Below are 142,328 nucleotides of genomic sequence, written 5' to 3'. Positions count from 1 at the left end.
CCAGAACACTATTGCTCTTTTCTCTGTGACTCTGTTGAGAGAGTATTTGTGTCTCTTTATATATTTGGGTGTGTTTGTATAAACCTGAACTGTTTTAAGAAAGAGTAGAAGAAATGTTGTATGTATAACAGGTACTTACTCTGTAAATGAAACCCCTTCTTTGATTTTACTCTTTCTCATCAGTCAAGAGAGGGCAATGTTTTAATGTACACAGAGAAATCTTATCATGCATAGAATATATCTCATTTAACAACTTCCAAAGACATGTTTTGTTCTTGTAGAAAATTAGTATTTTCATTTTGTTGCACATGACTATCAGAAATTATGATGTTCACTGAGTACTGTTTTTTGAAATATATGTGTTTTTTTCCCCACACAGCCTGTATTTCAGTGAAAAATTCAAGATGCCACAGCACAAGACAGATATCACTTCTGCAGCTGATGTCAGATCTTAGAGGTAACTGAAACAAATTCATTTAAGCTGCATTGTAACTCGCCTGTCTTTCCAAAGGAGCAAAGTGTACTGTAAGTCAGGTTTTGTTGCTTCCATCTCTCTTGATAATGATTCTAATTAGTGTTGTGATAATTAGATACAGATGGTTTGCAGGTGGGGAATGCCAGGCTTCATTTTTTCTAAATTGCTCAATGTGTCACCTGTTTCACAAAATAAAGAAGCCATCGGGCCCTGAACAAAAAGCCTGTTGATACAACTGAGACACTGCACATTATTTCATTGCATTTAGAATAAAGTACAAATTCCACTGTGGTTTTTGATAGTGATAGCTACTTTACAGAGCAACTTGTCTAATAGTGGACATTCAGAATTGTGTGAAAACATCATCTTGAGGAGAAATGTTGTTCTAGACCAGTTGTGTTTATGCAATCTTCCTCTAACTGTGCCAATTCTCTTCTGCCCCTCAGTCCTGGGGAAAAGCTTTCCTCCTGCTCATTCTCATCTTCTACAAGCTGGTAAATCACTTGGTCCAAAATACATGGATTACATAAAAATCATCTTCAGCATGGTTTCCCATAGAAAGTGGTGCATTCCATGTATCTTTTAGATACTTAAATCAGTGACTTTATTTTACTAATTGGGATATTTTGTGTAATTGTGGTGACAGAAATTCAATGAAGAGATTTAGAGATTTACACTGTCCCTGAAGGCAGGGGGAGTAAAAAGACAAATCTGTTGTATCTAAGTCCTTAATTCATTTCCTGAGACAAAACAATTTCCATTTCAGTTGTGTTTTGTGCAAAGAAAATGTGTTTAGATATGTTGCTTATCAGATGTGAATTTATAAACAAGGCAAAGTGTGAGAAAGGTCTGCTATCCTGGAAATGGCTACATTTCTGATACTCTTGCTTGGAAGGATTTCAGTGATCTAGAAAATTTAAACCCAACCCTTGTGTGCATCCAAGCTTCTATACAGGATACTTCTCAGATAGACCAGAATGAGGTTTCTTCCTGTAATAAGGCATTAGAAAAGTTAATTTCATTTTCTAAAAACTAACCTGATTAAGCTTTTCAATATTGATGTCTCTAGTTTGCTTTATAATTTTTTTTTTTTGTATCCAAAATCGGCGCAGCCTGGAAGGGCACACTGCAGAGTTCATTGGTGGAAGGGCTAATGATTCAACACAGCCTTAAAACTTCAGGGGTTGCTTTGTTCCTTGCTCGTGTGTGCTGGCAGGATCCAGCTCCTTGGCAGTGAAACAACTCCATGGTACCAGCAAAGAACACTTTAAAATGAGAAAAAAAAATATCTTTAAATGACTGCTAAATACCTACGACATGTTAAGTGCTTGCACTATCCTATAAAGACAGACATAGAATATTGAAGATCTGTCTCCTTGCTTTTGCCCTTAGGAACTGAGTTATCTACAAGCATCCTTACCAGTACCTAAATGCTAAAAATGCAGCTCAAGAATGAATTTCAATACATCTACTGCATATCTACATCTATATTAGCACTCCATGATTTGTTGATGCTTACAGATGAGCACTTGCTAAACAGTTTGCAGTTATAACTGGGTTATGGCCAATCTTAGGGTTGAGTAATATTAATGTCTGCTAAGCTGTTTGTATTTTCATATTCTAGCTGAAATATCAAAACTGTGCAAATGCTACTGCTCCTTTTCTTGTTCCTTAAATGCCATTTGTTACTCTCTTTTCTTAAATATACAAGCATGTTCAGAAGGGAATTTGGGATAAGTTTGTCTGAACTGCAACTGTCTTGATTGTGATACCTTGGACTTTTTATATTACAAAGCCCTTTTTCCTTGTTTGTGATTTCATATGGGAGATAATTCTGCCTTGATTACCCACTTGAAATGGCTAAATATTCTTGTGGATGAGGTAATCAGATCCAAGGAAAGTCTTGCCCCAAGATAGTATTTCTGCCACAAGGCAATATTTTGACAGGTGGACTTCTCATTAGATATTCATGTCACATCCACCAGCACTGTCACCTTTGGATGGAGAGTGAAATTCAGCTCTGGGTGCACATAATTACCTTCTCACCAGGCAGAACTGCGAGATCAAAGATCAGAAGTCAAAAGTTGTCAGATACTTTTCCTTCTGTATTAGTCCCTCTCTCCTCTTGGCTGTAGCAATTACCAAGAAATTATGCAAATTCAGTTGCATTTATATGACTTTAGATAAATCAAATATTTTTTAAAATGTCAGTTTAGATAATGCCATGTATTATAACACCTTAAATAACAGGGACTAGTGGTAGCATTAGGAAACCTTTATTTTGTTCCTTGCTTTACCAAGAACTTTGCTTTACTTGTATGAGACTTCTCCTTTTGTTCATCGCTGTCCCAGTATAGATTTCTCCTGCCTGGACTCTCCTGTCTGCCATGGAGACATTTCTGTGGCCACCACATGACGTGGCTCTGCCCAGGCTTGTGGCTGCATGGCTTGTCCATCTGTCTGGCCCACTGGAATTTGCAGCTGGAAACTCACTGTGAGCTATTTGAATATTTATTCAAGTTCTTGATAGATTTTGCAGCTTGCACTGAGCTGACTGATCCTGTAGCTAGTTTGTGACTGGTGTTTAAGCAACCCTGTTTAAAGCTAACTGCACAATTTCATTTAACAAGGCTCTCAACTTAGCAATGGGTGAAGTTCAGACCTTGCTTATTGTTGTGTACTTAATAAATAGGAGTGATATCCCAGGCTGAGGTGGATTGAAAATTTGGGCTTCTATTACAGATTCAGTAGTCCCTCTTGCAGAATAAATGTCAAGTCATAATGTGGATTTTGCTGCAACTGCTGTGAAACCAAAGCTTCTTCAGTCCTTGGTAGAGACAAGACTAATATAAGCTCTTATTTGGGGGGTTGTTTGCTATTTGAAATACAAATATTGTTTGGTCTTCTATGCATTTTATGAATAGGGTTTTATGAAGGTTTGGATTTTTTAAAACTATATTTATATTGTCACCAATACTTTTCCATTTGCTCTCCTTTACTATACTGAGAATATCTTATTCCTCTGTCATAGATGTTTTTCAAGGTTAAAAAAGTTCAAAGAAACTGTCTTTAAAGCATTCTCCATTATGTTGCAATGTGGTCCAGGAAGACACCATTATCCTTGGAAAATGTAGAAGCTTAAAAATAAGCATTGATTTGGCAGCAGTTATAACCTAATTTATTTTATCATGTACTAAATTTCATTGTGCAGCTGGCTGATCAGCTGTGGCCTGATGATGCCTGAGAGGCACAGTGCTGTGTGATGGACCATATTTCCATCTTTTCCTTGACTCTCTTCATTCTCTTTTAGAATCCTCTTTTTGCTCCTGAGGGACAGAGAAATGGCTATTCCTTTGTTTCGGAATGAATGTGCCTCTCCTTGGACTCCCACACGAGAACCAGACATTAGAGGATCTAACACAGGGACGTCAAGAAACCTGTAAACCTCCTAATTAGACATGTCTTAAGTGTGAAACAATCAGAGCTGGGGCTCTGCCCACCTCCCGGGAGCAGCAGATAGAGAAGCTGCTGTTTCACCACTTCATTATCACCCAGTGCACTGAATAGGAGAACTCTGATGTCACCCAGTTGCTATAGCAACACCATCCTTGCTTATCTCTGTTTCTCTGGCAACAATCCCTTACTTTCTGCTATATTCACACTCTCTTTGTTACTATAAAATTCCTTCATCGTGGTTTGTACATTCACTCACATCAGGTCATTCCTTAGATTCAGACTGTCTCTTCCTTATACAAAGGGTTACTGGACTTTTATCATTTCACATTAATTTTGGTAGGTTTTGAAACTGGAAAAGAAAACCGAGCCATTTAAGAGACTATAGAGAGGCATCATAAATTAGAATTCATTTTATAGTCTGTAGGATTCATTTAAGGCTGTAGGGTCTGTGTTTCATTTGGGAATTACCCTGGTTTGAAGCTAGAGACCTGGGAATCTTTGGGAGAGTTTAGTGTCTGTGTTCCAGTTGACTGTTCTCCCTCAGAAGTGGATAAAATGTATAGTCTGATATCACAAGGTGCTTGAGGAAACCAGCCAGAATTGATACTTATGGGCTGGGATCCTGTGAAGAATTCCAGTGTGTGTAGAATCAATCACAAGATAAGAATCTTTATACAGAAGTTTAGATTTGTAACATATTTTAAGATAGAAGGGACCTCCAGAGTTCCCCATCTATTCTAACTGTTAGTTCAAAGCAGACCCAATCAGATCAGGCTACTCAGAAAAAAACTTCAGTTCAGTTTTGAACACTTTCAAGAGAGGATGTTTCATAACCTCTCTGTGTGACTGATCAATATTTGACCACTCTAATTAAAAAAAAATGGAAAAAATGAATTTTCGCTGTTCCAACTTGTGTCTGTTGCTTTGCACCTCCTGTTCTCTTGTTGGTTGTGCACTGCCAGAAAGAGTTCATCTCTGTTATCTCTGCATCCTCCTACCAGGTCACTGTGTCCCTGACCATCACTATGGCCCTCCACTGAACTCACCCCAGTGGAACTTGGAATCAGAAGGTGGCAAAACTGGGATCACTTTACTCATTTCTCTCGCTTTCTCTATTTTCTTTTTAGTTACAGTGGAGGATCTTGTTCAATCAATTAGGGGAATGAGACGGGGGAAAGAAAGAGGGGGAAAAAATTAATTAATCCCAACCTAGAATTTTCAGAACAAGTTAAACATTTTCCTTTCTATGGCTAATCGGTTGATAACAGTGTTTCATAACTGAGTATTAATATTAATGAGGAACAATTGACAATTAACTGATTTGGTAGCTGAAGAGGAGGTGAAGAATCTTTCCATTGTTGGTAGCATTTACTTTGGTCACCCCTTCCCAAAGATCCATTTGAACAGAGTTAGAGAAAAAATACCCATGCTAACATTTCTGTGAGTCTTTCATGAAAGTCTTCCTGTTCATTTCAGTGAAAATTTAGCAGGCAGAACTCTACAAGTAGAATTGCAATCTGCATCATGTTGTGTTTCTGCAGAGACAGACATGTTTATGTTCTTGTAATACATGGCAATATTAATCATCGGAGAAGTAAAAGGACTATTCCTAAAGTTCTTATTCTCAGCTTTTACATTAGCTCTTTTCAGATTTATGGATACTGCATATTTATGTGTTGTGTCAGCACTGGAGCAGTTTATCATTTAACACTTATCTCACTGAATAGTAATTTACTTTCTCCATATTAGATAATTTTTGAAACCCTTGTATATAATAAAATGCATTCACTATAAATTTATAAAGAAAAACTTGAATGAGCTTCAAAATCGATTCCTCCATTTTAGGCAGAGTAACTACTTTGTCATTTCTATTATTATTGGTTTGGGATGTTTTGGTATTCTGTCACTGTCTGCAATCACTGTGGCCTCACAGTGATGTAAAGGGGATACAGAATCATAGAATCACTGAGGTTGGAACAGACCTTTAAGACTGAGTCCAGCTGTTAATCCAGCACTGCCAAGCCCACCATTAAACTGCCCTGGGCAGTTCCAGTGCTTGACAACCCTTTCAGTGAAGAAATTTTTTCTAATATCCAAACCTAAACCACCCCTGGAACAACCTGAGGCCATTTCCTCTTGTCCTGTTGCTTGTTACCTTGGAGCAGAGCCCAATCCCCACCAGGCTACAACCTCTTTTCAGGTAGTTGTGGAGGGAGAGAGAAGGTTCCCACTGAGCCTCCTTTTCTCCAGGCTGAGTCCCTGCAGCTCCCTCAACAGCTCCTCATCAAACCTGTGCTCCAGACCCTTCCCCAGCTTTCTTTGCCCTTCTCTGGACCTGCTCCAGCCCCTCAATGTTTTTCTTGTCCTGAGGGGCCCAAAACTGAACCCGGTGTAGCCTCATCAGTGCCCAGCTCAGGGGAAGAGTCACTGCCCTGGTCCTGCTGCCACACTATTGCTGAGACAAGAATCAATGAAATGGTTTCATTCCTTTAAATAAATAGATGTTTGCTATAAGGAGATTTCTAAGTGAATTGTACCAGGGAATTTGACTACACTAGAACTCCTCTTTAAATTTAAATGGCTAAGTAGCAGTTAAGGTTCCCTATAAATACAGGTACAAACAGAATCTTTACATGATATTGCTGACACTCTTTGTCTATCGAGTCATAATGACCATTTGAGGTCATTTGGCTACTAATGAGAGAGATTAATATCCTCTTTCTTTTAAATTCCTTTTCATGTCACATGAAGATGAAATGGACTGTATTTTTCCAACTTTTGTTATGGAGTTAGAGATTTCCAAGAAACTAGTTAAGTGCGGGCTGGATATTTCTTGCTGATTAACTTACTTGTTGTTTTATTGCTTTAGATATTCCTGTGTTTGCTGCCCGTAATCCAAACACAAACTCACAGAGTGTCAGTTTATGCGGTGCTTTATTCAGGGCCCGGGGTTCCTGTGGACTCCTGTCCCAAGACAGGTACCCAAAGACCCACATTTTGAACGCATCTTTTATACTATTTTCCAAGCAAGGTTACATGATTGGTTTTACATTTCACAGGAGACATAGTAGTTAAACATAAACTTACATATCACTTTGATTATATTCAAGTATTAATCCGTTTACCTAACTGTAAACATCGTATAATTAAATCCCACCACCAGATTACATCCTATCTCTAGTTGCAAATTTTTCCTGTCTCGGTTCTACTTGACTTATTGTTTCTTTTAGGTCAGCACAGCCTTAATGTCTAAGCAGTCCTAACTTAGCTCTGACATGCCCTGACTTGTTTCTGGCAGGGGTCTTTTCAGGCCTATGCTCCACACTGCAACATGTTCATGCCTCTTTTACTGGTTTATCATCACTGATCCCAGATAAAACGTTAAGGATACGTTTGTATATCCAAGTGCAAGAGTTATTTTGTGTAATATTTCAATGACTGCTCTGGAGCTTGTTTCAAGGCAACTTGTTGTTTGTACTTACTAAAAGTTGTTCTTTTCAGGAAAGGCACTTAGCGCTGCACCAAAGGACTGTGAGTGAGAGAACATTAGAGCTGTCATCCTAGTGTTTTCCTCCATCCCTTTTCCCCGGGATCTTCCCCACCCACCCACAGCCACAGGATTTAACAGAGGAGGCAGGATGGCTGCAGCATGTCAAGTTGAGTATTCAAAGTTGAGTTTGTGCCAAAGAAAACAAGCTGCCATCTATGTGATGAGGAGCCTGGAGAGGAACAGGGAAGGTATTGCCTAGTCTGAAACATTAACTGAAGAGTGATTTGAAATTTTTTTAAAAAATTAAATAAATAAGATTAGGCCAGGGAGAATGAACGGAGAATGATCTCTGGCATCCAGAGTCTGTCTTTTTGAAAATAATTACAAAAAAGAAATAAATCTGACTCTTGCTTATTGCATTTTATGACCCTTGTGTGTTAGTCATTGTTCTTGAGATGGGAAAGGAAATAATAGTTGAGAATCAAGCAGAATTTATAGTTCTAAATAGCAGTCTTGACAGTTTCTCAATAAAAAGTAATTCAACAAATTGCCAACACTTTTCTTGGTCCGAGTACATAATGCAACAGATAAGTGACATCAGGCTCAGCAGGCAAGTAATCAGCATCCAACACATAATGATCTTTGTAATTTGGAATATTTCTGCTCTGTCACATTGGCAATTGGTAGTTAACCCGTGTCAGTTTGGTTCCTTGCCCTGCAGCAAGACTTTGGAATGTAAAGACCATCTTACAGGAAAAATAAATGAACCAATCACCACTCTACCACCTCCATTCTTGCCACATGTGATTAAAAGAAGTACTTGAGAATTTAAAATACAACTTAAAACTTGTGTCTGTATTTTATGTTTCAATGAGTTATATTTGTTATCAGAAACTTCTGAAGTATTTATTCAGTCTGTGAATTTTCTGGTTTGCTGCTCTGACCAGTCAAAAACCAGTACATTCTGGTTACTTGAACTTCCTCAGTAGTTTTTTCCCACTCCTTTTCTCATATGTGATAAAAGATTTTCCAGCAATTTAGCTCCATCTTAGCAAGATTTTACTTCGTGGTATGTTTCAGGTTGGTTTTTTTTGAAAGTCAATTAATATGACAGTATGATCTTTTCATGCTGGGGGAGCATGGAGCAGAGACTGTGAAATCAGGACTGAATATGCTGTAGATTGGTAGTTTTATTAATCATAACAACAGAAATCATATTATTTCAGTTAGTACTGTTGGGGTTGAATTTCTGTAGCTATAAGTAAATAATAAAGTGTTACTTAATTATTGCAGTTACGCTGCTTTAAATTTCCCAGCTTATCAGGGCACCAAACACAGGTGTTAAGGACATGTCTAGATCTGTAATACTAAAGCAAATGTATCATCCTATCTGTGTATCTTAAGTTCTTTTGTTCTCCAGTGTTCCTGCTGTGTTTTGCACAGCATCTGAGCATATCTCCATTCACCCTCTTTCTCTGTCTATATTCAAATATTATCACTTGAAATTGTAGTTGCTCTTTATGTAGAAAACCTTAGGTGAACAATTTGAACACTCCTTCTACTCCAGCTGTTTGCTTTTAAGTCACTCAAGTAGTTTTCACAGACTTGCTTTATAGCCCGTGCAGAAGATGGAGAGGATCTGAATGGTGATTGAGAACTTCCTGTCTTGATGATCCTCTGTTTCCACCAACGCTGCAGGAGATTGGCTTGCCAAATGAAGTGCCTAAACAGTATCAGGGGAGTATTTTCCCCTTTTACTGCATATGGGGCTTGAAAGCATCTTAAAACCTCACTTTGGCTGCACAGATGGTCTCAGAGCTGCATATCAGCTCCCTCTGGTGAAAGGAAAGAGAGGTGTGAAATACGATGGCTGGCTGAGGATGCAGCTGGTGGTGAATGATTTATAGGACTCTCTTATTTTTCCTGACATAAGTACGACTGCTTTTCTGAATGCATATTCAGGTTGTCTGCACTAGACTGTGTTCCTCAAAGCTGAGGAGCTGCATTCCTCAATTTCTTACTCACGTCTTGCATGTGTTTTTCAAGCTGTTGGCTTGATACGGTGGAATTTTTAGTTACTTTTTGTATAAAAACACCCAAATGACAATGTCTGAAAATGCTGTAGTAAGTTATTAAGGTGGCACTTCATAGCTATTGTATATTTTAGATCACATCATGCTGTTCATGTTACTTTGGCCTGTAGCTAAAAAAGCAAGATGACAGTGTCACTGCTGACAGAAAATGTGTTGTGCAATGTCACTTTTATTTTGCAACATGAGAAGTCAAGACAATTAAGTTCTGTCAACTCCTTTATAGAGTTTGTGCATCTGCATTTTTAAAATGCTTGGGTGAAAGTGGGTATAGAAAGCATTTTTTAATATGCTTCCATCCAGTAAAAGAGAACATTTAAAAAGAAGAAACATAAAAAGTTACCTTTGGTAAATTGCTAGAGACAACTGGATGGATCAAAGGAGTAAGATTTGCTGGTGAAAATATGCCTTTATTAAGATAGTATGAACAGCTAGAATTTGATCTCTTTAGAGGAGGGAAGAAAGGAAGGACAGGATGTAGGAAATCCTATTGCTGATTCAGCACATGGCACGCAGATGTGACAAATTCTCTGTGAATTTTCCATTTCTAGGTCAGACTGAATCACTTGGCTGGGTTTGGTTTGCACATCTTGTTGGTGACCTGCTGCTTCCATTTAGCACGCACTCTAGAATGCACTTTAAAAAATATAGCAGTTTTCCATCTGCTGTTCTCACAACAGACTTTACAGCCCTGTCATCTACTTGCATCTTCAAGAGAAAAGCAGTCGCCTGCAGTCTTTTCTACTTGTCTGCGCTGTCAGAAGTATCTGCTTGGGTTTCTTCTTCTGTCCCATAAGACATGGGCAACACAGGCATTCTGAAACCATCTCCCCTTTTGTAGCTACTGTGATTTTTGAGGCCTGTTCACTGATCAGGGAAATACGATGTTTTTATTACCAAACAGATCTAACAGTAATTCCTATTGTGGAAAATCCATCACATGCCTAAATATAGAATGCTTTTCTGAGGAAACAGGTGACCACAGCTTGTCAGTATGCAAAGGACATGAATGTCTTAGCATGCTAATTTTAGCATCTTCTTCTCCTTTGTCACTATTCATGTAACACTGATCACAACATCCATTTTATATTATTCCAATATTTTTATCAGTTTCTACACAATCTTCAAATTATGTTGATTTATAAAACATTAATCATATATTCTTTGTAACACTGCAAATGTTAAACTGATCCAATTTCAACTTCTTTGCTGGGCTCTTCACTTTTCTGAAGAATTATAATAGCCTACTTGTTTAGAAAATAAATTTTTATTTTAAGCAGCTTCACAAACTTGGTAGCAATCTCTCGTGGTTCACTGTAATGGCAGCCATATGGAACTATAATTCCAAAGTCCCACAGATCTAATTTAGTTTTATGCTATGTTGGATTACATGTCAAAATTATCTTCATGCCATCTGTAAGAGTTCTTCCATTCTGAATTGTTTCATTGTACTTTTACCGTAGTGCTTGTTATCTGGAGATTCGTTCTTCACATCAGTTACTGACGTTTGAGTTCTTAAAGGACCAAACAGCTTAATTTTAAACATATTGTGTCTTGTAGGTCAGGCTCTAGGAATTTCCTGAGAAAATCAAAGTGACTGTAAAGATGAGTGATCTTTCATGTAAGTGAAAAACAAGGGTTTATTTGATTTAGCTTCATCACTTGAGAGTGCTGTTTTGCTTTGCTTGTACTTGTAGCACACCAAGATCTCTTCCCTTTCAAGTGTAATTGCTTGCCCTTTCCCACAGAAAATGTCTCCTGAGGATACTTACACATACTGACATGATGGACTTGTTGAAAGGGAAAAAAATGTGAGGAGAAAGAGGAAAAACAGTGAATAGTTGTTAAAGGAAACAAAAAATTATCTGCCTTAAATGTTATTTTTGGGTACCAAAAGAGCAAGCTTTTCAAAGCCAAAGAGGTGGCAGTTTTGGCTCTCACAGCCCGCGGTTTTGCCTTATTTTCACAGTCTTTTTGTCTTTTACACAAATGCCCTCAGTCCCCCACTGAACTGAGTCACTGACTTGGCAACCTCTCCCCGTTCCTGCGAGCAAACTTGTTATCCTGATCAGGGGCTGGGTGTGAGTTTTCAGACTGAGTCTTCCCTGTAGAACTGCTGCAGGCTGTGCAATCATTTTGGAACACTTAGGAAAGGGAAAGTGGGAAAACAAAAAAAAAATCTCAAGTGGCTGTCTAGCAGATGGTTTCATTCTTTGTTCATGGTCAAGCTTTTTTTTCCTTCAAATCATTGTCTTGTGTTTTCTTTCCACATCACCATCCTCTCATCAGAGTTCCACTGAAAAAAAATTAAGCACATCAGCATACTAAGTAAGCAGTAAATTGCAGCATTAACATGGCAATTGGAGACCTTGCTGGTCCTTTAGCTTATGGTACAGCCTTTTATGTTGGTTTTTTTCCCCCTTCTTATATCTTTTTTTTCCATGTGGACTATTAAGCAAATTCATAAAGGGGCTACATTTTGCTATGTGTGTTTACTGCATTTGATACTGTGGGTCTCACGTCAATCACTGTTCTTAGATGCAGTTACAACACGAAAAATAAAATCTAAAATTTGGCCTGCATGGTATTTGCTGTGGTTTGTTTTGTTCTGGTTGGTTTTTTTTTTGTTAGTTTTTGTTGTTGTTTTGTTTTTAAGGAAGAAGTCAATAGCAAAGGTCGAAGATAAGCGAAAAGATTCACAATAAATAGTATTTTGTAAGTTGGGACTGTGAACATTTTACCTCTCTGGGGTGTCTGGTTTGGTAAGATTTTAACAGTTCTCACTTTGCCAACAGATCTCCATACATGGTTTGTCCATCAGGCCTCGATTGTGCTGTTGATACCATCACTTCCAGTGGTAATGGTTTGGGGGGTTGTTTCTCTGCAGGATTTTTGCTCCTGGGCCAGCTTTAATTTAAAGGCACTATTTTAAGTTGTAGCTGTAAGACAAATAGCAACTTGTGGTTCTGGATGGTTTGTTTTTCTATTGCAGCAGATATGAAGCGTTGGCTGCTGTAGGAATTCAGTCAGGATCTCTTGCTGTCTGACTTCCACCTCACACTACCTTCAGAAAAGTGAATTTGTACATGTGGATGCAATGTTATTATCTGACAATGATAATAAACAGTTTTAATTATTTGTAAATCAAGGAAGCAAAATAGTCCCTGACTGCCACAAGGAGAGCTGCTTGTCTACTGCCACAATTACATAAGGCTGCAGATACACTTTGTACCCAGTAAAACTGGCTGCGTTGAAAAATTGACTCATGCAGGCACCTCAGCCCCTGTGGTGGCCTTTATTGATATATGCTAATTCCAGGATCAATAACCTCTGGCTTGGGTTCTTCCTGAACTGAAACTTTGTTCTAGAAGTGGTTGAGGGATATCTTGCCATTAAAATTTAGGCCTAAGCAACTGTTTATACCACTTACACAAGTTGCTTTTCTGGGTGGTGTTACATAAGAAAAGTGAAGTGATTCAGCTTAAGATGCAGTCTGGGGGAGTTTTCTTCACCCCACCATCCTGGAGTCTGATATCAGCTGTACCTTTAGCACAGTTTTTGTGAAACCTTTCATTTTGCAGTGTTTTGAAGAGGTCAGAATAAAAAGAGAGACTATGAGAAGGTAGGACAGACATAAGGTCATTTACCGAAATCATAGAATTTTTAAAATTTGGTTTTACATATATAAGAACATCTTGTAATACTTCAATCAGAGGCACAAACACTAAACTTTCTCCGCTTAATCCTGTCTTTGTTTTGCTAAAAGTGAGAAACCAAACTTTACATGGCCAGTTGCTTTCTGAAGCGAATGCATCTGATGAAGTGGGTATGGTCACTGGTTTTGTCTGTTGGGTTGACAAAATAGGAGATCCGGCTGCACAAAAGAAATGTCAGAATATATGGGATGTTTCAAACACTTTGGATTCTGAGGATGGATCCAGCTTTATTAGACTGATAAGATTTGAAGAGTGGTACTAAAATCACTAGACTGTCATTTGATGGTTGCATTTGGCTGCAATTACGTTGACGCGCTCTTGCCGTGACTTATGCTGATCGCCATCATCATCATGTGCTTCTCAGTATCTATTTGCTGTTATTTCACATTTTATTAGATACTGAACTTAGAACAATCCGTAGGACTATCCTTTCTGTTGTGTCAGCTACAGTTATAATGATGTTTCATCTGCAATTGCTGGCTTTGAGCACCATTTCCAAATAATAGTATTTTTTAAGAACAAACTTGGTCTTAAAATCAACACTTTGTGTTTGAAATACCAGCTTAAAGATGCTTTACAAATGCTTACTGCATGCAGCCTTGAATTTACAGATAGAACATGTATAAATTTTTGCCTTGCTGAAATATCTGATGTCCTTTATTTTGACAACCTGTTCATGGGCTACTCTCTTGTTAGCTACAAAGGGGATAAAATGTTTCTCCTTCTACCCAACAGGAGTTTTATATTTTAGTGAGAGAAGATTAATATTTAATCTGATCCTTTGCTCAATGGTTTACTGTATCACCCAGTACTACTTTCCCCACATGAATGTGAAGTTATATTCCAGCAACTCAGTAGGGATTTCTTGAGGAATTGTGACCTTCATGTGTCCATAGAACCAAAGGGGATGTGTTTGAGTGAGCAGAGAGAACTAACAGATGTCATTGCAAGGCTGTTCTCTGATGGGTTTGCCAAGATGTGAATATTGGGGAAAGTTGGAGGTTGGGGAGGTGGGATACACTTTGCCCAGAAAGGTTGTGGAATCTCCCTCTTGGGAATCTTTCTGACCTGTTTACACACAGATCTAAGCAACCCAGTCAGAGTTCAATGCTTCTCCTTCTTCCTTTCCAAGAAGCATGTCGGATTTAGATCCCATGCCAAGGTCCCCTCTGACCTGAAAGATTCTAAGAAAACAGATTTGTACTGATTTGGAATGTCTAGGGGAAGATGTTGGATTTTTTTTTCCTTACTCCTGAGGTAACTGTGTTTTATTTTGTAAATTCTCTCTATCCATAGTGAAAAAAATGAAGCAAAACATCATTTAGGCAAAAGAAGATCTTGTTCCTGTCTCAGATTTCTGTGATTTATAAAAGCCATGTGTATACAGGGATATCTAAATGCAGATTAGGTACAAAACAAGCTTTGAGAGAACAAGAAAAGAGAATGAATACATAAATGTGGATTTGATAAATTACTCTCCTTTTTTCACTTAACGAGACAGATAATTCACCAGCAATATTTTGTTAAAAGAATTATGAGGGCTGCAGTCTTGATGGTTTTAATGTTACACCATGTATTTGCTGACCTTCAGAGCAAAAAACTAAAGATATTTTGAGTTGCAGAAACAAGACCCAAGCTAGGGATATATCAGGTTCTTACCATATGTGTGTAAAGAGTGGAACAAATGCATTTACTCTTCGGTTCTTGCTGACTGATAATCAATACAAATTTGCCCAATGCTATGTATGAACTATCAAGATTTCAGCCATAAATTCTTAGAAGATGGGAAGAAGTCTTGGGCGTTATGAAGGAGTAAAGAGAATCTGTGTTTCAGGGAGTGTGAATTGCCTTCTGCTTATTTTAAGAAGCTTGTTAATGTTTCTCTTTCACTGGCCTTAAATCAGAGAACTGTTTCCAAGATCTCCAAACTATTGATTAAAAATGCCTTCCCTTGACGTGCCCGCGTTGCCCTGGGGCTAAAGGCATTACTGATTCATAGCTGTCATCACCACTCCTCTTCCCTGCTGTGATACAGACACATCCCATGGCTGTGTTATAATGTGGGACCCCTGGGGTTCCCTGCATTTCTGCATTTCATAAGGCTCCCTTCCATTTGTGTCTGTATTTTCTTTGCTCTAAAATCTATATTCGCAGCATCTCGAAATCTCTTTTTGCTTCTTTTTAAAGGATTATTATCAGTTTTGCTGTCTAAAGTCTTACCTGAAGCTGTACTTTTATACCTGTTTACTAAGCTCTTGTAATAGTTCCTCTCTGAACATTCACCCCTGATTATTTTTCCCCTCTGAAGGAACACTTTATGCTCACTGCAGAACCAAGGAACTAACCCATACATTGATCAGTTTAAAAAACAAATGCCTGAGGCAGTGCTAGAAGTATTTCATGATGTTGAAAGCCAGCTGCACAAAGGAGTTCAATACAGTTTACTGTGTAATATTTCTGCACCCTGGCATAGTGCAACAAGATATTATTGGTTGCCCTGCATCTTACATAATATACTTAATATACATATAATTAAATATGTAATATTCCATTATATGTGTGTATTTTCATGTTCTGTTTAGAGATAAGATTGTCCCAATGAATATGAAACAAACAAAAAAAAGCATTCAGATAGGTGATGCAGCAAAAAAAAGGAAGTACCTTTTTTTTTTTTTTACAGGTTTGTTAGTGTGTTTCTAGGTAACAAAATGGGTTTTGATGTTTTTAGAACAGTAGAAATTGAGGACCAGTATTCCTATCATGTGATAAACAGAAAGTGTCTAACATATAGAAGAGATACAGGTGTAATTAGATGTGATCCTAATTCAAGATTTTCCCAACACTTACCTTAATTACCTTAGAAACTAACAAAAAACCCCAAAAAAACCAAACAAACAAACAAACAAATCCTGTATACTGCTCCAGAGAGAGGTTCCTATGATGTTTTAGGCAGTGATTCTGCTCATGGTTTGGAAGAGAAGACTTGAAACCCTGGAAAGCATACTGTGTGATTTATTACATCATCATTATTATTATATATTATTATTTCTAGCTCAGTCTCTCCAGTGATGGTGGAGGTGGTTAGTGCATGTGATATCCTGATTTCATCCAGAGAATGTTGATAACACATAAATAGTCAGACCAGCTTGAGCGTCCTTGCAAACCAATTTACCAGATTTTACAGGCTCCGTGTCTGAGGCCAGGGCCTTCTGTTTGTGTATTTCCCCAGCAGGTGGATTGTGCATCTCCCCAAACAATCCTGTTCAGGACAATGTTGGTGGATCTGTCAGAAGTCTGTCAGGGTTATATTAAAAGTCCAGAGGAAGAAGCTGAGGTACTTCAGGTGAACCCACTGATGTCAGCAAAGCATTTGTGTGTCTTCTGTTACTGTGTATGAGAAACCTTTAGGGTGCAAGGACCCTTCAGATACACGGATTTGTTACCTTATGGTGTCAGTTCTGTACAATACAACATCATAATGAAAGCAAGGAAGAATGTTGTGAAAAACAGGCAGAAAAATACCATACATGACGTTACAGGTTTGATGCAAAACACTTCCACACTTAAATGTTTGCCAGGTTACTCGGCTACTGTTTTGTAGGTCTGTGTGGGTATTGTTTCCCCAGGGATTTGTTGAGCATTTGAAGTAACTCAGCACAGATCTTGGCACTGCTGGGGTTCATTTAAGTTATTGCCATCTCAGGTAGGATGTTTCTGCTGGTCAAAACCAAGCATGTATTGGGTGACTGACTTCATGAAAACTCCTAAAACTCTCTGAGTGTCACATCTCCCGAATTTCAGCAAAGGCTTCAATGCAAGAAACAAAAGGGGTTAGGCTGCCATTTGCCTACAGCATGAAAATCCCCTCCTGACAAACCCTTGTGCTTAGTTATATAAAAACATTGTTCCTGCTGCGTCTTTTTATGCCAAATGTTCCCTGTGGTTGGGCACACAGGCTCTATCTCCCCACAACTGCATCAGAGCAAATGAGCTATGACACCGCTTGCCTATTTTTAAATAAGTTCAATGTTGTCCATCTAATGAAATGCTAAAGCATACTCTGCCTGTGGGAAATGCAAGCTTTGCATGGAAGAATAGTTAGGGAGAAGCTCTGTGTGCGCTTTATGTTCAAAAAAACAAACTAAAACCCCAAACCCACCAAGCAGGAGTTTTGGATGTTGCAATAAGCACCCGCTATTCGAGTTAAGTAAATCCCGAGTTGCTAATTTTTAATTAGAATAGATGGAATTGATAATCTTGAATAATTATGTATTAACTGTGAAAAAAGTTTTAACCACATTCTGTAATTGTAAGCACGGCAGTTCTTGTTCTGCAAGGCAGTCGTGGGGGTGTGTGGCTGTTCTGTGGATGGTGGATTAATGACTCTATGCAGATTGGAAAATCATCACTGTTTAATGTTAAGTCACATGGCCCTGATATTTTTGCCTTCTATACTAAAGTTTGGAGTGTGGCTGCTTGAGGTGATCTTCTTATTCCTTTGCAGGTTTGGCAACTGCTTATTCTGTTTTTACTTTTTTTTCATCAATCTCTTAATTTTATTTGAAAGGCTGTGATTATCTGTCATAGAGTATGAGCTCATTTCTCTCACTGACTACAGAACTACACTGATGAAAGAACTACATTTTGGCCGTAAGTGATGCTGCTGACTGATGTGCTTGGGGTCAGTTTGTAACAGCATCATAGAGAGGGCTTTCAGGGCAATTCACAGGAGGTGATGCAATCATCATAGTTGTGTGCCAGTTATATTTGTGCTAGTTATACACCTTGTTTTAGGGTACTGTCTCAATTGTTGGTCATTAATCTCTGTAGAGAAAAAAGACGTCAAACTGATGCAGGGTCAGCCACTGTTGTTATATTTTTTGTTAGAAAAAAGCAGTAAACAAACAAAGTTTAGTTAAAAAAATATTTTGATCTAACAGGTGTGCTTTTTAGAGCTTCATGGATAGAAATCAAAAGAGCAGTAACATTTATAAATATTTAACCTTAATAAACTTTTTTAAAAATGTGTATAAGTTGAAGTATGTACAAAATAAATGAGATGACTGCAGTCTCCCAAAAAGTCAGGTCTGACCTAGGAACACAAAGTGTTTCTCCCATGTACCTACTGTGAAAAAAAAATTTGTAGAATAGCAGTTTTCCAGAATTACAAAGAAGGAGGAATGAGTGACATGGGAAAGCAAATGTAGAAAACCCAGTGTTTTTGGGGGCTAGCATAAGGGAAATCATTTCATGACAAGTAATTACTATTAGGAGATTAAGAAATCCAATATTAAGCCCCAATGAGTGACCAGCATTAGAGTTTTGGGATAAATTGTTTAAAGTATCCCTGCCTCTGGCAGGCAGGGTGGAACTAGATGATCTTTAAGGTCCCTTCCAAGCCAAACCATTCTATGGTAATTATCTCAAATAATCTGGCTATGAGTGGGTTGAAGTTGAATGGAGACAAGAAGGGGCTGCATGCCAGAGACTGTGTCCTAAAATTTGGTCATGGCAAGAATGTGACAAACAGAGAGGAACAATGCCTTAGAACGATTAAGCAGCCTGCTCTCATTGATCATTTGATGACTTGAGAAAATTTTCCAGACAGCTTCAGATGTCTGCATTCATATTGTTATATTGAGAGTAATTAAAGCTGTGGTGTGACAGCTATACAATCTGAGATGGGAAGTCTGTTATATCTTCTGCTTATAACAGCTGATATATAAAATGGCTACACTTGTTTTCCTGTCTGCCTCCCTTGTATTCATTATTTAGGCAGCTGTATGAAGTAGTTCATGGGAAGTCTTTGGCCTGTGAAAATTAGACATGCATTTTTAAAAGCAGACACTTGATTTGCAGTGGCTCCTCTACATAAACCCACTGCTCTGTTAGTGGTGCTACAGCTACACAGAAAGCTTCACTGACAAAGCTTTGTGCAATCGGGTGTGAAGCACATGCCAGGATGAACAGCTACAGTGCAACAGGTCAGGCCTGAGATGATGATTGCACTTCTCATCTCATTAGCACCTTTAATCCAAGAGGCACAGAGCATTTTAAACTTAAATTAATTTTTGTCGTGGCTATGTGAGCTGCTGTGAGCTTGGTACTGTTTCTGCATTTGGTAGGGAAGAAACCAAAGGAGAAAAAGGTTAACAAAGTAACCCAGCAAACTGCTGACCAAGGCAGAAACAAGTCTTTTCACTCCTCCTGCTCTTTAAGAACTAGCCCAGGGGCTTCCAGCATGTATTTGGAGGCCACAGAAGAACTGATGTTCGTGCTCTGTTTGAAAATAGACTGAGACAAAACATTCCTCTTTATTTCACTTGTTAGGATCCAAATTTCCTGTCAGAAAATATTTAGGGGTCGGTAGACTGGGAGGCATTGAATAACAGTGAACTAAGCTATCTCCAAAGATGTTCTGGCTAAGCAAGTCGGGGTGAAAGAGGGTCGAGATTTCTAAAGACAAAGGGTGAAACTCACAGGAGAAGCAGGGGATGAGGCACAGAACAAATCTGAGAGGGTGTGCGAATACAGAGAACAGAGGAGCACTCACTAGAAGAGATGTTTTCTCTAGTAAAAGGTATGAATTTATAACTAGAACACCCGAGGACACTCTAATCCCCAACTATAGTCTTTATTTATTAACATCTGGAAGTGCTTTTCTCTTGAGTCCTCCCTGCCAAAACTTCCATCATCATTAATTCTTGGATTTGGAAAAATCAGACTTTACAAAATCAAGAAGTAAATAAAGAAAATAATTAAATTGAGGGGAAATTGCTGGTTTGGGAAGCTAAGATACATGCTTTTGTTTTTTCTCCTAAAAGATTTTCCTTGGTTGTAGGAAGGAGAGGGAAGCAAGTACAGACCCTTTTGTTGCTTTGTTTGCTCTAAGACCTAATTGCAAGTGTTCTCTGAGTGCTTTGAGATGAAAACGTGACATTTGAATGGATCAACTACATTGGTAAAAGGACAATGGACAGTTTGGGGTGTCTACACAGAATATCAATAGGCTTTTCTGTTAAATTTAAATAAAATAAATAAATAAGGGAATTACTGACCTGCTAATTGGTTTTGAAATTTACCTATCTGAAGGTGAAAATGCGGCTCTATTACTGGCAAAGTGAAAAAGCACAGAATAGGAAAGTAGCTCTTTTCCCTTCTGTGAACAGCTGCTCTACTCCTCTGTAATCAAAAGCTAACACCAGCTTGAGTTTTTTTCCTAGCTGTGGGGTATTCTTAATGGATTTTTTCATGATAAATTGTAGATGTGATTTCTTGTGCCAGAATAAAGGATGTGCATTCCTGGTTAGTTAGTCTGTTAGCCTATGTTTCTCCTCCTCTTGCTCTTTCAAGGGATACAGAATAAAAACCTATTTTTTCAGTCCCATGATAATGAATCAAACATGTCCTGTTCCAGCCTAAAGCAAACTGCTAAGACATAACTGTGTGTGGGAGGGAGTTGCTAATTGAAAGAGCAAACACTTTGTAGGTAACCTTTTTTTGAACTGAAATCTTATCTCATTTAGTTTGCTTCTGCAAAAGCTGCTTTCCCATGAAGACAATCACTAAAACATAGAACATTCAATATTAACAGAGTGCCTGTTATTAAGACTCTGGGGGAATTCTGTTCTGGGCCAGACTAGAGTGAAGGCTAGACTGTGGTGACCAGCCTGTTCTAGTTTAACTGCAGCCCTAACCATGATGAATTACGTCAAACTAAGGGGGGAGTGTGGCATTTGAAGGCAGGTGCTGGTTGCTCTGTCTGACCTATCCAGATGCAAACTGGAACTGGGCAGCTCCTCTTAATGCTGCTCCTGAGTTTTACTGTAAGGCTTGCTGAGCTGGGGCTTTGGATTTGGCTAAACTGGAAACACCATTTCTAGTGGGAGCAGCACCTGGGTGAAAGTGCTGCATTCTGTTCTCTGACTCTGATCTGCTCACTGCACTGTAGGCTTGAGTATCCCCAGGGTGGGTTCTGGTTCTCACCTAATTAATTTACTTCTGAATTTGTGAACAATCCCCAGTTTTGTTCTCAGCATGTGCATATTGGACTTACTGACAGTCGGCTGAGTTTTGATCCTCTCCTACTCACGTGCTTTGCATCTGAAATTTCAGAGTTCACTATTACAAAGGCAATACATGCTTTTAACTGCCATATAAAATTTTCTTGTTTGCTCTCCATTTTATTCTGATTCATGTGTGATTGACTGGACTTTCATGGAGCTCTTGTTGTCTGAGCATGAACAGAAGCACATGCATTGGGTGGAGGTTTTTTTGTTTGTTTATTGTTGGGGTTGTTTTTTAATTGTAATATCTTCTTTGCATTTAAAATTAAAGTGACTGGAAAACCAGCAGAATACTGTCCTGTAATTTCAGAGGCTCATTTAAATAGATGTAATTTGTGTTGGTCCTTAAAATAGCACAACCCATTCTGAAAAAGCTCATCCCCAAAATTTATCTGCAATCTAAATTGAGGGAAATTATGTACTCTCTAAGGTAAAATTGAATGCAGTAGATGTTCCATACATTTCTATTGTTGGTTACACTGAAAATATTGCTGGTGGCTGATAAAACATTTCCTAGTTTTTAATTTTTTTTTCTTTTGAAATGCACAGTTTTCTCTCAGACTAATATGCTTTAATGCAAAGGAATTAATGTCCATGCAGAGCTTTTATTTGACCTTGACTACTCTAATGGGAGAGTCTCTTTTGAGACTTCAGCATTTTGTGTGTTCATCTGTTACTCAGCAGCACTGTCCAGCTTGAGAACAGCTGCAAAAGGACTTCTCTAGGTAGTAGGATTTGCTTAGGTATTGAAATTTCACTTAGTGTCTTATTGGCTCACTTATCTTTCTTAGCATCTTATTTATCTTGTTCTCTTACTTAGCATCTCTGCTATCACACAGAATGTTTCAATATTTCAAGTATTATGCTAGAAAAAATGTTAGATGTGTCCTGCCATGTCATATTAAATCAAACATTCTTGTTTGGTTTACTTAATCATAGAATGTATCATAGGAAGGGACCTTTGAAGATCATCTGGTTCCAGTCCTCCTGCTGTGGGCAAGGACATGTTCAGTCCAATCATGAAGGAGAGAAAAACATCAAAGCTCCTAATAAAATATTGTTAAGGATATATAAAACTGAAATAAATATAAATGTGAAACAGTGCTTATTGCATGAGCTTCTGGATTGGCAATTTTTTCCTGATGCATCCTCCTCCTTCACTTCCGTGAAGGCAAAGGGTGGAGCTTTTAAGGTGAGGAATCCCAAGAGACAATAAAGACCTTAAAGAGAAATGTTTCATTCACAAAATTCTGGTTTGAAATGTGCCTATTAGTCAAACTCAGACTTTTACAGTAAAACCTTCCTCTTCAAAAGATACATGAATATACTTTGAGCTTTCAGAAATTTAAGTTGTTAAGGCATAAGAGGGATTAAATTATCCTGAACTTACATTGTTTAGAATGTAGAAAATGTTCTCCTTTCTATTGTAAAAGCATCATGTGGATTTTTTTTTAATTTTTTTATTTTGCCTACCTATATTAATAGACATGCCTAACAATTTTTATTTATCTGCTACAAGAAATGTGTGTATTATGTGTTCAGGCCAAAATATAATTTTTATTGTGGTTGGTAGCAGTGCTAACACACTGGACTGCCACACAGCAGGTGTGGATATTGTGAGAGGGGGTAGATAAACTGAAACAAGGTGAAGGAAATAAAAGTACTAAACACGAAGAATGGGCAGAGAGTAAAGAGAATAACAGTAGGTGCTTAAAAACACCAGGAGATGCAAAGAAGGGAAAGAAAAATAAAAAATAAAGAGCAGAAGAGGCAAAAATACAAGCAATGAAACAAATTTTGAGCTCAAGTCTTTTAACCATTGAGTTGATGTCTGATGTCAAAACATTTTGATATAAGAACAAGAAAACTTATGCAATTCCTTTGCTGCTGTTAAATGCTGTAGGAAAATGAACTCTGCATTGGTGGTCCTGAATTTTAGCTCACTCTTGTATTTTAAAGCAGAACGTTATTTCTGGAAGTATCATGTGTTTTCCAATTCTGACCATGCCATCTTCATGCCTACAGGAACTCAGAAAGGTCAGTTTTGCATGACTGGAAGCTGGGAGTAGTTGTTTTCATTGATCCAATCAGTAAAGCTTGTGTTGAGTATTTCCCAGAAGAGTTCGCATCTGACTGGTGGCTGTTCAGTGTAAATTATGGGATGTTGCCCTTGCTTATTAAGATCTAGATGGTGAGCTGCAGTCCTCAGCATACACAATATACTGTTGAGTGTGCAATTCAATTGCCACTCGGTCTCCAGCAGGAGAGGCAGTTTTGAAATATAAGAGTTTGGCTTAATCCTAAAGAAGTTAACCTCTTTATCAATGACTTCTTAATAATTCTATCTAGTGAAAAATGGAAGAATCCAGATCACAAACAGATACCTCACTTGTTAACACTCTCATCTATTGCTATTCAGCTACTTTGAGAAGTTTTCTGAAAATTACCTTTTTCTTTCTTTTTGCTTTGAAAGGGCTTTGGTGCTTAATTTTAGCTTTTTATAATTCATGTTAAGCTTTTCAGAAATATGACTGAACATAATATTTTGAATCCACCTACTGTTCCTATTATCTCCAGTATTTCTTAAAAGGTATTTTTTAAAAAGGATCTGTTTCCTAGAACTGCATTTTAAATCAAGTTATGGGTGCCTCCCTGTCAACTTCTCATTTATGCTGGCTTTGCAGTGGGTATGCAGAAGTAATTGTTATTGGTTTCACTGCTTTCATGCCTGTCCTTTTCAAGAACACAGATAAAAACTCTTTTTGGACCTGTGACTCTCACTGTGGGATCGTGTTTCATGATTGTGATTCATTCTTTCCCTTCTTTTTCTTCACGAGGGAAATACATCTTATTTTCAGGGTACATCTGTCATTCTGTTTGAACACAGAACTGAAGAAATAGTTATCTATCAGGTACTGTGGTGAAATACAAACATGCAGATGTAGCAAAATTTTTCTGCAGATGAACACAAAATCCACCCAGGCATTTCTTTTGCAAACACACTTGGATTCAGTTTTGTCCTTTCCAGCTTTCAGATTCACACAAGAAGTAGTGTTGTCCCACCTTACCCTCCTTAAATGTATTCAAAAGTGAGGACTAACGGGAAAGAGCTATATTTTAAATTGTATTGATGCCTAAAATCCTTTCTCCAGCAAACTGCTGTTCTTGTTCTTTATCTGACCAGCTCTTTGCATTTTTTAAATTGTCCAGCCTCTTTCTATGACTTGAGTGGCTTGTGCAGGTTTTCGAGCACAGACCATTTGCTTTCCTGTGCCTGTGTTTTTGTGTTGCTGCATAGGGGCTGTGGTGCTGGGACCAGCTACCTTGCTGGAGGACAAGGCAGGGATAGAGTAGGAGGATGAATTTTCTGGCACAGGAACCAGCACATAAGTACAGTCTACTCCAGGCTCTCTATTTTTAGAGCCCCAGAAGGCCCCTAATGATATTACAATATATCTAAACACAAAGGTCTCAGTCACAGCTTTTGTCTTTCACTCTTTAGAATGCTTGTGGACGCTTGCAAAGCCTGAAATAGTGGTGTTGGTGTGGGGTTTTTAATTTGGTCTATCCTATGTGATGACTCTGGATGAGAAAGGGCACTGGCCAGGGACAGAGTGATTGGTGTTCCCTGGTCAGGAGCTCTGGGGTTCTACCAATTGTTCAAGATGGTGCTTCAGTGATATAAAATGAAATATATGTTTTTAATTATTATTTCTCTTGGTTGCTTCTACTTGCTTGCATCTAACTTTTAATGGCTTTATGGGAATTATGTGCACACATTTCAAGGGAAAATCTGGACCTGCTATGTTTTTTCTCATTTCTCCAATGTATTTCAGGAACATTGGCAATGAGTGGCTCTGTTGTGGGAATATGCTTGTATTTATACCTGTTGGGTTTGTGTTCCCAAAAGACCAAAGAAAGCTGTTCAAGCAGTGTATGTAAATGACATCCTGATGTAAATTAAGACCAAAAATATTTATAATGTATTCTTGGAGACTATTTCTGCCAGATAGTTGCTTTTATGAGTCTAAATCAGGACCTGCATTTAAGAAAGAGCTAAGCCACTTTTTTCTGTTCTACAAATTCTGGATTGTGTTACTACATAACATTCCAGTTCCTGAAGGATGCAGATTTTGAGTGGTGGATAGTGATTTCAGTTGGCCATTGCAGGTATGAGAAATTTCTATAGCTGCAGGTTAGTCCAGCTGCACTGGTAGAGAGGTCAGTAGTTGTACTGTTGTACTGAGTGTGAATCTCCTTGTGCTGGGCTGGGACAGTCAGCATAAACAATCCTGGGAAAACATGCTTTATTCCTTTATTGTGATGCTTTGCCTGCTGTGATTTCAAGTCCAGCAGGAAACACATAAGATACATGCTCAGTGAAGTGTTTTGAATATTTTCTCAGTGATACTATATTTTTAAACCATTGAAACCAAGTAGAAATACAAATATTCAGACATGTATTTATCTTGGAGCATGCTTCTGCCTGATACTTTGGATATATCACATAGCATGTTCATGGATAGGCTGCCCAGGGAAGTGGTTGAATCACCACTCCTGGAAATGTCCAAAAGGTCTGTGGATGTGGCACTTGGGAATACGGTTCAGTGGTGAACATGGTGGTGCTGGATTAACAGTTGGACTCGATGATCTTGGAGGTCTTTTCCAACCTTAACGATTCTGTGATTCTATGTTTCCTCTTTACCTGTTTCGGAAGGACATAGAAAGGATTGAGATGTCTCATTGCTTTGTGATGGCTGATGTGGAAATGAAGCAGTGTGCAGTTTGAGTTACCACAAACCAGACTCTGCTGTCCATCCTGCCCCTGAGCAGAGCTTCACCTTCCAAACATTCACATACACAGACTTCTAATGCAGCACGGCCTGGCACACACACAGGTTCAGGGACAAATTGTAAAGCTCAAGACCCAGCTTGCCTATTCCTAATATTAAAGCAGCTGTTTTTTAAATGGAATTCTCCAATAGTATTTTAATGTGATGTTTTCAACATTATGTAGAATTTTAAAAAGGGACTGCTTAATTATCTCCAGTAGTGTAATGAGTTATTTGTTAGGTAAATGATTTTTCTTTGGTTCTATCTGACTGGTGAGGGAAGTCTGTGGGGATTTGAATTTTCTATGTGCAATTAAGAGAAGTACCCAAGCAATTCTGTTGGCAACAGTGATGTGGGACACGTCAGTTAAAACCAATCTCGGGCTGTTACTTGTTGGATCTTTCCAACAGGGAATGGGAGATAGGTGAGACAGCTCCTTTAAATTGCTTGCCTTTTTACATTTTCAAAAGGATGCTCTTACTGCTGCCTCCAGCTACTCAGCTTCCTGAGATGTGCACGGACTTTCTGGAGGTCAAAACAGTTTAAAAGCAAGAAATCATTTTAACAAGAAGCTCTGAGTTCACAATTTAACTTGTATTAAAAACAGCTTTCTGGAGTACAGAAGAATTGGCTCTTCCTGTCTGAAATGAACAGCACTGGGACTGATGGAACATTTTGAGATATCCCATTGCAGCATCATTTCATTTGGAATACTCTGTGTCTCACTGACATGGCAGTGATCATAACAAATTCATCTTGGAATCACCTGCAGGGCACAGAGATTCTCACATGCACACCCCCCTCAGCTCCCCACCCCAAACACAGGTAATATTTGCAGAGGTATTGCTGCTGAAGCAAAGCTCAACTGCTGACAATCTGTGGATTATCTATGGATAATAAACAGGAGATCATGTTCTGTTTGTGAGCTTGTCTTCTCTGCAAGAAAGAAGTGTAAAACACTTTTCTTCCTCTTTACCTGACCTTTTCTTTTGCCAGTGGAGCACAAGAAAACTACCCTTTTTTTGTTTCATGGACTGTAACAGTCACAGTGTGATTGAAGGACTAATACTATGTTTAATGGGTATAAAATGAATGCCTAATGCTCTGAAAGATTCCTTGTTCTTATAATCTGCACAATTTTGACTGACCAAAAGAGCGGAGAGTAAAAAAAAAAAACCTGAAATTGTAGGATTTGTGTGTCTTAGATCTACAAATATTAATTTTTTAGATTATTATTTAGGAAGGCTTATATTAATTTGCAAGATTTAATTTCATAGCCTGAGCAACCTAGATTTGGATAAAATTACTTCCCTCATGTCTATGAGTGGTGTTATTGTTTAAAAAAAAAATGTTCTCCTGTGTCTCTGCTGCCTGCTCTCTGCCATGCCTATTTTTTGTGTGTGTGCTCATCATAGACTTGAAGGCAAATGTTGGAAAATGTGAGTAGGTGAGGTGAAAATCTTGAGTTACAAGTTGTCATCACCAGTTGCAGATCACTTCCAGTGACATTTCTAGGCTTTTTTATTCATTAATGAGCCTTTGAAGAGCCTGCAATTAGAATCAGATCATTGTTGCTTCATTTTATTCATCAGGTTCTTGCACTCAAAAGCAACAAACAATACAAAAATCTTTAAATTGAAGTCAGAACTTATTTTAAAAAAACAAACCTCATAAACCTCGGGCAATAGTACGTGGTTACTGGGAAATAGAGACCCTTTGGATTGTGGACACTGGTGAAGTCAGTAAAATGGATGAGGTCAGTCATGACAAAAGCTCTGGTTTGCAGCAATGTGATTTTTATTATTTTACACAGAGGATCCTGCAAGCAGCAAATGGTCCCCTCAGAGGTTCAGAGTAAAGTGAACTTCCTCAAATGAACTTGCTGCACATAAGAGAGGCACAGGGGCTTGAGGAAAGAGTATAAGAGAGATGTAAGGAGGCCATTCTCCTGGAGTTCTGGTGCATTTAAAGCAAACAAACAACCCAAAGCCCCAAAGAGGTGAGGGGGTTGAATCTCAGACCCCACAGGGTTCTGTGTTTCAGTGAAGCAGGAGAAGAATCTCAGACCCCACAGGGTTCTGTGAAGCAGGAGAAGAACGAGGCTTTTCCCCATTAGAGCTTTGACATGCTCCTTTATTTCATTGCCATGTTCTCAAGCATGTTTAATGCTCATGGATATGAGATCAGAACAGACCCCTCTGAGGAGTCCTTTGCAGGGTGGGATGTAGAGGTTAGGAAAGGAAGCGCTAAAAGGAATCCCAAACAGCTCTTTCCTGTTTTCTCTCTGCCACTTCAACATAATGAACAGGGATAAATAAAGCAATAAAGCTGTCTGCATCCACAGCTGTATGGTTCCTACTCCCATAGCTCAGCAACATCAATCAAAAGTGAATTAGAGAGACATGTTATGTTTCTGTTGTATATCAGAGAGCTGTTCAGGCATTACCAAACGTTAATTCATTTTAGCAGCTTGAAATGAGGCAAAAGTCTGGCAACAGTGTATCTGAAAACTCTTTGCTGTGTCCTGGATTTGTGTCCTGTGTCATCCCCTCATTTCTTTGAAGCAGCAAGGACAATGCTGAATGTGATTTCCATGAAAAATGAATTATACTGTGTCCTCATTTAATACTCCTTCTGTTACTGCTATTTCTACTTACTCCTGATGCTTGGCTGATTGCAATATGACATTTCTTCCCCTGAGCCCAAAATACAGGTTTTCACTGGTGACATGCACAAAGTCTTCTGGAGCCAATAGACCATGTTACAGTAATAGATTCAGTGGTGGTGGAGAAGGTTACTGTGTTTCCAACTCTGTTATCACAGTGTGGTTATATCTAGGTAATAAGCAAAAAAAATCTGGATTCTGGTGAGGCAGTGGAAAACCACTGAGATAACACATATAAAAGAGAGTTTGGTTGCTAATCTGTAAGGTGATTTTTGACCAGTTACTTCACCTATGTGCTTTATTTCATCTTATCCTCTTTAGTGCCATTATATCAGCTCTGAGAATGTTGACCAGGCAAATTTTTTTGCTTAAAGACAAATAAAACTGCTAGTTCCCTTAAAATGTGTGAATTCAACACAGAGGTTTTCAGCATAGTTTTACATGCTGCAATGTAAGAAAGCAAGAAAGTGTTACAGCACAGTCAGGTTTCCTGTCACCATTCTCAGCATCTCGTGGAAGACCTGTCACAGCCCAGACTGACAGAAACCAGCGGAAAAGATCTCTGTGCTAAACCTGGGGTAAGGTTTTAAGCTAAGTTTTACAAAGCAAAAAGCTGCGTAGATGGTGAATGGTGCAACTGCACATTCACGGTATGAAACGGTCACCGAGTTTTCTTTATCAGGGTTTTTCTGCACGTTGTGTTTCCTCTAACGAGAGCAGCACCCAGTGGCTGAACAACAACCAGTGCTGCAAAGGGAGCAGGGGCCGGGTGTCTGGAGAGCAGGAGAGAGAGGCTTTCTGATCAGGCATGGCATAATTCCACAGCAATGACTGTACAATTGCTCTGACTCACTTTAATGCTACAGTAATTTACATAATATTTTCTGCTGAAATACCTTAAATGGTTTTGATTGCAAACACCAAAATAAGTCTCATAGAATCTTCAGCTCGAAATTTCAAAACAAGTGGGAAAAAACCCAATGCAGCTGGTAAGCACTTTGAAGCCAGTGATATTAAAAAAAAAAAACCAACAGACAAACAAAAAAAGTTGCAGGTTCTCAACATGGTTTAGGATTTAAAATTATCTTATGTTAAAAAAAAGTTTGAAAAGTGATGTTTCAATCTTAAATATTACTCATACAGCAGCCATGTTTACAGTTTGGAACCAGACTTCAAACCTGGAATAATTTCCTTCTCTCATCCCGTTACAGTGACATTATAAGCCAAGTCTGTTTGTCCAGATGTTATGCTTGCTTGCATTAAAGAGAAACATTTTTTAAGCTGTTGCACATAATTTCTGCAACGAGATTCAGTCACTATGGATCTCCCACAAACTTGGGATGAATGAAGGTGGTTAAACTGAGGGAAGAGATAGAAAATGCCATTCATATCCTGTTCCTTTATTTGTTTCTTTTATCTGATATGATGGAGTTTCTATCTGCTTGAGGTTGTAAAGAGTCCTGCAGATTTTAGTGTAACAACTTGAGACAGTAAAAAGCAAGTCCATTTCAGTCTGTTTATATTGAAAGCTTCTAACACTTTAGCAGGATAGAGGGCTAAGAACAGATTTTTTCTCAAAAAAAAAATCCTTCAGAAAAATCATATTCTGAGCTCTTAAAAACTGGCATTGACTGTCACAAGGGTAGCTGATGAGTTGTGAAAGTTTAGCTTCATTTAAATGTTAAAGTTGGAATGAGGATTTTCCTCTCAGTCCAATGCAGCTGTACATATGTGAACAGAGGTGTCAGAGATTTTGCAAGTCTGGACACTTGTGAAAAACTAAAATCAAGACAGGATTTTGGGGCTGCATTAGATACCTTTTGGAAATTAATTTGCTAATGAAGAGCTATTAATAAGGAAAAAATGAGTGTATCTGAATCTACAAATCTATTTCTTTCTCCAGCCCAAGTGATTTGTCAAAGGCTCTTTGACATTGGCTCTGTGACTCTCAAGGTTTCCCAATTACAATTTTGTGCAGTGTAAAGCAATAACAATTTATTTACAGTTCTTTTGGAGGAAAATTTACATTTTGAGTAGTGGAACGATAGCTCTTGATCTACACTTAATTAACAGTGACACTGCTCACATTTATTCAAATGGAGCTAAACATAGAGATGTGTAATTTTTATGCCAATTAGTCTGGTCAAGAGAGGTTAGCAAATGAAAGACTCTTTAACTCATAAAGGAATTGGGTGTTTGTTTATTTCTAAAAAAAAAAAGGCTTCACACTGTTCTAGCCTCTTGCATTGTTGTAGAACACACAATACTGATCACAAACACAGGAAGGTGCTCAACAGTAGCTGAGTTTTACATATCTGGAATCTAGGGGGAAGAGGGATAAGGCAACAAAGTCTTATAAATTAATGAGAACAGGTTTTTTAATGGCTAGTGGCCAGCCAGGTTTGTATTACTGAGGATTCTACCTGAGGACAGGTCTGGTAATCTTGGTAAAAGCCTGTGAATATGGAATAGGTGAAGTTGTTAGTTTAAGTGTAAGCAGAGGAAAACCAAACCCCATTGTGAACAGTGGGAGAGGCTTGGGTGTTCAGAGTGGCTGTGATAGTGTCTTGTCATGAGACATTGCCTCAAATTTAGATTTTGAGAATCTCTGCCCACAGGAATCGCTTAGAATCTGAAATGTGGAAAATGATCATCCAGGGGAAAGCAAAGGACTCAGCATTCTGGATCTTTGGGGTTGAAGTTAAGTAAGTCTGGTCTGTGCAATTTGTCAGATTCCAGACATATATAAACTGAGGCAGAGAACTGGTCCCATTATTGTTATATAAATTGGTAGAGAAATCCATCTCTTTGTGTGAGTGGGACTCAAGCCTATAAATGGCAAGTCCTGCCAGTAATATTTTACATATTATTTGTGTGCAGTTTGGTCTCTTCAGTCTGTATACAAGCAGCAGATTTCTAGCATTTATGTTTGCCTCTTGAGTGGGCTGATTTTTAATTGAGGAATGTTCATTTTGTTGGTTCTCTTCCACAGATGCTAACGGGTTGATAAAGTAAATTATTCAGTGTAACATCTTTCAAATTATTAGTATGGGTAGATAACAAAACAAAAAAAAACCCTAAAATGTTAAACAGAAATGCATTAAAACAATACTGCTGGCTTTTGAGATTTAAAAGGTACACTGGACACCTAAAAACACTTCCTCCACAGCCTTATTGCAGTTCAGAGACAGAATTAGAAAAGCTTCAAACTTCAATAAAAAATAAAACAAAATAAAAATCTCTATTCCTTGCACACCACCTGCTGCTCAGTATCGAGCAACACAAATTTGCTTTGACAGTGCCTGTACCAGACTGGAAGTGAACCTGTGAGTCATTTGCTGTTTCCTAGAGGTGGCTGTGCTGCAGTGTTTGCCAGCCAATCCCACAGGGATAAGCCAGGCTCTGGTTTGGGCTGCAGCACTAAATGTCAGGAGAAGATTGGAGGTTTTCAGTGGAAGGGGCCTTCCTGATCCTCTTCCAGCTGTCTGCTGAGGCTCCAAACTTGAAAAGAGTCTGAGTAGCCCTGAGGGAGGATAAGCAAAAGTCAGAAGAAGAAAAGTAATAATGGTTCTGTTTGCATGGAGTTTACAGGCTGCACAGCTGCAGGAAAGGAATATATTTGGAGGCTTTGCTGGTCTGTGTGTGCCAGTAGGGTTGAACAAATGTCCTGTAAATAAAGGGGAAACCCCAGAGAGCCTTTGCTTAACCTGGTCCTCCTGTGAACTCTCTCGGTAGCTGCTCAGAGCATGACTAGCCCTGTCTGTGCCGCTGATGGGGGCTTGGCTGGCAATCCATGGATCCCCACCGGAAAGGAAACAAGGCAAATATTGCAACCTGGAAACATTAGTGAATTTTGAGCAATCAGCAGTGAATTTCACTTTGATTAAATAATTTCTTTATTTAAGCAACTCCTGCTGTATGATTCTGATCCTACAGAATTAGGAAAATACTACCCGTGAGGCATGAGCAGTACTGCAACACTGGACACCTTTCAGTGTGATTAAACTGTGAAATTATATGCAACATTGATTTGGAATTTGATTAGAAGCTCCAGATAATTACAGTGGTCAGAGTTCTTACCCAACTAAATTAATTTCAATTACTTTTGAATTTTGAGTGCTCCTGCCATGCAGGGTACCTGCTGTGCCCCTCCATTTTCAATAGCTGTTTATAGGTTTCCTGGCAGTTGTAACATCTGGAGTGGGGTTAAAAAAATAAAAAGCAATACTTTTCTTATGTTCTTTATGCTGATAGTGCTCCACTGTGCATTCATTTGATTTTACAGTGAGTTGTGACATGTATCTCTAGCTGTGTTGTACCACACACGCAAAAACAAGAGCAGGAAAGCACATTTAAAATGTAGTACACTTACACTAGAGAGAGTATTCAGTGTTTTCGTTACAGCCTTTATGAATAATTATATGCCATAATTCATTTTAGTACTTTTACCAGAAAGTAAACTGACTGAAACCCCAAAATACATACTGTGTCTTTCATAAAAGTGGTTTCAAGTGCTTGCCAGATCTGATCATCAGTACAGTTGCTGAAAGGATGGAAATTGTAGCTGAAGGAGAAAGATACAGCCTTTTAAAAAGGCAAAATGCAAGGCAGTAAAATAGAGGTAGAACTGTTTCCCCCGTATCTCATTTGATAATCTTTAAATATAATTTCTACTTGACTTGGCCAGCCTTTGAGAGTGCTCAGTGACTCAGTATTTTGGGGTCTCAGGAGGATATCTCAGAAACCATGCAGAAAAGTCTATTATTTAATGTATACACATTGGCTTTAATACTGCTTTCACTTTTTAATAGAATTTAAAGTATCTGCATAAACTGGAGTCTTGCTGCCATATTTAAAAGTAGGTCTTACCAAGGCATAATCCAGTGTCTCTTCAGCTGGAGTAAATTCTGAGTTTGTCTCAGTTCCTGTTTTCACACACACCTGGAGAAGGCAACTCAGCTATCATTTAAGGAGAAAAAAAAATCTGATATAATTATTGGAAAATCACCTTTTGTTCATTTTAACTGTAATAGCTCTGTTGAGGAAAGAAAAGTGACTAATCAAAGTAAAAGGCTGCTTAAGAATGAAGCAATATAAAACCTCATCAACAACAGAATTTACCAGTAGAGCCCAAGGCAATTTCCAAGCCATTAGAACTGCCTGTGGAGCCTGCCAAGATGCAGTAGCTACAAAAGTATTTTTCACAGTTTGATGTAAAGTCTTGCATTTTTTTCTGGCCTTTCTTGCTTTAAAGACATACCATGTAGTTATTAAAAGGCAATAAACAGTATATTTAGTGTGAATTTTAAAACTATATATATATATAGTAGCAACACTAACAACCAACTAATAATGCTACTACAGTGAGTTCATTTCTCTGTGCTCATTTTTAACTACATTCTGTTCAATTGTAGGAAAGAGAATGATGTGTGTAATTTATATGTGCATGCCTCTGTGTACACATTAGATAAGAGGTTGGTCAAGGCACTCTGAGGATGGTGAGTTTAAGGAGAATGATCCTGCCTTGCTGGAATGGTGTGTTTCTGAGAATCAAACCTCTGTGTGGGTGTGAAGTGTTTAACATTTCTCTTGGACAGTGAGCACACCTGCTCTGCACAGCATACCCTGAGCACAGTGATATCTCACTGCTTAGAGTCCTGTTAGATCAGTATGTTTTAATCAGCCCAATGGATCACTGGTTACCACTTATACTGCAGTGCATTCCCTGCTCTCCTATATGCTGGGTTCTGGACAAATCTTGAGACAGGTTCCTTGAGGATACCTATAAAAATATCTGAACCCACTAATGATAGCCATTGAACCTTTTAGTCTCTTTAAAAAGTTTCTAGAGGTTGATTAAAACTCAAAGGTAAAAGTATGTGCTGTGTTTAAAAATTGGCACAGTGAGACTGGATTTCATGGTGCTTATTAAATTCTTCTGAAGGTCTGTAGCGGAAGCTGCAGCATTCCTGTGGCTGCTCACTTTCTAAATATAAGAAGCTCCAGTATGGTGGCAGCTTGTGTAGCATGGTAACTTTGATGGAAACACTCTTTTATCCCTCTGTTGACTGGGATTATCAGCCTACAGTATCTGCAATCAGCTGAATTTAAATCCAACATGACCTATCTAAATCAGGGCAAAAATGAAACAAAGAATGTTCAACTATATTTGTCTTATTGGTTGATAGAGTTGTTTGCTTTCCATGAGCATGAATTACACTGAGACCTTTCACAGAGGAGTGCACATGAGACAGCAGTGGTGATCTACTGATTTTCGTCCTTAGTTCTTGGATAGTTCTCAGAAAAAACCCTGGAACAGCAGAAATGCCAGTACTGTGTGCCAGTTAAACCCCTGGGTGTAAACCACAGCTGATTTTTGTTAAAGACACTGCTCATGCAGGTGATTGGAGCTGAAACATTGCAATGTGTGTACACTGACAGCTCTCCACTTATTTGTGCTCTGCAATTTTGCCTGAATGTCCCAAGAATGCAGAACTCTACATATCCTTCTGGCCTCTGCTTTAGTTTTTCTTATAAGCTGAGTTGTGCTTTCAATTTAAAAAAAATTGAGATTATAGTCTTATGAATTAACTTTTAAAATAATTTGCACCCTCAGAAACCCCCAAGAAGGTAGTTCCTATATTACTGAGCAGATTGACAATTTGATCCAGCTTTGGCATAGTAGTAGAGAGTTAGGACAGCCTTATGGCTTGCAATTTTAACACTCAATTTAGGTGTCCAGCTTAGGACACCTTTAAAAACCTGTTTGAGAGTTACCAGTACTTGAATTGGTTCCCTTCAGGTGATTTCGGTTCATTTGTGAGTTGAAAACTCTGGCTGCACTTGCTATTTCTGTATCTACTTTCTCCCTGAAGGTTTTAGCACAGAAAAATATTACTAATACTTTTTTTGTATTCAGAATCTCCTGTCATGTTTCAGTACTCATAATGCTTTAATAACAAAATCATGCAAGATCCTTACCCTTACAGAATCTCTCTTACGTTATTTTATGTCCTTTCATTAGGGATGTTTTGGGAATATTGAAGCGTGACAAAACATACAAGAGTGAAATTACTTTAATAGGTATTATCAGAAGGGGAGAGAAGCTTGAAGAATAGCAGCACACCTAATCAAATACACTGTGCAAAACTGAAGCTCCAGAGTGATGGCTGAATGTTAGAAAGTGCCTTTGAATTTTCTGAATTCTTGCCTTGCTGGGTGCTTCTATCACGTGCTACAGCAGCGAATTTCCAGCCACTTCAGTTTGCCACCCCTTCTAACCTGCCCTGTATCTGGGTCTTTGTTGGTACCCGTAGGATTCCAGGGGAACAGGCAGCACTGGTCGACAGGTACCCCTGTAATCACCCTCGGCACAGATGAAGAGACCTGAGTACATTCAGAAAAAATGCTTTAACCAGAGCCTGTTACACAAAGAGCGGGGAATAATTGACAGCTTCCTGTGCTGAATGTGCTGGCTAGTTAAGATCCTTGGTTCTACAGTTCTCAGCTTCTGATAAGCCTTTACAAAAGAATCTGGAGAACTGCAGATTAAGGATAAAAATCAAAAGAACACGCTGTAAATTTCTGTGGTTCAAACAAAAAGGATAATTCAAAACACTTCAAATATCTTGAAGGAACAGTACATCAACTCACTTAAACAGAATAAAAAAAAGCCCCAAAATAACAGTTTGATAGCAACTGCAATTAGCAGAAAAGGAAAAACAAGAGCTATTTTGACTAGAATAAAGAAGAATTCAAACTGCTGCAAAAAAAAATCTCAGCATGAAATGGAAGGGTCACATCCAATTCATCCCTGTTATTAGAAAAAAAGAGTCATTAGAGTGCCAGTGGGAGTTGTATCAGAGAAACTCATCGAACTCTTTAAGATCTGTGGATAATGGGAAAGACAGAATCAGGTGGTTCTCTTCTACTGTGGTTAGAATTTGTGCAGAAATGCATACAAAAGCCTTAATCCTGGCTAAGATTAAAACTACAGCAGAAGCAAGCCATTTTATTACAGCTTTTACAACATCAGCATTTATAAAGCACCTTTTCTAAGTAATGTTATTGAAAGTAAAATAAATGTCAAGTCTTAAAGTCTTCCTGTTGTTCCCATAAGGAAAGCAAAAAAAAAAAAAAGCATGAGAGGATCTCAAGGATTTGATGATTTTATAGCAAAACCTACGGTCTCCACTTAGCTCTGTGACTTGTACATGAATAACAGCAACTTAAAGTAGATTAGAGGGGCTGTTATGGACTTAGGTTACCCAGAATGATAGCTTTACTGAGAGACCTTGTCAGAGGGGTTTAGACATTTTATGAAGATTAACTGAGTAAGAGGTTTTTATAGGTGGTACTTTTTGTATTATAATAGAAATCCTGATGTAAAAGGCTGTAATCTGCTTTAGGCACCTCCAATGCAGATGTCTGCACCCAAGCCTGTTATCTGTCTTTACAATCAGTGGAAATAAGGAGACACTCCATGTTCCAGGCATTTTATCTCAGGACAGGATAAATCTCACTTAGGTTGCTGGTTTTCTCCCTCAATTGTTAAGAAAGTCTAGATAAATATTAAACAGGTATTCTCTACTAACTGTAAAAAACAAAGTAGCTGCTTTACCTCCCAAGACAAATTGCCAGGTAACACAGAAGGAAACTTCATTGAAAAATAAGCGCTTTAATGATGTTTAGTATGATCATGGTGACTATACTGATTCCACAGACTAAGAGATAAAAGTACTTTCCAGCACGACAGTTTTTGTTATCCAAAATGTTGTAGTTTTCCTTTTAAAAATACAGAAATGGAACATAATCTCAATCTCCACTGATACAACGATAGGATTGGACAGACACAGGGCAGCTGAAGTAGATGGCACATTTTCTACACTGCTTTTTTTTAAAATTTTTATTTTCTTTAAATTGAAAAATGGGTCCAAAGAAGACTGGTATATAAAGCAGTTTTAGGACATCTTGTGTAGTAAATCCTTCTTTATGTAGAAAAAGCCTTGGATCTATAGGTTTTATAGAAGTCTCTCTCATATCACACAGACACCATATTTTTATTGCACTGAGGTATGAAACATTTGTATTAACTTTTGAGAGGGTTTAGTTTCACCATTTAAAACCTGCATTTTACCAAAATCACACTCTCTTCTTTAATGTCTCACCTTCCATTTGATGTAACTGTCAACTTTTCTTTCAGACATTTGGTTTATGTTTCTGGAGAGTTTGGAAATTTCTTGCATTTCCTCTACTACACAGAGTGAAGCTTTTTCACAGGCAGTAAAAAGTCACAGAGGATAGATAACCCTCTAGAGTTTTTAGAGGTATGTCTCAGTTCCATGTTACTGGAACCAGACTCAGATGGCTGTGATGTATTTCTTGTTCTCTTCCCCTAGAAATAATATATTTAGTTTCATGTGCCCCATATGAATTTGTCAAGTTATACAGAATTGTAGAATGGTTTAGGTTGGAAGGGACATTTAGAGCTCATCTGATCCAACCCCCCTGCAAATGGCAGGGACATCAACTGGATCATTTTGCTCAGAACCCTGTCCAACCTTGAATGTTTCAAGGATCCGTCACCTCTCTGGTCAAACTGTTCCAGTGTTTATGACCCCTCATCATGAAAATCTTCCTCATATTTAGTCTGAATCAAGCCTCTTTAAGTTGAAAACCATTCCCCCCTTGTCCTGGCTCCAGGATGCCATTGAGCAATGCTAACATGTCTGTCCCCATCTTTTTTATAGACCCCTTTCAAGTCCTGAAAGACCACGATTAGGTCTCCCTGAGGTTTTCTCCAGGCTGAACTGCCCCAATTTTCTGTCTTTCCTCCCAGGAGAGGTGTTTCATCCCTCTGATCAATTTTTTGGCCCTCTTCTGGACCTGTTCCAACACGTCCCCAATTTACTTGCCAAGGACCCCAGAGCTGGATGCAGGACTGCAGGTGGGGTCTCATGAGGGCAGAGTAGAGGGGTTTTTCTCTACTAAAATACTTCTTTTTGAAGAGGAAAACAAAAAAGCAACAAGCATTTTTAGTTTGTAAAATTTTCCAAAGTTTATTGAGCTGTTTGTTTGTTTGTTTAATTTTAAATACATTTTATGTAGTGCATTTGTTGCAGTTCACTAAAGTTGAAGCAGGGATATTTAGCTGAAACAAAGAATGACTCGGTGTGATACTGTGCACCTTAGTTTTGAATGAAAGAAGAACTCTTGGTTTTTCTCAAGTTGGTTTACAGGAGCTGCAATATAAAATTCTTTGTAGAACTAGGTGAGGTCATTTTTGTGCTAATGTCAGCCAGTACTAAGCATATTTTAGCACAATAACCACTGAAAAGAACCTTTGTGTTACTTATTCCATAGGAACGTTTTGTCAAATATCCTCATTCATACGTAGAGTCCTTGCTCTCGCTAAATGCTGCTTTATGGCAAGTACTCCTTTCAGGTATTGACTGACTAACAAATTGTAATAAATTATATGTACCCACTGAGAATGATGAGTAGGTCTGCATACAAAAATGTATTGATTTTTCCCTTCTCATCCTTGACAAAACACAATGTCAATAGAAAGAAATGCAAACCCCAAGTTTTGTTGCCACGGAAAAATAGTTATAAATCCATTTCCTCCTCCGCCTTCCCCTTTTCTTTTTTTTCTGAATTGAACCAGGAGGGTAAAATTTTTATAGATTCAAAAGTGATTTGTCATCTGTGAAATGAACCCTCAAGCTATAAAGAAAATTGCTGTGGGATGATGCAATAGAGCTCTGCAAAGATGAGAGTGAAACAAAGAGGATGGGAAGGAATTAGGTGGTCAGTGCTAATGTGGTGACTGGGATGTCCAAGATAAAGCAAACTTAGCCAAAGGTTCTTCAGACCAGAGGCAGGAAATCTTTGGAATTTACTGTCAATGCTTTGCGTGGTTTCAAAGGCAGACTGGACAAGTTCATGAGGAAGAAATCTATTTATAACTACTAAATAATCAGAACCTAGAATTAGTTCAGGAATCCCACAGCATGGCCTTTAAATAGTTAAACTCAATCCCACAGCCTGTGCCATTAATGGAATGTTAAAATAATATTGGATTCATATAAAGACTTGCAGGGTTTTTTTTGCCATGGGAGAAGTGGAGCTGATGAAGTAGAAATATTGACCAGCTGCTGCCTGGTCATTGAAGCTGTAGGAATTTCAGAATCTAGGACTGTGTTGGGAGCAAAGGGGAAATCAGGTCAAGTTAGTATGCAAATTCAAAAGAAAGCAGCTGCCAGTGAAGACAGGCATGTTGTGCTTTTGCTTAAATTGTTCTGGAATGACCAATGGGCAGAACACACACAGGTGATGTACCTGGTAAATATTTGCTCTCATTTAGAGCCCTTATTTTACCTTGCTGATCCAAGATAGTTAGTTAGCTTGCCAAAAATGTTCTTTTTGTTTAATGATTTACCTTTAAAAACAGTTGGGCACTTGGACAGTTATACATCAGCTAATTGGTTTTTATGGTCACTGCCCTTATTTCCTGAAAGGTACTTGGTTTTTACAAACAAATAACATGTTTCCAGCCATTAAGGCCATGAAAAATGCTCAAAATCAGAAGAAACAAATGTCAAGCCATGCAGGTTGGTCTTTTCTTGAGATAAGATTGAGAACTCCTAAGCTCTGTTCATTTCAATAGGTACTAAATGAAAGTTAAAAATCAGTTTTTAATGTCAACATTATCTTGTTACTAATCTTCATTTATCTTGTTAGTGACACAGTGGATTTGTCACAAAAATATCTCTCTTCCCTTGAAAATGTGAACACTTTGCATCTACCTATTACTCCCTCTTTGCTACCCCCAATATACCTACAGCAATCTTCAGAGGTATGGTTTGTTCTCTGTTTTATTTCTAAAAGGAAGGTGGTGTCCCTCAGATAATTATTTGCTCATATTGTTTGAAGAATTATTATTTTGTGAAAATACATATACACATTTTATACCACAGTATTCCTGAGTGAAAGAAAAAACTATTTACCTCCTGTAGCTGATGCATTACCAACACTATTGGTTTTGGTTTTTTTATTTAAGGGCATCTTTTATGTGTTGTTGCAAAATAAGCTTTCCAACTTGTACATTATCTGCTGGTAGGGGATCATCCAACAAATACATATCTCTGTTGGCACAAACAACAGGAATAAAGATGATTATTTGTTTCTGATCATCAGAAAGGTGGAGAGCCCCTTCATCTATCCAAGAGGATGAGAGAACCACATAAATTAGAGGACAGACACTTTGAAAAAACCCTGTATCATAGAAGATGGTTCTGCATTTATAATTGCAACTGATCCAAGATTACAAGGCTGTGTCCATAATTAGATGAGGATTTACTTACCGAATATAATTTCAGCATTCCATGGAGCAAAACCATGAAATCCCACACAAATGTTGTGAGGCTTATTTCTGTGCCTTTGTCTTTTTTGTTGTTAGTGCTGCATTTGCTGGTTTTCACATTTTCATGAAAAACCATTGTCACTTGTATCATGATTTTTGATAATTTTGCAAATATTATAGTTATAAGAAAGTATTGCCTCAGAGATAGGCATAACCTGATAGACATGTTCCTGAACCTTAAGTAAATTTACAGCAAATTTAGATTTTAACTTCATGTCTTTTGTTACTTCAGCTATTGTGTCTGTAGTTCAAGATTCACTGAAATTAAAATTTTTAACAAAAAAAGATGTATCAGCACAGTGAATTCTGTAAAAAAAAAGAAAAAGTATAGCTGTCTAAAGCTGCTAAAAGACTGTGTTAACAGGAGGGAGAAAAGAAAAGGTAATATGCAATCTTGTGTACATTAGTAACTTACTTTTAAAATTACTTCAAAGCATTCTACAAAATGGTTGCATATTTACTAAAATTCTGCATATTGTTCTCGATCTAATTCAGCTGAATCACATGAACTTTTTCCTTTAATTTTCAATATCAGTACTTTTCAGAGATGATCAATGGGTGGTAAAAAGGTCAGACAGAAAAATGGGTAGAAAGGTTCTTTACGATTTCAGCTACCCCTCCAAAATAAATTATGGCTGCAGTACAGCATCTGATCCCAAATATTTTTGAAGACTCTAGTCCTGTCTGTCCCAAATCCGAAATAAAAATTGCAGTTATCAGCTGTTTAGTCACAATATACACCTGAAGGAATTAGTATATGAGCTTCAGTGGGGAGCCAAGAGGGATACAAGTTTATAAAACTTCTGTTTAAATGTACTCTTCTGACAGCTCCTTCTCTAGCTAAGGAATAGAAAAAGACCTTTCTCAGAACAGGTCAGGTCAGTGAATAACTGATCTATTATAAGTTGGCATAGAGATATCTCCTCTTCAGTTGGGAAGTGGGTCATTCTTATTCCAAGTTTTTTGAAAGAGAAGGGTGAAATCTTAAGGGAAACAAAGTGACTGTGTAACAGTGTGCTCTGATTGCATCACTTTTAGTACTGATCACATTAGCATTTGCTCTGATTATTAGGAATAACTATATAATTTCAAATGCATGCTTCTGGAGTAGCTGGATTCGTTTAATCAGTCTTAGTATAATTTTTCATTTGCATTTTGAATCCCTTAATGCAGATCAGGGATTAGTCACTTCTAAAAAAAAATTATGTCTAATTTCAAAACATTTGAGAGTGTTTGCTCTTAAATGCACGCTTAGGAAAAAAAAAAAAGAAAAAAAAGAAGGCAAAATTCTGTAGATAATTCACCATTTGGAAATAACTTACTTAAGCATTCAGTAACAGATGTTTAGCAGCTGTAATATGGTACAGCTTCATTCACTCCAGTTTCCCCCTGCTGAGACACTGGCCCTTGTTAATGGACTGTAAATGACTCTCAGACAGTCTCCACACTGAAATGGCCGAAGGGAACACCACCATCCTCCTGAGCCTGCTAACAAGAGTTTCCTCTCACAAAGATGCTCAGTAAACCTTTCTGTATTTCTCTGGTTCTCCATCTTGATTTCTTACTCTGGTAGGATGTGATGTAACTTGATTGCCAAGAGTGTATGAAAAGTATTAAAAGACGGTAAAACTTAGAGCTTTTAGAAGTACTATTACCTCCAAAAGGTGTAGATACTGCATAGTTTATATGAGGTTATTGGAGGCATTAATAAATTTGCTATAATAAGATTGCTCCTACAACACAGCTTTGGGTTCTCTTCACTTAAAAAAATATAGAAATTTTAAAATCTAGTCTTACTCTTTTATTCTTTGTCCTTTTTTTCTTAAATGGCAGTATAATTGCTTGCATTTTAGTATCAATTGTAATACTCCCTTCAGTTGTGTCTCCATGAGGAAGAATTTCCATTCCTAACTCCAGGACGCATATCAACTGCATAACTGCATCTGAAAGAAAGAGTTCAGCATTTCTTATTTTTCATCATCTCAATAAAATCTCATGCATTTTTATTAATTATGGCATCTGTGCTCTGAAACAGTGCTTTGAACCATACAGATATATGACTCAAATCCAGTTCTTCATCCAGCTCTCATGTTTTCTCCATAAAATTGCAGCTATTTCATGCAGTGAGACCTGTGGTATTCTCATTCATTCTTAAATTATAGCTTTGTATGAGAAGAAATAAATTGTTGCACTCTCTAGCTTACATTTTATACAAGAAGCACTGTTTGAACTTTTGAGCATTTACAACCCAACAAGGCATCAGCTCGACATAAGCTTTTACTCAGTATATACAATGCACAGATTTTTTTCCTGTAACAGGCCAGTTTGCCTTAACAGTCAGGGTACAGATTTATCAGGCTGATTGTTTGCCTGTTTCATCCCATTTTCACAGACACTGTTACCTTTGCTAGTTGTCCTGAGCCAACATGGGTATGGTTGCCTGTTCAACATTCCCAGTAAGACTGTGTTGCTCCTTATGAATCAGCATTTCAATATTGATGCTAATTCAGGAAAATGGAGAGAGTTTAGAAAACTGCATGCAAAGTTACTTGGAGAATAAGGGAATCATTCATAAGAAAAGATTAAGTGAGTCAAATATGCATGACTTAAAGAAACACCCATGTTTTTTGTAAAGGTCTGCATATCTTTAATAGCAAAGAGGTCATGAGTAGAATTATTAAAGGACTACTGGTCATCTGACTAGAATAAGGAAAAGAAGCAGGTTTGGGGTTTTTTTTAAGTATCTGAAAATCATAGAGAAAATAATGATGGAAAAAAAAAAATCTTTAGGCCCACGTGACCTTTAGCATGCCCTGAGATCAGGGTGGCAAAATGAAAAACTGAGTAACTTTGAGACTGTTTATCATTTCATTGTATGTCATGGTATTTAAGGCAGAGTCAAGACTTTAAAATGGTTGTAATTATGAGCATAATTAGTTTAAGTGCTTGGAACATTTGACCTGGATGTGAAGCAAGTCATAGGTAACATATGCTAGGGAAGGACATGCATGGTGAAAGCAGTAGCATAACTAAGATCAGTGTTTTGGCTTGGTATCCTTTTTAGGTTTTGTTTGGTTTGGTCACCTTAGGAGTAAAATTGGAAAAATATTGTTAAACGTCCCCACTGAGTTAGAAAACTAAATTCAGAGGAACAGAGCTGTGAAAAGAAATCTGTAGTGCGTGAATCTCCAGGTGGGCTACAAAAGACTTGTTCCACTGGGATGGAGCAAAAAAAATTCTACTCTCCTGAGACAATTTCTGACATTTTGGTCTCTTTGCCTCTTATCTTGAGAGAGAATTCAGGAAAGGAATGCATAAAAATCGTTCTATATAAAATGTTTCAGAAACTATAGTAATTCATATTGTTTCTGTGAATTCCTGATATTGGAAAAAAACCCACAATTAAAACTGTGTTCGCTATTTTGAAATCACAATTTTCTATGCCTTAGGTGGTTGTTGCAAAGGCGATTTCCCAGTAGTATTTTGTAATCAATTTAATGCACGTGAAAATCTCATTCTTTATTTGTGTACATTTCTGAGTTAATAAAAATGTTGCTCTTTGAAATTCAGTTGTGAATTTAGCCATCTGCATCTGTAACCAAGCTGTAAAAGTCTTGTTAAAAAATTTCCTTAATACTAAAATAGCTGGAAAAAAATTAACTGAAACAAAGATAACTGGACATGAGTGTTATAAAGTAGAAATGTTACAAACCATGTACCACACCTTTAAAAGTGACATTTTTCATCACTTTTTATGTTGTTTTTTTTCAAGCACATACTCTCCCATGTTAGCTCTGATGTATTTATTTGGTCCTATCACTTCTATTAAATTTTATTTCTAATGATAGTGTTCTGTGGCTACTAAGAGCATTAGTCAAGGTTCCGCTTTTATAATGATTGCTGTATGATAGTGAAGGAACATGGGAAAAAAAGCTTTAAAACCAAAAATGGCTTACTAATGAAAATGCTACATGTTGATTCAGTAGGAATATTTGAAATATATGTATATAATCTATTATTTACTCTTGAAGTGCATATATATGTTTTTAAAACATACAGAAGAAATAGAACTACTGCAATATGAAGTGTTATTATTTTGCACACAAAGTTCTTCTGGAAGCTCTAAAATTTTCTTGATATTTTATCCCGCATCTAGTTGGTTGTTACAGACGGCAGGAACAGGAGCCCTGAGAGGTGAGCCTGCATCCCTCTCGTGCCAAGGGGATGTGTGATTGCCTGGGCTCTGTGCTCTGCCCCTTGTGGGGCTGCAGAGCGGGGGGCAATGACCGTGGGCACGGCCAGGTTGTCTGCGTGGGGCTCCACGGGCTGTTCTGTGAGGGAGGCCAAGGCAGGCCAGGGGGTCCCCTTGCCAGGGATGGGGCCCTGGCCATGGCAACGGCGGGGTGTTGCTGTGTTCCACGGCCTGTGACATCACGCAGGACAAGCCGTGGAACGGTGCTCCAGGGGCTCCAGGCACACCAGGACGCGGCGTTGACACTGCAGAGCAGCTCGAGGCAGCGGTGAGTGGGGCAGGGGGAGCAAGGCTGGGCTGCCCCAGGGCTGCCCACAAGCACTTGGGACCGCCATGGGCGGCTTCTGGGGCTGCAGGGAGGGCACAGGGGCTGCCGCAGCACCTGGGCCACATCCACTTCCACCCATTCCCAGATCCCTGCGGCTCCTACCCCTGCTACCCTAGGGACCAATTTCCCCACCCAGCCCCGCTGAGCCCCTTCTCTCTCTCCTCCTCCTCCAGGCCATGGCTGGGAGCTTCACTCACCTCCTGGTGCTCCTGACCATCTACCTGTGCGTGGGGAGAGCGGGTGATGGAAGAGAAGAGGCCACTCAAGAGCTCCTGCACCAGCATGAGGAGCAGCAGAGGCAGCAGATGGCTTGGCTGCAGGCAGAGATGGAGCAGAGAAGCCAGGTGCTGAATGAGAGGAAGCAGAGGATGGAACTGATGTTTCAGATGAAGCAGAAGAGCCAGATGTTGGAGGAGAGGGAGCAGAAGAGCCAGATGTTGGAGGAAATGGAGCAGAAGAGCCAGATGTTGGAGGAGAGGGAGCAGAAGAGCCAGATGTTGGAGGAAATGGAGCAGAAGAGCCAGATGTTGGAGGAGAGGGAGCAGAAGAGCCAGATGTTGGAGGAAATGGAGCAGAAGAGCCAGATGCTGAAGGAGATGGAGCAGAAGAGCCAGATGCTGAAGGAGAGGGAGCAGAGGATCCAACTACTGTTTGCAATGAAGAAGAGGAGGCAGATGCTGGAGGCTATGAAGCGCAAGAGCCAGATGCTGGAGGAGATGGAGCAGTGGAGCAAGATGCTGAAGGAGAAGGAGAAGAGGATCCAACTGACGTTTAAGATGAAGCAGAGGAGGCAGATGCTGGAGTGGATGAAGTGGAGGAGCCACATGCTGGTGGAGATGAAGCAGAGGAGCCAGCTACTGCTGGAGATGGAGCAGAGGATCCAGCTACTGCTGGAGATGGAGCAGAGGATCCAACTGCTCTTCGAGATGAAGCAGGGGAGCCAGATGCTGGAGGAGACGGAGCAGAGGAGACAGGAACCACCCACAGTTTCCCAAGAGAGCGTGCTCCCCTCTGCCTACCAGCACTGGTGGCTCTGGCTCCCCGCTGAAATCCTCCTGGTGCTCTTGGCCTTCTGCTGGCTGTCCAGGCGCAGGAGCTCTGCCTACAACCGCTCCCACACCAGCAAACCTGTGGCAGGGCTCAGGAGCAGAAGCCTGAGGAGGTGGCAGACGACGCCTGGCAGCACAGACTGCAGGGCCCAGCTGTGTCCCATCAGGGCTTCCCGTCAGCATCTGGCCTGGACGGACATGCAGTCCCTGGGGAAGGGTAGCACCAGGCAGGTGGTCCCTGTGGCCCCTGCATCCAACAAGGCCTTCCCACAAAGAAATTTTGGAAGGTGCTCCCTCTCCGGAATATTTCAATATTCATGTGTAGACCGTAGATTTTAGCAGTTGAAATTTTAGATTTTAGGTTTCTAAAAGTAGATGACATTTTAGGTGTTGAGGAAGTTTTATTTTTAGGTATAGAGTATAAGAATCTTAGTTAAACTAGCAGATTAGTAAAATTGTTCAGAAATAAGAAGTAGTATTTAGAGATAGTGCTTTTCATTTTTATTATAAGCTAGAAGAATGTTAGTAAAGATAGTCCTAGAGTAGAAGTAAAATGGTTCAAATAATAGTAGTAAAATAGTTCCTAGACCATTAGTAGAATCGTTCATAAGTTAGAAGTAGAATTAAAAGATATTGAAGCATCAAGTTTTATGTTCAATAAATGTCTTACGTTATCCTCCAAAACTCTTGTTCTTTGTTGTCATTTCCAGACTTCTTTGTTCAAGAAACCTTTTGGGAGATGGACTTTCCATAGGTGTTGGAATCTGTAAAGAAATAAGCTTCCTTGATTTCAAAAGGGAAATATTTGGTGAATTTTTTTCCAATGTCCAAATTGTGTAGGGCACTTGAGTAGGAAACCCATTAAGGAATAAAATGTGTTTCTTGCACTTCCTTTCTGTGTTCTCCTACACCCTCATCATACTCAAAAGCATCCCTTTAGTGTACACATACCTTTATTTACAAACACTTCGGAAATCCCACTGTTCCACACCTGGCTCCCACTCTTTCTCTGTCCCCATAATTCTGTTGCATCAAGTGCCATATCTTTTTCCTCTGCAGAGTTATAGATGACCTGCATATTTGATCAAGGCACAATACAGCTCTTTCCAGTCTTCATAAATATTAATTATGTTAATTAAATATTAAAGCAAGTAGTAAATCATAATCAAAATTAAAATATTAAATATTTATTGAAGGAGATTTGTGTTGGTGACTCTGAGAGCACATTTCCAGAAATTATCTCCTAGTTAATTTTGTGCCATTTATAATTGTTATGGTAATGGTCCAGCAGCCAATTATGTGTTTCAGACCGATACATTCATGTTCAAGTCATTCTTTCTCCTTGAAATAGATCTTTTGAGCTATATTGAAACCACTGACAAAACTTCTGCTGTAAATTTCTAGTTTGGGGAAGAATGACTATAGCAGAAGACACAAGAATTATCCTGCTCAAAGCCAACACTCGCTCCCAGTTCAAAGCCTGCTGGCCTTGGAACTTGGTCTCCTCCAGCTGACGCTGCTTTGAGCTGGAGGTTTGGACTAGCTGGTCTCCAGGAAACCCTTCCGACCCCAACTATTCTGTGATTGTGTTTCATACCACCTATGCCAGGAGAGTTGGTATTTTTATTGCAAAATTGACACTAATGTACTAGAACATGTAAATGATGATAGAATGGGAAAGGTCAGGTTATTAATGCCTGCACTATTTACTTTTTCCACTGTTTATGCTGCTTATACAGATTTGAACTGCTGTAATTTTCACACACTCAACTGATTTCCACATATTCAAGAAACCTATCTTAGATTATTTTTATTAAACCACCATTGAGAAGAAGAGGATAAAGAACTCGCATAGCTCTGGAAGCATTAGAAACATAGGGTCTGACAGGAATTTCGGCCTCTTGTCTTTTTCTTTCAAGTTTAAAGTGATAAAGTGTCCCTGAAACCTAGAAATCTATGTCTGAAACCATTTACTTTTCATGGAATGGACTAGTCATCACAGGCAAATTTGAACAAAGCCCTTGATGAAACAGGCAGAATACTGAATATGCAGTAAATAAATGTGAGGGGTTTTTTGGTGAACCAGGTCTGAAACTTTCAGATATCAAAATGAATATCCTATTCTGAGACCTCAATTTCTCAAGTAAAATATATCTTAACAAAAATAGGAAAAGTCTGCCTTTCCCCCACCTCCCCCCCGTGTTAGTGTTAATAGGACCTGATTTTATTAGCTTTTATTTCTGGCCTCATTTTTGTTCACTTATGAGGATTCTGTTCCACTTGAAATTGTGGAGGCTGAGGTTATAATCATCAGCCTAGCACAGCTACCTATTTGAAATAGCTGATCTAACAAAAAGTGAGGCTAAAAAGAATCAAAATGTGTAGGTTTCTGTTAATTTTTAAATTATGCATTTGTAATGTATCTGCTGTCACCATGTTTTGTCAGTTAACTTCCTACAGCCTAATATTTCCTGAAAAACTTGCTTGCTGTTTCTGCTGTTCTTTTTTAATGTAGCAATTTAGAATTAAAAATAATTATCCCCTTACTTTTCAACAATTGTACTGTAAATGATTTTAAACCTAATGTGGAATTAAATGAAAAAGAAAGATGGTGAATGCAAATAATACACGTGCCACCTACTATTGGACATATGGATTGATATTAAAACTATATTAAACTACATTCTATAGGCTCAACCTTTATTAATCTAGTATAGGTACAATTTATAAATATTTATGTTGAAACAGATGGAGTTAAAGAGAATTTGGAGTAAAGCCGTCAGGATTTCCATCTGTTTCTATGTGGAAACTACTTTTAAAAAATTCAATTATAAATTGTATGCATTGTACAGATAAAAACCCCCAACCAAAAACCCAACAGTTAGCAAAAAGAGATGTTCATTTGTGTGTAAATTAAAAGAAGGATAACCAGAGGTCTGCTGTTGTACATCTTTATTTATCAGCAGCCAATCAGTGGGTGACAGGTGCAGACCAGGCCGGGCTGGGTGAGACTGTTCTCACTGTGCTGCCTCTTCCAGCTGTGGCCACAGATTGCTCTGGAATGTGCAAGTGCTCAGCAATTTAATGTGCCTTAGACTGAATTAATGGAGAAGAAGAAAGCCATTGCTGTCATCAATACTTGCATGCCAGAATCGAACCTGATGGGCTTTCTGTACCTCAAGTGACAGGAGAATACGCTCCTCCCTTCTTGAGCAGCAAATAAATAAACAGGATAAAAGCAGCTTCTGCCTTCTCCTGTTCTACATTGCCATAACTTAGGGGAAAATAGCTTATGTGAAAAGGAACCTGCATGGCACGTTTTCACTCCATCAATATTGATGTTTTCCAGAGGTGACTGCATAAAACAGTAGAGATTGTTTGTCTCTCTGGTAAAAGAGGGTATAAAAGTAAAGGACTGTGAGGAGAACAAAGTGGAGTAAAATGTCAAGATTTATGCAAAGATTTGGGGAAATCAAGAGTGCTTTTTCATCTCTGAATTTGTAGTCCACTTTGGTACTCTTTCAGGATTGTGGTTTTTCTTCCTATCCTGAATAATTAATCCCAAAATGGGTGATTGGTTTATAGACGGAAGTTATTTTGTTAATGGGAGTTGCTGTCTTGGATGTTATCAGAGAAGCTGCTGATTAAATGGAAGGCTCTTTACTCAGCACCATTCTGGGAAGCATTCTGTACCCTTCCTGCTTCATCATGAAGCTGCAATGTCTGCCCAGCTTAAGAAAATGATGCACATCACAGTGACTTGGTAAATCTCCTATCTGTAAACCAAAAGAAATTCTCAGCTATTTAATGGACACTTCATAATGTCCAATAGTTCTGTCTTTCTCTTCTACGTGTCCTTATTTACAGTGGTTTTTGGCAAGACTCCCAGGAATTTTTGAAACTGATAAGCATTTTTAATTTTTATAATAGATACTGAAAATAAGTTTGTACACATGGAAGCTTTACAAAGAGGCAATGGCTAAAAACAAATGTACTTATATTTGCCATTTTTTGTATATTCTCTGTCATAATATTCTACCAGAGGGCCAACTGGGTAAAAATGTAAAACTGTGGATGCTGTTGTGCTATGAAATTCTATGAAAATTAAGGTGGTTTAAATTTCATTTCTGTACATTAGAGGAGTCAGCATAAAGTAGCAGTGTTGTCATGTACACATGATATGTTTCTGCTATGGAGATTTCAGAATTTCAGACAATGAAGTCATTGGCTCCCTGACCTGAACTTACACAACCATATTAGAGAGGAAATTGGTTCTCGTGTATAATTTCCTGAAACATCCTTAGGGAGTACACAGTTAGGATTACTTAGTGGCTTTAAATAAATGCAGCTGCTAGAACAATATTTGTAATATTTGGCAGCTTTCAAATATTTTTAAACATGAAATTATGGATAACATTTTGGTTAAAGACTCCACTCAGTCTGTACTGTGATCAAAACTGGCAATGAGGAGCTGGGTGTCTGCAGAGCACGGCCTGTGCCAAATGGCAGAGTGCAGATACAACAGCAGAGAATGACCAGCATGAAAAGGATTATTTTGCTAATTCAGAGAAAGGTAACTGCTTCTATTCAACTTTATTTTTTGAGGGTTTTCCCTCTGAAAAACTGAATAATGTTGAAAAACCTTGGTTGAATAACTGAAAGCAGAGTAGGTTGTGCTTCATGTAGGTACTCATTATCCTGCAGATTTGAAAAGGATCAGGTAGGAAAACATTCTTGAGTTGATTGATCTACAGTGTGCAGTTTATATGCTGACAAATTACTGGAAACAGAAAAGTGACTAAATCCAGACCACGCAGTCTATTCAGTTGCTAAGAAGCAAAGGCAAAACTCCTATTCATCCCCAAATTTAACTGCAATTATGTCTGTGTAATAATTCTGGGCTCTGTCCCACAATCTGTGTGGACCTTCTGTCAGGTCAAACTCTAGAATTACTCTAGAACATTTGCATGCCAATTTTAGGTGGCAGTCAGCAAATTTCATTTGAACTATGGGAAAGAAAATGCTCCCTCTGGTAAGAGGAACATAAAAATGGGATTCTGCAGCTCCTTCAAACTGTTGCTTCATTAAAATATTGACTACAAATAGGATTGAGTTTGACTTGGGAGAGTATTCACTTCAAGCTGTGGCAGTAATTCCATTATTTTCCATGTTTCTCTTCTTTGGTGACAATTTTCTTGGTTTCAGGAGAAAATTTACCCCTCTTTGTTACAAGCCAATTTTTTTCCATTTTTGAGGTTAAAAACAGAGAAGGACTAAGCTTACAAAACCATACCAAAAATATCTGAGCTTCAGATGTGGCCCTTTCAACTCCTTCAATCAGTTATATTATAGTAAGGAAAGATATTTTTATCTCTTCCTAGCAGTTCCCTAAAATGGTTGATTTGGCAGTGTGCAGATTAAAGAAAGAAAAAAGATATATTCCAGGTAGTATGACACTGTGTGCAGCAAAACTAAGTTTGAGTGAAATTCTTTTTCAATTCCTTCAGCTGTATCCTCATCTGAGCATTAATCAGCACAGCTCTACTGATGGCATTTCTTTAATTTCCCATGGATATTTCCTGTCCTTCAGAAGTTCCTCTGAATCCTTATTATTTTGGGGGTATGTATGCATCTGGTGTGAAAATCCTGTCTGGCTAGGCAAGACAGGCAAGAAGTCTCTCTGCCCCATTCTATTCTAGCTCAAATTTCAAATTTGAACAGTAAGTTTGAATTTCTTTTTCTGTGGGTACTTCCCCCTCCAATCCCTTTCTTGGAGCTCAGACTTTTGAATAAAAGATGAAGTTTTTAAGTTCAACTGCTCTGGTGAGGTCTGTTAGCACTTACTCCTAAAATGCCTCTTACAATTGCTGTGAAAGAATCCTACCCACAGCTTCAGAAATTTCGGAAAGGTCTCGCACTCTGTCAGTCCGTGACGCGCTGCCAGCAATTCCTGGCATGTGCTGTGTGTGCTGTGCTGACATAACCAACGGGGAGCCCTTTAACCAATCAGGGTGTGAAAAAACCAGATTCTTTGTGTGAAGAAAGAATGATTGAGGATATGGAACACAAAGCCTGCATTAACCTCCAGATTTTTAAATTTCCATTTCTACCTTACAGCGAGTAGACAAAGTGGACATTAAAACGCGTGTGCTTTAAAATGCAGTTCAGTTATATTATGACATCCTTTCAATACCTTTACATTAAATCCCTTCCTAGTTATGGTATTTTAAAAATTTTGGAGGTATTCATGACACACTCCAAGGTGGTAGGAAGTAGCAGGGTAGGTTCAGCATCTGGGGTAGAGGGAATATTATTGAGGAAAATAATCTAAGGAACAGACAAGTTCTGTAGTCCACCTGTGCTCAGGTGATTGGCCATGCATCCATATAATCTCTCATCTCAGAAGGCTGCAAAATGTGTGTTTTATCATCACATGCATTGCAAAATCCTGACAGTCTTGTATATTGTATATTCCTTACTGGATGTCTCATCTGATGTATAGAAATAACACCTTGAATCAATTCAAACCATCTTTTCATAGCATCTTTAGGCATAAGTGCTTTGCTGGACTGGGAGCCAGATAACGTGTTTGTTAAGGAGAAGCTCTCAAATTTTCACACACTAGAGAGAGAACTTGAAAAGAAAATGGGCAGACATCTTTTTCTGTTTCATTTACAGATATAGCAGTTGAGACTGGAGAAAAATGGTTCCTAAAGAACACCACTGCATCAAACAACCTGTAAGTATGAAAAAGAAGCAGTAGAAGAAACTCTGATAACAGATTGAGTGTCTTGTTCTAAAAAAATAGCTGGAGAGGGCTTGAAAACTTTAACGAATGCCAGTGAGGGGGCAGAAGTGTATGCACATTTTAGGAGAGAGAATTTTTAATCTCAAACAAATTAACCTCAAGTCTTCATTGTGAGGTGTTTGGTTTAGGAAATGCTGAACTCTCTCATGTTTGTGTAAATGGAAGAAATTGAGTAGAGCTGGGGGGGGAGATGAAGTTATAAAGAGTTTTACAGGCATAAAATACATCTGTAAATTGCATTATTTTTCAAAGAAATATAGGAGATCATTATTGCAAAATGATTAGGATGACCTTGCCAATGAGCTCAGGAAGAGCTGTGGTATCCTGAAAGTCTCTGCAGGACGTGAAGTGAACAGGATTAATACGTGCTTAGTGTGAAGGAGGTGGTTTTGTATCTTGCTGAACTGGGATGTAAAATGGTGCCCACCTGTCAATGGCCCTGTTGTTGTGTCAGTCCAGCTTCAGAGAGTGGAAGCAGGAGACTCTGCAAGGCACAGATTTTTGAAATGGGAATCAGAGGTGCACTACACCATCTGCTCCGGTGTTCACTGTCCTGGACCACACCCCACTGACACCCCTTCCCATGGGTCAGGCTTGCGCTGCACCCAGACCAAGGCATTTGTACTCGAGCTGTGAGAAGTGGTGCTACACCCAAACAAACTTCAGACTTGATTCCATAAGGGAATATTAAACAGGGCCCCCTTTATATGACATTTGCAAGACGAGTACTGGAATACTAGCTTATAGGCTACCCACATTTTGAGAAGGATGAGATTTCATTTGAAAAATGAGAAATACAGCTCAAAGTTAAGCTGTGACTGGATCAGGGAGCATTAGTTGTATTCACTGAGGAATGATTGTTATCATAGTAGGCAACTATTCAATGTGTTAGGTACAACAGAAGCCAGTCTCTGGAAACTGAGATTACGGAGAAGCAAAGTGCAAATTTTAACCCTGTAATCAACCCTTGAACAGCACACCCATAGACAGGGGGGATTCTCTGTTCAGTCACTCCTTAAGCCAAGGTTGAATACCTTTGAGACACAGTGTAAGTCAGAAACTGTGGACCTGATGCCAAATTTGCTGGTGAGTGTTAGAGGAGGTCAGACCATGTGGTTGTCCCTCTAGATCTTAAAACCTCTGAGTTGGAGGCACATCTTAATACTTATTGCTATGAAATGTTCTGCTAGTCCAGAAAAACATTCTGAAAGGTTGTTGCTCAAATCTGATCTGTTTGTATTTAAGTAATGAATTAAAAAACTATTTTTAATGGCCACAGGGACTAGTCATCTCTGAGGGAAAGAAAAAAATGGTAGTCTGGAGAATAAGCATGATGAGATTGGTAGATTCTTTTTAATTAAAATATTCAAACTGAGAAAATTCATCAATAAATGTGACGAGCAAATATTTAACCTTTAGGTTTGGTTTGTGTTCACATTCCAAACAAATATAGTTAGAGATACTTAAACATTTATGATTGTTGAACACATTTACAGAGTAATTATATTTAATATCTGGAAATTCAAAAACCGCTTTCCATATTCCATGTGTTACGTGCCCTTTTATATTAATGTTTTCTAAATGTCATGTTGACTAGTATATTAAATTCCAGCTTCTTTCTAAGGTAACTGAGGTAGTTGCTTTACAAGATAATTTTCTCAGCTGTAATATCTTCTTGCATATAAATATATTGTTGGCATTTCCATATTGCATTTTCCAGTAGGCCAACAGATTAAGGTGTTACTAAATCACATGATTCAGCAAGGTTTTAACTGCAGCTATCCTTTTGCATTTCAAATTGTCAGTTTGTCTCTCCTATGATTTCCCCTCTGTACAGGATTACCTTTGTTCAACATGAATCCTGCAAGTCAGTGATTAACAAGACATTGGCTAATGTGCTTCACTGCATTATGCAATTTTGGTATTGCATTTCATTTCACCAATGGGAGAAAAAAAGGGAAAAAAGGAAGGAAGGAAAGTTTCTAAAGCTCACTTGCTCATCTGAACTCCCCATAGGTCTTGGTGCTTGGAGCCCTTTCACCTGGGCAGGCTGTTCTGGCTGGGCAAAGGAATGTCAGTGGTCCTGATGAGCTGTGGCCCCGGTGAATATCAATATTGCACTGGAAATCCCAGTGCGTGGGGAGAGCATGTTGTGTCCTGCATCACTTTGGGTCTGCCTGGAGCCCTTGGTAGAGCACCTGTGCTCACCGGCGCTTCCCCAGCAGGAGGGAGAGCTGATTTTCGGTGAAGGTGGCAGAGCACTGAACAGGTGCCCAGGGAGGGTGTGGAGTCGCCTCTCTGGACACATTCCAAACCCACTTGGACGCGTTCCTGTGCCACCTGCTCCAGGTGACCCTGCTCGGCAGAGGGTTGAACTGGATGATCTCCAGAAGTCCCTTCCAGCCCTGACAATTCCGTGATTTTGTGAAACCGAATCCCTGAGCCCTTTGGCCAGGAGTAGGGATGCAGGAGAGCAGATTTATGTAAAAACCGACAACCAAAAAATGGATTTTATTTGGTAACCGCCCCATTTAACAAGCGGTAAGATTTGCTACAGGCTCCCTCTCCAGTGCCGGCGCCTTTCTCGCTGCCTCCCAGCTCAGAGCACGCACCCATGGCCAGAGCCAGACTGACACCTACCGGCGGCCGAGCGGCCCCCGGGGAACTGAAGGGGAACCGCTCGGGGCTCGGCGTTTGAAAGCAGGACGGACACCGAAGGCCCCGGGGGCGATATCGGGAGCACCAGGAGCGACACCGACCCCGGGCCGGGGGGCAGCGCGGTCCTGCCCGGCCGCCGCTCCCGCCCGCGGCCGCCAGAGGGCCGAGCGGGGAGGGCCGAGCGCGGCCGGGCCCTGCCGGGGCCCGTACGGGGCGGGGCCGGGCTGAGGGCGGGGGTGCCGGGGCGGCGGGGCCGCTGACGGGCCGCGGCGGGGCTGAGGTGTACGCGGGTGGGAGTGAGGGGTGACGGGCGGCCATGGCGGCGGGCAGCGCCATCCAGATCCCCACGCGGCTGCCGCTGCTCCTGACCCACGAGGGCGTCCTGCTGCCCGGCTCCACCATGCGCACCAGCGTGGACTCCCCGCGCAACATGCAGCTGGTGCGCAGCCGGCTGCTCAAGGGCACTTCGCTGCGGAGCACCATCATCGGCGTCATCCCCAACACCAGCGACCCCACCTCCGACTGCGACGACCTGCCCTCCCTGCACAGGTGCGGCCCGGCTCCCCTTCCTTCCCTCCCTCGCGGCCTCCCCGGCCGTGGGTCCGTCCCGCTCCGCCGCCATGCGGGAAAGGCTTCTCCCTTCTTCCCACCTCTCCAAGGGGAGACCTTGTCCCTGCACCGGCCTGGCGTGCGAGGTGTCGGGGACAGACTGCAAGGCGTCCGCAAGGAAAGTTTGGAAAATGAGAGTAAAGTGGAAGAGGAAAATAAGGTCAAAGAACGCAGGCCCGGAGCTGCAGGGCTGTCGCAGCTGTTAACCGTGGCATTTTTCTCCTGATATGAAACACAAATAGTAGCTTAGTTCGCATAAAATGAAAACTGATTATATTTCTGTGGGGTAAAACACAAGTAAAACTTACATGCTGTAACCCTACCCTTACTCTCCGAACTTTATCGTATCAGTGGACTTAGTAAGACTGTTTCGCAAGGAAAAATCTTCTGTTTTAAGCCTGCTTAAAGAGGTACTGTGAGCTAAAACGCTTGTTCAGTACAAGGCTGTCAATTTCACTGGAGAAATGTGACTTCCTAACACTGCGTTTCCCAATGCCTGACATTTAGGCAGAAAGGTCAGCGTGCCTGTCCACACCGAGATCCATTATTTATGAAAAAATTACACAGGTTTCTAAACTGTGTGACTCTTACTACATGATCTTAGTTTTTCACTGAATTCATTCATTTTCAGGTTTTAGGGTTTGGTTTTGTAATCTGTGTTACAACAGAAAATGTATAACTTGGTTGACTTTCATGATAAGGAACTATGGCCCACAAGGGTCTTGCAACCTCTAGCTGTTAAGGAGGCACATAAAATGTTCTATGGAAGGTGACAACTAATTCAAGGATTTGGTCTGCTTTTAGGATTGGCACGGCTGCCTTGGCAGTGCAGGTTGTTGGTAGCAACTGGCCCAAGCCACATTACACGTTGCTGGTTACGGGCCTCTGCCGATTCCAGATCCTGCAGCTGCTGAAGGAGAAGCCTTATCCCGTTGCTGAAGTGGAGCAGCTGGATCGACTGGAGCAGTTCACTAATCAGCATAAATCTGAGGAGGAGCTTGGAGAGTTGTCAGAACAATTCTACAAGTATGCAGTGCAGGTGATGTGTCGTAATCTTATTATTTATGCGTATGTTTGGGCTCTTTATTTGTTTCCTCTCCGTCCTTCTGTTTCTCTACTTCTTATATTTTTCAGAGATTAGAAGATTTTCAGTATCTCTGCTACAAAACAAATGTTTTTGTCATACCTTGAGGTTTCTGTGTCAATTTCCAGGGTGTCTACAAAACTCAATGCAGGATGAGTTTAACTGCATATATTAGTGCTATCATATGTTAGTGTTTCATACATAGCAATACTATAAATTACAGTCCAGTAAAAGGAATACTTTTGATTAATTCTTCCAGAATTTTATATACTTATATAAAAATATATACAGTGGATTTTTTTTAATTATTAAAGGGAAAAAAACTCTCTAAAGCCTTGATTATAAACAGATGTAAATATAAACTAGGTATAATGAATTTGAGTGTAAAGGATGTATGGAAGAAGAGTCATCATAGTGTTAACTGAGGAAGTTTTTAATTAGGCTGTGTGTGGGAAATAAGAAATGTAAGTATTGAAAAAAGTGCTGCAGTGATATTTTTGAACTTCTCAAAAGAGAAAGCCCAAAGTCTTAATGCCCTTTGCCAATTTAATTCCTCCTCTCTGAACTTTTTGTGAATTTATTTCAGTAGCTTTTTGGCAAACCACCTGTACAAGCTTCACAGCTAAAGACACAATACTGGTTAGGTCAGCTACTCACTTGGATAACTTAAAAACCCCAACCATTAATGTTGTTGATGGTGTGTTTCTTCCAGCTGGTTGAGATGCTGGACATGTCAGTGCCTGCAGTCGCAAAGTTGAGACGTCTTCTGGACAATCTGCCTCGAGAAGCTTTGCCAGATATCCTGACTTCTATCATCCGGACATCCAACCAAGAGAAGCTTCAGGTGTCACGTTCATAATCTTTTCTAAGGGGATTTAGGGGATTGCTGTCTTTTTTTACAGTCAGTTTTAGATAAATTGCTTACTCTGCAATTCTTACTTACCGAGCTTGGAACTGTGCACTGATAAGGTTGTGCCAGCAGGTGCTTGTGTTACAGCTGAGCATGAATACTTGTAAAAAGTTATGCTGTTGTTTAAAGTATACGTATGTGCCAGAACTCCCCTAAGAGGTAAATTAATCTAGTTAGCCTTGGAAATGGTTGATTTTATTAAAAAGTAAATACAGCGTGGACTTGCCCTTCCTGTGGTAAAGATGATAAATCTTTTTTTCATATTGTGTTGAAACCTTGCTTTTTATCACAGTTGACAAATCATGCTGACAGCTTCAGAGTGAATTTTTTAAATCTTTTTGAAAACATTCTTGAAGTCTAGGTTTCTTTAAATACTGAGACACAGGTTAAATTTCCATCATATGGCAAGGTAACTTTAGGCAAAAATGATCCTTGATTCTTATGAGTCTGATTTCTGTATTTGCCTGCTATGTTTGTAAGCTTTGTTGTTCCTTTTCTTTTGTCACTGCTAATGCTGCACCTGGAATTGAAAGTGTAAGTTAAATGCTTTCAAAGCACCACAAATAGTAATTAATGCAGTGATTTGAAGGGAAGGTGTGTACTATAGCTGAATATCCTGCTGGTGGAAGGAACATTAGTTATTACATTTAGTGTGTCCCTTCTTATTAAAAGTTCTAAAGAAAGGAGCAGCCAGTGGAAGTTGTGGAAAGACAGAGGAGCAGAATTCTACCCCTTTCCACATATCAATTTAAAATGAAAATGCAATTTATAAAATTTTAAAAAGGCAAAATAAACACAAAAATCTCTCATCAAAAAAACCCTTAAGACATAAGATGATGTTTTTCCTGGGTTAACCAAGGAAATCATTTAACTTTCTTAGAGGGCCAGCTCTTTCCTGAGGCTCAGTAATTGAAAAATAGAATGTTGATTGATGCTTGCCACAGAAGATGCATCTGAAATACTAAGATGCTTAAAACAGACAGGATAAAAGACTTTTTTCCTAGTTTGGAGTGCTTGTAGTTTAGGCATCCAGACCCTTGAGGACAGACTTTGTGTGCAGTATTCTCTTTGCTTTTCTTGCTCCCTTTTCTCCTAATCCATCTATTCTATAACTCTGGTCAAAAGACAGTAACAGTACTCTCCATGTTCCCTTCCCCCAGACTGATGATCCACCAGTGTGAACTTGGTGACTCTGAACTCTTGCTCTTAGATTTTAGATGCTGTTAGGCTGGAGGAGCGGTTCAAGATGACTATACCGTTGCTTGTTAGACAGATTGAAGGCCTGAAGCTGCTTCAAAAGACAAGAAAGCCCAAACAGGATGATGATAAAAGGGTATGGATCTTTAAATCTGGGATACTTAAGCATCCTAAAGAAGTAAAAAAATGCACTTTTTGAACAGGGTAACAAATGTACATGATTTTAATTGTGCACAATTTTAATGTATAGCTGTAATGTTTGATGGTTTGGAAGGGTAGAAAACATCCAGCTGGCAACTTTGGCTGTTTAGTACTTAAAAGAGAAAATATTTGTTTAAAAATGCCTAGGCTTTATTTTATTTGTTTATTTGTTTGTTTATTTTAATCTTTATTTATTTTAATCTGAGCACTTTCTACCATTGAATAAGTGCTCAGATTCCTCTGAAGAGGCATCTGATGCCCAGTTCACTTGCATGGTATGCACACATTGAGTTTTGGCCTGTGCAGTGAAAGGTGTATCTTTTTCTAGTAGCATTGCAGATGAATGGTAGCTTTTGAAGTAGTTATTTATGGAATTAAAATCTTGAATATTTTTCTGTGCACCTCATATGTTTTTGTCATGGTTTCCATTCAAAGCCAAAGTACACACCTTATTTAAAAACCAAGACCTGATACTTTTGTCCGGCTCTGTTCTCCATTTCTTAGGTGGTAGCTATTCGTCCTAATAGAAGAATCAGTCACGTTACAAACACTACAGAGGATGAGGAGGAAGAAGAAGATCATGATGATGTTGTCATGCTAGAAAAAAAGATTAGAACATCCAGTATGTCAGAACAAGCTCTTAAAGTTTGTCTTAAGGAAATAAAAAGGTAAAAACAGCGGTTTCTTCTTGTATTTTGTATTTTAAAACAAATCCTGCAAACCTTTTCCAATTGATATGTGTTTGTGTTGGTTGTGTTTTCAAAATGATTGTTCAATCTCAAGTTTGCTCAGTAACTGTCCTGTGGTGCAGGAGAGTCTTACTCTGCAGGTAAGTCCTGGTTGGCCTTATCAATTCAGTGCATATATTTCCAGGTTAAAGAAGATGCCTCAGTCAATGCCAGAATATGCTTTGACAAGAAATTACTTGGAACTGATGGTAGAATTGCCATGGAACAAGAGCACAAAAGGTAAACCCCTCTATTTTTAGTGGTATCTCTTGCACAGACATTTTAGGACAAGTAACCATCATGTAAACATGTGTACTTAGTTCTGTCTTGTGAAAACATCATTAGCATGTTACTTTAGGCCAGGTAGACCTTTAGACTTCAGTGAGATCTCTGTACTGAATAGGTTGTGGAGCACAATTGTACATCTAAGAATATGAATTTTAAAAGTATTAGGAATAGTTGCACAGAAAAACGAAGGGGTTATTCCTTAAAGTTCATGCTAGAATGTATCAACAATAATGAAGAAATGAGCATCCAATTACTTCTTATATGTTGGCCAAAAAAATGTTTGGATGTTTCTGTAGCAATAATCTTTCTGGAAAAGGTTCTGGTATATCTCAAGCAAGTTTGGTAAGGAACAAAAGGATGAAAAATCCCAATTGTAGTTAATGTTAATAATCACAACTTGAGGTGCAATAGAAAACTGAGTATCAGGTCTACTTTGTACCAGTTTTCAAAAGTTGTGAGGGTGATACTGCTAATACAGGAACTGTATGCAAAAATGGAGAATGAGGAAAGAATAAAAAACAGTTTTTAAGGGCAGATGTGCTGATCTCTCTTCTGTTTCCAATGATAGATCGCCTTGAAATCCGTGCAGCTCGAATAGTTCTGGATAATGATCATTATGCTATGGAGAAGCTGAAGAAGAGAGTTTTGGAGTACTTAGCTGTCAGACAGCTTAAAAACAACCTCAAAGGACCCATTCTTTGTTTTGTCGGGCCCCCAGGAGTTGGTAAAACTAGTGTTGGAAGATCAATTGCAAAGACTTTGGGTCGAGAATTCCACAGAATTGCTTTAGGAGGAGTTTGTGATCAATCTGATATTCGAGGCCACAGGTAACTATTTCTTCCTTTCCTAATTGCAATAAAAATTTGTTTTGTGATGTCAGACCTCAGACTTCTGACTGTGTAAGCTAGTTACATGTGTGAATTCATTAGACTGGTGGAAGCTCACAGTCCCAACTGGATGGAATGCTGGAAATCTTGTGCTGAGCACACATAAACTTGTAGGAATCTGGAATGTAATGGAACTGAGGGTATAGTACACTATTGGCCACTTCTTAGACCAGAATATGAAAGAGGAAAAAATGACAAAACAATGAATTTGTACTTGATGAGAACTTGAAAATTCAGAGTTGTTTCGTGGTCCTTTAATTCAGCACCCTTGGTGCAACATGGGTTTATTCCTGTGCATCTCCCGTGGCAAATAGGCAGGAGTTTTGTTTTCCAGAGTGTTTGACAACATCAGTGTACCAGCCAATGTACCCAGCTGCCTCCTGGGGTTTGTGGCACTGTGGGTTTAACCCTTTTCCTGGCTGGCTGCACTGCAGGGCTGTGCAGGTGAGGGGCTGTGCAGGTGGGGGGCTGTGCAGGTGAGGGGCTGTGCAGGTGAGGGGGCTGTGCAGGTGAGGGGGTGTGCAGGTGAGGGGGTGTGCAGGTGAGGGGCTGTGCAGGTGAGGGGCTGTGCAGGTGAGGGGCTGTGCAGGTGGGGGGCTGTGCAGGTGGGGGGGCTGTGCAGGTGAGGGGCTGTGCAGGTGGGGGCTGTGCAGGTAGAGGGGCTGTGCAGGTGAGGGGCTGTGCAGGTGGGGGCTGTGCAGGTGGGGGGCTGTGCAGGTGGGGGGGCTGTGCAGGTGGGGGCTGTGCAGGTGTGCAGGTCTGGGCTGGCCTTCTGAGCCACTGCTTACACATGGGTAGAAAAAGAGCCAAACTCTGTCCTCCTCTTTCACTACATGTTACTCCTGTAACTCATAAACTATCTTTAATCTCTGTTTGGTAAGTAAGAGTTGTGATGTTTCAGATTACTTATAGTACTGGTCCTAAAAGTGATGTTGATGTTTCCTTTACAAACACGTTGCTATTCAAGCTGGAGCCACTAGAGGCTGTGGAATACTCAGCGTTATGGACAGGAGGAACTTTTCCAGGGCAGAGCAGGACTGAAGCCTTTGAAAGAGAGAAACCACATCCTGAACTTGACATCATTAACAAAAATCAAACTTTCTATCTTGTACTTACACCTAATAAAGAATAAAGGCAGGTAGAGTCATGTGACAGAGCCTTTAAAAAAACTTTTAACTTCAGGTGTTTGTGGCTGTCACACATTTTTGAGGGCATTATTAAATTATTAATGCATGTTAGAGGCTAACCAGCATAAATTTCGTGTTAAAAATTTACTTGAAATTAATCAGTGGAAAGTGCTGGTGAAAAATAAACTCTCCTATCAAATAAAGGAAAATATAATCTAGAATTAGCAGGAATACTGTGGAGTTACTCTTCCAACAAATGAGTATAGTTTAAAAACAAACTTTAAAGCAGCTGGTACCAGGAATCCCTTGTAACCCACTGCTTTTTCAAGTATCTTGTAGTTAAAATCAAAACCAGCTGTTGCATACTGTTTTTAAAATTCTTTTTTTCCCTGCTTCTCAGAATAATATTTAATCAGATTAGAACTGCAGCTTTTCTGTAGACCTCTGTAATGTCTTTTTGCATGAATAAATCCTTCAAATTATTCCCAGTCAAGTGAATCCATATTCTGCATCCGGTGGCAGTCAGAGAGGGGAATTACAGAGGTGTTCTGGAAGTGGAGGAGACACAGGCTGTTGTGTTTTGAGACATTGGCTGCTGTGTTCTGTTTGGTAGGCTGATTTTCTAATATTACATGGTAGGAGACATTCTTTTTCTCCTAAAAGCTCCTTATTAGGCTTTAGGGCTTAAGTTCAGGATTCCATGAGCACTGCAGAAGAATGATACTGTATGTACCTACACTGAAAAACATGTACTGAATGTGCTAGAACATTAAAAAGGAACTGTTTCAGTTTGACTTGCAAGTCAGTAGTGCCTGAAATAGCATTCACTTGGGCTGCTCATTCCTGTTGGAAGAGAAGGGTGCAGACTGAGAGATTCAGCAGCCAAAATCAAGTGTGTTAGAGAGCAGCAGGGTGGGACCTGTCTGTTCAGTAACTGTGCTGCTCCACTGAGGTGGAAATGGGGCAATGGTGGAAACGCCCAGGTTTTGCCATTGGAGTGTGGATGACGTGCCTGCAGCTGGGGTTAGTGACTTCTTTTTTGATTGGGTTAAGAGCAGCAACTACTGTTCTGCATTCCCAAAATGAAATCATCACCTTGGTACAAAACCAGAACTGTTTAATCAGACATCCTTCAGCTGCTGTTTGCATTTACCACTCATCTATACCATATGTTAAATTTTTGTGGTTTATATTTGTTGTTTAATTGTATTAAAAAAACAAACAAAGAAAAACAACAAAAAGGAAACCACCCTGAAGAATAACTTAGAACTTTTTTTGCAAGAAGCTCCCTGTATTTAAAGTCTCCTCAATACTGATATTTTGTGTTATACAGGAACTATGTGAGCTTATCTATTCTGTGTGTGTGGTTTTCTATTTTTGAGAAGGAAAGGTGTAATTGTGCCATTTATTTGTAGTGGTGCTAGTGAGGTAAGTGTGAAGTTCTTTCTTCTATTACCATTGCTTTTCAGTTTTGAGTTGCTGAAGACTTGCTGAGGTGCCCCAGTGTGAGGAGAGGTGATTCTTCACCAGTTGCCTGCACTGGTTCCTCACCAGTGCAGCAGTGCTGGCAGAAGGTCCCTGCCCAGACCTTGCTGCCCTGGAAAAACCAAACCTCAGGCAGTTTCAGCCACAAGAGGAACAGCTTTGTTATACAAGTACAAAGCACACATACTCCTAAAGCCCTTGAGTAGGTGCAACCTCTGGCCTTGCAAAAAGTAAAAAAGCTGTGACCTTCTGCAACCAAGTTCAGAAATAGCCTCTTTGGTGGCACTAACTTTGTTATCCTTTTCTATCTGCGCTTAAAAATGATTTAAATTGTTTGTCTGTAGATCAGCATGAAGAAAGTGAGTCATGTTTCTATCATTAACAGTACCACTGCTTTGAGGGTTCCAGTTCACAATCATTCCCAGTTTACACTGGGAGAACCAGGGAGGTTAGATTTCCCCCCGCTTCTCTTGTATTTTCTAGGTTATGTAGTTCCTAATGACATGCTGTGCAATTCTAGTGTTTTGTTTAACTTTTCACTGATTTTAAAAAGAAATAAAAAGAGCACTAAATTACAGAACTTTTCTGGCATAAGCTTTTAAGGGGTTTTTCCAAGTGTTGCTACGGAAGTGAGATAAGCAGGAAACTTGGTCTGTACTTCCTGATTTCAGTGGGGAGCAGCTGGCTGTCCTGCTGGGTTTGATGTGTGGAAAGAAACTGCATCAAAAACTGAGCCAAGCTATGTTATATCATCAAAAGCACTCATTTGGAATATTGGTTCTCCTCTTTTCAGCCCTAGAAAAAGTAATGAAGTAAAGAATAACATCACGTTCCTTGGCTGGTGTTCATAATCTGCAGTATTCAGTTTCACAAGTTACAAGGCAAAGGTTGATATCCACACACATAAATGGCCATATCTGCTTGTAATTTTAATATATTCTTGTGGGTTTATATGTAAATACATGCAGGGCCTGTTTTACCAAGGACTCTTGTTGAGATGTGTTCCATAATAACCTTGGAGATCTTCAGTCTTTGTTTAATAGTATAATAAAATAGGTATTGGTCCATCTCTAATAAATGAAGATGTGTCATGGATTTAGACTGTTAACACCTGTTTGTCTTCATTTAGTTTATAAACCAAATATATTTCTTAAAACTAGATGAGACACAGCTCAAAAACTGTTTAGAATTTAAAAGGATCAGGTAGAACTTTGTGTATCTAAAAACACAAACACTCATTAAAAATGTGTCATGTCTTTATGCACTTGAGAACAATGTACCAAGCAAGAAGAATGTGTAATGCTTACCTAATTATCTTATCCTATTACTGGCATAAACAGAATATTAGAAGTCAGGCTGCAGTGGCTCTGAAGCTTGTAAAATTACTCTCTAGTGCAGTGAGCAACTTTTCTTAAAATAGCCCAGACAAGAACAAAACCAGCACCAGCAAACAAAACCCAACACAAAACAAACAAACAAACAAAAAACCAAACAAAAACAAAACCCCAAAGAAATGCCCAAATTGCTAGACTGAGTACTTTGGTTGCACTGGCAAATGATTGATTTCGGTGAACTTCAGCTCTGCTCCAGTCTTAGTATTTTTCTGATAGCATTTTATAGAATCTTCCATTCTTTTGGCAAGGTTGTCCATGTGCAGGTGGAGGTGGAGATGCTGTAATAGCTCCCCCATGGAGAGTCTTGATCAGTAATACCTGTCACACAGAGCACTCCTCAGTGACAGGAATCCACTCCTTGCTGCAGAGTAAGGCTCTACACACAAGTGCTAAACCACTGCATGCTGGCTGCTTGTCTTTAGCAGCTGCCTCCTGAAGGTGGTAAGAGGCAAACTGAATTTCTCTTGCATTGCTGGCTATTTAGAAGGGCTTAAAAACTTTTTTATTTTTCCTCAGATCTAGAATTAAATACAGTAACTGCAGTTTGTTTCCTCAGTGGTTAAATGTTACATCGAACTAAGACCATTGCTGTGTGGTTTGGGTTCTGGTTTTGTGAGGGGGGTTTTTTATATTTAAAGTTGACTCTGGTATCTTTTGAAATTATTCCCATGGTATTTTTGGTTTCATCTTTGTAAATGTCATCCTGTTTATTTTGGACTGTAGTAAAACAGATCATATGGCAAAGCAGGCCTGTTCTGCTTGTCTGCTCTGTGAGGGTCATGAGAGAGATCCAGTAATTCAGCACTTAATGTACCTCTTTCTTCATGAGTGACCAGAATTTCATACTCTTAATTATGGTATTTGGAGTAGTTATGGTACAAGCAGAAAAGGCTGTGATAAATGCAGCACACAGGGGATATATGCACATAAAGTATAGTTGTTCTGTGTGTGTGTTGTGGAAATAAGTTTTTACTGATTTTGCTGAATAAATTCAAACTTGTAATTTTTTGTTAAATTGCACTGTTTAACTTTTCATATTGAAAGGACATAGTAAATACAGTTATTTTCACTGAGTATTGAAGTATGCTGTATATTCAGGGGACATTGACAGTTCAGCATAATTGGAATTTTACCCTGATTTGTAACATGCTGTTTGAACTCTGTTGTGGTGATAAAATCCCAGTATTGTAATTATTAAAATACTAGTGTTAGTGAGGTTCCCAAATCTGCTTCTGCTTGTTCTTACTGTACAAGGATGCCCATACTGGAACATGCAAAATGCTTGCAAGCTTTGAAGTTTGGATATACTTTAACGCACATGGTTATCTTTCCAGACCAACGAGTGCACCATGGAACTCAGATTTTCATCTGCTGCTACAACTGCTTGTATTAGTTCAGTTGTATATTGCATCCTTTTATCAACTAGTTCCAAAAAGTTTTGCAGAAAAGGCAAGAACTGTTGCAATACTGCTTGTTCTGGTGTTTTCCTTTCAGTTTGGTTTCCCTTGCTGTTCCTGCCCCGTTCCCAGCTCAGCCCTGGTTCCCTGTGCTTTTCTCCCCCCCAGGCGCACCTACGTGGGCAGCATGCCCGGCAGGATCATCAACGGCCTCAAGACTGTGGGGGTCAACAACCCCGTTTTCCTGCTGGATGAGGTTGATAAACTGGCCAAGAGCTTGCAGGGGGATCCTGCAGCAGCCTTGCTTGAGGTAAGAGGTGGTAAATTGCAAGCATTGTTTCATTTGTATTTAAAAAAAAAGAATTAAAATCCCGGCCTTAGAAGATTTGTTATTCAAACATCAGCTGCTGAGTTCTGACATCGTTTGATTTCTGTCCATTACTTGGGCACGATGCAAGTGCTGTCACAGCTAAATAAGATACTGCAAATCTCACTGAGCTGTACTTAAACACAAGGGTGGGTTTTGGGGTGTTTGGTATATTGAAATACTGTTCAAGCCTTAAACATTACTTACTTGGGGGACTTCAGGACACTGGTTTTTAATGACCAAAGTATAGAGCAGCCAGCCTTTTTTAAGTTTTCCTTTTCTTTCTTGGAACAATTTTAATATATTTTTGAAGCTTTTGATGTTATCAGCTAAGCATTTTATCCAGTGGACCATCCATATGGACTAGTTGCGTGTTCTTTTAGGAGCGTTTCTTTAATTAGAGTTGTAATTAACTTTCTAAACTTAAACTTTTCATTTAAGTCACAGATCCCCACTCCTTGACTGGTTATGGTGAGGTGAGTCTTAGCTTTCCATGAGAGCGAGTTTTTCCATGAGTGCATTTTTTTCTGAAATTCTGGGCTTTGGACTAAGATATAAATGTATCTAATATTGAATTCCATGGTATATTTATTTTATCACAAAGGTTTTTAGAGGTTTTAAAGTTGCCTTGCTTAAAGACACAAGTAAAATCCAGGAGATCCAATTAAGGCCTGGCAAATGAGATACTGTTGGAATATTTTGTAAATCCCACCACGTGTTGAGATGTTACTAATTAGGTTAGCTGTTAGGTTTTCAGGAGGCTGAAACTGGAGTGATTATGAAGAAGATGAATTGAGACCTGTGCCTTGCAAGCTTCATTTGTCACGTAGCTGAGAGCAGTAATGAGTTGTCAAAACCTTCTTTCTGACTTCTATTTTCTGGAGTGTGACATGATATCCCAGAAGCATCTCAGTTGTCAGACTTAAGGTGTGGTAGCTTTGGTAGGTGGGGATGAAAGTGGTTCTGATAATATTTGCCTAGAGTAATTCTAATAACTCTTTTGACTGACAGTGCTTAATGCAGTGATTTAAATATGAAAAATGCTACTTAAGGTGTCATGAGCTCATCTGGATGGTGTATGACATTCTGCAAATGAAATGTCAATTGGCATTCTACAGACGTCATTATTTTCTTCCTGCTAGACTGTAAAATTACTGTTTTGACAAGGCCAACTAGTTCTTTGAAAATCAGAGTATGAGCAGGCTGTGGTTTGAGAGCTCTGTTTTGATCTTTGCATGTTAACATGAACTAGCAGTAATTTAAATGTGCTAGAAAATGGCATGGCTTCACTTCTTCAGCTTTTAAAAATGACAGTGCTGGTCCTTTACCTGTGTGTTTCTCAAATGTGTAGTACACTTTTCTAGGGTGCACAAAAAGCCTGAAAATGCAAGGAAAACAAGCAGGAGAGTGTAACAAATACTCACAGGCATTTTCCTTCTGCTTTTTGCTTATGGGATTTTGTTTACTCTTGCTGGTAATGAGCTCTGTGTCTGGGTTTGCTGGTATTTCTTTTGCCATTTGACCTCTGGATGTTTGAACTAAGCTCTCCTAAGTCTAGTCAATGCATGGATAAATATACCTGAAAATCAGATTTTGTTAGCTGGCTGTTGTTTGTGAGGCAGTGAAAATCAGTAACACCACAGTCATTTGGCATTTCTTGGAAAGAATGTTCCAATCATGAATCCAGATCTGCACATCAGTATTGTTAATTTTATTCAACCTTTGCTGCTGTTTCTAATTTATTTTCCTTCCCTGTCCTGCAGTAGAGAACAGTTGTGTTCTTCTTTTATCATGCCAAGTTCATGAGGGCAAATGAAATTTCTTTTTTAATTAGTTGTGTTTGAATTTTGGTTGCTTTGAGATGTTTCTGTTTTCCATATTTGAAAACCACCTTCTCAGTGATATTCAGCTCAGCTCCTGCCATGGATTTTTCCAGCTGAGGCTCATCAGGTTTGCTTCCAACTGTCTGCCTGGGCTGCAATCTCTGTGTAAGCCGTTGCTAATTGACCATTAGTTGCATCTGGAGAAGTAATTGCTCTATTAACCGTGTCTGGGCTGCTCCCCTGTGAGATCTGTATATCCCTCTACTGCTGGCTAAACATCCTGAAGCAGGTGCTTTACCTCTTCTAATGGAGAACTCATGTCTGGACATAATAGCTTAATTTTCATCTGCTTTTTGTGGTTTGCGTCGTTGGGAAGTCCATCTGGAACAAGCAAAGGTGGCTATTACGCAGGAGAGCAAACAGTAGTTGGTGGTCACCTAACTGGTACATTTGTTTTCCACAGTGCTGCTTGTTGTTTGGTAAGTGCCATCATTAAGTATAAAAGGCACATCCTTTTTTCCCTGATGGGTAGGTGTGTTAAATTATCCCTGTCTGCAATGGGATATATTCAAGGAGAAAATTGCCATAACCTTGTGAGCTGGGAAGCAAAGTTTGATGTTTGATAATTGCCAGATATGTGTTTGGTTCTAATGCTTCTGCAGAATTGTTGCTTAAGCAAGACAGAATGTCTTCCTATTTCCAGTTACTGTTCATTAACAAGGGAATATTTTAGTCTAAATTTAGATGACCTCTGTTAAAAACCAGAAGAAAATAGAAATGGATCCAAGTGCCTGATAGTGACTATTTGTATGCAGGGAAATTAGACCAGGAGCAGAGCCAGGCAATTAAATGTTCATGGAACTTATTCTGGATTTTGTGGTAATAAAAAGCTGTTACAGAGAAGCCTTTGTGTGCATGTGAGCTGTTGGCCGTAAATTAGCCAAGAAGTTTTGTGCACTGAATGTTCTTTTTGTACTTAATATTTTTGTATTAGTTGAGTATCTTTGAAAACTTTTGAACTTGAACTTTAGCACAGATACCTCACTGAAGAACAGTTCTGTTTGCTTTGGAAAATGTTTGAAATGCATAGGCGTGATACTGTTTTATGTCTTATTCTAAGAAATAGTTACCATGACAAAGAAATGTGAGTCCAGAGAAACTCCAGTAGTTATTAAAAAAATCACAGATAATTCACATTTTTAGATATAATCTGAGTTGACTTGGATTACAGTTTCATTTACCTCTGTTGGATAGTTTTGTTGGCGTATGAGCACAGCATCAGTATTTTGTGTATCTTTGGAAATAATATAATCACCAGCTTGGCATTTAGTAGGATTCAGAAGGCTTTCTAGTTGTAGACTAGGAGAAGGAGAGAAACATGCCTGTAAATTAATGTGATAAAATACCAGTTTGGTCTGTCAGAATACATTGTTTTCCAGCAGCTTTGAAAGTAGTTGCAGGTACTTCAGCTAATAGACTGGAATTCTGTGGGAAAACAGTTATCAGTGTTAAAAAAAAGAGGGGTTAAAGCTGAATTAGGATTTGCTGTTTAAATCAGTTTTGAAACATTTGCAAGAGTAGACTTTGATAAGGCAACTGATACTTGATGCAGATCTGCTTTCTTTGAAAACAGTTTGTAGATGCTGTGCTTGGATTCACTGCCTGTTGTTGTGCCTCCCTGCATTTTAGGGCTGGGCTGTAGGGCTAGTGGAGGTGAGAGACATCTCTGAGTGAATTATGCATCAGTGGACTTGGCTTGTCAGGATACTTCAAGGCCTTTGCCTTCACTGGTAAAGAAGGGAGTAAATGACAGCAGCTGCTTGTTGAAGAGGGTAAGAAAAGCTTTTGAATAGCTTACAGCCCATGAACAATGGCATTCACTGAGCTCCAGCCTTGGGCTTAGAATTTAGGCATTTGCTTTGGTGTGTTTTAAGATTTCACTCTTCAGGGGAACATGTAACTCGTGTTTTATTACAGTTGCAATACATTTCCAAATACTGCTCTTAAATCTGTGCAGTACTTCAGAATGAAACCAGAATTTATTCTGTTTTTTAAGAAGCTCTGCTGTGTTTCTGGCATTCTCTAAAAACAGTATTTTCCTAGTTTGTTCTGATTGTAATTCTGTTCTAAAGATTTTTTTTTTCACTTTTCAAAGCCTAAACAGAATTGAAGAGTAATGAAAATTCAGAGTTCTTTCCTTTATGACCATCTAAGCTCAAATTCGGGTTTTTTTCTCATTATCTTCACTGTTCTTGTCTATAATTCAAGTCCTGTGCATTCATTTGGGTGTAGGCAGATAAATTATTTTGACAGTGGTGTGCTATTTCTCAGGAGATGCATAGGTCCCATTATTTGTAACGTGAGAATTATTCATGTTGGTGTAGCACTGATAATTCATCATTTGGGAAAGAAAAGTGTGGCAGTATTTTAAGGGGTTGTGAAGTGAAGGTGGTTCACAGGTGATACAGAAGCCAAGTGAACATTGCTATATACAATGAACTTACCATTTGTGGCACTGTTACAAAAACACAAACCAGCATCTTAGTGCCATTGTGATTCACGTATCTATTGAATATTTATCACCTGAAGTGCAAAACCAGCTTATTTGTGGTTGTTTAATTTTGTCTCTGATTCTTTTAGTGAAAAAAAGGAAAAATGCCAAGACTGTGTTAGGCAAGCCAGGGCTCAGCAGGGGTCGAGACTTGCATGGGATGTCATGGGCAGTGAGAAGAGCTTGTGCTCCTCCAGTAGTAAAAGGCTGGCCAAAGCTGAATGAGCAGGGCAGGTGATTTAGGGACAGCAGAAGAGGCTGGGATCGTGGTATTATTCACAGGGAGGTCTCACAGGTCGGTGTGCTGAGAGTGAGAAGAGCTCCCAGCAACAGATGAAGATCGGAGTCAGGGATTACTTGAGAGAGTTCTGCTTATTCCATGGGACCACGTGGGCTGCTTTTCCATGGTTGCTGAGAGTCCTTGAAGGGCCACTCCCTGCCATGTGTACAAGGTGATGGAGGTAGAGCTTGTGGGAGGTACTGGAGGGCTGGAGCAGCACTGCAGCTATCTTTGGAAAGGGGCAGAAACAACTAAGGGGGAAACAACGACTTTTGTTTTGCGTATGGTGGGAAATGTAGTCCCAGACATCTGTGCAAGGCCAGGCTTTAGTATGTTCATAACATATTCTGCAAATGTAAAGGCAGATTTGACAGATTCAATGGTATATAATAAATATGCACATGTTTTATTTATTCAAATTGAGCAGTTGCATCTCTTTTGTGTTCACTCTTGTCAAGGTGTTGGATCCAGAACAAAATCACAGTTTCACCGATCACTACTTAAACGTAGCCTTTGATCTGTCCCAAGTACTTTTTATAGCTACAGCCAACACTACAGCTACAATCCCACCTGCTCTGCTGGACAGAATGGAAATTATCCAAGTTCCAGGTAACTCTGCAGTGTTTTCATTGAAGTGACTATTGCAAATCCCCAGATAATCAGGGTGTTTTTCCTGAAATGAAGGGCAGTTCCTTAAGGAAAGCCTGCCAGGAATCTGGAGTGCCTGGCCAGGGTCATTAAAAGAGACTTGGCAGGATGCCTCTGTTGTGGGCTCTGTCATGAGAATGACACTTAGCATTGCCCTTAGGAAAATTCAGTACCAGGTCTGTGGTGATACACTGATACGTTCTGAAATTATATTTTCATTCACTGATTTGTTTCTATTCTAATAGTCTGGTGACTGATGCCTCTTTTTAAGATTCTAATGAAGAAAGGGGTCTTTGAAACACTGAAATTCTGTTCTTGTTCACATGAAGTTATGAATCACCACCAAGGATCACACCAACAGCCTTTTAAATTATAGATGAGGGTGGTTTTTGTTAAATGCAATCAGATACAATTATAAAAGGTAAGAATTCGATTATATTGTAGTGTATAAACAAAAAGATTAATAAATACATGCTTTTTCTTTGAAGGATACACACAAGAAGAAAAAATTGAAATTGCACATAGACACTTGATTCCTAAACAGCTTGAACAACATGGCCTGACTCCACAGCAAATACAGATTCCCCAAGTAACTACTTTGGATATAATTACCAGGTAAGTCTGTTCGTTGCTTTCAGTTTAAATAACTTCTTTTTTTGTAACTAGTAAATCAATTTTTAGTGTGATAACCTATTGTTCTTAATAGCTTCAGGAGTTCACCAGTTGGTAAATTATGGAATTGTTCTTTCTTCAGCTTTGTCTCGCTCTGCTGTATAAAGGGAACCATCCTTCCTCCTGTAGAGAATTCCTTGCTCTTGCTCTCCGAGTGTGGCTACAATTGTTGACACCATTGTTTATTAAAGTGGTCCAAGGTTTCACTGCCTTTCACGTCTCATTTTATGTGGATGTGTTTTTAGTAAGGAAGTGTGTGTTTGCTTTGCAAAGAACTGTCGTGCAGAGAACCCCCAGCAGTTGTGTGTGCTGCAGGTACACCAGGGAGGCAGGAGTGCGGGCTCTGGATCGGAAGCTGGGAGCCATTTGCAGGGCAGTGGCGGTGAAAGTGGCAGAAGGACAGCACAAAGAGCCAAAGCCAGAGCGTCCTGACGTGGGGGAAGGAGAAGGTCTGTATCTTTTGCATGGCTTATTAAAAAGGGAACTTCTGATGTAGTCACTAAGAAGCTAATTTAACAACTTCTCCTTTTTTATGCTTCTTTAAAGGGTGTTTTCAAAAGCATTGAGCATAGTGTGACATTACTATTGTGCATGGTTCAGGTAGTGCTGAATTGTGACTTGGGACATAATTTCAGCCTGCCAAGTTGATAATTGAGAATTGCAGTGGATCTGTTTCATATCTTAGGGATGCAGTTATGATTTATGTATATTTTTGCGTTTTTTATGCAAACCTTTCACTTATTTTCTTGAATAAAAAACTAAGTTAAACATAGTTATTGTATTTAAAGAGGCTCTTTAACTGTGCTGTGCATGCTCTACTGGCTCAGAACTCAGTCCTGTTATTTTGTACTCTGAAATAATTGTCTGCTTGAAGAGCTTTGAAATGAGAAAGGTTTGGAGGCTCTTTGGATGTGTCTTTTAAGACTACACTTATTTGAACCCTTGGAGCTTTGGTAACTTCTGAACATCAGTAAATCTGGTTTTGTTTCCCATGTATACTGTGTTTTATCATTGCCAGTCATCCAACAGACTGAATGAAAACTAAACATGAAATTCTCAAACAATACAAATACCCAGGTCACTGCTCCACCAGTAAAGCCAGACCCCTTTCTAGTCTCGAGATAGGAGGGAAGGAAGAAGTCAGGCCCATAATCCAGTTCATGTGCAACATGCAACAGGTGCCTGCTCCCTTCTTCATCCCCACACGAGTGTTCTCTTGAATGAAAATGAACATCCACGCTGTGTCTGCTGAAAGATACCATGGGGAGGGTAGATGGTGGTGCTTGTGTTCAGCCAGTTGCTGGTGGAGGGTGTCACTGTGCACAGCAGTTCTCTGTTGCAGCTTCAGAGTGCTCATTGCAGTGCTGGGTGTCTGCAGGAGCCCTCAGCGTAAGGTCGATGCGAAACGGGAAAGGACAAAATCCAAACCTGAAGTTGGACTTTTAAAATGTGGGCAGGTCTTAGTCTAATAAAACCTGACAAGCAGGGTGTTGGGTGCTTCCTTTGTCTTTTAAGGACTGAAGTGAGTTCAGGTGACACTTCCAGACAAGAAGTCCTTCCAGTCTGTCAGAGAACAGTTTTGTGTCAAGAGGATCCTGGAAGGCCAAAACTACAGAATGGTTGATTATTTTTGCTCCAGGATATTCACAAACTTAAAATACTAAACAGGGCCCTCTCTCTTGATGTGATGTTGTGAAATACTTCCCAATTTAGTTGATGGGGAAAAAACCTATGGGGTCTAACATCTATACAGCTGGAATAGTTCTTGTCTGGATTAGAGGAGGACAAATAAGGATACTCATTATCTGTTCTTTTCAAACAGGGCAGTGTACAAGTCTGAATGGTGCCCACCCTTTTTAGAGGGTAAATCCCAGGAGAGGAAATATAATCAATATTTGTACAAGCAGTGGGATTAATTAGAGAGGTATTTGAAGAAGAATTTTACCCACAGTAAAAAGTAATCTGTCTCTGAAAATCTGTTTCTTGATGGTCTGTCAGCTTTACCTTGCCTTTTTTTTCCTAGCTCAGTATTTCCTTTCTGAAAATTGAATCTTCTTTTACCTTGTTGAGTTTTCTGAGGTCATCACAGTGTCTGTGGAAGCTGTAATAGCAAAAGATTGATTTTGGCTGTGTTTGCTTAAGCAGATTCAGCTCAGTTTTCTCTGAATGTTTGGCTTAATAACAGTGAACTCTCACAGTAGCAGTGACTGTGAATGATCATGCAGTTTAAATCATTTCACCTACGTTAAAAGAAGAGCTTTTAAGGTGTATTTATTAATGCTTTCCATTTCTATTATGTGCACCTTCTCTCCTCTGTGATGGACTTTTCTGAAGACAAACACTGAGGTTGCTGATGCTTCTGGGATACCTGGACTTGCTCTTGGAGCACGGAGCCTCTGTGCTGTGGTGGGCAGGCTCACAAGCACCAGGCAATATCAGGGGCATGTTTTTAAAGTATTTCCTTGTATTGAAGGGCAGCTGTGTCTAAAATGTGCTTCAAAGGTTCAGTGCAATTGCTGAATAAAAAGAAATTGTCGTTCTGCTCTTCAAGCCTTCTGATAAAATAAATGAAAGGTAGGTTCAGAGCACAACTCATGGTACTGTAAGAAGAAACACTTTATTATTAAGGCAAATAACAAAAAGGAACTGTATTAGACATCTCAGTCCAGCAAGAGAGGTATTTACCATGTTAAAATTAGCACTGTACTTGCAACTTAGATATTTACAGTGTTAAAATTATACACTATTAAAATTAGTACTGGACTTGCAACTTACCAAAGCTAAATGAAAATAGCAATCTCAGTGCTTCAGAAGAGGGCAAAATGTTAGTGCTTTGGGTTGACACACAGCTTGGAGTAAGCCCAGAAGAAATGAGCTGTGAAGAGTTGCCTTTGTACTTCTGGAGTGGAAACTGTTGGTAAGAAAAAGCTGGTATTGAATGAAAGGGAGTCCGAGGGACAGGTGGCTCTATAGTTCAACTGTAGTGTATTCTGAGACTTGTATAGAATGGTGCAGTCTGCAAAGTGTGTTTTATTTTGTACTAATAACGTGCTTACACCCTGCTGTATTTTTAGCAGACTGTGTCCCTTGCTGGGAGTGTGTGACAGTAGCATCCTTTTTAAAAATATTTTTGTTTAGTTTTCATTCTATCTGTTGGAAACAACCAAGTATTCAAAACAAAGCTTGTAAATATCTCCAAATACTTGCAAGTAGATGCAAATAATGGAATCTGTAGCCTAAATTTATTTCTTTGGCATTTTTTTCTCCTGTTGATTAGCGGACATTTGTGCAGTTGTGCATCTTGATGATGAATTTTTATTTCATGTAATGAATGACTCTGGAAGAATAGTTAATCAAGTTGTTGTCTCTTAATAGTTTCATTTAGAAGTATTTCTTGAATTTTTTATTTTTCTTTATCTGTAAAATAGGACCTGGTAATTCATTTTTGCTGTACACTTTTGTCAGTTACTGATGTGGGATTGAGAGAACAGTTAGTGCATTGACATGGCCTGAGTTGGGTGTAGGAGAGGGCTCCAGCCTTGCCTTGCTGGCTAAAACATAATTTGTGTCTGGTTTGTAGCAAATCCTAATGGTAACGTGGTGCCTGTTGTGCTTATTCAGCTGAGTGCCTTGTGGGCTAGAGTAAAAATTACGAGGCATTAGGTAGAAGAATCACAGAATTCCCATCATCATACTGATTGTCAGATTATCAACTCCAAGAGGAGCACCTGTTTGCAGGGCTTTGTAAAGATCAGGCTTTTGACACTGATAGTGGGCTCCGAAAATGGAGGGTACCTGCCCTAGCAGAGCTGATGCTGGGAGATGCTCTGTCAAGCTGTGTTCAGCACTTCCCAAAAATGCATGAGTGAAGCACAGTGGCAGCCTTGTCTTGCCTTCCTGCTCCTTTGACTCCTGAGCTTTGTGAAGAAGTTGGCAAGTGGGGCAGTGTTGGTTTGCGTCAGTCACGGGGTTTGTACATGAACTTCAGCAAAGGCAGAGGGAGTCATTTTTCAGCCTCTCCAGGGAGTCATCCTTGTGTACAGTAACACCATCTGATATTTCACTGCAACACTATCTAAGATTTATGAGACACTCCTCGAATCTTTTGACAGTAGATGAAATTCTAGTAGTCACAGAAATATGTGAAACTCTCCTTCCTATTTTAGTGCAACTGCCTTGAGAATACAATGCAGCAACAGTGCACTAAGGCACCATATCATGAGACAGCAGTTGAAACCCAGAGTGAAAAATGATTTGTCTAATTCAGACCCTGAAAAGAAATTTAGGACAAGTGATATTTAATAATGAAAGGTGATTAAATCAGAATTCTATTTATGTTGAAACCAAGGCTTTGAAAATATTTAATTATTTCCATAACCCAGTAATAACAGTGCAGTTTTCTACTCCTTGTGAATGAAACAACACTTGGTTTTGAGTTTAAATGCAAGTTTGACTCAAGTGGTCAATGTATTTGGGTAACTTCCCAATGTATGGTGCAGGAGTCTGGAAGCCTGGTATACACTGCTGTGTAATACAGACTGTGCTTTAAATGTGTATCAGGCCTGTGTGTTTGGGGTGGGAGGAAATATCTCCATTGTGTGCAGGATGCTTTTCTCAGTGGCAGGGAAGCACTGCTGGGAAACTGCCACAGAACCTCAGAAACATCTGGATTATCCAAGTATTTTTCATTTTTCTGATATGTTTCACTAATATATTGCTTTGGGCTCTCGAGAAAATGGTAATGAGCCTTTTGCATCTGGATCAGGGGATGCATCTGGATCATTGGGGAAATGACTCCCTGCTTGCAGTCTCCCTCTGTGTGCAGTCGCTGCAGTGAGTGCACAGCGTGGGCCTCCTGCAAGGGCTGTTTGAGTTCTTGAGCTCAGTCATGCAATCAGGCTGTGCAGGCTGGCTCTGAGACCAGGCTGCTCTGAGACTTTGATATTTTCTAAGGTTCCCACTGCAGTTCCCTTTTGTACAGAAAACACGTTTGTGGAGAGAACAGAAATGTTAAGGCAGTTTTGCTGAGAAAATTGTGTAGGTAAGAAATACAATCGTGCTGTAAATGAAGGAAGGGAAGAGCCCACTTCTGAAGCCATAACTGTTGCTTTATTTATGTGGTCCCTTCTAGATGACACTTGAGAATATTGCATTCAGAAGTCTGCAGCTACATGTTTATAGGGGCTTTATACCCTTCCTGAAGAGTATGATCTTTAATGTCCCTTGCAGCCCAAACCATTCTGTTTCTATGAAATATGGTTTCTTGTGCAGAAATCTGATGAAAAGTGCAAAGTCCTAAATGAACTTAATGTGTTTTGGTATTTGAGCAGATGAGTTGCATCTCTGTCAGTGCTCTAGATTTAATATTTCCTTTGATGAACAGTTAGAAGGTATTTAGGCTTAATAATTAAATGTGATGCCATACTATTGTAACAAGATTTTTGTGAAAGATGGTTTAAGCACATTTTCATTAATTTTCTGAGCATTTCTTTAAATATGTTATTTTTCTCTGTCATGATTTTTTAAAATTCCTCTGTCTGGAAAGACTGTTACAAATCCTAAATTAGATTTTCTTCTCTTAGATTGCAAAGAGCATGTCACAGAAGATGCAAAACCAGAATCCATCAGTGACACAGCTGACCTGGCTCTGCCACCTGAAATGCCGATTTTAATTGATTTCCATGCTTTAAAAGATATCCTGGGGCCACCCATGTATGAAATGGAGGTAACATCCTCATTTGTTTCTGCTTGACTGTTGTTTCTGGCTGCTTTGACTAGTTGTGTATTTTATTACTATTGACTGAGTTTATACAATATTAACTTCTTTAAAGTTAACTTCTTTTAGTAACAGAGCTGTTTTTCTTTGTGTTCCAGCGAGTGTGTTTTCACCTAGAGAAGTTTTTGTTTTCTTTTAACTCGTGGTACATAAATAACCTAACGCCATGACTTTCTGTTAGCAAAGATGCCTGGAGCTATTCTGTGCTTAAGAATGTGGTGGTGTTTTTTCAGTTTATAACAACTTTGCTTTTGTTTGGGGGATGTTTGGTGGTCTTAGGAAAGAAGCCAAAAGTAGAGCCCAGGAATCCAGTCTCTGCAGCAGCTGTGCTAAGGACTGTCCCACATACCTCCTTAAAGCCAGTCAGCATTTTTGGGTATTAAAACCACTTCAGTTTGCACCAGAAGTTCTCAGACATTCTTTAGGTTAATGCGACTCTCAGCTATTAAAATGCTTTATGATCAGTCAGGCACCTCCAGCTCTGTTCCTCAGTAGGCATAGTTCAGAATTTTTTCTCTCCCCCATCTGTGCATTGCTTCATTCTGTGGAAATGCCCTCAGTTAAAGGAATTTGTTAGTTTGGGATTCTCTTTTCACCATTTCCATTGCAGTTATTCTCTGCTGTAGTTCAGGCCTGGGTGAAGTGACCGAGTGTCAGTGGTGTGACAGGAAACATGTCCTGATGAAACACTGAATTTTTCTTTATTGTGGAGAAAAGGTCAGTAAAGCAGTAAGTTATGGAGAAAATAGAACTGAAGGGAAAACTTGCAGAAGAGACAAACTTCTGAGAACTTTCCTCTTAGAATTCTTTTCTCCTGGATAAGAGGCCCAGACTCCAGTGGGATTTGGAGAGAAAGAAGGGGACAAGATATGCAGGGGAGGCAGGGGAAAGCAAGTGCTTGTTAAGGAATGAGTCAGTTTTCAGAACTGAACTGAGGTTTTTGGATATAAGGAATAGACAGAAATGAGGAAACAAGTTGTAAGCCCAGCTCCTGTCTCTGGCAGACCTTTCAGACTGCTGGTGGTTTTTCTGCTGTGTAAGTCTGCAGAGTTTGTTTCCTCTCCATATCTGGCCTTAAAGCTTCACCTTTGACCTGCATTTTGCCATTTCTCGGTAGCTGAAACAAAGCCACTGTGTCAGTACCTGGAGGAGAACTGAGCAAATAGAACTGAAAACATGACACGACTTAATTGATCCGTTGTCCTTGGGGAATACCCGAGCACAGGAGGTTCATCTGTCACCTTTGCAGCGCTTTGCTTGTCTGTTCTCTGCACTGCTCTCCCAGCACAAAGACATGACAGAATATTCAGCTCATACTTGTAGGATTAATTCATTTATCAGAAATAAATAATCTTACGTGTCGCCCCACAGAACAAATGTTGGAATAAATCACATAGTGAGGCTTTGAAAGAATAATCTTGACAGTTTAAAGTGTAAAAAGATTTAATGAAATGTTCCAGCACCGCACGCTTTTGGGGGAAAGGATTTATAACACATCCAGTGTGTTTATAATGAACTATTTATATTTTTGGCTTGGATTTTATCTATTTTTTTTTTTTTAGCTCAGGTAACAAAACATTACTGGCACCACAGGAAGGCCTGTCAGGATTAGTTTATATCCTCATAATGGGAGTGAAGTTGAAGGGACAGAAGCTGTAGGTCAGTGAAATGGCCTGTTCTAGGAAAAGAATAAAATAATGGCTCTGTTTTGTGGGATGTGCACACTTCTAATTAAGGAACAAAGGAGGTTCTTTTAGAAGCAAAACCTGGATGAAGGACAGGTTTAGATGGGATTTTTATCAAAGAACTACCAGTCTTGTGGTGATATTTCTGGGAAATCCTCCTCCCTCAGAGGGAAGCTGCTGTTAACGTGCTTTGCCAGCAGTGATTTGCCAGGAAATGAATCAGAAGAGGAGACTGGAAAAAGGTTGGTAGAGTCAGGTTGAGAAAACCTGGGAAGGATAACAAAGATGCTCAAGGCCAGCAAGTAACTGAACTGGTTCTCATCATGCCATTGTGAATCAATAATTTAATAGTTTTTTGTCCGTTGCACTGACTTACAAAGCAACTCCAAACCTGCAGACAACATCTCTTTCCTTTATCTTGGAACAATTGTAAATGTTTTAAAATAAATGACTGTGCTGAGTGTTAAGGTTTTAATTCTGCAGTGTCTAGGCAGCTAAAATGTATTTGATGGTATGTTTAGATTCCAGCTACATTACAGCTGGGTTGGTCTCATCTACAAAAATTCTCAAAACCCAAGACTTAAAGTCAGTAAAATCATCTTCGTCATCTGACAGATGTGACCAGTCATCAGCTGATTCTGGAGGTCATTTTTAATTGAAGTTGTGGAAAAAGTGTGAGAAAGGATTTCTTCTAATTTAAATTCAGTAGACTTTGGGTGAGAAGAAATGAGTCAGAGGTGCCAGGAGCGACTGAATCTTGTGGAGCTCACTGTGCCACTCCACAGGTGTTTAATGAAATATAACATACTTTCCTGTCTGTACTGTGTGTCTGTGTGTGTGTTTGGGGGTTTTCAGGGATCTTTTCTGCAGGCGGATGTCAAACTGCCAGGGCATTTTCCATTCCTTTGCCTGTCAACAGGCCTCAGGTGAGGCTCAGCTGAGGAGGTCACAGTAGGGGTAGTGCAGTCTCTAGGACAGCAGGAGAGGTGGCTTGGCCTCTGAAGCTGCCACTTGAAAGGTCACTGACACCTACTACACATCTGGTTTCTCTTACCAGATCTCACATTACTTGTGAATGTAGGAGGAGGTTCTGGTCTGAGATACAGGAGGGAGGTGATGTGTCTTTAGATCCATTGGTTTTTTGAACTCTTGTCACATTTGCAGTTTTCTCCCCCGAGCTCTCAAACAGTGGAGTCAGTGTGTAAAGTGTTTCGAATCGATACACAAGAGTCCAGTCCAAAAAAGCTGAAACAAAAACCCCAAGCCACCAAACCTTGTTCATGGCTACTTTGGGGTGGGAGAGGGTTTGGAAAACAGCTTATTTTGTTCATTACATCTGAAATGTTTGAAACCACAGTGGGCTACCAAAATACATGATTGTCTCAAATGCAAAGGAGAATTCTCCAGTAATGTTGGATTTCAGCGTGACCAGAATGAACTGACTTGGCTAACCTGAGTTACTGAGATAATCAGAGTAAATATCTCCAACTAATAAGATTAGGGGAATTAATATAGAAACTAATGTTAGTGAAAGTGAAAATGCTTGATGAAGTATTTTGATACCATGAAAGTGAAACACTATCATGTAAAATTTGAAATGCTAGAAAAAGCCACAGCCATTTTAGTTAAATTATGCTAATAAAAGCAAATGGCATGATGTTGTTCCAAATGCACAGATAACCAAGAGCCACAGGAGAAGGGCTGTGTGGCATCCTTTGCTTTAGCATGGTACAGGTGTGGTTACTGACTAATGGGAGTCTGTCAGATTTGCCATCCTCTTTCCTGCCTGTCCTGCAGCACTTTCATTTCCCGTTATTCACAACTGTTTGTAAATGTTTGCAGTGAACATCAGTGTGTTTGTTGTCTGAGTTCAGGCAGTGCAAACACCTTTAAACACTGGAGAGCAAAACTCTCTTTTTCACATGAGTACCAGCCAGGGCAAATACACCTCTAGCAGATGGGTTAAGTCACATAAACATTCAATCAGGATTGACTAAATACTTGAAGTCCTTTGAAGGGAAAGATTCTTGTGCTTCTGGGGACGGGAAGGTTCCAAGAATGATACACCCAGATGTTTGCCATTGCCTTAAGCTAATCTGCCACATACAGCTCCAGTTGTGTAATTAGTGTTTACACATATCCAGAATTATTGCTGCGTTAAATGGTAAAATAAGAGATCAGACACTTGCCTTAACTTTTGTGTTTTAATGGGTACAGCAGCTATCAAATTGGTTTCGCAGTAGATTTTTTATGGCTGGTCCTAAACGGTTTCCTGTGTTTTCCCTCAGGTGTCTGAACGCCTCAGCCAGCCAGGAGTAGCCATAGGCTTGGCGTGGACTCCCCTGGGAGGGGAGATCATGTTTGTGGAAGCGAGTCGCATGGACGGGGAGGGGCAGCTCACCCTGACGGGGCAGCTCGGGGACGTCATGAAGGAGTCGGCACATCTGGCCATCAGCTGGCTGAGGAGCAACGCCAAGAGATTCCAGCTCACCAACGGTGTGTGGGGCTCTGTGCCACAGCGCTGCAGGGCAAGGATTAATACTGCAGGGAAATTCAGTGTGCTAAAACTTGGTGTTTGTCAGTAATCCAGCAGGTCGTAGCATTGCTGAGTAATGGGGGGAGTTGCTGGTGCTGGCTGTGGAAATGTATTGAGTTGCCATAACAGAGGAAGTTTTCCAGCCATCAGTGCTGGTGAAATCAGCTCCAGAGTTCCTTTGTGTAGCTCTTTCCTGATTCCTGTCGAGCTGGGGTGTTGGTGGCACACAGGTCAGTGTGGGCAGAACAGGAGTTGTCACTGCAGGCCCTCCCACCGTGTCCAGTCTCTCCCTGCAACAGCCTGGAAGGCTGGGACAGCCTCGGTGCCAAGGTGCTTCTCCTTCATTTTTACACTTGAGCTTTCCAGCAGTTCTTTGATGATGTACATAGGTACAGAAGTCTGTAGATTTTTCTAAAATGAAGACAGATTCTGTTAAAAGGATGTTTTTATAGTCTTTAAGTATTTTTAGTATTTTGAGAATGCTGGGTTTGTGTGGTAGCTGTTGAACTACAGTGCAATAGGACTCTGGACAAGAACATTGTAACTCAGTTTTTTTGTTTGAACCTCCCAGGAGTCGTGGAAATGTGCTTTCTAGCATCATCTGCTGAATAGGCAAATAACTGTCCAGTATCTGTCATTATTTGTGGAGGCTTAGATAGGTTAAAAACCAAAATGGAATTAATTTCTGAAATGCTGCAGGCATTACCTGTGGGTTCTTGTGGAGTGCTGGTTCTGTGGTATATTCTCTGAAAATTGACAGTTATGGTTTGGGACATAAAAATTCTATTTATCTACATTAATCCCTACTCTGAATTTGCCAGCACATGCAAATGCTGAGCTTACTGGTTAATGTGTTCCAGTTTTTTTCTAGGAATCTGGATGCAGGAAAGCTCATTGGGTTTTCTTTTTGTTGTTTTTTTCTAGGGCGTCTGCAACATCGTGTTGTTTCTTTCAGCCTACTGTTAAAAAAATAGTGCCAAGGCTTTTAGTTCTTGGTGGGCTTTTAGAATAAAGACTGGGAACAAAATGGGTTTAGATTTTTAACATTGAAACCATTCTTTTTTTCCCTTAAGCTTCTGGAAGTTTTGATCTCCTTGACAACACTGACATCCATCTGCACTTCCCAGCTGGAGCTGTCACAAAAGATGGACCATCTGCTGGTGTTACCATAGTAACCTGTCTTGCTTCACTCTTCAGTGGGCGGCTGGTGTGCTCAGATGTAGCCATGACAGGAGAAATTACACTGAGAGGCCTTGTTCTTCCAGTAAGCATCATTTGAGAAAAGAGCTAAGTTGTATTAATTCTCCCTATTCTGGATATAAAATCTGTTTACAGGCACTTAGAAAAGCAGGGGCTTGCTGGATCATTCCTTAGCAGCAATCCAGTCTCTTTGATGCAGTTGGGAGGCTGATGGAAGCCAGCCTGCTGCAGTGCTGTCCCACTCCTCTCTCTGCTTTGCTTTTCAAGATAAAGCAGCCTTGATGTGGTTTTGGGAGAAAACACATTAAGATGTCTAGTTAGAAAGAAAAACCTGGAAGTCTTAAAATTCGAGATGGGTCCAAAATATGTACTGCAATTTCTAAACGTGCTCCCTCAGACTATCAGTACAGAACTATCTTTGGTTCCTTTGAGAAGTTGTTCCTTAAAGCTCTCACAGTAACTGTGTATAAGTTACTCTTGAAACCGTCCTGCATACACTTATTTTTAGATTCTTAAATGTTCTTCCTTGTGTACAGTTCAGACAAAAGATGTTTCCATAAAGCTTTTTATGGAAAATAAAACATGAGGGCAAAGGAAGGTTTTCAGACAAATAGAGTTTAAAGTGTCAGTGGAGCCTGGCACAAGTGATGGAACAGATACGGGAGTTACCATCCCATACCACATGATGGAGAGGAGGAAGAGGATGAAGTAGGAAAACAGAGGCAGCATTTTGTGTCCTGCAGAGGAGGGTAAAGCAGGGGTGCCATGGTGAGGTAGCAGAGGAGGAGGAGGATCTCTGGAGGTTGTTCTGGGGACAGGGAGCCCGACAGGACAGGCTGTGGTTCAGGATTCTCTTGGGCCCTGCATTAACTGGTGAACGGTGCCCGAGCTCCCCAGAGTGTCTTCAGCAGGGAGTGACCACACTTTGCCTGCTGTTAAAGGTGGGTGCAAAGATCAGGTACCTGTAAATGTTAAACCACATTTACCTTCTTCCTGAACATTGTCTGGGATCTTGCTGTTGTCAGTCCCTGATTTCCTGCCAGCAGCTGCCCCTGCTGCGGCCCCAGGAGTGCTGGGTGTGCAGCACCTCCGGCCCAGTGGGGTCACTGTGGGGATTGTGGCCCCTCCTATCTTGTGTTACAGCCCTTCCTGCTATAACACAAGGCTTTGCTCTCCTCTAAAGTCTTGTGGAATTGCGAGTTTTTTCTGCAAGATGGTCTTTAATTAAGATTAGAAGAGAGTTCAGGGGAAGAAGCTACAGCTGTGATTCAAAGCAAAAATAATTTAAGCCCCTTTTTTACAACGCATTACCAAGCCAGCCAGGTGGCTCAGTGGAGCAGTGCCTGTTGTTGTGGCACAAAGGACCCCTCTAGTCTTGGAGCACAGGTTTGCATTTCTGTGCATTTTCTGTTGTACAATTCAAGTTATTTACTGTGTGACAGTGCTTCCTTAGGACTTTTTTCCTCTAAATCTAACACTGCCTTTTTCTGAAAAGCCTTCTGTTCTAATACACAATTTCAGCACACCATATAAAAATGAAGGCCACCTTAGTTAAAAAAAATTCCTGAAAAGTAATGACTTTTCCACTATTGATACTCTTGTACCTGCACTCCTAGGTTAATTTTTCCCTTGTTAGTAACTGTTACAGAAAGAATACTACAGCAAATTAAAATATTTCCCTCAGTAAAGCACATAATGAGCTACAAATGTGGCTGCATTTTTAATTGCTTCCTTAAATTACTGGGGGAGGCAGAACCTTTCATCAAAATTTAACTCCTGATGTGATGCTACAGTAATTCCTGTATTAGATTAGTGTGACTGTTTTTATATCTGTTTTTTTACATATGGTTTTATTTCCTCCCCTTACTAGGTTGGGGGAATTAAAGACAAAGTCCTGGCAGCACACCGAGCTGGCCTGAAGAGAATTATCATTCCCCAGAGGAACGAGAAGGATCTCGAGGAGATCGCGGTGCACGTGCGGCAGGACCTGACCTTCATCCTGGCCACCTGCCTCGACCAGGTCCTCAACGCAGCCTTTGAGGGGGGCTTTGCAGTTAAGCCCAGAGTGGAGCATTTGAACAGTAAACTTTGAGCAGCCAGGCCGAGATTCCTGCTGTCTCAGATTCCCTGGCTCGTGATCTCTTCCAGCTCCCTGCGTGCATCAGGTGTAATCAGGAGTTAAACCGGAGTGTTCCAGTGGGGTGTAAATGCAATCAAAAGGACAATGTTGCTGCAGCAGTTCACAGTGTGAAACTGCGTTCTAAAGGCTTTCGCTTTTCATCAGCAAAGAATCTTGAAAAAAATACTCATTTCCTGATAGAGTCACGCATGAGAAAATTGAAGCTGTTGAGAAAGAATTCCTTGGCATATCTGGAATGTGTGTATGGATGTGGCAGCAGCTGGTCCCACCCTCAGCGAGGGCACACCCACAAAGAGGGAATAACGTGCAATTCTGGGAGAGCTGTATTTGCAGCAAAGGCAGCAGGAGAGGCTCATAGATGGGCTTGTGACAAAAAGCAAAACTGATTTAGCAGGCGAATTTACCTATTTAGAGAATAATAATTGTAATAATAACAATAATGTGCTAAGGAGCAGTAGCATCAGGGGAAAAGCAAGGCTTCTGAAATCTAAAAACATGCTTTGAACAGAAGTACTATGGTCTAAATTAAGTTAGTAGGTTCTAGTTTGTAGCGAGGTCACTGCAGACATCATTTTTCAAACCCAAACACAGGAAGCAATGCTGGAAGAACTGAAATGTAGGAATTGCTGGGTAAGAAGGGCAGTAACACACGAGTTCACATGTTCTTCCAGCAGCACAGGGGGATGGAAGCCCTGAAGAAAAATCCTGGTAACATTTTGGAGGGACAAACTACATGTCCTTTATTTTTACTGATACAAATAGACTTGATTCTAGGCTGCCTGTGGTTGGAGGTGAGCCTGTGGAAATTAAATCCATTTAAACAATGCCAAGAAAATACTGAATCATTAAAGTGCATTCAGTACTGCACACTGTGAATAATTGATGGTTCAAGAAGTCTGTCAGTCTCCCCTCTCAAATGATGGCTTTGTCTCTTCTCTTGAACCTCAGGGAAAACTACATTTGTGTGATCTGGGCCTTTGGCGCTGTTTATACCAGTCGACCCCTGAGCAAACCTCACATGTTGTTACATTCTCCCTTGTTCATTGGTTCTAAAATGAACTCCAGTGTGCTCAGGAAACACAAACTGTACCAGTGACAGCAGCCTGTTCTAGAAGCAGCCTATAAATCAAAAGAGTTTGCTTTGCTTTCGTTTCCATAGATAACAAAAGCTGATTTACCTGGAACATAATAGCACTGATAGAAGTATTCAGTGGGAATTTCTGCACCTGTTTTACAGAAGATTTCACAGAAGACTTAATCTAATAAAATGATAAAAATAAAACCCCCTTTTGTGTCACTATTTTAAGAGTTCTGCGTCATTCACCAGCCAAGTTCCAAGACCATGGTCAGCACACAGAGTTTCAGAACGTGTTCTTGCCTTACAAGAAACTTGAAGGCAAAAAGTGCAGATAAACCACACCCTGGATAAAACTCCAGGCCAAAATGATCACGAGTGTGTTGCTGCTTTGCTTCTGATCAAACCAGGAGAGAAAAATCCTTAACTAAACTTAACCCAGCTCCAATAACAATCCTGCACTATTGGCACTGGTGAGAGCACAGACATGCACAGAATTCCAGCACAGTCTGTTTATACATGTGGAAAACAAACCTGCATTTTTTTTTTTAATAGTAAGGACTATAAAAAAAGAAGTTTCCACCAGAGCAAAACAGGGAGTTGCTCCCCAGAAAAGTTAAGCCATGACTTTCTGCCTGACACACCACTGCCATATTAAGTCTTGCCCCCGTGGACTTCACCTGAAGGGTGGGGGGGTCTAAGGCCACTCAGAAGATAATGCCAGGCATTTACTGCCTGTTTGCTGTTCCTTGGGCAGAGCTCACAGGGTTGTGTTACTTTGTTGGTTGTTTTAAACACAATTTCTGCATCACCCCCTGTATCAGACACTGCAGGCACACTCCAGAAGGTGGTAAGAATAACCCTCCATGCAGCAGCAAAGCACTTCTGAAGTAAATCCAATGCACTGGGGGTTCTGCTTTGCAGCTGACAGTTAAATAGACCTGATATGAAACGTGGCCCTCAAAAGGAGACCCTGAAATAGCTAAAGCTTATCAGAGTTAAAAAAACCAACAGTGGTAGCTCCTTTCCTCTGTCCACACTATAAATTGCTACAGAGAGTTAAGTATCCCACTACTGCATTCCTGATTTAATCATGGTAGCTTTGGAACAATTCTGGATAAAACAACAGCACAGGCAGCGATACAAAACCATTCACCTGCTTTAATTTTAAAGCACTACTGCAAACAAGAACTAGCAGGAACTGTCACAACAGAACCCGAATATTTACATCCACATTTGTCTAAACATTTTAAGGCTTTCTTTTTAAAGGGCAATGAAAACCACAGAGGTAGTGCAGGCAGACAAATGCAAGGTCTACTGCATTTCATTTTTTAGAGACAAATCTGAATACTCTTTCCCAATACAGCAAAGTAAACCAGCACTTTCTAAAATAAATAGCTAATGTTAAGACAATGCCAGGCTTTAATACACCATTTATTTTAGATAAGGTAGTAAACTGTACAGATTTCTAGTATGTTTTTTCATATATAACAGTGTAGTTGACTTACCAGATCCTCACACTCTTTAGAGGAGATCCACTGAGTCAGGCTCCTGATACTTTTGAGGATCTGGGCCTAAGTGTAATTTCTTTAATCATTCCATCTGAAGATGGACATTGAGCATTTTATACAGATTTAAACACCAAATGGTACTATTTTACATTACAGTAAGTCAGCATCCAGTAGTTATGCTATAGCATTTGTCATCTGTAAGACACGAACCAACCTGTCTGACCACCCCAGTCAGCTCCTGGAGCTCATTGCAAATGCCATTCTTGAAGTCCCCTTCAGAAGTACAGTCCTGACCTTCACCCCTCCCAGCCTAGAGAAACTCGCTGCAGATCAGCACAAGGTGCTCCCAGTTCTCCTGGGGACACGGCCCCAGCTGACCCCTGCAGATACAGAGCCCAGCCTGACACCCCTGTGCCTGCAGAGCCCCGGCCTCAGGGCACGTGTCAGGCTGCAGGGACACCCAGCTTCTCCCCTGCCTTCCCTTCACAAAACCAGAGCTGGAGGCAGCTCAGCCGGCAGGACAGTCCAGCCAGGCACCAGGGAGCAGGGGAGATGGGGACTCCTCTAAAAGATCTGAAGTATTTAGCCAAAAGTCTGTCAAAGACCAGAAGACAAAACAGAGGTAAATGTGACAAGCTTAATTAGCTGAGAATAATTACTGAATTTAGAAAACTGCAAACAGTTGGATATTCAAAAGGAAAAATAAAAAGCTAGATCGCAAGACTTTTGGAAGCACTTATCTACTGTCACAAGGTACCAGTACATCTTTTAAATTACATCTGTGCACAGGTCAAACAGCCTAAGTATCAAATTTTAAGAGTGAAACTTTTACTACATGAAGCCAACTATTTCTGTAGTATTTTAATAATCCAATCCAATGGATTTTATGTTCCTTACCTGTGGAACTACTTACCTCTTCATGCATCAAAATAATAATGAGTTGTCTTAACAGATCAACTTCTCATAAGAAAGTTAAGACAGTGCACAGTAAATAAACTGTATTTTAATGTGTTACAAAAGTAGTTGATAGCCAGACTACCTCCCCAAGAGACGTCTGCTAGACTAGGTTTGACAAAGATTTCTTTCAAACCGCTCGAGATGAAGCAGCTTTTCCCCTTTTCTGCCTGTCTCTGCTGTGTAACACAAATGCCACATACAGTCGTGGTTAAGGTTTTCACCTACAGGCAGTCTGCAAAAAGCCCAACATCCCTCCAGAGCCTTTAGGGCTGCTGAAACACCTGCAAGAGATTTATCTGCACTGTCACGTGTATCATGTCACCATAATGATATACAAAATTCACTTCCAGACAGTTGCTTTAGTAACAACCAAAAGACATGAAAACAAGAAACTGAGCAAGAGCATCAATGTGTCAAACTTTGAGCTAAAGCAAAAAGCAGAAGCTGGCTGTGTTTTTTTTAATTTGCCAGGTATTCTTTTAATGACAAATATAAAAAGACTGAAAACATCTCACTGACTGCCTTTTTTTTTTTTTAAAACAAGTGGTCTGCTTTTAGAATTACAAATACTGTGTAATACAATGCCTTCTTTGTACTGCAAACCAACAAATACAAAGATGCAATCAAGTGTCTAAGCATCTCGAAATTTGAAATGTGAATTATTATTTTTTTTAATTCGGAAAATTCTTAGTAATTGTTCATTTTTGTTAGAAGATAACTCAAAGTACAACAACATCTAGACCTGTTTTTAAAGGAGCTGTCTTTCCTGACACATCTTTGAACATAAGCACTCCTTTCGAGTTCAGTACATTCACAAATAGCTCAATTAAGAACAGTATCACCAATGAATTGACTACTGGAAAGAGACAAAATTTACCAAACATACAGAAATATAAGTTTTACCATAGCAATTATGCATATCAAAAGATGACACCTGTAATTAATTTCAAAAAGATACAAAAAAGAGAAAAACCTGAATTACAGAAAAGAAAGTCATATTTATTTATTTAATGAAAAACTAGAAGTTAAAAATTAGCAAATACACAAAAAATATACACAAACAGCAGCAATACTATGTAGTGACTTACAAAGAGGGGGTGGGAGGAGGAGGGGAAGCAGCGGCCAGAGACCAGACCGCTCAACATGGCTTGTCAGTCAAAGGGGGAGGAAAAAAACACAAACAAAAACACGAAACAGTATCCTTTTCAACAGTACAATCAATCTACAAACAAGTTTTTAGAATTATTTTACAACATTTCCTGTAGAATCAATTCTTAATACAAAAGATGCCCATTTTGGGTGTATATATATTTTCAGTGGTTTACTGTTGACTTATTTTAAATATATTAGTTACTACATGCAACTGCTTCCTGTAATTTAACAGCCTTTCCTTTTATTTACCTTCATTTATGTCTACCCTCCATCTACCAAATAGTTTGTCTGACAGTCAAAGATGGTTACCCTAGTTTCTGCTAAATTAAATGCAACGGTTTAAACACTGGCCTGAAGAGGTTTGATTGCCGTTTCAGCACATGGATATAGTTACGTTGATGCCTAAATTCCCGTTTTCTGCAAAGAGCTGTGCAATGCTGGTGTCAAAGACTAGGCAGTCACTATTCATAATGGCTGTTGCAATTCCCTCATGGATGGACCGAGGAGTTGCTTCCCAAGTCAATCGCCGCCTATGCCCGTTTAGCTCGAGTCGATAAGCAAAGTTTTCTGCTTGCTTGCGTGTTCCTATCAGCTGTACAATTGCAAAGAACTGCTGGTGGCCATCGTATTTCTCCTGTTTCTCCAACACTAACATGAAATGGAAGCCAAAACAAGACTGCATCATAACCCAGTACACAGCACCAGGAAGATTAATGTCCGTAGCCAGGAACACTATATCTTCTCCCTGCAGTGTTGTAATTGACTTATGTTGATGCATCAGGTGTGGCATCACGGCATCCAGGGAGCCTTGCCATTTACATGAAGCACCGGGACAGGGACAGGAATAAGGCCTAAACTCACACAGCTCCTCGTGGTCTGCTTTTCCGTGTGTGGCAAAGTTATCTCGCATCCCGAAGAGGCGTATTTACATGGGAATAGTACAGAGTTGGCAACTTTCTCCATAGCCAGGTTACGGATGGAGCCCAGCGGGCCTCGGCAGGTTGGACAGCACGTAAGTTTGGGGCGACAGTTGCTACAAACCAGGTGACCACTCTGACACTGTAGGATGGGTGGCAGCACATAGTCAAAGCACACAGGACACTCAAAGAGACTGGCCAAGTCATTGTTGGAGGCTGTGGTGCCCGTCAGCGCGGGCACCCTCTGCGATGGCGTGCACTTGGAGGTACCCGTGGGGAGTGCTGTGGCAGTCTGACGGCTCATGTCTGCAACAGAAGAGAGAAAAGAATTAATATCTGACCACCTTCAGGATTTCTTCATTTGCAATGAAGCTTCAAGAGAAAAGATAGAAATGAAAGCAAAAAACCCCCACGTAATGCAAACTGTACTCCATGGACATGTTACGTGCAGATCATTGTGCACATCCGATGCAGACACTTGCACGACATGGAAATTTAACAGGCGAAGAAGTTCTACTAAGTGCTCTGTAGTGGAATTTACCTACTGGAAGCTGCAAGGGAGATGAGTAAAGATATGCTAAAAATAAGAATTTTGTTGTTGTTGGGTTTTTTAATACTGCATTTACGACATGTTTCACCCAGATCACTCGTGTGTTAACAACTCAGAGCACTATGGAACAATTCTAAGGTTGGATTTTAAGATGTTGTGTATGAGAAACTGGTCATTTTTAAGGAAAAAAAAGATCTTCTGGACATGACCTTCTCAGGAATCATATTTACTGTACAACTGTTTTTAAAAAAAGTTGAAAAACAGTAGCAAGGAAAAACATAGCTCAGACAACTGCCAGCCTGCTTTTCTCACAGGATAGGATAGTGACTCTTTGTTTTCATTACTCTGTTATTGGGCCCACAGCTTGTAAAGTACATCCACTTCTTCAGCTTCCTGAACTAAGCCATTTGTGAGGATATCAGAAAAGAAAAACGAAGCAATTATTTTCTTGAATTTCCCAAATAAGACAAGAAATTAGAAAGATTAAATCTGAGAGTTAATTTTACCACGTAACTCAAACATTTGTAGTCCCTTGAAAAGGCCCTGTTAATGAAGTCTTACATTGAGTGGAGCTCCCACTGAAGTTTTTCTTTCCACTGTCCCCACACAAAGGTGACACAGGTCTGACAGCTGTGTGACCAAACAGCCTGCTTGAGCATTCCACAGATGTGGTACAAGTACCATATTTGTTAACATGTTATGGATGCTACACTTTTTGCACCCCCTAACTCTCCTCCTCTTTGTGCAAGAGGAATTACTAGTGCTACCTGAGAAAATAAACACAGTTCTGAAAAAATAAACATTACCTTTGTAGGTTAAGGACAGTTAAGCAAAACGCTACCCAAGTTGGCCTCTGTTCCACAGTACAATTCTCAGCCACCCCAAGTGCCTCTCTGCGAGTACATTAGCTCTGTATCTGTCACGTACATATAAAGCTCTCAAAATAAACCTCATCTTTAATCTCCTTGCTATTTGACATGGGAATATTAGGCAATAGGCAAGCTTCCCATATTTAGCATCATTTCACCCACAAACTTACTCACACTTGGACCAGATAGCTCAGAGCAGCATACTGTGCATGCTTTCACAAGACATGCACTGTTCATGGCACAAAGCAGAGGAACTAAGAGATTCCAGCTTGCAAAACTACTTATCCCTTGACATCCAAAAAGTAATCATAGACAGGCAATTCCAAATTCCTCTACAGAAGCACTTCTCCTCAGTCCAGAGCTAGAAGAACATGAGTGTCTAAGATTGGATATTCAGTCACTGATTTTATGAGTCTCTCAAGCCCAATAACAGCATCTTCTCAACTCTTCAAATTCTATTCCTTCATCTCAGGCTTGAGATACCCAATTACCATCTTCAGGAAAAAATATCCAAGCAGTGGTTTTCAGTGCTGGACCTTAACCAATACTACAGAGATATGACAGCAATGTTTGCGTCTTTTGGCCGCATTTTCCTCCTGTGAGGTGTTCCAGCTCAGATGAAAAAGTTTAGGATGTCTGTGACAAATCAAGAATGTGTTCTGGGGGAGTGATGCTGCCCCAGTGAGGGGATTTGAACAGCAAGGCCTCTGGCAGCTGACAGTGCTGCTGCTTCCCCAGCACCCGCGGGTGGGAGCTCGTGACCCTGCACTGCTCTGGAACAAACGACGCGTGGGAGTGACTGTACACGGGAGAGCCAACTCAGATCACGCTGTTCGCTTGGGAAGCACAAGAATATTCACATGTAAAATTCTGGAAGTGCTTCCCTTCAAATATCGTAACACACACATTTCAGAAGGCTGTGTGTGCTGGATCTTGCCTGACCCTGTAGGTCCCGATCCAGGGATCCCCAGCAACCCGCAGATAATGCTGGTGAAAACCACTGCGTCAGACCAGTTCCCTGGGCAGTCTGACGAGCTGGGTGAGCTCGGGTGTCTTTAATTACACCGCTCAGAGCCCATGCAACAGTTAAATTAAGCAACCTATAAACTTTGCGAAAGACCTTACGCACAGATGCACTTCCCACTTGAGCTTTCTAAGCTACGGAAGCACTGGAGAACAGGACTGTGTGTTATCACACACAGTGACCAGCCTTCACACACACCTTCCACAACTGAGCACCTCACACGAGCACGGATGAAAATGAGCAGGAACATGTGAACCAGACCACTGAAATGATCAGCATGCAAGGAAGAAGCTTTAAACTGTAATTTGCCAAGCCTAAACCTGCCCAGAGCCTGCATTTTCATCACTCTTGTTAACACAAAGATGAATAATACATAATGACAGAAAAGTCATAAGTTAATTTTTTATGGTTATCTTAAAAACTACAAGTTAATCACAAGTAAAACTTCTAACAGTGTAATACATTTAAGCCACCGGAACTATGAAAACCAAGTGACTTGTTTACAAAACAAGGAAAAACAACGACAGAACCAGAAATAAAGTTTAAAGATATTTTCAGTTACAAACCCCTTAGTCCCTACATGCAATATTTGCTATTTCGTTATCTATACTTGCATACACCGGGAATAAGTCTCTCAGCAACAGTGATAAACTAAGGTATATTAGGAGTCATTTTCAAGACTATTTCTTTAACTCAAATGATCCAAAAGATTGCACATATTTGAAAAAAATCTAACCACGAGTGAAAAAGGGAAAGTGTATTTTAAGATTTCCTAACTGTAAAGCAAGAATTGTCCTTCATGACATCAGAACGCACTGGCCAGTTGATAATCAAGTATTCTCGCCAGTGCTGTGCAGAAGGTGACATGCACAGGCTATCGAGACTTCCCGAGGTGCGCGACTTCACAGCTTTCAATGCTGCGATAACTCAGTGTAACGTCGCTACCTTTCCCCTTGCAGGCTTTACTCCCCGGCAGACACGCAGTCCAGACGCCCTTCCAGGAACACGGCCCGCTGGAGGCGGCTCTGCCCGTCATGTGGCGCGGGGCGGCTCATGGCGTGTGGGGGCAGCTCACGGCGTGTGGGAGCAGCAGCTCACGGCGTGTGGGGGCAGCTCCTCACGGCGTGTGGGGGCAGCAGCTCACGGCGTGTGGGGGCAGCTCCTCACGGCGTGTGGGGGCAGCGCAGCCGCGCTGGGGGCGCGGGCCGGGCCGAGCCCCCGCCGAACGCCCCCGGGCCCCGGCGGGCCCCACGCCGCGCACGGCACTCACCGCCCCGGGCCCCTCCGGCCCCATCTACGGCCCGGCCCCAAAATGGTTTCCCCGAGCTTCCCCTGGCCCCGCCGGGCCGCGCCCGCCCCGGCCCCGCCCCGGCCCCGCCAACGGGACCGGCACAGCCCACAGGGACCGGCTCCTCCCGGGCGGCACCGCCTCTGCCCCATCACAGCCCCGGCACAGCCCACAGGGACCCGGCACAGCCCACAGGGACCGGCTCCTCCCGGGCGGCACCGCCTCTGCCCCAGCACCGCGTGTGTTCCCCACCCTGTCCCCACGGCCGTGCACGCTCCGCACACGGAGCTCCCTCTGCACGGTCGGGACCTGATCAACAGACCTCTGCTCCACGCCGACGGAGCTCATCATCCTCCCTAAAAAATTCTTAAAAACCTACAGTTCCGCTCAAAACCCTTTTAATACATGAACTTCACTTTCTGCTGTTTCAAGGATACTCCTCAGATGAGCATTTCCTACTGTGGATCTATAAAGTTCTATTCAACCAGAATTTTCTCCATTTTTATAAAGATTATTCAAGAAGCAAAAGCATAATAATCTCAAGGAAAAGAAATTAAACTAGGACAATGCAGCATATTTAAATATTCACACTCTTGAAAAAATTAGAACAGTTTAAGGATAAAGGAGTTGAAAACCAAGATCAACATGCTTGCACGATGCACACAGTGGGCTTAGATCTTAGACTTCATAGAATACTGATGTAATGATGATAAGATCATGGAAGTACAACTTTCAGTGGAGGCAACAGAAGAACACACAGCAATAATTTGTTTTGGTCACAAAAGTAAGGCTACCGTATCAGAGTAAAGAAAATTATCTTTAAAAACGCTTTCTTACTATTTGAAATCCAAGTCCTGTTCAAGGAAGACTTGTATCAGGACTTGAATACATGCCAATAATGCCCAATTACCATAAACAAAAACTACCAATTCGATAGAAGCTTCCTTCAGCCTCACCCCCAAATGTGCAATATCCATCATCCCACCAAGAGTCAAGAAAGTTTCCAAGCAGAACAGAAAAGCTGAAGAAAAACTGCACAGAAACAGCTTTTGAGAGACTAAGAGCGTGTTCTGCAGTGCCTGGAACAAGTCCCGGGCTCTGTCCCGCAGCACAGAGCTGTCCCCAAAGCAACCCCGGGAGCCCTTGGACAGCTAATGCTGCACCTGCTCTGCTCCACTGCAGCAGGGTGTACAATGCCTGAGGGGAGAGAGCGTTTGGAACCCCGGGCAGGTAAAAGAAACACCGGGACAATGAAAAGACACAACCAATCCACTGTTTGAAAAGCTCTGCTTGAGCTTTTGATGGAAAGCAGTTTCAAGCGAAGTTCACAAAGATGCTGTACTTGACATGCCAGGGAATTAACACCGTATCCAGGCCTACACTGATACCCTTTCAGCTTCTCACCTTTCCAAGGTGTTATCTCCAGACACATTCTAGAAATCACATCTCCTGCGCTTCACTGGAATACAGGGCACCTTTGACAAATCCAACTTAACACCATCCACTTCTCTCATATCAGATATCGTGTCTTCTCTCACATCTTCACCCAATCAAGACTAGACTTGAGTTTAACACTTTAATTTGCTTTCGAGAGGGTAACTAAATATTAGTTTTGGAACAAAAAAACAACCCACAAAAGTTCTGTATAGTCATCTTAATGGCTGGAAGGGGGAAAAAATCTCTCATCACACCTGAGCATGATACAAGGGTAGATAAAATGATTTATCACAAATGTCTATATGTGATGGATAAAATATTTTTTCTGTTACATTTCAGAACTAACTGTATTCAGAGACTTCCATTCAAAATGTACTCCTAATGCATTACAGCCACCAGCAAATAGAAAATCTTTCAAGTTTCTCAACTGTACAATCGTATTTGAAAATGAGACTTTTAAAAACACAATACCCTGTTTACAGAGCACTGGAAATGAGAACAGGACAGTGTTCAAAGTTGTGAAAAACACTGACAGGTTACTTTTTTTCAAGATGCCATACAAGCAAGAATGTCAAAACACAAAAGCTAATTAACTGTTCTAAATACTCATGAAACAGGTGTAAATAAGAAATCAAAATAAGATTTAAGTAGCATTAGGTTAACTCTCTATAAAAAAACCTTTGGATACCATAGTTTTGTGCCATAAGTGCTCAATTATGAGAACTCAAACTGCTAAGGACATCATCTTTAGCACAACGGAAAAGCCAGCTCTTCAACTACAGACATACTATTTCTGAAAGTAACTGTCCAAGGAATCTACCTTTCCTCTGTCCCCTCTTGCACTCATAATTGTCAACATACAGCAAAACAGAAGGGAAAGAAGTTTTAGCAAGCTCTGTTGAAAATAATTGCCCTCACCTCTGTTGAAAACTATTGTCCTCACCACCACCTAACCCACACTATAGTAGTCAGAACACATCCAGTGTATTATGCACAGATTGTACCAGAGAAAGGCTTGCAAATATTTTAAAATTAATTAGTATCTTTAATTTCTATTTAACTTACAAGACATTTTAGGGCCCAAGGTTTTTCCACGTTGAAGTCCATCAGTTTCTCTCCTACAGCCCTCGGGAGATGTCAGATCCCAGGGGCCTGGCACAGTCAGCATCAAACATGGGCCTGCTCTGCAGCTCTGACCCCCTGGACACTGATGTGGTGCATCCCTGCTCAGACACAGCCCCTGCACCTCCTGGCCTACTTCAACACTTTTACAAGACAGTTCAGGACATAAATTATTAATCAACTATATAACAGAATAATGAATTATGAATTCTTTCAACCCTTCCAGACACTGTTTTCTTTAGTGCCCTTAACTATGCTATTTATTTCAGACACCTCAGGGCTTTCTCTTTTTCTGTATAATAAGCAAAAGCTAGATCAATCCAATGTAACACAATATTAAAAAATAAGACCAAAATAAAATTACAAAATTTACAAAAAGTCTCAAGATGAAAACGTCATCTGTCCAGTTCATCTCCTTTCCATACATGATTTCAGCATTTCCCACTGCCTCGCAGTGACCCAGTCTGCCTAAAATTGTAGGTACCTTTTTCCCTTACACCTCTCACCCTACCAACCCCGCTTTCCAATCACCAGGAAAGGAAATCCCAGTGGATTCATTTAATCATGGCATCAGTTACTGTCTTCATGGCTATCCCTGCAGTGAGCGACCAGCCCTCAACGCTCAGTGTTTCTGATGCTTATCACACATGCTGCCCTGTACACACTGCGGTCACCAATGGAGTCACGGCTGGTGGACAATCCAGATCCTCTCCAAATTCAACACAGACCATGTGGCAGATGCAGATACAAACAGCACTGTGTAAACAAACAGTATGATTACACCCACCAAATGGCAGTGACCTGTTTCTAATCCAACACAAACCCCTGAGTCTGGCTAGTGCTGTTTGACTTCTGCTTCATCACTTACACTATTTCTCCTCTATAGATATGCCAGAATATTGAACATCAACCCAGGAGGTGTTTTTTCCCAAGCTATTAAAGATTTTCTTTCCAACAACTTTGTAATGTAAAATTAAGAAGGAACAGTGTCCTATAGAAGATATATAACAACTACATAAAAATCACATTAGCAAACAACAACTATGACTGAAGTGTTAATTTTTAAATGCCACAAAGAAGCCCGCCAATTATAAAAAGTGAACAACCTGTAGCCAAACAGAGCTTCAACATCCAACTTAGCATGGAATCCTGGAGACTATACTGCTGTAGTACTGCTGTGGTACTCCAGCCTTGCAAACAAAGACAAGCTGAGGAACAAAGTTTCCAGAAAATACAACTATCTGATAAAACCTCAAATTTCATTCAGGATGAAAACTAAAAATGTCTGTTCAATGGCCAAAACCTGAGTTTGTACCACTCCCTCTGTACTGTATAACTGGAGAACAGCCAAGCCCTCACAGGTCTTAGAGTTATATGTAGCATTAAATAAGAAAGCAGGTTTCTTTGGAAATTCAGGCCATCAACAATTTTGCTTTATAAAGTAAAATAGGACATTCATGTCTATTGTCTTTTGAACTTGGAAGGAAAGGAAGCAGGACAGAAAGCAAAAGCTAGGGGAACTATCAAGGAAATTCCTGAAAATTCAAGCTACACTAAAACCAATTTACCAAATACCACTGTGATAAAAAGAAAATTCAGCAATACACTAAATAAACTGGTATAAGCAACATTATCAAACATAATTGATATTTGGTAATCTATTATAATAAAAGGAAGTTAAGCCTCAAAGTGGCTAGTGAAACTATACATAGTTAAAAAAAAATAGAGAAAACCCCATTCTTTAAATACAAATCAAAACTAAGCACTTGCATTAAAAAGACATGGACCACTTCCAAAGTGGACTTCACCACATTTTTCTTTTTTGTTTTTAAAAACAAGAAAATAAGTTATCTTGCTGTGGCACTGCCAAATCCCACATCCTACAGAGGTGTGAAGATGGGGATAAACACTGCTCAAGGCTGTATCCTGCTCACTCTTGCACGGTACCTGTGACAAAAGCCCTCTCTTTCCTGCCTTCCCTGTGTCCCTGCTTTGTGGCCCTGCTGCCAGTCAGCCAATGGCCAGAGCCTCCCTGACGCAGGACACCTCCATCTCCAGCATCCCACACACGGACCTGCAGCACCAAAAACCCTGGGATGCACTCAAAGCTGGAGCTGTCCCACACAACTCTCTCAGGTACCAAATGGACTGTGCCCGTCTGCAGCTGCCATGGCCTGGGCACGGGACAGCTCACGGAGGTAAAGCAGGAGTACAGGTCTCAAAATCAAGATGGCAGAAATCACAGAACCTAAGAAAATAGAGAAAAACTTCACATCTCTATGCAAACAATACACAAGAGGGAAAACAGTTTTTATTTTATTGTTTAGTAATACCTAGTTTCCTTTCATTGTGAAAAGAGCACATTGAATTGAGCTGCATCACGATCACCTTCCAACAACAATTCAGCCAAGTAATTTCTATAAACAGAGAGACAGTTACCTTTTAAGAAGTTCTAGACATACAATGCTGCAATAAAAAGTAAGAGGCATACAGGAGGATCAGCTACAAAGTGAATCAGTAACAGCACCAAAGAAACAAACACAAAAGCAAGTTATTTTTCATGCACTAACACATACTGCCATTCAGAAGTGTCTAAACAGGAAGCACCTAATTGTTCTACAAGGCAGCATAGATGGGCTCTGTATACAATCCCACTATTAGAATTAATAAAAAAAAAAAGGAAAAAAAAACCAAACCCAAACCCCTCTGTAAACATTCACACCAAATCCTACCAAGTGTGACACTTTAGGGGCTGTATTTCTCTCCTCAGTCTGATTTTGCAAAGCCTATATTCTCCACTGCATGCTGTAACTGCCATGCAATATTGCATCACCATTCCTGTGTCTGTGGCACACACAGGGAAGAGGGTGTGGCATGGAAGCACCTACCTTAATTCAGTAAGGCTCAACTAAACCCAGTACCTGTACTTTGATGTGTCTTCACTTACAAAGTCTTTCTGTGATAACCATTCCAATTCAAATTCATGCTCAATATTTTCCCTCATGACTTAACAGTACTGAGGAGCAGACCATCAAAATAACCACACCTGACCAAGGAGGCCTGCAAAGAGAGACTGGCCTACAGAAGAGCCTGACCATGACACAGAAAGCCACTTGTGGGAAGTCAGGACAGGATGATGTACATTGATTATTTTTATGAAGATCCCTCCATGTTGTTCATTGCTGAGGTTCATATATATTTCCATTTTAACTAATCATTTATTCCTGTGATCCTCCATTTGTTCTGTATTCCTGTGTGCAGCCCTGGTGACAGTGAAGCCTTGTAAGGACTGGCAATCTAAACTCCAGAGGGCAAATACGAAGGCGAGGGCCTGGAGAACAGAGGTGTTTACTCCAGAGAACAGACCTTGGTGCCCCAAGGCAAGTCAGATATGGAATCCAACATAAATACACCCAGCATTGTAGAACACAGACTAGTGACACTGGAGGCCTAACTTTTAACTCCTCAGGAATTATGAATTTTTTAGAACCTCTAGTACTAACATACAAAGGATCTCTAGTCATTCTGAGTGAGGGTTTTTACAAGTCTGGGTTTTTCTTAAATCCATTTAATCTTCAGAAGAAAGAATATTTTGAAGAATGTCCAGTAAAGATAAGGCATTTATTTTATTATAGATACACATAACAAAGAGAATAAATTACAACATTTTAAACATAAAGGATCAAGTCTGTATTTTTTAAATTGACATTTCGGCATTTTGGAAGTAAGATTTTTCTAGTATGCTACTAATTCACAAGGAGAGCTGTGGAAATCTAAGATGAGCCACAGACAGAAAATAGAAAACACTTAAATTATTTACATTGTAAGAAATACATGACTTTAATAAAAAAAGAAAAAAATTACAGTGAGATTTTCCCATTTCTGATGGTTCCACTCTTTTTGGTACTTCACTTCTTTGAACTCCCACCTTCTGCATCTCTTGTGTTTCTAGCATCCATTCTTTGAAGCACATGTGCCTCCACTGAAATCAAGACTGCTTTATTTGACTTAGTTTTACCCCATTTGTCCACTCTGAATCAACTGTTTCTGTCACACTGTGGAACAAGGATTCAACTACCACAATAATAAATATTTTTTAAAATCATTATTACAACGTTACTCAAATTCCCAAACTTGGCTACTGTCAAGTCTGTAGCCAAGACTGGTCACTCTGCTGCAGAGAGCAAGAGTTCTACAGCTTCTCATCAGGTTTAAAATGCAGCTTCATCTCCCAAATAAGAGAACTCTCCCAGCAAGTGTCCAACCTGAGCACAGCAAGCAGGAATGGGTGGAACTGCTGACAGCACAGAGCATGTGTTACATGAAAAGACTGAGCATTCCTTGAAACCTTAAAAAAAACCCCAACCAAACCCACGATTAGTGGTACTAGAGCAGAAGTCTGTGGTAGGGGAGACCTGGGGTTAGTTCCTGCTCTGTCACAAGCTTCTGAGTCACCACGGGCAAGTTACTTCCCTGCTTCTTACAGGTTTTAAACTACCACAAGTAGCTGTGAGCCTCAGACGTTAATGTAAAGGGAATGAAATGACTTTATAAGGATACTAAATTAACCTTGTTAGACCCTATTCAAACTTACTTCAGGTTAGTAATAACTAAATATCATTACACACTAACTGTTAAATTATTTAGCATCTCAGTTTTTATAGTCAGCAATCATCAGACTTCAATCACTGTTTACTTTCAACCTCCTGCTCACATATGGATAACTGCCCTCTATTCACTCCAGTATTTTGTACATCAAAGAGACAAATTAGGGAGACATTGGCAACACCCTTCTCACTACTTCTATAGTATCTAATATGAAGGCACCCTGATTTTATGAAAGGTAAATAAAGTAACCTTTCTTAAGAAGGATCCTCGTATTACCAAGAAAATTCCCTCAGCTTTCTTTGTGAAGCTCCAAGTACCCAGATTCTCAAGCACGTGATTCAAATTCAGCAGAAAAAAAGCTCTTAGGCAAGAGAAGTACATATTCTTTTATTGCCATTAAATTCTGATCAGGTACATCTCAAATGCCAAGTAAAATGCACTCACTATTTCACTTATCTGTATTGCTTGAAAAATGCTTCATGGCATACAAAATTAAAACTCAACCATAATCACTCTGAAGTCAGGCCTGAGTCTGTATCACAGAAATTAAAACACAAGATATTATAAAAGGTTTGGAAATGACAGGTGTAGATGTATTTTTCTGCTACTTCACGTTCTCTTTATCTGCACTTTCTAAGTTCAAGACTTATCATGTCCTTCTCTGCAAAATATTATCCCTTCCTCCATTATGTAGTAAAAATCAAAACCTGAGTCTATGTTGCAGTGCTGAATCCTGAACATCAAATCCCAGCTATCTAAAGCACAGCTGTAAACTTCAGTACTTTTTAGCCTTTTCCTTTTACAGGAGTATTACCAAAATACAATAGGTTGGAAGATCAAGCATTCAAAAATTGGGAAATAAAAAATGTAAAGTTTTACAGACAACGCTAGGCCTGCTCCCTCATATTCTCATTAAGGAACAGCTTTGTGAAACACTTTTTGCCCACGCTCAACTCTAGAAGCAGATAAGCACCTGTATCCATGGAAGAACTAAGATGGTGCATGGAAGAACAACTTGGGCTTAAATGGAACACCTGATCTTAAAATAAAACTGTTAAGGCAGCAGCTGGTTTTAATATGCACTAAAGTGCTCTTAAAATTACTGCTTTACAGGTACTGTTTTAGAGGAATGTCCATTTTTTATTTGTGAAATTTCCTTTCTAATAATTACACCTGACCTAGCACAAAGGCAGACTCAAATTTTATAGTACACCATCAACATCTGCCAGCCAAATGATTCCCCAGTCACACCTGTGCAACCAGTCTCCAAATTACATCCTCACCATACTTGTGTAATCACACAGATATCGGCCACAGAAGGAAGAACCCTACACAAATTAACTCTCAACTGTGTTAATGCCTTCATGCACTAAAAAGGGGGGAGAATTCCTGTGAATGAAAGTCATTTGTGACTAAAGATTTTTATATGAACACATGTGCATGTATATTTCAAAATAAACAGTCATTCAGAAATCAAAGTATTAGCTGAGCATAGGATTTTCACAGCTTTTACAAGAACACAACTGCACATAAGAAGATGGAAAGGAGCAAAACTTAAGGCTCAAATATAGGCAAAAGTGAACAACTACATGAATTTAAAAATTAGTATATACCTATTGACATACAAATGCATATCAAAGCACATTTCACACATAATTTCAAAAAAAATTAGGTAATTTAACAAGATTAAAATATGAAACTGTAGCAGACCTATATCTGGTCAAAAAAAAAAAAAAAGACAAGAAGTAGTGAGCTTTCAAAACAAAAAAAAATCAGAATCCATTTTTACAGAACTAAGGACAGGATTAAGCACTATCTAAGCTGATACAGGGAGTTAGAGCCATTATCTTTCAAAAGAAAGTAGCAACATTACATGTTTTCAAGGTTCTTAAATATTTTAATAGCACTTTTAAGAAGTGCTCCATTACAGTATTTCTTAAGAGCTTTCAGATACCATTACAAACAGGGAAGAACATGGTTTATCTACAGCACAAAGAACACCCCAGCAGGTACAGGCTCCCCAGTGCCAGGCACACACACACAGCATGTCAGAGTGTACCACCACTTCTACAACAAACAAAGGGCTGCCACCAACACCAGTGGTTGTGCTGCCTGCCTTGTACCACCAGTTTTCTTTCTTTTTAGGGTAACGTATTCAACAAGATCAGTCTTGCACACCTACCTGAGCACTGGCACACCAGGAAGACACCAAGACCAAGTGGCAAAGGAGGGCATGGCCATTCTTTATCAACCCCAAGTCTTCACCTGCAGTGCTCCTGAGGGCTCCCATCCCTCCTGCAGCAGAGCTGAACCCTAGTTACCACACAGCTCTGGGCAGTGACCCAGCAAACAGGTGCCCATTCCTCATAGGTAGAGAGGTTTCAACTCAAATTGGGACTAAAACTGCCCCATTCACGTTGGTAGCAGCAACACTGCAAGTTAACACTGGCAGTCCAACAGAAACTGCTTTTAGTTACTGCAGAACTGTACCCTGGATGTGCCACAGCTTGTGCAGTGCTACATCTTCTATTATTTCTTCTTTCCTAACACTGATGTGTTAACTGCAAGTAACCATATATTTTAGAAATAATGCTGACTTTTAGAAAAATCATAGGAAAAAATTACTTTTAAACCCCATTTCAAACTAATACCTGTCGCTGTTATGTCGTGATGGTCCAATAAAAAACACACAAGAAGGTTGATTCAGGGCAATATAAGAAAAGGCTTCTTCCTTTATTAAAATCCCAGCTCCTTTTATATCCTTTTCAAAAAGCAGCAAGCAAGCAGTGAGCAAGCAGCGAGTAAGTAGCAAGCAAGCAACAACATCCTACTTGGTTGCTCATCGTTACTGATACACTCGCAGCAATGGGGAGACACCTGGAGATGCCCAAGGACAAGGCTGTGGTTCTCACACACTGAATCTATGGACTCACAGTCCACCCTCGCTCCCCAGTCAGCCCATGTGTAAAACTTACTTAACTTCAAGGCCCCACTCGAAAGTTTCCCAAGTCAACCTCCTCTTCCAGGGAGCGAACAGACCTGCTGTTAACCCCTACAAATACCTACATCACATTTCGGCATGAAGCAAGGTGTACTAAGCATTACAAAACAGAACTCAGAAACTTCACATTTCAGTTGCCAGCCCCTTGCAAAATACAGAAGACACAGAACTTTCCCTCATGAAAGATCTGTAATACAGAGCAAACAGAAACCAAAAATTAAGTCTTTTAACACACATACATTTCTAAGCTAGACAACAGTTCTAACAATTTTAATGCAATTTATTTTTAAGCCTTCCCTCCTCTAGTATAACTGTAAATTGTTTCAAAATACTCCTACTGCAGTTAAAACCCTTACACAATCCTTACATGAGCAAAATTTAACATAAAATTTTCCTTCATTTATAGTTTTCCTTTTACATATTTCATCTGACCACAAGTTTGAACATGACTCTTAAAAGCATGGCATTTTAAATGCTCTTCCTTGACAGCATTAAAAAAAAGACCTTGAAAAGCAACTGTGGTCTTTCATCAAAGACTAAAATACTTCTTGCTCCATTTAGTACTACCTGCAAGAACTGTAGAAAAAAAACTTAAAATATTTAACTTGAAGACTTCGTGCCCTGTGTTTGGTTTTGGTTGGAGTAGAGTTAATTTTCTTCGCAGTGGCTGGAATGGGCTGTGCTTTGGCTCTGTGCTGGAGCAGTGCTGATAAACACAGCGGTGGTTTTGCTGTGGCTGAGCAGAGCTTGCACAGCCTCAAGGCCTTTCCTGCTTCTCCCACTGCCCCGGCAGAGGGGAGGCCGGGGGTGCACACACACCGGGAGGGGACACAGGCAGGACAGGTGACCCCAGCTGACCAAAGGGATATTCCAGACCATCTGTCCTCACGCTCAGCACACAGAGCTGGGGGGAAGGAGGAGGAAGAGCAGGACATTTGGAGTGATGGTGTTTGTGTTCCCAAGTAACCATCACCCATGATGGAGCCCTGCTTTCCTGGACATGGCCTGTCCACAGAAACCAGTGAATGAATTCCTTGTTTTGCTTTGCTTGTGTGCACAGCTTTTCCTTTACCTGTTAAACCGTCTTCATCTCAACCCACAAGTCTTTTCCACTTTTACTTTTCCATGTCTCTCCTGGATCCCACAGGTGGGGAAGTGAGAGTGGCTGCGTGGTACTTAGTTGCCAGCCAGGGTTAAACCACACCAGCCACACAAACCACAGTTCAAAGAACTTCTGTTTCACTTTTAAGGAGCTGATGACTAATTTTTTAAGCAGCAGAAGTTATCACTGCACTCTCCCTGTTTTTCTTCAGCTCTCAGCAAGGTCATCAATTGTTACAACAAAAGATACAAATGCGTTTCTGGCTAAGTCAAACCAAATAGGAATAGTCAACAACTGTGTCTCTAGAGCAATTTGCTGGTCTTTTTGTAACAGTTTCCCTGGAATATATCCATGGTAATTTTATAAAATCCGTTTCCAGATGCAATAGGACAAATACAGGCTTTACCATTTAAATAATATTTTACTTCCTCACTGAAAACACAGCCAACCTCAGTTTTTGTATTCAGCTTCTACAAAGAAAAACAAGTCAAAATCAGAAGTGGACCATTTGGTTAGCTGTAATTATCTAGCACTTTATCTGATTAAAGTACTGTGGAATTAGTAACCAAATCTCTCATTATTCCTGTGATAACACAAAGAATCATCATTTTATATATTCACTCACACTGGCATATATTTAAAATAGTTGTCCTGAGCATTGCAGAAAGACAGTATGCAGTTGGGATCAGAATTGGAATATATACCTATAGTGGTATGAAACTTAAAGAGTTAATGGGGCATTAATGCCAGGTTTTGTCTTCCTTCCTTACCTTGTACATTTAACAGCTAAACATACCATAGCTTGATATCAAACTGTCCCAAGTCAATGATTTAGGAAGATTTTTGCTACATGCAGTTAAGTGCTAATAGGAAAACCTCAGGTAAATCTGAAGTAACAGCTCATGATAACAAAGCAGTATTTATGCCTATCAGTTTCTAGTCCATGTTGTGATACTGTACACGGAAGACATACACTAAAAATGCATTTTTATCATGACACTGAACATTTAAGAAACACACATTTTGAAAAAGAGTAAACTGCTTACAACAAATTTTCTTATTAATGAAAAAAACATTTTACTGAGGTCATGATATCTAATTGCTGTGTATTTTTGTTAAAGTCAGAAGGGGTATCTCTTGCTAACAGCTACTTTTCACTCTTCTTAATGCTGACTTCCCTTCAAAAACCAAAGCAACAACAAGAAAAAGATCCAGTAAAAAAAAATCTTCAGCATCTACAATGTTCATGATGCTTAAGAGCGTAAACTTCAGAGATGGGATCCTAAGGTTCAGGCACCACGTGATGGCTGAGATGAACCAGAGCCTGCCAGCATCCTCACTTCACTGCTGCTGCTTTCTGCACAGGTAGCACTGGAGCACCAGCCAGGAATCCAGGTAACTGCAGTCAGCAGCTGGAAACACGCTCTGCACTTGGGCTTTCTGCAGACTGGGCACACACACTACAACTGAAGGACTGAGTTCTTTAGAGGGGTCCAGGATTACAGATACCATTGATTCACCTTGACCATTCTGGTTGGCTCCCGTAAATGAGACAATCACTAAAGCAAAAAACACGCTGATAATCTATTTGGCAAAACTCAGTCCAGCTCTTAAAGCTGACAGTTACAAGGCCACAAGCACTATTACAGCAGAAAATAGAGCAAAGCAATTCTAACTCAAAATTAAGAACATCATGTTCCTCATAGCAGTTGCATGCATAGTCTTCCAGACTGTTTCATCTGAAGATCAGAGTTCATAAAACTGTCCTACTTGATTTCTTTGAATTTTGAGACCAAAAAGAGTTGCTTCTCACATGAACATGCTCATGTTCTCCCCTCTTCCACCTTAGAGTCAGGTGTGTGACATCAGAGCAGGATTTCTCTCTCAATTCCCACTAAGCAAACAGTAGCAACTCTATTCAAACCTAACTATGAAAAGCACTCGTGTTATTTAAAGTATTTACTTTCCTTAGTTCGCACCTACTTAGTTGGAGCCACTGAATTTTTGAGCTAACTCCTCCAGTACAGTTTAATTAGACTGTGGCATTAAAACCTTATCAACAGATAATGACACACTAATGCTTAAGATACTTCATCACAACGTGCACTTCCAGGTCAAAAATGCCCATCATTTCATCAGTTTTGGAATTCTTGGGTCACAACAGATTTCTAAAACTGTACCACTGATGGATGAGCCTCATCCTTGTCCTTTCCTACATAATTTTTCACTGCTGTGAGAAGAGCTAAGGCTATTTAAGAACATCAGTTTCCATTGACATTACATACTTATAATTTCTTGCATTCAATTTTTACACCAATGTTACAGCATAGAATAAATGATAAAAGTAGAACTAACGCTTTAGGTATACTCCCCAAAGTTATTTTTCTGCAACAAATGACTAGTCCAGAAATCCAGGTTTCATCCTAAAAGCCTCTGTATTAGTCTACCTGTATCCCAGTAACTCAAATCTTCTTGCAGACCAGCTTGAATAAATCAGAGTTGAGAAAAGCCCCTTCCATTTTCCCTCCCCCTCTGGAATGCACCGTGCTAACCTCGAGTTTGGGAGGGAGACTAAGAGACAACTGAAACTACATCCTGCGCGTGGAATATCCCATGTCCTCCATGACCTAGTCCAGTTTAGCTATGGGCTTCCTAACAGACACTCATCTGCCGCGTTAAAAAAATTAAACCACTTTATTTATTTAGCATATGAGTAAACTGCTTTCAGGGGAAAGGCAACATTCACCCAGATTGGTTGAAATAGAGACTGCAGAGAGAATATTAGAGAAATATTGTATGAACATGATCTTATAAAAGAATTGCCACCAGTTCACCACCAGAAAAAGAAACTCGGTGAATAAATGCTTTGCCTTTCACTACAACCACTGCTGTCTCCCACCGTGGAGAAGGGGAAAGAACGAAGGTCTCCAGGCGTTTAATTCTGCAGGGGAACCCGAGGGACGAGCCAGAATCTCCCTCCCTCTCTTGCCCTGCCCGGATTAGGTAAGAGCCAGCCGCGCTCCCGGGGAATGTCACGGCGGGGCTGCGAGCGGCCCATTTCCCGGGCCAGCCGGTTCCCGGGCCCGCCGCGGCCCCGCCGTGGCCAGGCCGCCTCCCCGGGCCGCGCCGGCCCCGCCGCGCCGCCCGAGCACAAAGCGCGGCGGGGCCGAGCCCACAAAGCGAAGGGGCAGCCCCGGCCGGGCGGAGCGGGCCTGGGCCGTGCCGCCGCCCCCGCCCCCGCCCCACACAATGGCCCGGCGGAAGGGCCCGGGGCCGCCACCGCCGCTCGGCCCCGCTCGGGCCCGCAGGCCCCGCCACAGCTCCGCACGCCGGGGCCGCGCTTAGGCCGCGCCGGGGCCTTGTCCCGAGCCCGCCCCGCGGCCGCGCCGGGGCCTCTCCCGCGGGTGGTGGGGGCCGAAGGGCCGCGCCGGGCAGAGCCGCTCCCGTCGCCCCCTCGGCCGCTCGGGCTCCCCGGTGGGGCCGCGCTCACCTGTGTGCGCCGGGCAGGGCGGGACCCGCTGAGGCGGCCTTGGCTCCCCCGATGGGCGCGGGCTCCGTGCGGGGCCGACTCCCTGCGCCGCTCCGGCCGAGACGCTCCGTGCGCGGCCCGAGCCCAGCGCTCGCTCCCGCCCCTCGCTCGCTCCCTCGGCCGCGGGCACGCGCCGGCTGCGCCCGAGCGATCCCGATCCCGCCGCTGCCGCCTCCGCGAGAGCGCGCTCCCCAGGCGCGCTCCCGCCGCCCACCGCGCACGCGCGGGCCGCGCTCTGCCCCGCGCCCGGCCCGGGAACAAAGGCCGCGCTGCCCCCCGGGAACGCTGCGGGAATGGTCGGCGATCCCGCGGGATCCCCCGAGCCCCGGCACAGCCGCCCCTCACCCGCGTCCCCGCGGGGTCACCCGGAGCCCTCTCAGCCAGCCCGCCCCGTGCTCGGCGCTGGGCGCGGGTGTTGGGACACACCGGCATCCGCAGGGCCGGGGCCTCGGGAGCCACGCGGGGTCTGTCGCAGGGACTCGTAATTCTGTTTGAAAAATAAAAATAAAAAACCTGCAAAGTGGCCTCTCCGAGAGAGGCCGGAACCGTCCAGCACAGGGGCACACTCGTGGTTTTAATGGACTGCTGAAAACAAACCCCTCCTCCGGGCTCTGCACGGACTGTGCATCGTTCGGGTTGGGTCCCCGTCCAGCAGTGCCCTAAATGCATACGTAACTTTCAGCACATAAACTGGATGGAATAAACGTAATTACTGATGTGCTTACATACACTTTGTTGGATTAGGACCCTGTTCATCTACGGAAGCTATTCTGAGGTTTGCCAGAGGAGAGACACTTGTTTATTTTCTGTAAAATATTTAAAATATGTGTTTGCTATCTTATTCCCATTTTTTTTGAATGACTGAAGCATTTTCTTGGCCAGTTTAATTGATTATCCAGATGGTTCTCAGTATCCTCCTCGTTCCTTTGGATGACCAGGAAAACACTTCTTTTTGTGTAACATTGCTATGTTGAATCTGCCAAGTCTGCTCTTCAGAGATTTTTGTGATTAGTTTTAAGGCAGATTCTCAAAAATACATCACTGTAGTGATGCAATGCAATGCAATATAAAACCAAACCCACTCTTTAGGAATCCTCCCGAGTATGGATAATATCAATTATTTATTGTCAAAAGACGGCAACTACAGGAGTTTAACTTCGCACATCATTTCTCCCTGCACACCTTGTTGCTATGCAGTGATTATTAAGCCTTTTCTTTTAAGTATTCATGAGGAGTGATACACATGGCAATGACTGCCAACTCATAGTAGGGCTGACTTATTGAATACTTAAAGATATATGTTATGATTAAGTAAGGTACTATTTTTGTCCAGGATAGGAAGGGCACACATCTGAAGCAACATATTCTCAATATTAAATTTTTTCCCCTCCTTCGATTTTAGTACAGAGTAGGGCTAATCATTTGATGTATTTTTAAACATATGGAAGTCTATTCGGTGGTGGAAACTTCAAAAAAAGTAGTACCCTATAGAGAACAAGGAAAAAAGTATCTCTAAGAGTAGCAGTTCGTATTTTTAGAGAACCAGAATGCTTATCAATTCCAGTAATCTGTGTGGTTTTGTACAAAGCATCTCTGTGGTTAACACTTCGATCCTGGAAACACACACTAACCTTTTGCTAAAAAGAGGCAAGTGACAGTCTTGCAGTCCTGCATCAGATCAATGCATTGCCAGTTGCTCAGCATTACTAAGGTTTTGCTTTTCCTTGAGTAGAAACTAGTTTCTTGGGTAGTGAAAGTAATTAAACCTAGTTTCTAATGGGTTTTTCTTCTCTCTGATCTCACCACAGGAACCTCCCAATTCACTCCCATGTTCCTGCTACCCTCTGAAATGCCTCCAGTTTGCTCACCTGCCTCAACCCTCTGTAGCACCTCAGCTCACTCATCCCTGTAACTGCAGGTGCCCCAGAGGGAACAGCCAGCACAGCTCCTTCCCAGCTGTGTTCCACCCCCTGCTCCATGACCCAGCTCACACCTTCCAGCTCTCCAGAACAGTCACCTTTCCCTCCTCCCGTCAGTAGGACCACTCATCTCAGTTTTCCTCCACTGTTCATCATTACACTTTGCAAGAAAGTTACAGGAACTGCAGAGTCTTTGAGACTCATTCCTTCCTCAGACTGGGGTGTCATTAACCCACAGGGTCAAGAGTTAGTAGAGAGGCCTGACTGGAATAGACCCCGGAGCAGATGGCACAAGCTTCATTACTGTAGGAAACGAGGGCTAAAAGATCTCAAAGACACCTTAAGAGATCATCTAATCCATGTTCCTGCTCCAAGATAGGATCAGCTATACGTTTGTTATTCCTACCACAAGTTTGTCTAAACATCATAAAAGTCATTCATATATATCATTACATTATAATCTAAATCTCCCATTATAATTTCACTTCATTCTTGAAACACTTCACTGAACACAAGAACATTTTTTTTTCCATTTCTCAGTTTTTGATGACTTTAATCTTCAGTAAATTACATAAATTCCTTTTCATCTACAGGTTAGCACTGCAAGGCCTCTGATCTTTCTTTTCTTTTCTCTCTGCATACTCTGCAACTGCTCCTTTTATTCTTTTTCTACCATAGTTCTGGCAACCGGACACAGCACTCCAACTGAGGCCCTTTTAAATGATGAGTAATAAAGGCTGACTATGGAGGTGCCATTAAATTAGCACTATCTGTTAACATAATAATTTCAAGCCAAAGTTAAGCAATTTAACATCAAGGTTTACTAATTATTTATTTACTGACATTGTTTTTGTAGGCATTGTTTACTAGGAGAAGTACCTACTGTCACTATGGAAATATATAATAGTAAAGTCTTTGAAGTTATATAGTGCTGTAGGCCTTTAATGGGATTACTGTGTTTCCTTGCTAGACAATAATGTCTGTGGGTCTTCAGTTTCATTTTATGTAATAAAATACTTTTTTTCTCCTCTAAATTTTAGACAGTATCCTCTTCCTTAAAAGTCCTATTGTTTCACATTAATTTAGTAAAAGGGATAAACTAGTTCACACTGTTTATATAAGTTACTGTAGTATTTTACAAAGTTAATATGTTATTATAGTATACATGATTTTTTATGTGAAAAGTCATTGGTGGTTATTTTATGTTTCTGTAAAAGACATTTTTTGTTTCACAAAGGAAGAAAATATTAGCAACGCATAGCAGCATCCTCTTGAGATGAAGAAACATGATTATCAGTGGATAAACTGGCTACCAAATACTGTGCCTGGATCTGATTTCTTAGGCAGAAACACTGCTTCTGATCATTCAAAGTGACACTCAGTGCTCTGAGCTAAGTACCTACTCCCTCAGCAAAGCACTCAAACATAAACTCATTTCTAAGCTTGTCTGTAACAACACTGAAGGTAGCAAAAACACACATGCTTAAGTGATTTTCTTACTTATAGTCTCTAAAAGTAATGAATTATTTTTTACCCAGTATCCTTTCCTAACTGCTTTTTTTTTATATATTGAAATGAAAGCATTGAGCCCTGAAGAAAATTGAGTACATGGTATATCCAACAAAACACACTTATTTTGAGACTTGAGTAAATGAAGTACCTGAAGGTACTGAATAGTACACTCATTAAAAATTAGTGATTACACAAGTTACAAAAGGACACGTTGGGTCTTTACTGATCTCTTCATTCTGCAGTAGGGTGAATTTGGTTTTTTAATTTATATTCATTACTGTCTAGGCTGCTAAACATCTGTATTCCCAACCAGTTTATTTAGGGATCTTCTGGCACCAAGAAAGTGAAAGAACAGCATGACTACTTAAAGCAGCTCATTAAAAAATAATCTTAGTTTTTCAGAGAAGCATCGATAGCTGTTCCATACATGTGCTTGAGCCACACACTCTGCATAGTAACAAAATTCTGAGCTGACAAGAATTCCATAAGAAAGCAACTTTGGGTATGCTGAATCTCTTCTTATATAATGTGCTGAACTAAACCTAGTTTGTAAGAAAGTAATGAGATTCTGTGAAATAGGTGTGATATCCCACTCCTGACCTGCAAAGCCTGGTACATACACAGGATTGCTGACTCCAGCCATTTCAGTGACAAACACTGCACATGACAAAGAGCTGGGGGGGTTTTCCCTGCAGTGCTGCCTTTAACATCTGCAGTGTTCAAGCAATTTCCTCAAATTTGGTTTCCACTAAAACAAGAGAACAAATAAAACTTTCAAAAGTAAGAGCTAAAGTTTGAGAAGGCAAATAGAATCCAAACCTTAGGTTTAAAATAATAAATATTTCATTTTGAAGCTAATGTTGCGGTAGACTGGTTGGATTTGCTGGTCCTGATGTTGAGTTCATTGGATACACTCAGAGAAGCAATATGCTATATTCTATTATTAATTATAGTGTAGTTATGTACTAAGTCTTCAAACAATTTAAAGCCAACCTGAACGATATCAGATTGATATTTTGTAATTATCATAACTGACTGATTTAACTGATCTCAGTTATTTTATGAGGGAACATTTTCCACTTCTGTTTGACTTTCATGCATCTGAGTTATTTACCACTCATGTCCTATTTTAGGATTTATCAGAAGCTGAAACTGAAAGAAAAGGTGGAAGAAAGACTTCACAGAAAGATTAGGAAAACAAAAGCATTTTTAGTTTAACAGTGGATGAGTGTTGGAGACACAAACAAAAAGAATCTTTTTAAAGTGAAAAAGATTCTAAATTACTTTTTAAAAAGTTATTCTGGGCAGGAAAATGTGCCTTGTTATCCTTTAAATCATATAAACACATTGCAGAAGCCTTGTTAGAACTGGAGCTTTTAGGCAATCCCCACTGAATTAACTCTTCAGAAGCACTACAGAAGTTAATGCCTTCTTCCCCTCCTGACAAGGGCCAGCACCTTAACATTTTGTTATGCAAGCATACAGCAATCACAGGATTAGGCTGCATGTATTTTTTCTTTATGCAGCAATTATTTAAAAAACACATTTTAATATCTGTCAGTCAACTGCAGGCCTGCTAGCAAATCTGATGGGTCACAGAGCTCCACAGAAATTGTTACAATCAGCATATTTCCAGGCAATTATTACCGTGCAGGTTTAGGAGGGAAGCAAGTGACTGTGTGCCAGTGTGGGTGAAGTAATTAATCTAAATTCTGTTTTAAAACAAGCTCTGGTTTTCAAGACAGAAGTAGTACACTATCAGCCACAGAAAGAGCCAGCACAAGCATTGTCCTCCTGAGCATCAGCATGAATCCAAGGGGAGGCTTAGGACCATCAGGTTATTTTGCAAGAATCCACACCTAGTCCTTAGACAAAATGCAATTCCAATCAGCCCTGACCTATTTTAGATTCCAGCTAACTAAATTTAAAAGCCTTTAAAAGCAATTAAAATCTCCTGAATCATCCGGTTCTTATATGCTGTCTTCATTTAACTCCTGAGTGAAAAATGAGATGTGCAATTATGTAGCATTTAAAATGGTATCACTTTGGAAAATTCTGTGGTCATGTAGCACATGATATTGTATAGAAATAACTTCATAACTACATGTCAATTCACTAAGTCAGCTACAGGATGAAAACCTGATTTAAAATAGTTTGAAACATACACAATAACTTTTGTAGTTTTGAAATTTTCATGTCTGTGAGGTTGAATAAGTGTATTTTTGAGGATTTTCTTTTGTCAAGGTTTTGGGGAGGTTATGCCTGGGTGGAAGACATTATTCTTACACCATACCATGAAGCACACCAGCACTGGACAGTCATAGGTCATTAGAAACAATATAAAGTAATGAGTCATCCATTAAACAGGTTAGGTTTTTTTGTGGATTTTTGCTGTTGCTTTAAGTCTGAGACTATTACCAGATCTGATTTTGTTTGACAGATAATCTCCATATACAAATAATCACGTGCCAGCTAAAGCCTCATCATTATATAGAAAGTTCTGAACCAAACGCAACACATCTTTAGTTTAATCCAGGAACAAACAGCAAACAAGGTATGCAAACACCTGTAGCTGGCACAAAAATGTTAGTTTTCAAGAGGTATAGTCCCACACCAAGCACATTAAAGGTAGTTTTTCTCTAAATTCTTACAGGTTGTTCCATGATACAGTTACTCACTGTTCAGGCAAACAGCCAATGTTTTCAGCCTTCCTAAAATGTTTCAGTCAGGAGGAGACCTGTATAGGATTTAGGTATGTCTTTGTCATAAGCCTATTGATTTATGAAATAGTTGCCTTGAACATATTGGAGAGAAAAAGAAAGTGGCATCACTTTCCTTGCTTACAAATCCCTTTTTTTTTTTGCTTTTGTGAAATACCTCTGACAGAGGCTCATGGCTTCTCTTCAAGTTTTCTGATGAGAAAACACACACTAATCCCCATTTCTATACTTACAACCAGCCTCCCGAGGCACATGATTAACACCTTGCTCAGATCCTGCCACGTCTCCCAGTTCCTACTGTTCTAGCTCTCGGTACACATAAATGTTCCATTGTTCTCCTCTTCAGCCTTTGCTTATTGACAGCCCGTGACTGAGCACAGGCACAAACATTTGCCAGAGAAAAAGACCATTTTGAGAACACCTCCAAAGAAAATGGTCATGCTTCCACTCTTTTTTTTGCCCCCTCTCTTTTCTTCCTCTATCCATACAAACAGGGACAAAAAGTCTCCTGGTTTTCATTTTCTGCATGAATCAATAAGAATGAGAGCACGACCATGGGGAAGCCTGGACAAAGAAGAAAGGTTTGCATTCAGCTTTCAATGAAGGGGGATTGGAGAGTTTTGAATTTCCTGTTAGTAATTTTTCAGCAGAGTTCTGGTGGTCACCATAATATAAATGCAGCAAGACCATATAGTACAGTAAAGGTCAACTTTACCCATATTCCTATTTCTGTTTAAAACTCATTTTAAAAGCATTAGCAATGTTAACTGAGACTTCTCACCAGAAATACATCAGAAATCATGCACTCGATAAATATAACATCTTACATTAGGTGTTCTGGGAAAACTGCAAAGTAGGGATATTTATTATCAGGGACTCTTTGTCATTCAACAGTCCTGTTAATTTTACTGGGAGACAGTCTGAGCAGACACCATGGACTGTACTGAGGACTATAAAATTGGAGTGGGTAAAGCACTGAAGAAGCTGTTGGCCACAGAGAAATCTGATTACATGCATTATCCCTGACACTTGTGATTTACCAGAGAAGAGGGAAAATTACAAATGATAACATTCTGGTTTTCACACCTGAGTACAGAGAAAGCTTGAGGCATTATAATGTTATTTGATATAAATGTCTAATTCATACTGCACACATCTTTTTTCCTTCCTACTGCAGTGTCATTTACCATTGTAGCACCTCTGTTTCCAGCCTCCCCATAGACTGCTGGTGCTGCACAGGAAAGCTTTTGAGGCTTCCTTTTATTCAAGGAGGTTGTTACAAGAGTGGTATAAGAGAAAAAGAAATTAAAACACAGTCTGGTTTGCAGCAGGATAATTCAAAAGAATGTAATATGACAAGAATAGGTTCACCATCCCAATTAGGATGGTGACACTGACCATCAATAATGCCACCATAATTCTCTCTGCTGAAGATGTTGGGTTTTTAATTCCTGTTATTTTTTTGTTGGGGATGGGGTTTGTTTTGTTTTGTTTCCATTTCTCTCAGTTGTGTGGAGAGCACAGCTCCCTGGCCAAGGTAAAAGACTGTTTTGTAAAATTATTAGACTTGATTCATTAAAGATTAAGCCTATACACCAAAGTAAGCCCAAAATTAAATGTAAAATCTCTGAGGTAGTTATAAATAAATCCATACTTGTTTTGATTATTTTGCACATTTGCTTAAAATGAAAAGCTCTTGGGAAGATCACACATTTGCAGAGCTGCCTGAGAGAAAATTTATAGCTTGTCAGCTGCATAAAGATATCATCTTCCAAAGTATTTTTGGGTGACATGGTAACAACATTCAGTAAGATATTAAACAGAAATCCTTTGCAAGCTGTGCCTATGTTCACTGTGATACTGCTAAAAAGTTTATTTCTCTCTAAATGAAAGAAAGCAAGTACATCATTTGAACATCTTCACAGTGAAACACACATCCTTTTTCATAATTATGGAGCAAATTCTGCCCTGGCTGGCCCAGTGGGGATGAGGAGAAGCGCTGCACAGTGCAGTCATTACCACAGGGACCTTGCAGACAGGATTGGATTCCAACAGGCACACCCCAGGGAGGCACTTCAAGACATGATAAAATACTACAACCCAGTCTGCCTGCTCGGCCTTCTATGCAGGATTAGGGCAGCCTGCAACAGCATCTTCTTCTTTTAAATAACATGCCATCGAAGCTGTATCATATCAAGTAGAGGTCTGCCCCATTACAGATCTGTAACATGTTACTGGAACATGCACTGCCTCAAGAGTGCTAATGGAAAAATCCCCAGTTTGTTCAGAACTGAAGCTCCAGAACACAGGGATTTCTTGCTGCAGAACTATTCTTGCTGTTGGGCATCCTACACATTCAGGCAGTTTGGATGGGTGGTAGGGAAATCTACTGCACAGCAATAAAATCAATCATCTCTGTATGGATTCTAAACTAGGCTATTCAGGGACAAATCTCAAACAAAGTGACTCCAACAGTTTCAACAAACATGTCTGTCCCTTTAGTCACTGCAGTACAGACAATAATTTTCACAATCAATAAATTTCATCCCTGAGCTTACAATAAAGAGTCCTTAGAAGCGTATTACAATGGGAAGTCCTGGAATGTGACCTATCCTAGTAACTAAGCAAAGCAGAATCTTCTCCAGCTGCACATCAAAGCAGCTGTAAAACTTCTTTTAGCAAGGAATTAGAGTTCATTCAGAAAATCCAACTATTTTACCCTATCAGATTTCTCCTCATCATTGACTGTAGAGTTCCTACAGTGCTGCATCCAAAGTTTTGGGGATTTCTTGGGGAGATTGTCTTGAGGCAGAGATAAATTTCAGCATATTCCTGAAAAACAGGAAAGAACTTCTTGACTCCAACTACTAAATCTGCCTTCCCTCCTCACTTCCAATTTTTTGACAATTTAGCTTCCTTTTACAATGACTGCTCTCTCTTAAATTGTTTTATTCCACTATTCAGGTTCAAATTTTTGAATTGTGCATTTTGTTTTTCAGAGTTGCTTATCTCCCTTTTTCTCCTTACTTGTGAAGTCCATTAAGAAACTACTTTAACCCATGTCCACTTTAACTTTTTCCTCCTTTTTTTAAGTGTTGTTTACCGTGAGCTCTCAGTTTTATTGTCACCTTCCTGATTGCTGTCTACCAATTAGACACTGAAAAGCAAAAGCGTATCTGGAGTCTCTATCAAGGAGAAAGTTCCCCTTGGGAATGAAAAACAACCCATGGCTACTGCATCTGCTGAATTCTAATGGAAATGAATTTAATCTAGTTAGAGGATAGACACTGGGGCTTAGTAGTGCCAGAGGCCTTCTGAACTGTGTACTTGCTTACCATAAATCCTCACAAACTATTTAAAATGTCATTTATCTTTGTAGCTCTCTAGTTCTGTAACTTTGTTATAACATGGTGCTTAAGGAAACCATAACAAAACCCTTCTTACTATGCAGAACTTTTTTTCCCCATGATTTTACACAGTATAAACTGAAACCAACACAAATAGGAACTGGGAGGGGGGGATGCTTGTTTGTGTCAGTACTGCTGAATACATGGTCTCAGCAGCCTAAGCTTGCATGTGTCAAACCTGTAACAATATTTAAAATACTGTCCCCATATTTAAAACACTGTCCCCAAAACCCACTCACCTCAAAGAGGATGGTGACAAGACCATATCCTAGAAGGGAGAGAAATCTTTACACATTATCAATACAAATTAAGCAGGGAGGTTATTGATTAGAATCTCTTGTGCCAGTGGAGGAAAAAACAACCAGTTTTTGGTCTGAGAGAGGCACTTTTCTAACATTCCCAGTTTCTTGTATTTTTACCTGGAGTTTTGAACTGCAGTTGCAATGACATCAAGATGTAAATATTATGATCTGACTTAAATTAAAACACTACACAACTAACTAATTTCAGCCAGTAGGCAAAGAAATTCCGGTTTCTCTGCCTTTTGGATTAGATGCTGTATGCATGGGGGTTTTTTTGGTTCACCAGCAGAGACTGGCTTAGACCGAGTGCTGTAACTACATATTATTACTCATACAGACGAGTTACAAGGCTAATGTAAAAAAAAATGCAATTTGCTGTTTTGCTGATCTGACAGATGTTATTTCCTACATCAAAAGGATTGTGTTATCTACATAAACTATGGGTAATGTTATGCATTACACCACATTAGCAGGGTACCAAGATTCACCTAGACAACCCCAAACTTGGAATACTCTAATCCATCTCCTTTTGCACATATTTAATACAAACATTACCAATCTTCCTTATTCTTGGATACCCTACATTCAGACATTTAACAAGAAAAGCAAAATGGGACCTGAAATCCCGTGTCTCTACTCCCATCAGCAGATTCTGTATGTCCTGGGGGAAGATGGAATAACCACTCCACTTCCTTTTATACCCTTTTCAAAAAGCAGCAAGCAAGTAGCAAGCAGCAGTAACATCCTAACTGGCCACTCATCATTACTGATACACTCGCAGCAACCGGGAGACACCTGGAGATGCCCAAGGACAAGGCTGTGGTTCTCACACACTGAATCTATGGACTCACAGTCCACCCTCGCTCCCCAATCAGCCCGTGTGTAAAACTTCAAGGCCACACTCGAAAGTTTCCCAAGTCAACCTCCTCTTCCAGGGAGCGAACAGACCTGCTGTTAACCCCTACAGCTGACCTCTGGTATTTGTTGAGAAGCACTGAATTACAGCACCAAGGATCAATCCTCGATGTAGTTTTTGAAAGCATTTCACATTTGCCAGCTAAAAGTTTAAACAGAAGAATCCCCTGGCATCACCACCGGCTTACACACAGATTCACTTACACACATTCCATTTTTCATGAGATGCCCACATCAGCCATATAACATTACTTACAAAGAAACCTTACTGCTTTTTCTCCACTGTTTTTCAGTAAGACAAGGCTTCTGTTTCCTCCGGGTCCTACGTTTCTTCTTTGTTACTTTACATCCAGAGTCACAGAAGAGCATCTCCTGCCTTTCATTGTATTCCTCTGCTGGCTGTAAGGAGTAATTTTCATGGTTGGTGTATGAAAGAGCTTCATCAGGAGAGATAATTTTAGCCAGGAGACCTCTCTCTGGTTTGGGAAAGGTTAGATTATTTCTTCTTTTGTATCTCTGGCCTCATGGAGAAACTGTGTGAGGCCTTCCTCATTGACTGAAAGTCTGGGCTGAGCTTCATCTTCCAAAGAAGCACATCTTCATCTGCTTATGCTTCTGTATAAACACAGTTAAATAAAAACTTACATTGGACTGATTCCAGCTTATAAAAGGCCCTGAAATTCCCATGATTTTAGAATTATATGAATGGCAGGAAAGACTTGTACCTTGTTTATGCTGTGGGAGCACAGCCCTTCACTGTCTACACACCAGACAAGCATTAAGATTTGGGGTGCAAGCATTAAGAGCTGAGCTATAGCCAGATGGCTCTCCCAGACTAATTCATATAATGCATTTAAAATTATTATTTTTTTCCCCTTTGATGATGGTGCATTGATAAAGAATAAGCTGTATGGACACTCTGCATGCTACTTGAAGTTTCACGAAGAGAATGGAAACTGCTGTCAAAATTCTTCCGTACGTATCTGCCAACATTCTGAGCTATAATTAATGAGAAATCTCCCAAATGTTTCAATAGTTGGTAGAAGAGAGCTGGAAGTGTTAAGCTAATTTACAATTTTCCTCTGTAGTTTTGGGCATTAACCCTCTTTGTTCTCCATCAACACAGGTGCAATTTGTCAGGCATCAGATCTTCAAGGAACTCCCCTGGTACTTGTTGATAGTCCTCAGGAAAAGTTCTACTGTATTATACTCCTTTAGTGAAACATGAGTAAGATAACTGCTTTAAACCTTTTCCATTTTCAGGAGAATTCTAACAAAGCCTTTTCTGTTAAAATCTCCATGGCTTTAATGATCTGAGCCTAACAGGCAGACTAATTGCTCAAGTCTTTGAGTCTCTCAACTGGAAAGAGATTGCTACCTGCAATTTAATTTATTAACTGTGCACATACCCTTAGTTCTCCATAGGAATGAAGTAAAGGATGAGAAGGGGAATAATATATCTTAAAGCCATACATTTAAGTGGCTATGAATTAACTCCTTCGGTTACTGCATAATCCATTGTGTTTTTCTTCTCTTTTCCTCTATGTTTTACTGAAAAGCCTGACTAGATAAAAGAGAAACAAGGAGAACTTGTAAAGAAACAGAAAGGACCCCTGACAGATTCAGCAGGAATTCAAAACCATCTTCAACATGTAGATCTTCACTTTACCTGACTAATGTTTATATGGAGATTTTGCAGGCAAGTTTGGAGAATAGTGTATGAGAATCTACAAAGTTAGAAGGAATTTTCTGAGCTAGAGGAAGACATGGCACAGGATAGAGTGTAGAGAGTGTCTGTATGGTCTAAAACCTCTGTTCAAGGCGATGCAAATCTGCATTGAGTTCATCACTTGAGAAACAGAGCAGTGACAGCATCTGCACCCCTTGTATACAGCATAATTTAACCAGGAAAGCAATACTCTTAAAAACACCATTGAAGAGCTTACAAATTATTAAATAATGTTCTGGACTTAATATAACCTGAATGTGATCTCCTTTCCACTGACTACAATCTGATTTCATCCATAGTAAGGTATGAAATAATTTCAATATTAGGGAGGTAAAATATACTGCACATTTTCAATTAATCACGAGGGATGGAGGGAATGTTTTCATACAGCTCACACAGGAAGACGAGATTATGGTAAATGTAACCAATTCCCACTCTGTTGAATAGTGTTCTCCAATTTAACAGATCCAGAGTTTTCTGGTTACATTGTGGAACAATGGAACAGCTCACAAGACAAATTAGCAACTTCTTGGGTTATGTTTCAAAGAACATGTTTGTCATACTAACAAATTCCTCCCACACACGATGGCCATAACATAAATCTTTCAATGTAAGTCAGAGTTTGCACGTACAGGAACAAAAGGCATATTCTGTTGAGCTTCCAGGGAACATGGGAGCAGCATCTATCATGACAAAGACTTTGTGAGCATTTTATTACTTGCTATCCTCTTATTTTAACTCTCTGCATTGATCTGTCATAATCATCATCCTTCTCTCTCTGTCCTTCTGTCACTTGTCCAGTGATATGTGAACATCCTCATAAGCTGTAATTAATGTCTTACTCTGGAAATTTATAAGATTGCCAGCCTTTGTGTTACAATTCATAGTACAAAAAAGGCCTACAATTGAACTTTCTCTGCCCATCTCTCATCAAAACCTCTGAATCACTTCTCATAATTCTGGCTTTTCCCAAGAATAAAACTTGTATTTCTTCTGTATTTTTCTAGTGTTCTTTTTACAAGGGGCAGGCGGTGTCAAGGGTTCAAATTGTAAGCCAGGATAGATTCAAGTGTGCTATGCAGGAACACCTAATCTCACAGCACCGTACAAAGCAGAAATATTCAGCTGTGTTATGATACAGATAACCTTTCCCATTGTTTCCCACAGAATGTACGAGTGTTTATTTAAACTAAATATAACAAATATCAAAAGCATATTTCTTCATTTTACATGTCAGACTGAAGAATATTTAAATAATAACAATAAAAACCGCTTAAGATAAAAGGTGGTTTAATTTGAGCATGTATTTCATGGACTTTGACATGATCTGGGAAACTAACCATAATAAAAGATCTAAAAAGGTTTATTTACACAGCGATACGCTGCCAGCAAGTGTTGGATATGAAGGCCAGAAGTCAAGTTCCAATCTTCTGAGTCAAATCCACAATAGAAAACAATGTCACCACTTCACATTTTCTGGAAATATTGTCTGTCATTTTTGCTACCCATTTGTCAGCACTCCATCAAGCTTCTGCCACACCAGAATGAACTGCTGGCTACCTCAGATTATTCACTATATTTATGTAAGATCTTGCACTATTTGGCTAGATATTTTTGAAGCCTCATTAGCAAAGATAACATCATTAGTGAAGATTTAGCCCTGACAAGGCTAGGTCCATTAAGAAAGAAAAAAAGGCTGAATTCTTATAATATATAATAATTTGCAAGTTATATTAACTACAATTCCACACTTAGTGCAACTGTGTTTACATCAGGTGTTTCACTGGTATGAGAAGAAAACATGATTACCAACAAACATTCACTCTGTGAGCAGTGAAGCCACTCAAGTCCAGCCTCTGGACTTGATTGGAATTCAAGCACTTGTGGCATCTGATCACTTACTGTCACAAATAAAATAAGAAAAAACCCACCCTCAACACTTTGGTAGAAACTGGATAATGGTGTGAAAGATGACAACTTGAGCAGTAGCTGAAAGAGGGGGCAGAAATTCATAAAACTCATTTAACTGCAAAAACAAGCAGAGTGAATATCAGGTCCTAATCCAGGTTATTACACCATCAAGACATTGTATTGTGAGTCAGGACTTAAGAAGAGCAGTGATGTTTATCCATCTGCATATTAAATGCTTTCTAGCAAGTATGAAAACATATAAGAAAATAAACTCAGTATATTCTGCTCGTATCACCCACTGCAGACAGCTGTATAATGTGATACACACAGCATAAAAATGAGAACGATGAAAATAAATGCCTGCTATCTTTAACACGCTGCACTTCTACAGTACCCTGCAGAGGAAGCTTGAAGCCTAAAGTTTACTTAGATTTATTTTTCAGAGATTCTAGGAGCTCCTTAGAGGACCTCCAGATGTTGCCAGAGCACCTTTAATTTATCTTGAAATGCATAAGCCAACTGTTCTTCCACTGCTGCTAAATGTTTTCCACCATTCTTGCTCTGCTGGCATTACAGTCCCCTCACAGAACCTGAGTTTAGCCTGCTGCTCATCTTGACCCATGCAAGGGGCCAGGAGAGCTAAATACACAGGCTACTTTAATTTCTTTCTAGTCAGCTTGTGAAAAAGGTCAGTATGCAGAGTATGGGTGGGTCAAAGCCCACTGACACAGGCAGCAATATTAGACAGGTGCACAGGGATGGAGGTTTGCACAGGAAGCTGCAATTCCAGTTTATGTATCAGGGAAAGGTCACACACAGCAGAAGTCCCTACCACAGGTTTGGCTGCCCTAAGAAATAAACTGGTTAAAAGATGGTGGAATCACACTTAATTTCTTCCTCTACTTTGCTTTCAGGAGCAACACAGCATAGAAACAGAGATAACCTGGGCATTGGGATCACCTGTATGTCAGCATGGCCACACACCCCAGGCTGCATCCTGCTTCCAGCTAAATTCTGTCCCAAATCACAGCAAAAGCTCTGTCCATCCCACTTACCATCTTGTCTGAATAGACCCCACTCTATACATTTTACCTTCAAAACCTTAAAACTTTTCACTGCAGCCACATTCTTTCTCCTGACATATGCTCCAAGGAACACCAGTACAGTTTGCTTAAAAGAAGTGTTATTTATATGATGCCTAATAAATGGTATATAACATTGCATAAAGTTATATACTAAGATTACCTCTGTAGTAACATATGCTTTCTAAAGCACATCTGTGTAATTTTGACAAGGTATCTAGAAGTAATATTTGTATTCTAGTATGTGCAGAAGTAAAAAAATCAAAAGGGAAGTCTCCCAACACATTCTTTCTCAGGAATTGATAGATCTCCCTTTATTTCTCATTTTGCAGAGCAGCAGAGTATGTCCCTCTGTAGTATACACAATTACGAATATTTCCTCTTGAACTCACATTTTCAGGAGGGAGTTTCCCAAGGAAGGCCTTCCAAATAATGTTCCATGTCAACTTGTGACCCTGAAGCAAAGTAGCCCACATGCCAGAATCTTCCAAGGGTGACATATCTATTCCCCTGATATATGAGCACCTTGAACTCAGTGTCATGTAGCCCAAATTGCAGGGATGACTAGATCATGATGCAATTCTGCTGATTTATCAGGATTGCATAGAGGGGCATTTGGTTTATGGAACTCAGTGATGTTTTCATCTCTATTTTGAAAGTGTACTGAAGAAAGACAACCCCCCAAGACTGCCTCATTAGCTCCATGTCTTTTTTCCCCACTGCCAGTGCTCTGACAGACGTTAGTTTTGAAAAACAAAAACCTGCAGCATGTCACGTAGACACTATCCCTTCCAAGGGATGTGTTTCTTGCACTCTCATTTTAACACTACTGCCATCTTCTAAATAATGCTGTACCCTGAAATTATGACCCTTTCCTCCTCCTTCTGTTTCTACCCTCATACCAACTTCCTAACTTACAGGGATAGGAACAGAGTTTAATCATAGCACAGATGTCAGAATCTAACCTTTTATATATACAGCACATATGGATGACATCAATACACAATAAAATCATCTCCTGAGGAATTCAGTAGCACACTTGCAGTCCCACCAAGGTCGGTGAACATGTAGGAAAACAGCATTTGTCCCACAGTTAAAATGTTCCCTCTATGCATAAACAAACATTCTTCCAAGAGCCACTCAGTTCTCTTCCCAAAAAACTTTGGTAGGACTTGATTCCCTGGCAGGCTTACAGACACTATCCAAAACTTCCCCTAACGCCAAGTGGCAGGAAAGGTGAAGAAAATTATTACACCAGAGGAGAATTAAAAGGAGTGATTTATAGGAAGAAAGTAAGAGCCATTAATCTTTCATTTCAGAAAGCAATAGCTGTAATGGTAGAGACTCTTGCAAAACATTTCCTTTCTAGCACGAGTTGTAAACACACTGCAGTCAATGGGGAAGGACTATCAGTATCCCAGCTTTGCTTCTCCCAGCAGTATTGGAAGCAACAAGAGTTTGACTGGACAGTGGATAAAACCGGGAGCACGGGGATCAGAATGTAGAATCTTATTTTGCTTATATTCAATTTAAGTTTTTGAACTAAGTCTCTGCTGCAGCAGCAATTGCAAACATTGCTAAGATTAAATTCACCAAAAAAAGTGTGTATGTGCATATTTGTACTTCTGAGCAATTTTCACTGGGTAATATAAACCAGTTGAAAGTAGGAATTTCTGTGTGAGGCACACATTCCTATCATCAGTGGTGAAAAACTCAAATCTCATTGGGGCTTTTCTCTGCTGAATTCAAAACACTGTCACTGATGACCCCACTGTTCCTCACCATGGACCAAAAGTCACACACAAATAGGGTTTTAACACGCTCTGCTGGCCAGGTCAAATCCTTTGCAAAAGCATTATGGTATTAGCCTGGCAATTGTTCCTGCATTATTTGTCCAATTTCTATTAAAGCTGCATGAGTACAGAGAAGAAGGGAGAGGACAAGGAAGCATGACCAGAGCTGGTGCATCTGGAGCCCCCCCATTTTCAGAGAAAATATAAAAATCATTAAGTTTTCATATGAAAGTCATACTGCTCTACTCTTGTGGCAAAACCAGCATCAAATGTAGCAACTTTGCTCAGTCATGGAAACACAGAACAACTTAGGTCCAATCCCTGCTCAGAGCAGGTGCCATTAGATCTGGTGGAACAGGGTTTTGTCCCATCCAGTTCTCCAAGGACAGAGATCCCATGACTTCTCTGATCATCTGTTCCAGTGCTTGATCACCCTCACAGTAAAAACATTTCTCTTCCTCTGTAACTGAAATTTCCTGTGTTCTGGTTTACGTGCTTTGTCTCTCATCCTATAGCTCTGCAGCCCCTGGGAAGAGTCATCCTCTGTCTTTGCTGTACCTTCCCATTAAACACATGTAGAGAGCAATAAAGTTTCCCCTTCACCTTCTTTTCTCCAGGCTCAAATAACCAAGTTCTCTCAGCCTCTCCTTTTGTATCATGCACTCCAATCCCCTCATTGTCTTAGTGGCCTTTTGCTGAATTAACTCCAATATGAAAATGTCTTTCTGGTACCAGAGCCATTAAGAAGTTTCTAGTGTTCGTGTACCAGACAGATGTATCTCAGTTAAATGATTTTAAAGGATTGAAAATCTGTAAAAAGTAGTAGTAGAATATTTTACAAGTGGATCACAAACTGTCTCTTCCATCTTGCACAAAGCTTTTACACGTTACAATACATGTGCTTTAATATATATGAATACAAGAAGCTGTCAAACTTCTGTTTTCCAAAGTTTTTCTGCTGGAATTAGGAACTGGAAACTAGGACACTTCCTGCGTAAGCTTTACCTTCACTCACAGCACAAAGAAATATTAACAAGGACACTGGGACTTTGAAAAGTGTCATAGCTTTGCTGTCCTAGATTTAAAAAGGAAATGGCAATGCAGTGTCTGCTACATCGAGACTGACTCCTGGGAGCCAGAGGGAAAGCAGATGAAAAGCAACATTTTTTTTTTTTCCTAATGACAGCACAGGTTTCTAAATTTAAACATCCAAACAGAGAGATCTTGCAAAGATCTTAAAGTGATACCTTAACCCACTTTCAGAAACAATGATTTTTTTTTTCCAAAGTGCTATTCATATATAGAAAAATAACAGCACAGGGATTACATCACCTCAAAAACACATAAGAGGATAATCAAGGATCCTGTGCTTCAAAAAGAAAGGTGGTGCAAACGTCAGCCTTCTCTGGGTTAATATTGACAAAAGCCAAATGAAACAAACTTTCTGTGGCTACAGCAAACCTGGCGAAGCAGGGCTCCAACGGGGCACCTGCCAATGGAGGGGCAGAGGCAGCAACAGCCTCAGGTGGGAACTGAGCTGGGACAAACAGTGCTTTCTCCTGAGGAAACACTGCACAGACCCTCCATCACACTGCACCTGCACCGTACCACCATCTGTCTCAGACCAGCAGAATGCCTCCCATTTTCTCCAGCTGGTTTCCTGCAGCACTCAGAGGATCTCCACAGCTCCAGCAAACAGCCAGGTCACATACAATAAATAAATCAGCAGCCTGCTAAAATGTGCACTCAGCCAAAATACAGCTTTCAATCAGTTTCGGGGGTTTCTTTGTTTTGTTGTTTGGGTTTTTTTTAACTCGTGGATGCCTGGAGGCTAAATGGGGACTGAAGTCCCCCCTAAATCTCATATTAAATTGATGTCTAGATTACTCAGATGCATTAGCCTGCACTGCAGGCACAAAAATCTTTGACCTCATTTAAGCTACTGCAAAAAACAGAGACACAAAGATGGCAGTGAAAAACATATTTAAAATTAGACACTGAGATATTCAGACATCATGTGCTAAATGCTGTTTTTATTCACTGTCAGGGACGGAGTGCTGGAATCAGGAAGTTCCATAAAACCTGAAAATGACAGTGGCTTGTGTAGTGAGAAGGAAGTGAGAACTAATCCAGCCAGCTCCTTAGTGTGTCTGTAGGCAACAAAATTGTTTGTTTTGCATGATTCTGCTCAGTTTAAGCTCAAATGTTTAAGATTTTCAGCCCTTGGCAGATAACTAAGGCTACCAGTTAACAGTGAGCAGAGTTAGAGACCTCCTGCAAACTCCTTACATGAAAAGCTACAGCTTGAATAGAAGCAACTGACCTTTGCTGAAAGTCACGGCAGTGTAAACACAAGTGTTGCCTTTCCATAACAAGTACTTGCATAACTGGGGCAACCCCCTGAACTGAGGAACTCAAGGACCTTTGCAAAATACAGGGAAGCAAGACTATAGCTGGAAATGACCTGACTTGCAGAGAATCTCTGTCCACTTATTCTTTTTTCATTTGTACTTGAGGAAATGATCAGAAAGGTTGTAATTTCCACCGTTATGTGTAGTGGCTCAAGAACAACCAGCTCTCTTGATTTTCTTTCTCAGCATTAATGTTGTGGGGTTTTTTTACTGTGGCAGTGCCAGGCAGCCATCACATTCAAATCTCACTTAGTGTAGCAGTTGGTGTTGTTTTCTTCAGCTCATATTTGGTGCTTGTTCACATTCTCATTTTCTACCCTTAACTTTAGGGAAATAAAATGTTAGTGGCATACGTAGTATTGCAGATTTTTGCTGTGGATGCCAATCAATAAAACTGGTGGAGTTCTTATACAATATAATGGGAAAATTAGTGAAAAAGGGGCTACACCACTTTGGAAAATTAGTCCATTATACCTCTGAATAACCTGAAAAAGGCTTAGAAATAAAAATACTGAAATGAATTCATAAGAGGAAACGGGCAGGGAAGAATCTGTTCCTTTTCCATACAACATTTAGGAAGAGACAAAATAAATACTGCACAATCTCAATCATTGAGATGCCAAGAAAAAGGACCAACTGTGTTTGAAAGAAGTGATTTATTATGGTTTATATAGTCCACGTATGCACCCACATCCCCCCCCAGGGATCTGGATACCACAGTCTCCCGGACCTTCACCTACTACAAACTGGGAAGGAGGCCAAGAACAACCTTTCCACTGGCGTTGATGGCTGTGTTTTCTATCAAGCCGTGGAAAACTGCAGAGGGACAGTCAAAAAGTGAATGTGTATCTACGCTTCAGAAATGTGGACCGATTATTTTTGTAAACAAAATCTCAAGGAAAAGCCCTCATAAGATCCATGACAAGGGATATTCATATAATTGATGCATGTGGAATGGGTATTGTATCCACGTTCTGCCTGCCCATATTGCTGCAGCATAGAATTTTTAAAGATACTGTAAAAGCTCTAATATGGAGCCCTTTGCATTAATATTTAGTGCTTGATTTCTGAGCATTTTTATATTGTCTCTTTCTTGCCAGTTAGTAAATATTGTACAATTCTCCCTAATGCTGGAACTTCAAAAGTGAAAGTGAGACAGCACATCTGAGCAAATGTGCCAGAAGTTGGCCTGATGCACCAGCTGGCTCTGAAGGATCCCTCTGGCCTTTAGGATCACACTTATAGCATTTAATATTTAGAGCAATTGTGAAACATATATCTAGATAAATTTTTAAATTTTTTAATAATTTGGAGCAGTATAACAGAGAACATAAAGGATATCTGTGCCTTGTGAATGGGAAACCAAAGTAGAGGTGAAATGTCTCAGATCATCACAACGGCAATGGACATTTATGTTTTGGCAACTGATTCATGCCCAAAAATGAAGTCCCAAAACCTTCAGGATTTGTGTCCTATCTGCTGTGTCTAAGTCAAAGCAGCTGCATAGCATATGAACTGCACACCTTACGAGGATGTAGCAGTGTTAAACCAAACCTTAGGTAACACTTTCTACAGCTGGAAAACTGTACAGAATCAAACCTTATAACCTGTGAGATATTGGCATATTGTAATTTTACAAATTGAAATGCAATTATTTGATTTCCTTGACTCAAAGTACTACAGAATTGCAAGGAATCAGGATAGAAAATTGACTACAGTGATTTATGCTCAAAGCCAGAGAGCCTTACAACACAGGCTGGAGTGCATATGTTCAGTCAGACCTCTCCCCACCTCACTCCCCCAAAGGCTGTTATTACATATGGGAACAGCTTCCCATGTCGTTTATAAATTGCAAAATGAACATGACTTGACCATGCAACTTAAATTCAGTCAAGAAGGCCCATCACTTTCGAGTTATAGCTTGAAAGGAATTAAATTTGTTCACTAACTAATCAACAATATTGATGTCCTTCATGGTTATTAATGCTCATAGACAAAATCATAAATATTATGATTATTGAGGGGTATTTTTCATGGATTCCTGACAGTGTTACTGTTTCATGTAGTATTTAGTACCTCAAAGGGAGATGTTTGATTTAGTCATAAAGGTCCAAATTTGTTCACTCTTGAAAGAAATAAATTGGACATTTGAGAAAGGCTAGCAAAGCAGCTTATCACATTTCTGTTATGACATCACATGGCAAACAACAAAAATAAATTCAAACTGAAAACTTCCACTACTCTGAATTAGAAATTATTTTACTGCCATATCTTAGCAAAATGATTCTTGAATGGGTTTTGTGTACCTCTGTTACAAATCCTATGATTATCACATTGCAGCAGCATTCTGCACGTGAACTTGAATTTAGTTCTCAATTTTTTCTTAAGATACTTAGTATGAAAGGGCACCTACTGGGTCTCAATTAGTTGGATTGATGGTAAATTTTATCTCATAAGAGTAGTGCAAACGAAGTATCCAAACCTCCAGACACCTATTGCAGTGCACTGGAGAGAGGCCAGCTTTCACTCACAGTGTTCTTTGACTAAATTGAATCCATATGTTTACATGGAATAAAATATTACAAATGTCTCCCAAGGGCAGCCAATCATTATTGAGTGCTTTAACAACCTAAACTAAAAATTCTTTAAGGTGACAACTAACCTTTAGCCAGAAAGATACTTTTGTTTGGTTTACTTTATTTTTTTTAATAATGCAGGGTGTATTATCCTAATTTAATTCCAGGTTGTCATCAACAAAATACTTATCTGGGATAATTCTGAAAAAACTGTACAACAAACCATTTGTGAAAGCAGTAACAACTTAGTTCTAAACATATGGTTCCAATTTAGCTTTTCCTTCCCCCCCACCATAAACCCAAGTTAGTTGTTGTAGTTTTATTTTCGTAACACAAATCTGATATATTTGAGAGAGAAATCCAGGAATAAAAGTATTTACATTTTAAAACTGCTTCAATTGCCCACCATTTTCTCCCCATAACAATATAGCACCATTCAACAGTACACCAGTTCCTGAAGAATAATTTCAGACAGAGGCTCCTATTGAACAGGAAATTCCTGGAAAGACATTTCATCTTTACATTTCTTGGGAAAATTACTTGACACTGTCTAAACAAACAGAGTTTGTTTGTGTCTGCAGCTTGTACACATAGAAATCTCAATTCTAGATTTCCTAGAAATCAGTGTGTAGCTGACCTGTGAGGACTCAACAGCAAGTCAAGAAACTAATATTAATTTTCAATCTGTTCAAGTGTAGTGTGAGAGTCTCACTTGGATTCAACTTCCTTCTTGAGTAATTTAACCTAATTCACTCTACTGGGAACTTGCAACATCCAAAAAGGAAACTTACAGTCCATTTTGGTACTAAAAAAGTATTTTGATAATTAAAAATGTGTATTAAATATTCTTATGGGTTTTATTTTGATTTCAGTTTCTTAAAAGCACTCACCAACTTGCATCCATCCTGGTCCAGACACAGGCCAGAGTCCTGTCCTGGATGATTAAGGATGCCCATTCCTCTCAAATGCAGAAGTCTTATTCTGAAGTGCCACTTGGTGTTTAGCCAGGAAGACTCCTTCATTACTAACACTCCAGGCACAAATTTCTTTCTTCCTCAAAACTTCTCTCTAACAAAGCTCATCCCCCTTCTCTGTCCCAGCTGTTACAACCACTTTGCATGCAAGGAATCTGTAGCCTCCTGATTTACCAGGCGTATTTTTACCACATAAGAGTGGCAAAACGTGGCTCTATCATGAATAGAAACATGTCCCAGAGACCTCAAGAGAAAGTATTTTTGTAACCAGGAAAACTGTTTACATTACATGTCTGTTAAAATGCAATACATAAAATTCTATGTAAGGCAGAGACATTTCTGGAGCATCTTTGTACATTAATGCTGTGAGGAATTAATAAGTTCAAAGAATGCTCAAGGACATCAGATACACTGGAGAGTTTTACCATCATGTTTTATACTTCCCTAAAAGAAGGGATGGAAATATCTGGGGCTTGTTAAAAGCTTTCAGTGCATTTGTCATGTGAAGAGACAATGGAACATGCAAAAATGCATCAGCTACGACTCTCAAGTACTATTCACAGAGAAATACTTGTGGGACTAACCCACCAGACATGCAAAGACCAAGCCAACACAAACACAGATGGTGAAGCCCTTTTCAGAGCCTATCTGGTGTCAAAGGCAGGAGAAGGTATCAAATGAATTCTGCAACCTAAAAGTACGTGAGGAATCCAAATTCCTCGATCTCCTTTGCACACTAAAACAGGCAACAATGCAAGGAGACGACTTTCCAGTCTTGTTTTCTGGTTTGCTACCAAGGGCTTCTCTCAGAACTCTCCCAGAGTAACAGGCTGACAAACCTGCTTACCCAGGGATACACACATGGCTGCTACCTCCTCTTTTACTTGAATTTCATATCAGTTACTGAAAGGAGATAGTGAGCACGTCAATGAGAGAAAAAGTCCGGTGTTATACTAACATATGGAAGGGATGTCACAGAGAGGGTTCTTATCTCCTCTACAGAGATGGGTGGTGTCACTCAAAATACTCCACATTTATACCATTTGGAGGACAAGATTTAGGCCTTCATTTATTTTGAAGCCAGACTCATGATACTCAGGAGCTGACAGAAAAGCAGTGGCTTCCAGGAAGGTACTCTAACACGACAGAGATAACTGCAGTACACAAATCTATAAAAATTGGATTACAGTGCACTCCTTCCAGGCCCCTTTCCTCCCATGAGGATCCTAGTCCATTAGTTTAAGGAGGTTATGCACTCAGGTTCCCAATGTACTTCCATGGAAGCTTCTGGTTATTTTTGACCTGTTGCAAAACTGTAGTTAGAGACAGACAGTACCACTCCTTTTAAACTGCAGCTACTGCTTGCTTCCCAATTATCAAATCTTGTTTCAAATGCCATGTTTTTAAAATAAGGTAACAGGATCTGTCCTATCATTTCTTTTTCTCAATAGTTTCACATTGCAATGCAATCAAAAAGGGTGCTTAGAGCATGAGGTATCCATGCCAGACCTTGGAGTTTAATTAATCTTCATTCATGTTTAGTTCCAGAAAATTATTTATAGCATCTTTGAAATGTTTCACTTTGGAACTTAGATAATGGCTGAGAGCTGCAAAGGAGTAAGATACTGACTATATTTATGGTTTGCAAGTGCTAAAGAGTAAAAGTAACGGGATTGTAGCACACATGTACCTGCACTTTCACATATGAACATTTTTTACAGCTACTCAAAACTGAAGATATATAATAAATAGGAAAAAGAGGACAGCAGACAACTTCTGACTTTGATAGTAATGACACTCATCTATATGCAAGACAAAAAGTAGCTGGAATTAAAATATTCACATATGAGCTGCAATCTGTGCTTTTGCTGAGTCACATCTTATAACATTTGCACGTTCTGTTGATTCTGGACTTGTCTATATTTATGCAGGTGCTTTGGTAGGAAAAAGAGCTTAATCTTTTTAGGCCAAAATATCTTATCCTAACCATTAATTCACCGTACCTTTAATCCTGAGGGGGCCAAGAAAAGAGTGCTCCTTATTTTAGCTTCTCAGTATAGGTAAGCACTTGCAGCCTGTAAACAAAACAAGAACAGTAAATCATCCAGTAATTTTAAATTAATCTATAGGGAACAGACAGTAAACAAAATTCCTAAACCCTTCAGAGTTTCTTGGTCCCCCTATGTAGAAAAAAAGGAGTCTAAAATACTTTCTTTGTTCATACCTTTATTTTCTCTCTAGCTTCTTTTTATTTCCCTTTTAGAAAATGCCCCCTGTAGCCTATATTTTCTTTTACATATCTGGAAATTTTCAGTCAGCTCAGACATCCTCCTCCTGCAATGGAAATTTACTTCACAAAAAAAAGCAACAGTTGGTAGTCTCCTACTTAGATTGTATTTGAAAACATGCTTGTAGCTATAAACTTCTACATTCCTTTTAGCTGGAGCTCTTTTGGGGTTATTGTTTTGCCTAGTCCTTCTTGGAGAGTGTATTTTGCAGCTGTCACTAAGGAAAAATATCCAGAGGTTAGACCATCTAGCAGTGTTTTCATTACCACACAGAAACCAGGGAAAGAAAGCAAAGAATTCATCAAAAAAGAGACGGTGGATTTGGGATACACTTGCACACAAATTAAATACAAAAATGCAGATACCACCAGAAAGTCAGCACTACCACAAGGACCCTTAGGCTTAGATAAAAATTAAGAACATCAAACTGATTTGGCTGTAAAACTCCAAGTTCTGATTTCCACAATGGTTTGCAATCTTTGCTGGGCCAGATCCTGTAACAACGGAACAGCTGTGATTTTTTGCTTGGGACCTACAGTTACATCTGCTCTGCTTTCACCTATTACAGTGCCCTAATACTTTCTATATTCAAATTAGTAAAATGTAAAAAGAAAATCAATAAAAAACTTTGTCATGTCTCTTTCTAGAGAACTCAAGTGTTTGAGGCACCTTTACTTTAAAAATGTAATATTTCTCCCCCCCCCAATAATTATTTGGTGCTGCCTGTTTTTCCTTGGGCTGAAGCTGGTATCCAGATGTGATTCCAACAGCAAGAAGATGTTTTCCATGAAGATGATTTGCAGAAGTTCCCAAAGATGTTCCGTGCCTGGGTTTAATCTGCCCTGGAATAATGTTTCTAAGCCAGAACCACTTATATGAAAAAACTTTATCCAGGACTTTGTGATTTACATTGTCCCGTGGGATCACAGCTGTTGTCTTAGCACTTTGGAGACTGAAATTCCATCTTCAGTGTAGCTGGGGTTTGATCTGCGAACTACTGTGCCTTGTCACCAAATTAATGAAAAAGCCTTGGAAGACAATATGTTATGTAAATTTAATCCATGTAACAGCAACACTGTTTAGCCAAGCATTACCACTGGAGAAATCCATATTTCACTAAGTGTGGCTGCTGCAATATATGGAATTCTGAACTTGGCTTAGAAACAGCCTGAACAGCCCCATCAGCTCTAGAAGACAAGAGTCAGAGACACGATAATGAACAATTCAGGCACAGGGCTGATGACAGAAGGCACATCTAGAGAATATGTTTAGTGTGTACAGTCCTCTTGAGAAGGAAATTATGCTGGTAAATAACAACCACACAAGAGGCAAACTTCCTGTTGGTAAGAGCAGAGCTGTCACAGGGGAGGAATCAATGTCACAAGCAGTTTGAACTTCAAATAATGAAGTATGTTAAAAAGAAGAGGAAACAACAAGTTCAGATGCAAATATCTCTACATGAGGCTTCACAGCCTAAACAAAAATGTTGCTTTAAGTCTCTAAGCAAATCACTGGAACTTATCTGTAAAGTTATCCCAGATGGTCCTTCTTGGCTTGACACCACAGGAGCTGCCTCAGTGACAGGAGTGATAAAACTCAGTCATTGTGTTAAGATAACCAGGCAGCTCAGGGAGGATATCACCATTTGGAGACTCCCTGGAGAATTTCAGTGAGCCAGTTAAATGTCAGGTATTATCAGAGTCAAAAGGGATCAGCACACCCTCTTGCAGATGTGCTGGGATGAGTGTAGGGGCTTCCTGGGAGACACAGGGAATGGAACTTCTTCCAGAACCCCAAACAAAGGAGTAAAGTAACAGGTAGTTACAGAAAAAGCCTTCTATTCAGAACATGCATCTTTATTAGCACCTTTATGTGTAAAGCCTCATGAACAGAAACAAAGACTCATTCATGAGAACAGCTCAAGAAACACGTGCACTCGAGAGCTACTACAGAGAGGAACCCAAACCCTCCTTAACTTTGACTGATAAATAACACACTAAACACTTCAAATGGGTAAAATAAAAAAAGTTTCTGTTCAATAGATTTTAATTTCAATGACCTCTGACTTTCTTCAGATCCTCTTCTGCCTGCTACCACTTCTCACAGAATTAATTTCGTGTGAACTCACAGGCTCCTTTAAGGCATCTTCTGTTCCTATCACACACTTTTTGTCTCCCAGGAGGCATAATTATCAGCTTGTATTTGCTACTACCACAACATTTAATTTGCTGTATTCTGAATTTCAAAACTTAAAAAGCTAAACTGAAGCTACTTCATCATTAAAACCAAAACTTAATTTGCCCAAGTGAAAGTTCTCAGATTTCCATACAGAACCATCTACACTTATCAGAAATGTTCTTCTGTGAAGAATAACTTATTTGGTAGCATAAGGAGAACCATAATTCCCAGTAAATTTAATACATCTTGAAAAAGCTCTTTCAAAGGTTTCCTAATTGAACTTGCTTAGGCTCACAGGTTTTATTTTTTGTAATAACATGCAAACATTTGAAAGCCAATAGGAACAAGGTGTCTCTGTACATTTTTACTTCTTCAGAATTTGTAACAAACACCTATTGAAAAGAGAGTTTGTTTCTGATTTAGAAGTAGGGTGCTTTTTAAATAGTACTCTCACAAAAGAAAACCAAAGCACAACTTGGTTTCTTGTTCAACCACTTTCAGAAAGCCTGCAGAGCCAATATAGAAAAAGGTTCTAAGTGTTAGAGAAGGTGTTTTTAATCCCTTTAATGAGGCAGCAGTAATTGCCTTTAGGGTTCTCTTCAAATCAGCAATCTGCTACCACGCTTGCTGCTCTGCTGGGAAGCTGTGAAGTGAACCCTTCCTTCTCCCAGGGCCTTAATTATTGTTTCCTCCAGTGGCCACAACAATCCATTCTGATTTTCACTGGAGAGCATTGCAGAGTTGGATCCTCTTCTACAGACAGTGCCATGTGGAAGGGAAATGCCAACACCAAATTCAGCAAGTTCTTTGGAGCCTTCAATGGGCACTTTAAAATGTGCAAGATAATAACTACTGCTACCCACAAAAGCTTAGCTAGTCACCTGTAAATGCAGTGACATTTTTACATATGCCAAAGTAAACAATCAAGAACTATTCAGAAAACACACACATAATCAGAGCCTGTAAGTCCATGCTAGAAGCATAAATTCCCTGATGTCTTCTATGTCCTGGCTCCACAAGCACAGAATTAGTAAGATAGGAGGTCAATTTTGACTGAGTCAGCACTTGCTGTAGTTTATTCTCACTCAAAACTAGGCCATCTACTTGCTCTAGATGAGAATGTTTTAAATAAGCCCATTCCTGTGAAACATCTCCTAGACACTTCTGTTCACTCCTAAACATTTCTATACAGTAAGAACTGCACAGCAAAACCTATTTGAAAATAAAGCAAATCAGTCCAACCCCTTGTCCTGACAATGCTATGTACAGAGTTAACCAGATCTGAACTTCACTAGCAGAGAGATCTTTGAAACCAATTTTGGCATTTGTCTCAGAAACAAGAATGTTTGCATGAGCAGTAGTTTTGGAGCTGCCACTGCAATGGAGAAACTACTCTTACTATATCCAACTCCGCAACTCTACACACTGACCTTTCCAGTAAAGTAAGACAGAAAGCATAAAACCATACTGAGCTAAGACTTGCACAGAAACGTATTCAGAAACTCCCAACTTTTGTCATCTCTAACAACCAAGTACCATGCAACTCCCTCTCAGGGAGTTCTCTCCTTCCTCATGCTAGGAATGTGACTTTAAACAAAACTACGTAGCTGAGTTATGCTCCCACATCCTCTTTTAAAAATAAACTTCGAACTGACTACTTGTAAACTCATTTTCAAAACTTTTCTGTTGATTTGTATGTATTCTTAATCCCTCAGATAAATATAATTCTCAGATTATGACCATTTACGTAATTATTAATAATTAGCAGGACTATCTGTGTACTACTTGTTATCTAGGACTTTCTGTTGATTACATGGACTCTACAAAGCAGATCTCAAAAATAGAAGCTTCCATTTAATCTCCTCTGCATTACACAGAAATATTTGGCACTTGTTCATAATACATTAGCTTCTAAGTAACATAATAATAGAGCTAGCTGTCTGACTCAGGGCTATTTCTGAAGCTGCTAATTTGATTTTTTTCCAATAAACAGAAAACTTTCCCCATTATATATACCATTATGTGGCTTTTCTGCTTGCAATGAATTATCCCAGATTGCTACATAACTAGATAATCTGATGAGACAAATTTTGTTTGTTTCAAATAACCTTCATTCAAACCATCCACTACATACCATGATGAATGTAAAGTGAGGCTATAATGATTTTTTAATAAACATACTTTATACTTTTGACTGATTTATCCAGCAGTAATATATCTTAGGCATCAAAAGAGGAGGCATGTATGCTCAGGGGGCTGCCCTAACACAAATCTACAGCACAGACATGGCACAGCTGGGCAGCTGAATGCTCAGGGACACGCTGGTGTGAGCTCATTGTTTGGGTGTAGCTGTTCTAGATTAACATTACTCTTAGGGATATGTTTTACTCAGTCTACATAGAGAATTTTTCCCCACAGCTAAGGCAAAAAAAAACCCCAAAAACCTGACTTCACAATCATCAATATTAATGCCATAAAAAATTGCTAGTGCAGCGTATAAATATTCTAATATCAATAAAGTGCTTTAGTTTAATTCACACCTTTAAGATAATCCTAGAGCTGCACACATTCTGTCCCCTTCTGGACTTGCTCCTGAGCTCAGTGGAAGAGTTTCAAGGAGAGATAAGCTGAATTTTTTCATTTTATTCTTAAAGAGTCAGACAAACAGAGCTGAGGGCTTTTAAAGGAGTAAAAGTGAAAGTTCTCTCGTTCTGTGAGTCTTGTCCATGGAAACTTATTTGGCAATTCAAAATGTCAGAAATAGGTTTTGGATTCATTATTAGTCACTGCAGACTCTTTCAGAACATGAAAAACTGAATATTGAATTCACATGACTTTAGCTGTTTTACTGTAAGAACTGAACTAGCAACTGAACTACAGTTTAGTGACTGTGTTGCTCTACCACAGACTCGACCCTATACTTCAGTAAGAAACTCTGATATGAATGTGGAATTTGCCAGTGAAAATGCAACTTTACCTCCCATCCCCACCCCCAAACTGTCAAAGATCAAATAACTCTAGAGTTAGTAGTTCATTAAATAACATAGATTGCATAAACAGAATGTTTGATTGGGTTCCAGTTTCTCACAGATGAAACTCTAGGGCTGCTTGCTGGAGATCAGCCAGACTGAGTGCAGTGATAAATATTCTGCCTTTTAGGTATCCACTAATTAA

General features: G+C 39.9%; 3 protein-coding genes across 3 annotated transcripts; 2 read left to right on the top strand and 1 right to left on the bottom strand.

Moving 5' to 3' along the window:
- Nucleotides 1-40,354: 40,354 nt before the first annotated feature.
- Nucleotides 40,355-47,478, top strand: LOC126637816 (putative mediator of RNA polymerase II transcription subunit 26). The gene is made up of 3 exons (XM_050311294.1): nt 40,355-40,403; nt 45,655-45,735; nt 45,969-47,478. Exons 1-3 carry the CDS (start codon nt 40,365-40,367, stop codon nt 47,181-47,183), a joined length of 1,335 nt encoding a protein of 444 aa, XP_050167251.1. The 5' UTR covers nt 40,355-40,364; the 3' UTR covers nt 47,184-47,478.
- Nucleotides 47,479-56,589: 9,111 nt separating this feature from the next.
- Nucleotides 56,590-88,575, top strand: LONP2 (lon peptidase 2, peroxisomal). Its single transcript, XM_050311182.1, has 15 exons — nt 56,590-56,859; nt 57,724-57,958; nt 58,716-58,847; nt 60,124-60,246; nt 60,816-60,979; nt 61,185-61,279; nt 61,896-62,154; nt 67,786-67,927; nt 73,097-73,247; nt 73,775-73,901; nt 74,274-74,407; nt 79,541-79,683; nt 83,708-83,915; nt 85,029-85,219; nt 87,026-88,575. The coding sequence occupies exons 1-15, from the start codon at nt 56,627-56,629 to the stop codon at nt 87,245-87,247; spliced, it is 2,559 nt and encodes an 852-aa protein (XP_050167139.1). The 5' UTR covers nt 56,590-56,626; the 3' UTR covers nt 87,248-88,575.
- A 3,241-nt stretch (nt 88,576-91,816) lies between these two features.
- SIAH1 (siah E3 ubiquitin protein ligase 1) lies at nt 91,817-111,586 on the bottom strand. The gene is given in 3 exon segments (XM_050311382.1): nt 91,817-92,869; nt 92,872-93,213; nt 111,399-111,586. Coding segments are annotated over 2 exon segments (846 nt in total). The 5' UTR covers nt 93,212-93,213; nt 111,399-111,586; the 3' UTR covers nt 91,817-92,363.
- Nucleotides 111,587-142,328: the final 30,742 nt, after the last annotated feature.

Source organism: Myiozetetes cayanensis, unplaced genomic scaffold, assembly GCF_022539395.1.
Source record: "Myiozetetes cayanensis isolate MyiCay16 unplaced genomic scaffold, myiCay2020 scf16, whole genome shotgun sequence".
Classification (NCBI taxonomy): domain Eukaryota; kingdom Metazoa; phylum Chordata; class Aves; order Passeriformes; family Tyrannidae; genus Myiozetetes; species Myiozetetes cayanensis.
The sequence above is the reverse complement of the archived record's forward strand: the minus strand, read 5'-3'. Positions and strand labels throughout refer to the sequence as shown.

Coding starts and splice junctions, on each gene's coding strand:
- LOC126637816 (XM_050311294.1), top strand. CDS start 40,365: ATGCTCAAAATCAGAAGAAACAAATGTCAAGCCATGCAG. Junction 40,404..45,654: donor ACAAATGTCAAGCCATGCAG/GTTGGTCTTTTC, acceptor GACATCACGCAG/GACAAGCCGTGGAACGGTGC. Junction 45,736..45,968: donor CAGAGCAGCTCGAGGCAGCG/GTGAGTGGGGCA, acceptor CTCCTCCTCCAG/GCCATGGCTGGGAGCTTCAC.
- LONP2 (XM_050311182.1), top strand. CDS start 56,627: ATGGCGGCGGGCAGCGCCATCCAGATCCCCACGCGGCTGCCGCTGCTC. Junction 58,848..60,123: donor CCAACCAAGAGAAGCTTCAG/GTGTCACGTTCA, acceptor TCTTGCTCTTAG/ATTTTAGATGCTGTTAGGCT. Junction 60,247..60,815: donor AACAGGATGATGATAAAAGG/GTATGGATCTTT, acceptor TCCATTTCTTAG/GTGGTAGCTATTCGTCCTAA.